The following is a 144,179-nucleotide window of genomic DNA, read 5'->3' on the forward strand; positions in this document are numbered from 1 at the left end:
CTCACACCTGGCTCGCTGCTGGTGGCTGTTTGGTGCTGCTGTATTGGTGCTGCTGGCTGTAACGGCTGCTACTTCGAACGATCGGACAACCAACCTTACTGGAAGGGAGAAATAAAAAGGTACGTGTTCTTGTCAGCGCTAGTGCGCTAGACTTAAGATAGATGTAGATCCCTCGCCTCCCGCGCCACCATCCCCGAACCCCTCTGACCCTGACCCTTCTGTTACCCCCTCCCCTGTTCATTCTTCAGTCCCCCCTCGCCCCAGGCTTTACCCAGACGGAGCCCAGGGCAGCTATACTGTTTATTTTCGGCCAAAGGCAGGACCGAAATCGAAAAAGTTGAACCTCTTGCAGATTTCTAAAGACCTGACGAAGGAGTACAAGGGCGTGACCGAAATTTCCAAGGTCCGGCCTAACAAGCTCCGTGTCGTGGTCGGTAACCTGAAAGAGGCCAACGATATAGCTTGCTCTGAGCTCTTCACACGCGAGTATCGCGTTTACATACCCGCACGAGACGTGGAGATCGACGGTGTCATAACCGATTCGAGTCTGTCCGTCGAGTGTATACTGCAAAGTGCCAAAGGGTGCTTTAAGAACAAAACGTGTCCCGAAGTAAAGGTGCTCGACTGCAAGCAATTGCGGTCAGCATCGATCATCGGTGGCAAAACAGTATACACTCCGTCAGACTCGTTTCGAGTTACGTTCGCCGGGTCTGCACTACCAAGCCACGTCTCGATCCACCGGGTTCGTCTCCCTGTGAGGCTCTACGTGCCCCGCGTCATGAACTGCCTGAATTGCAAGCAGTTAGGCCATACAGCCGCCTACTGCTGCAATAAGGCACGTTGTGGCAAGTGTGGGGAGTCTCATGCGGAAGATTCTTGCAGTGTTAACGCTGAAAAGTGTATTCACTGCGGAGAAAATCTGCATGAGCTCTCGACATGTGCGGTGTACATGCAGCGCAGGGATAAAATAAAACGGTCTCTCAAAGAGCGTTCAAAGCGTTCCTACGCTGACATGCTGAAGAAGACCGTTACCACTTCTCCCGTTACTTCGAACCCCTTCGATCTGTTGCCCTCTGAGGAAACCGATTCTGACGATTCACCAGCGGGAGCATCTTACGCCAATCCTGGGGAGTCTAGAAAGAGGAAAAGTGTTTCCTCTCCTAAACTTCCCAGAAAAGGTCCTAAGATTTCTCAAAGTGAAATGAAGGTTACAAACAAACCAAACAGTGCTGCGGAAAAACCGAAGCAAACTCCTCCTGGGCTGGCAAATTTAAAGTCCCAGAAGGAGTTCCCAGCACTGCCAGGAACATCTAAAACCCCAGTTGCTCCTTTTACACTCCCAGTTGATGAAACAAACTCTGGATTAGTGAAATTTTCTGACATTGTGGACTGGATTTTTGAAACTTTCAATGTACCCGATCCAATTAAAATTTTTCTTACAGCATTCCTCCAAACAGTTAGATCATTTTTGAATCAGTTGACTGCCCAATGGCCTCTCCTTGCAGCGATTGTATCCTTCGATGCCTAATTCAACTGCGTATATGAAGGATTCTATCTCTGTCTTACAGTGGAATTGTAGAAGTATTTTACCAAAAATTGATTCGTTTAAAGTTTTGATAAATAAAAACAAATGCGATGCATTTTCCCTTTGTGAAACTTGGCTTACTTCAAATATTGATCTCAACTTCCATGATTTTAATATTATTCGCCTTGATCGAGACACCCCATATGGAGGAGTACTTTTAGGGATTAAAAAGTGCTATTCTTTCTATCGTATTAACCTCCCCTCGATTCCAGGCATCGAAGTTGTCGCATGTCAAATGACAATACAAGGTAAAGAGCTTTGTATTGCCTCAATATATATTCCCCCCAGAGCACAGGTTGGGCAACGGCTGCTCTTTGATTTAATAGAACTTCTTCCCTCGCCACGTTTGATTTTGGGAGACTTCAACTCTCATGGCGTGGCTTGGGGTTCCCCATACAATGATAACCGCTCCTCTATAATCTATAACCTTTGCGATGACTTCGACATGACTATTTTAAACAACGGTGAAATGACACGTATCCCGAAACCTCCAGCGCGCCCAAGCGCTTTGGATCTATCCTTATGTTCGACGTCGCTACGGTTGGATTGCACATGGAAGGTAATCCTCGATCCTCACGGTAGCGACCATCTGCCTATTCTTATTTCAATTACTAACGGGTCAACTCGCATGCGACCAATTGACATTCCGTATGACCTCACACGAAATGTCGATTGGAAGTTATACGAGGAAATGATTTCAAAAGCGGTCGAGTCGATTCAACATCATTCACCACTTGAAGAATACAACCTCCTCGCGGGCTTGATTCTCGACGCCGCGTTGCAAGCCCAAACGAAGAAATATCCCGGCGTAACGATCAAAGAACGGCCTCCCACTCCGTGGTGGGACCAAGAGTGCTCCGATGTCTACACGCAAAGATCCGACGCGTTTAAGGCCTACCAGACGGGAGGTATACCTGGCGACTATTTACGGTATTCGGAGCTTGATACCAAGCTTAAAAGCTTGGCTAAAGCAAAGAAACGTGGATATTGGCGTCGGTTCGTGAACGAGACGTCGAGGGAGACATCGATGAGCACTCTTTGGAACACAGCCCGAAGAATGCGGAATCGCGTAACGGTCAACGAAAGCGAGGAGTCTTCAAGTAGGTGGATATTTGATTTTGCCAGGAAAGTATGTCCGGACTCTGTTCCTGAGCAAAATATTGTTCGCGATGCGTCTCCGGGCCACGACGCGATAGAATCACCTTTTACGATGGCAGAACTTTCAGTTGCCCTCCTGTCCTGTAACAATAACGCGCCTGGATTAGATAGAATCAAATTCAACTTGTTGAAGAATCTACCCGGCAATGCCAAGAGGCGCTTGTTGAACTTGTTCAATAAGTTCCTGGAGCAAAACATTGTACCGCAGGATTGGAGGCAAGTGAAGGTGATCGCCATCCAAAAACCAGGGAAACCAGCTTCTAATCACAACTCTTATAGGCCGATTGCAATGCTATCCTGTATCCGGAAATTGATGGAAAAAATGATACTCCGTCGTTTAGACCACTGGGTCGAATCAAATGGTCTACTATCAGAAACTCAATTTGGCTTCCGCCGTGCCAAAGGGACGAATGATTGTCTTGCGTTGCTTTCAACAGATATTCAGCTGGCGTATGCTCGTAAAGAACAAATGGCGTCTGCGTTCTTGGACATTAAGGGGGCTTTTGATTCCGTTTCTATTGACATTCTTTCGGGTAAACTTCACCGACAAGGATTTTCTCCAATTTTGAACAATTTTTTGCACAACTTGTTGTCCGAAAAGCACATGCATTTTACGCATGGCGATTTGGCAACTTTTCGCATTAGCTACATGGGTCTTCCCCAGGGCTCATGTTTAAGCCCCCTTCTTTACAACTTTTATGTAAATGACATCGACGAATGTCTGGCAAATTCATGCACGATAAGACAACTTGCAGACGACAGTGTAATCTCTGTTACAGGAGCCAAAGCTGCCGATTTGCAAGGACCATTGCAAGATACCTTGGACAATTTGTCTGCTTGGGCTTTACAGCTAGGTATCGAATTCTCTCCGGAGAAGACTGAGATAGTAGTTTTTTCTAGGAAGCATGAACCTGCTCAGCTTCAAACACAATTAATGGGTAAAACGATTTCTCAGGTTTTGGTACACAAATATCTTGGTGTCTGGTTCGACTCTAAAGGCACCTGGGGTTGTCACGTGAGGTATCTGATGAAAAAATGTCAACAAAGAGTGAATTTTCTTCGTACAATAACCGGACAATGGTGGGGAGCCCATCCAGGAGACCTTATAAGGCTTTACCAAACAACGATATTGTCTGTTATTGAATACGGGTGTTTCTGCTTCCGCTCCGCAGCAAACACACATTTGATCAAACTGGAGCGAATACAATATCGTTGTTTGCGTATCGCCTTAGGTTGCATGCAGTCGACCCATACGATGAGTTTGGAGGTTTTAGCTGGAGTACTACCATTGAAAAACCGCTTCTGGAGCCTGTCTTCTCGTATTCTAATCAAATGTGAGGTCTTGAACCGTCCCGTGATTGAAAATTTTGAAAGGTTAATCGAACTTAATTCTCAAACCCGTTTTATGACATTGTATTTCAATCACATGTCCCAAAATATTAACCCTTCTTCGAATATTCCAAATCGTGTCGACTTATCAAATACTTCTGATTCTACTGTGTTTTTCGATACATCCATGATAGAAGAAACTCGTGGAATCCCGGATCATTTACGCGTGCAGCAGATCCCTAAAATTTTTTCCAATAAATATCGAAACATCAACTGCGACAATATGTACTACACTGACGGATCACTTCTTGATGGGTCCACTGGCTTCGGTATCTTCAATAACAATTTAACCGTCTCCCATAAGCTCGATAATCCTGCTTCTGTTTACGTCGCAGAATTAGCTGCAATTCAGTACACCCTAGGGATTATCGAAAAAATGCCCACGGACCATTATTTCATCTTTACGGACAGTCTCAGTTCCATTGAGGCTCTCCGATCGATGAAAGATGTTAAGCACTCTCCGTATTTCCTGGGGAAAATACGGGAACATCTGAGTGCTTTATCCGAAAAATCTACTCAGATTACCTTAGCGTGGGTCCCTTCTCACTGCTCGATACCGGGTAATGAGAAAGCGGACTCTTTGGCTAAGGTGGGCGCAACAAACGGTGATATTTATGAAAGACCAATTGCCTTTAATGAATTTTTCGCACTTGTACGTCAGAATACGATCATCAGTTGGCAAAATGCTTGGACCAGAGGGGAATTGGGAAGGTGGTTACATTCCATAATCCCCAAAGTATCAACGAACCCGTGGTTCAAGGGGTTGGATGTAGGTCGGGATTTCATTTGCGTGATGTCCCGGCTTATGTCCAATCACTATAGATTTGACGCGCTCCTCCGTCGTGTTGGGCTCGGGGAAAGTGGTATCTGTGCCTGTGGTGAAGGTTATCACGACATAGAGCATGTGGTTTGGTCATGCCCTGTACACCGTGACGCCAGGTCTAAATTAATAGCTTCCCTGCAGGCCGAGGGTAGACAGCCGGCTGTTCCTGTTCGTGATGTCTTGGCGAGCCGTGACCTATCCTACATGTCCCTTATATACGTTTTCCTGAAATCCATCCACGCCCCAGTCTAGTCCCGTTCCCCTCCGTCTACACCCAACAAAACGACAAGAACACGTTTGAACCTTAAGCACAAAACCAGCAACCAGACCCCGCACAACAGAACCAGGACCCAAGGACTACGAGCCTCTGTCCCAACTCACGACATCGTGGCTCAGCAGAACGAATCCATACATGCCATTCGACGATTATCAGACGACCATTGAACAACAAAACACTGATTGGAAATCCCATGCTAGTTTTAAGTTAGACTTAATTTCAGCTCGTAGTCGGCAGCGAGGATAAAAAATTTGCTTTAGTTTTTAAGTCATCAGATATAATTGGCGCCGTTAAACATTAAATTGTATTTGTGCCGTGTCAAATAAATGTTATGTGAAGAAAAAAAAATTATTACTAGGTAACTTATTTTCATCTAAACGGTCGTATCGAACTCTTTTTTACTCCCCATTCATTTTACTGTTGTATTATGCATGTTTTTTTTGTAAATCGGGACTGACTTTCGGTTATTTTTCTTCTGGGACTGACTTGCGGTTACTTTGCCTAATGTGACAATTCGACTTGGTATTGATTTCCACTTTTGTTGAACAAACCACTATTTTTTATCGGTACATCTGAAAATATACTCAAAGCTAGGCCAAAATACGATGCTAACTCAAAATTGACAAAATTACAGATGAGACTGACTTGCGATTACCGGCAGTATACACGTTTACCAGACTGCGAAGGTGAAAAGTAACCTATCTCTATGATATGATACACTATGCTCATTTATTTATTTATATTACTTTCTATTTTAAGACTAAGTGTAAACAGAGTATCCATGTTATTCCACTTCTCGCTATCGCAGCAAGTTTTATTTCGGATTTTATCATACAGCCTAGGCCTTCGAAAAAAAAATGTTCTCGACTACACTCTGAAAATCCCAAAATTCTCAATAGTCGTGAAAAACTTTTATTTTCAGATAATGCATTTGAGATAAAATTAAATTGACAACTTTCATCAATAGTTTTATTTTTTGACGTAGAACTACGTCTCTCAGGAGGTTCGGCTACATACTCGGTTACATAGGGATGTAAAATGAAAATCTAAAATCGGAAAAAGTGATTACCTTCGTTCTTGCAGCATAAGATTGGAAAATCTTCTAAGATTCTTCCCAAATGCAGAAAATTGTAATTTTATTATTCAAACTATTGTACTATTGAAAATTGCCAAGCCTTATCAAAACGAAAAATTCGACCTCTGATTGGTCGTTTTATGATTGCTTCCCAAGCACGGTCGACAGAATCATAAACCTTGAAACTTGTAATGTGCTATTTGGTCTATAAAAGAGCCTGTTTCAGCCGAAGCCGCTCATGATCCTGTCACTTTCATTCAATCACCACAACTTATTAAACACCTTTTATGACACGTTATCTGCACAAGTTGATAGCGGAGACATCACTCTAGCCTTTTGAACGAAAATCACGCTTGGGAGAATTACTGAAGCTGAACCATTACCAAAATGAGAAGACGCTCCGGAAAAACGATGAAAGCAGATAGGACCTTTTGAAATGTTTATCTAGAAATGAATTGAAGATTTAATATTTTATCGTTCTGCGCTATAACTAAGAGTTAATTATATTAATTCGCATGCCCATGCACCCTCTGACTGTTGAAACTTATTTGCGCCGCAAAGTGTTTGTTTTTTTTCTGATCAGTGGGTCGTACTTATATGTGAAAATTGAAATTCAAACCTGGATTATGGGGAATTAAAAAATTAGAAGTGCATTGAACTAACATGCATATTTGTTGTATATATGAAGGTATGAAATCAGCATCATTGTTATCTATTATTGTTTCCCCACGTTCGATTATTTGGAAAAAAAAATTAAGTTGCTTTTAACCAGCATTTCAAAACTGATTTGTGATCGAAAAAATAAGACTCGTATCCTCCAATGATAACATCCATAATATTTGCGAAAAACCACGTCCAACCTTAATTCAATAATCGTCTTTGGTTCTCCCTCTGAAAACTATCTTTTAAATTCATTGAATTCATTTTTGAAATAGGACTTACGTTGGTGTACGATTTGTGATTTACCGACTTAATAAATATATAGTACACATATATATTGATATAACAAAGGTTTCTGCGCCACTAGGTGGATAATTTCAGGTTTTTCAAAAAAATATATATTTAAAGTGTATGTTTTTTGCAGAAAGATAAAATCTATAACTTTACTGAAGACGTCTCACCAATCAAACCGTTTTGACTCTAGAAATATTTGTAATCATCAATACTATTTCCACATAGCATTTTTACATAGCTTCTCAAAAACGAGTCATGATTCAAAAATAATCAATATCATCTTTTGCCCATAAAAAAAATATCTAAGCAAAGTTTCAGCCAAATCAAAAATGACAGTAGAAAAAAAAATAAAACTGGAGCATTTTTTGTAAGCATGTAAGCTTCTATGAAGCGAAACTTTCGAACGCGCTCAAAACAATAGCTATGCAGTCAGAACCCTCACAGTTATTTTCTGAAATTTTGAAAACTTAAGTTCAAAAAGTGTGCTTAAATGTCCTTGGTACACATTTCACCAAAAGTTAGAATAGAATAGAAAAGAAATACTTTTACATTCCGTCATTTCGAATAGAAAATTGTTGAGTTTGTTTTTTTGTGTAATTTTTTTTCTGGAAACATCATACAATTATTTACTACGTTGTTTTCGACACCGGATTTGTAGACTTGATTTGGATTTCCAACAAGATATTAATCCATTTTTGAATACATGAGTTATTCTTGAGGAAAAATCAATGTCTAATAAAATATGCAATATTCGCGTGGTGGCAGCAAAATGTCATTCGGATCGAAAACAGTCACTTAGAAACATTTTACTATTTGACGTGGTTATGCCCCATAGCAAAGCAATTTACAAAGAGCCTTCCGTTCAAGTTTTTCTCATCGATCACTTATCACAAACAATTGAGTAATTTGTCAGCCCAAGGAGTCCCGTATTGTGCAACAATACAATTACTGCATTGTTGCTTTTGACCACTATAATCGGAAACAAACATTTCCGAGGTAACAAAGAACCAGCAAGTCGGTAATGATATTTCAATCAATCCGTGATTTGCGTTAATAACCGGCAGCGTCTTTCTCCCCTGTCGTAAATGAGATCGAGTTCGCCGCTGGCAGCAACGAAAATCCTCAAGGCGCTCGTATCACCGGGTGGGTCCATTCACGAACATTATTTCGTCACTATTCTTTTCCTCCCAAACTGAATGAAGAAATCTCAGCTGGAAGAGGGCAGCAAATGTCGTGTGACTGCCCAGTAGGATACCGTTTCCTAACACAGTAAGTAACCGACAATGAGCGAGCGCCCAAAAGTAACTGGTAGCCTAATGCGTTGATTGTCGTCTCGTTTACAGGAACGGACCCCTGTGCAACATCGGTAGCAATCGCTACAGGTGGTCATTTCGGGAGTTCTTGAGACAAACAAATTCGATCATCACGATTTATTTAGCAGGGAAATACGACCGGAATATGTTGAAAGAATTTTGTGGATAAAAGAGCACTGCTAAGGGAGGTCTGCTATGACGCGAGCATTTTCTTCAGACAAAGTCAAACTATTAATGCTTTGGTACCTACATTACAATTAATGACTATGAAAAGTACAACGCAATGAATAAAAGAAATTATTTTTTGTTCATTCATCAGAGGTAATTAAATATTACTTTCCAAAGAATGCGTTGAATCGATTTAACTTGAATCATTGAGAATAAATATGCAACTGGTATGTTAAAACATCCTAGAAACTTCGAGTAATTTTTTCATTATTAGTAAGTATTTAGTTATTTGTCTCAATGTGCATTAGCATATTCACGAACAGGACAATGAACTGCAAATCTGTACCGAACATAATATAACGGCAGTGCTCCAAAATCACAAATACAATTTTGAGGAGCAAATCCGATACACTTTGAAAGTCAAAAATTAACCGTTGAGATTGCAATAGGTAGTTGTGGATAGGCCCAACTCCCGTTGTTCTGCTGACACTGCTGAGAGAATTCATACAGAGCGCGGTAGCCATTGAACGGAATACTTTTTTTTAACCGAAAGCTAGCATGGTAAAGTGGAAGCAGCGATGAGAAGAAAGGAATCTCCTTGAAAAACAAAATCTCAAGTGGCCACTTATGATCGAACAATCAGTGGAGGAAAAACAATTGATGAGAGTATGTGCCATGGTAGCTGCTGATATTTTTCGTGCTACACATAGGATATTCATTTGCCTGCATATGAACGAACAATGCTCGCCAACTGGCAGCAGCGTATACATTTCTAGACCGTTGTGTATCCGTGTACTTAAATAGCTCATATCCATGAAGACACCTAATAGGGCGGCATATTTTTCAACAACCAGCAAACACCGTACAGAAAGATTAATTCAGCTCGAAAACCTAATTTATTAAGGTAGCAAATTACAAGTTGGCCCATATTGAACCGATTGAGAGCATCCGATAACTTTTTTTACTGAATTGCGAAAACATTTGTTGTGAATTATTTATACTAAATTTTCAAAGCTCAGATAAAACCAGGGGCGACTCGTCCATAGGTGCAACCTGTGCATTACACACGGGGACGCCAGGCGAAAAATATATTTCAGACGCAAATTTATATCAATATTTTATTAGTTTTCAGTTTCATTTTCAAATAGTAGCGACTAAAATGACTTGCGTGATCACGCGGACATGATTGTGATTACTTCCTCAAATTGCGATTTTCAGAATTTGTAGTTGAACAGGCAGATTCAAAAGCCACGAGTCGCCCCTGGATAAAACAAGGAAATTTCACAGTGCAACAATAATTTACTTTTTCTACTGCCTTGGCTTCCATATATGATTTTTTCATGTTTTGACGCAAAAACAAATTCAACCGAGTTTTAACACATTTCACTTTAAGCCCTATTTAGAGTTCCAAGCGAAGTGAAAATCTCATACAAATGTGCATTTTTTCACGCCCGTGAAAAACGCAACCCGCAAAAACTTCACTTCGCTTTGAACTGTAAACAAATTTGATCCAGCGAAATCGAAGGTTGTGGATCATCTTTTGACGTGGAACTACTTCTTTGTTTACTATACTGGGATGCATTCTGTAAAATTGGAAATGAAACTGGCAAATGTTGCGTCAGATTTCAAACGTTAATAACAGCATAACCACATAACAATAACCAATATGTTGTTGGATAGATAAAATGTAGAACAATTTTGTAATATGCTAGTTATCACGCTAATTTCATTGTTAAGCGGTTAAATTGATAAAAAGTTTCAATGACAATTTTACGCGAATAATGAACCAATTACATGCGAGCATTCCTAGCACAGACGACGTGAATGGAAACCCTGTGATATTCTCTGTATCAATATCATATCAATTGACAGAGTCTCCCTGTCCCAATCGGTCAATTTATTTTTGCTGCCATGAGCTTAGACTAATATGATGTCTCGAAGGTAAAAGTTTTCCGAGAAGTTTGATACAATCCCCATTCTTGAACAATTTCTAAACCTGCTTTCAGAACCTAATAAAAACTGATGTCTTGAAAAAAAAACTGCCGGTAAAAGCAACAGTACCAGTGGAGTAAAGAACCGCAGGTCTCTCGTCGTCTATGATTGCAGCCGTCTCCGGGATACAGCGAATGTAGTTGTAGGCAAATGAAAAAAAATGTCAAGTAAAAAACAAAAATGGAATTGTTGATTGCTACGATTTTTTGCTGTTAATTATTTTGTTGACCATATCTCCTTATGTTTGCCAATTAATGAACCTTTGTAAGGGCTTCCATATTATTTTGAAAGTAAGATCCCTATTATAGATTTGATTCAATCAGAGTTAAATAAGACAAAACCATTCATTATGATAACGTAGGTATTATTGGATTTGGTTTTTGAGGATATAGAGTTAATTCTGACTTTGACGCATTACGAGAAATTCTTGGTGCTTCTTCCACAAGCACGATATGCTTGTGCCTTGTCAAATACATGTCGTTTGCACACAAAAAAAAATAGTACAGACATAATATCGTCAAATATAAACGATATTCTTTTGAGTGTTGTTGAATATATTTCAAGAATTGATTTCTAGGGGAGGCAAGTTCGCTCAAAGTGTAAACTCGTGAATTTCGCTCCACTTGAATTGTTAACTGCAGGATGGTGAAATATCTGCATGTTCCACAAACGGGGTTTCACGACAATTGAATTCTACCATCGACATCTAAATTTACCACGAAGAACGTTGTCAGTGACTTCTTAATGTATAAGAAAAATGCCTGAAAAATGCTGTTAAGATACATAACAACCCACCTTTATCATGGTAAAACTGATTGAGTTACTATTGAAAAAAAATCGTTTAAATTGTTTGATTTTCACAATCATAGCACAATATATTCAAACCAGTTGTTCGATTAAAATATGTTGATTGCAATCAAATGGTGAGTTGTCATGGAAGGAGTGACAAACTTAGCTCCGGCCCTCACAAATTCCTATCTCACACCTAGACGAGTCATATGATTACAATAGACTGCCAGCTGAAACATCGACACAACCTGGGTAATATTGTCATCCAACAATAGCTATGTGAGAAGGTGCGACGCGAAAATTCAAGAAATTCTTTTTTGAGTAAATTGTTATTGAGGCAATGTTTATTGAGAACCTCCACGGCGGTGATGCTGGCCAACGTCGGCGCCCACAGCCTATCATTTTGAACATTATATGGCAACTAGTTGGCCCGTAGTGGCTAGCCACTTTCTAATGCATTTTGGACTTAATGGTATTTAATCTAATATGATAAATTATTTGTTTTGAAATATCCAGTTGAAATTCATTATGTAACTATGACACTATCGATAGTTCGATGAAGATGACCAGCGCTGGTTTAAAACTAAATTACTTATCTAAACTGCGATAAATCCTTCGTTCAGTAGATAATGGACACGCGTGGATTGTTTGCTTACTCGAAAACGAATCTGCATCTCGCTTCTTATACGCATCCACTGCACAGCTGTTTTCTTCAATATCTAAAGACCTTTTCTCTATTATTTGATTGTTTTCGACAAATTGTTTTTTAACGATTTATTTTTTTTAAATTTCATAACTTGAATAATAGTTGACATTCTCAATTGTTTGGTGTTACTATGTAATATTTAAACTAAACTTACCAAATAAATAAAAAAAATGTGATTGAAAAACAAAAACAATTTACAAAAAACATTACTCATGAAAAAATACTGGATTGCTAAAAAAAGTATTCACGCATGCAAAAGTTTGTATCTGCAATTCGTTATTAACAATAGCAAAGCTTGGAATAACTAAGTATTTTTTTTCACATCATTTATTTGACACGGCACAATACAAATTAACTAAGTACTGTCCTCTTTTAATCATGAATGGGTAGTTCAAATTACTCTCTAATACTGCGATATAACTTCGCACATGATAAATGACGCGCATGAAACATCTGTCATCTGCGTTCCATCACAGAAACCTTTTCTAGTGTTGCATAACAACATAACAATCCTTATCCCATTACCACTACCTTTTTCTACTGGTTTGTTTTCGTCTTCTTCTACATAAACAAACAAATATTATTTTTAAAAAAAAGGCTTATTGTAGCGCATTTGCAGGATTGTAGATAAACCTATGTTTAAGTTTTAAAACTTTGAAAATTTTATGTTATAATCATTGAACTTGAATCTAAGTTTGAATGTCACCAGTCAGGGAGAAAGTTGGATAGATTTCAAGTGCGGCTCCTCACGCTGCCATAAGCTAAACTTGAAACTCGATATGCATAAATAGGCTTTGCCGAGTTACAGCCGGTTATCTTCAATTTTTATAAATGTTTGTTATTAACGTCTTCGGTCTCAATTGATTTTATTAATAAACAAATAACTTTTTACTATCGAATAACTGTATAATAGTAAAAAATTACAATTTCAATGCATATAAAAATTGATACACACTTGAAAAAAATTCAAACTGCTTATTTTCTCAAGCAAAAAGGTTTATAATCCCCATCAATGAATTACAACGGGTACTGCCTTATTCCGTTACTTGACAACCTAATTTTGATGGCAATGCCATGATATTACGTAACTTATTGGACATGTAACTATAAAGTTACGTTCATAATCAACTGACAGTGGTTTGGCTAACTTTAAATTTCATTCACATGCTTGATATCTTTGATACTATGTCTTTCTTACATCTTAAAATTGACTTCCGCCCTTTATCACGGGGGCGGGACACGAGGCATATGGACGCTAGGTATATGGATGTTAGGCATAGTATGCTAGGCATACAGACGCGAGGCATAATGGATGTGAGGCATAATGGATACGAGGCATACTGCCACAAGGCATAACAGACGCGAGGCCGAATGAACACGAGGCCGAATGGACACGAGGCCAAACGGACGCAAGGCCGAATGGACGCAAAGCCGAATGGACGCAAAGCCGAATGGACGCGAGGCAGAATGGACTCAAGGCCGAATGGACGCGAGGCCGAATACGATGTTGCACGATCGCATGAGATCCAATTATCGTGACTATGTGTCCCGGATTTGCAACATCCATATCAGAATGTCAGAATTGAAAAATATCCATCAGAATGTCTATAGAAAAATATGTTGCACTTTTAATGATTGACAAAAAGCGTCATCCAACCAATTGTATATTAAACTCAGATATGTTTCACTCTACGTTTGTAGTTCAAGTATAACTATATTCTTAAAGAGTTAAGGTTGGGCATAGTATTATTTTTTGAATCATGCGGCGAAGACGCGTGATTTAACACGTGTGCCGAATATAAGTTGAAACGCAGTTAGTTTTGATTTCCTTACGACTGGTTTCATACCAGGCGAGAAGAGGTGAGTGGATGACTAAAAGCAAAGGTAACTTGTATTCAGAACAGAAGTGTTTGCGTTGCTACACGCGAAAAAATAACAAACTTTAGTGTACCTCAGGTTCAGAGTTTGCTTGGGAAAAAGACAATTTGAGTAACTTTCGTTTGTCGTGCGCGTGACAGAAAGACAAGCAAACTATATATATATAGGACACTGATCATACCGGTTGGCCTCTACGGTTATGAGACATGGACCATGCTCGTGGAGGACCAATGCGTCCTTGCGGTTTCGAGACGGAAGATATTACATACCATCTTCCACTATCACATTCAATCAAAGTTCAAACGCTTTGGGACGGTTTTTTACGTTATTTTTTCAACTCAATTTAGTCTTTTTATGCGGTTCCATATAAATTTGGAACGTATCACCGCGTAAAAACAATCCTGACTGTATCGAAATCCAATGAAATTAGATTGTTAGTCCGACACTAACAAATAGTTTACTATTACAAAAGTTCACATCAATGGACAACGTAATTTTAATTCCCTAACAAAAACCTAAATTAATCCACCTAGCGGTCAGACTCAGCCTAGATTTACATAAATGATTAAATCCAATAATGATATTTATATTCACTCTTTGGGTAATAAAATATTGATGTTGTAATTGAAGTATAAAATATGAAATTTGACGTAATGTTAGTGCATAAGAAATAGCGAAATAAAAGAAATTACTCTTAATTTCGAACAATTTAATCACGAGCGAAACCGGGAACGTTGATGACATATTTATTGATCAAAGCACGTATAGTGTTCAATTGTCTTTGAATTTCTTCTCTTTCCAAAACTTTTGAACAGCATATAAAATTGTTATGAAGTTTGTTATTTGTAAGTTTGAGATATGACTCGTTTGTATGACTCTAGTTAAGTTCAAATAAGTCGTGTAATACTTGATATAATAGACTTTCGTTGTTTTAACAATTTAATACATAACGGTTGCTTAAGTTTGATTACAATCGAATGAAAAGGGAACGTATAGGGTAACCAAACTTTGAAACCACGTGTTCAATCGTAATTCATCAGTGAGTGAGTCCAAGTAGTCTTCTGAATATGTTTCTTTTCATAGCTGGATTTCACATTTTTAAACATAACAGGCAAAGTAATAATCCGTTTGCAAAAAAAATCGATAGGGTCTTATGGGGCAACAAGACTTTCCATATGACACTGATTTTATGAAAATCGGTCCAGCCATCTCTGAGAAACATGAGTGACATTAAAGAGTCTCCAGAACACGTTTCTTCATAAAAATTCATAAAATTCAAAAGTTAAGGGTTTTATAGGTAGCCCGTTGTCGAACTGAGTCGAATGATATCATATATATATATATATATATATATATATATATATATATATATATATATATATATATATATATATATATATATATATATATATATATATATATATATATATATATATATATATATATGATTTCTAGGAGAAGGGCAAAAAATGAAATGATAGAAATGACTTTTTATTTCAGTTTCAATCCTGAGCAAGGCCGCAAACATTGAAATAGTACAATATCAAGTTTAAATGATGTTAAGGCCACATATTTTGATCGTAGCTATAGTTTTAAACAGTCTGCTGGTTACGTCTCTTTCTATAACTTTCAAACCACATGTTTAAACATTATGAAATTCATTGTTTAAGGGTTTAAAAACTTATTAATTTGAATTCAACTATGTTCGTAGCTTCTGAGATATAAAAGCGATTTTTACATTCTGACGCCAAAACCAAAAGTTTGATTACAATGAAATTCAATAGCAACCTAAGCGGCAAATAGACCCTTCATTTGACACCAAGATAGAAAGAATCGATCAGACCATCTCTGAGAAAAGTGAGTGCGAAAAAAAAGTGCACATACACACGTACACACCCACACACAAACATATACACCTATACATGCATACATGCAGATAGAAAATTCGTCGAACTGAGTCGAGTAGTATATGACATTTGGCCATTTTGATCACTTTTCTACCTTTTAATTAGCCAGTGATCGTTAGGAGAAAGTCAATATGTTTACTTCCATTATGTGATTTCACATTTTTATGAACAACGAACAAAGTTAAAATCCAATTACAATGAAATTCAATAGCAACTTATGGGGCAACTAGACCTTTCATTTGACACTAATTTTGTGAAAATCGGTTCAGCCATCTCTGAGAAAAATGAGTGAGTTTAAACAACCTCAGGATAACTTTTCTTTACATAACTTTTGAACCATATGTTCAATCATTACGAAATTCAAAAGTTAAGGGTTTTGAAGACAGCCCGATCATTTGAAACCAGTTTTATTCAAATCGGTTATGTGGTTTCTGAGATATTGATGTTTCATGATTTTTACATTTTGATACATAACCTCAAAACTAAAAATCCGATTACAGTGAAATTCAATAGCAACCTATGGCGCAACTAGACCTTTCATTTGCAATAAATTTTATGAAAATCAGTCCAGCCATCTCTGAGAAAAGTGAGTGAGAAAAAAAGTTGCACATACACACACACACACACACACACACACACACACACACACACACACACACACACACACACACACGTACACACATACATACATACATACAGAAAATGCTCAGTTCGTCGAAAGGGGTCGAGTGGTATAAGACATTCGGCCATTGAGACCACTTTTTTACCTTTGGTTTTTCCAGTGATTGCTATAACTTTCTAGGAGAAAGGCAAAAAAACAAATAGTTTACACTCTGCACTATTGTAACAAAATAAAATAATGAAAAGAAAGCTTCTGAATCTTGAATCACCCTAGGGAAGTTGAGATTCTGCTGATTTTAATACTAAAATTTATATGGTGGAAACCTGTACTGATTCTCATGGTATGTTCGAGATGCTCAAAACCAATCTGCGTTACAGTCACATAACAGCGCATTAACATCTCTGTACAGATATGTAGAACATTGACATGCCTGTTAAAAACGAAAAGGCCAGATCAACTTGGTTCGTTTGTCATTTTGCTCAGAAAAAAAATTAGCAAAATCCATAATCCAAACCGATATAATTTTAGACAAACTTAGCAGAGTAAACTGCGTTACTGAAAGAAAAATCTCCATAGAAGTGTCACATCTGCTCCAACATTTTATAACGTACCTACAACCAGGCTTGTAAACGGTCACCATTTCTATTTGATCTCGCTTCCTTAGCGTGCGTCACAGTCGGCTTTCGCTCGTAAATATTAAATAACCAAACCATCGCCGCTCAGCTCACAGAAAGAAAAGGATAGTCAAACGACACTCGCGTATCGAAGAGATGCACACTGTCAATCTTTTAGCGATGTTGTTTCGGCCTTTTTCTGTCTACTTCGTTCATATATGTTGAGAAATATTATTACAAGATCAATGATATAAATAATTTCCAGAATACACGCACTCAACGTGCGTAATTCTCATTTCTAGAAAAAATGTCAAAATACGTTTGAGGAAAATAACGTCGTGCTGGCGATACTCATTTGACATTTTTGTTTAAGAATGTATTCAGACAGCGAGCCTTGGTAGCGTCAGAGGATGAAGAAGACGATTATCGCAGTGAAAAGTGGTTCTACCGTGACCATTTCGAAGCCTGCCTACAACAGTCATGCAAGCTATGCGTACATGGCTTAGCGAATATAAAAATATACTCCCATTCTTTACATTTTTGCCGCAGGTATCCCTCCCATGCTCAACCAGCTGAAGTCAAATGCACAGAAAAAGTAAGTACATAAAATGTAAGAGGAAATCGCATTTGACCATTGTACTGCCGAAGGGGCACGAAACGTAAGGAAATATATGCATTGAAATAACGTCAATTGTTGACAGTAAGTGTACTTGAAGTTTTTTGCTGCAGAGTAAAATTTTTTGACATTTCCATTTCCATTTTTTGTAAGACCATTTATAACATAAAAATAAACGTATTTAATAGACGACAAAAAATTTCATGTCTTTCTACAGGACTAGAATAAGACTAAAACTATTTGGCGTGGACATAGTCTGATTGACGGTTAACATTCTATAACTGATTCGTTCAGTGAATACTACAATAAATAGAAGTGGTTGGGAAATTTTACCACATTTTGCAATACTACCGAAAGTATAATGAAGGAACAACATCAGTACAAAAGTTATTTTAGAGTAGATAACAACGGTATAGTTTAAAAGTTGTAAAATTTTTTTTTACACCAAACAGGATTTCTGTAGAGAGTAACACAAGAGAATCTCTACAAAAACTGTCATTACAATGGAAGTAATGGTACAAGTCTCAGTACAAAAAAAACTGTTAGTAAATCATCCATTGTGACCTAATATTTTTTACAATGGAGTAGCTTTTTTTGTCTATATTGCCATCAGGGCTAGTATTGCAGTCGACCTATAATCGAGTAATTTAGATTTAAAAGTTAAAAATTGAAACCAATTTCGTTTAAGTATTTATTAACTAGTTGGCCCGTGGTGGCTAGCCACTTTCAAATGCATTTTGGACTATTAAAAGTTGGTATTTAATCTAAAATAAAATAATCAAATAATGGAAAAAAAATTTTCTTCATTATTTTATTATTTTTGAAAAATTGTTTTCTAACGATTTAATTTTTGCCTTTCTCCTAGAAAGGTATAGCAATCACTGGAAAAACCAAAGGTATGAAAGTGGTCCCAATGGCCGAATGTCATATACCACTCGACCCCTTTCGACGAACTGAGCATTTTCTGTATGTATGTATGTATGTATGTGTGTATGTGTGTGTGTGTGTGTATGTATGTGCAACTTTTTTTTCTCACTCACTTTTCTCAGAGATGGCTGGACCGATTTTCATAAAATTAATTGCAAATGAAAGGTCTAGTTGCGCCATAGGTTGCTATTGAATTTCATTGTAATCGGATTTTTAGTTTAGAGGTTATGTATCAAAATGTAAAAATCACGAAACATCAATATCTCAGAAACCACACAACCGATTTTATTAAAATTGGTTTCAAATGATCGGGCTGTCTCCAGAACCCTTAACTTTTGACTTTCGTTATGATTGAACATATGGTTCAAAAGTTATGTAAAGAAAAGTTATCCTGAGGTTGTTTAAACTCACTCATTTTTCTCAGAGATGGATAAACCGATTTTCACAAAATTAGTGTCAAATGAAAGGTCTAGTTGCCCCATAAGTTGCTATTGAATTTCATTGCAATCGGATTGTAACTTTGTCCGTTGTTCATGAAAATGTGAAATCACATAATGAAAGTAAACATATTGACTTCCTCCTAACGATCACTGGCTAATTAAAAGGTAGAAAAGTGATCCAAATGGCCGAATGTCATATACTACTCGACTCAGTTAGACGAATCGAGCATTTTCTGCATATAAGCATGTATAGGTGTATATGTTTGTGTGTGGGTGTGTACGTGTGTATGTGCACCTTTTTTCGCACTCACTATTCTCAGAGATGGTCTGACCGAACAGATTTCAATGAAATTAATTGCGAATGAAAGGTCTAGTTGCCCTATAAGACCCTATTGAATTTTATTGTAATCTGATTTCTAGTTTAGAGGTTATGTATCAAAGTGTAAAAATCACGAAACATCAATATCTCAGAAACCACACATCTGATTTGATTAAAATTAGTTTCAAATGAACGGGCTACCTTAAAAACCTTTAACTTTTGAATTTTATGAAGATTGAACATGTGGTTCAGAAGTTATGGAAAGAAACGTGTTCTGGAGACTATTTAATCTCACTCATGTTTCTCAGAGATGGCTGGCCCGATTTTTATAAAATTAGTGTCATATGGTCTTGTTGCCCCATAAGAACCTAATGATTTTTTCTACAAACGGATTATTACTTTGCCTGTTATGTTTAAAAATGTGAAATCCAGCTATGAAAAGAAACATATTCCAAGACAACTTACTTGGACTCACTCATATTTCTCAGAGATGGTTGACCCGATTTCCACAGAATTAGTATCAAATAAAAGGTCTACCTACCTCATAACACCCTATTGAATTTTGCAGTAATCGGACTGTAACTTCGTCTGTAATGCATCGAAATGTGAAAATCACGAAACTTCATTATCTTAGAAACTACACAACCGATTTGAACAATATTGATATCAGATGAACGGGCTAGTTAAGGGTTAACTGATGAATTATGATTGAACACGTGGTTTCAAAGTTTGGCTGCCCCATACGTTACCTTTTCATTTGATTGTAATCCAACTTAAGCAAGCGTTATGTTTTAATTTGAACATAACTAGTGTCATACAAATGAGTCATCTCTCAAACTTACAAATAACAAACTTCATAACAATTTGATATGCTGTATAAAAGTTTTAGAAAGAAAAGAAATTCAAAGACTATTCAACACTTTACCTGCTTCGATCAATATATATGGCCTCAACATGATTCAAATGTGGTATCGTACTATCTGAACGTTCCCGGCATCGCTTGTGATTAAATTGTTCGAAATTAAGAGTCATTGCTTTTATTTCGCTATTTCTTAAGTACTAACATTACGTCAAATTTCATATTTTATACTTTAATTACAACATCAATATTTAAGAACCCAAAGAGTGGATAAACATTTATTGGATTTAAGCATTCATGTAAATCTATTTTTACAAATAATAAGTTTGAATGAGAAAGGCTGAGTCTGACCGCTGGGTGGATTAATTTAGGTTTTTTTTAAATTTCATAACTTGAATAATAGTTTATTTTCTCAATTGTTTGATGTTACATATGTTATATTCAAACTAAACTTACAAAATAACTAAAAATGAATGTGATTGAAAAGAAAAACAATTTACAAAAACCATTGCTCATGAAAAAATACTGGATTGCTCAAAAAAATATTCACACATGCAAAAGTTTGTCTCTGCAATTTGTTATTAACAATAGCAAAGCTTGGAACAACGAAGTACTGCCTTCTTTTAATCATTGATGGGAAGTTCGAAACCCTCTTTAATACTCCGATATAACTTCACACATGATAAATGACGCACATGAACCACATCTCTCATCTGCGTTCCATCACAGAAACCTTTTCTAGTGTTGCGTAACAACTTAACAATCCTCATCCCATCACCACCACCTTTGTCTACTTCTTTGTTTTCGTCTTCTTCTACATAAGCAAGCAAATATCATTTGATAAAAAATAAAAAAAGTTGGCTTATTGTAGCGCATTTGCAGGATAGTAGATAAACCTCTGTTTGATTTTTAAAACTTTGAAAATTTTATGTCGATATATCAAAATATCTTAAATCAGATTGATCAGATTTTACATAATGTTCAAAAATAATGGCCAATAGCTTAACCCGATCCCGGCGGAGAGAAATCAGTTTTTACCTCAAAAAATGAACTTCAAACTCTTATTACTCATGAACTATAAACATAATTAACACAAACTGTATTGCAAATTAAAGATCAATCTGTACCTTACTGAATAATTTCATCGTGAAAATTTTCAAGTATAATTGTTAAACTTGAATCAATGTTTGAATGTCACTCGTCGGGAATGGGTATATTTTATACTCTAAGTTTTTTTGAAACAGCTAAAATTTTCACGTATCAGCAAAATAATTATCCCTTTCTCCGTACATCTTGAATGTCGTAGTATACTTAAAGAATTAATTTGGGGTACAATATGTGCAGCATGTCTTGTGTAGGTTAAATGCCTTTTCTACTTTTAAAAATATCGAAAAAAATTATATTGCTTTATCTTTGAGTACAACTTCTTGAGAACATTTTTGTAAATTTTGTTTGAGCTTTGAGCAATAGTGAGAAAGTTGGATAGATTTCAAGTGCGGCTTGTCACGCGCCATAAGCTAAACTTGAAACTCGATATGATGTTTTGTATAAAATGGCTTTGGCGAGTTACAGCCGGTTTTCTTCAATTTTTTATAAATGTTCGTTATAAACGTCTTCGGTCGTAATTGATATTTTTAATAAACAAACAACTTTTTGCAATCGAATAACTGTACTATTGAAAAATTACAATTTCAATGCATATAAAAATTGCTACACACTTTAAAAAAAAAAAAACAAACTACTTATTTTCTCGAGCAAAAAGATTTATAATCCTAATTATTCTCTTGACTTTTTCATAGTCTATCCTCAATGAACTACAACAGGTACTGCCTTATTCCATCACTTGATAACCTAAGTTTGATGGCAATGCCATGACATTACAGAACTTATTGGACATGTGACTGTAAAATAACGTTCATAATCAACCGACAGTGGTTTGACTAACTTTAGATTACGTTTACATGCTTGATATCTTTGATACTATGTCTTTCTTACATCTTAAAATTGCCTTCCGCCCTTTAATACGTTTTTGGCGGTTTTTGTCGATGCACCTGCATCAGAACCTATAGCCATGTGCTAATTTAACACGTGTGCCGAATATTAGTTAAGACGCAGTTAGCTTTGATTTCCTTACAACTGGCTTCATACCAGGCGAGAGGAGGTGAGTGGATGACTAAAAGCAAAGGTAACTTGTAGTCAGAACAGGAGTGTTTGCGTTGCTACCCAAAAAAAAAATAACAAACTTTAGTGTACCTCAGCTTCAGAGTTTGCTTGGGAAAAAGGCAATTTGAGTAACTTTCGTTTGTCGTGCGCGTGACTGAAAGACAAGCAAACTATATATATGCCGATTGAAATGCCATTAGGGCTTACAATTACTTTACAACACCAGCAGGCGTTTCTCACATACAAACGAAAATATTTCAAGTAAAGACATTGCGCCATCTAACATATCAACGATGAACATATCAATGATGATATGCGTCATCTAACATATTAACATTTGTGCACGAGAAATTATTTTTGCGGGAAGTGAAATAATAAAGGTTATCCACGATGAAGTTGCCACACCTTGAAATTGCTCTAACTTACTTTTTAACTTTTTAACCGTCGGGTAGAATTTAATGTAAATTTGGGTGGATTTAGTTCATAGTGCATTATTTACATCCTGCAAGCTTTAAAGTCCTGTGATCAAAGCTCGCGGAAATGGAGTCGAAAGAACAGCGCATTCATCACGAGAACAAGGATCTCTCGCATCGTTCCATCGCTAAAACGTTGGGAATCGCGAATTCCACGGTGTCGCGAGTGATTAAGCGGTTCGAGGAACGATTGACCACCGATCGGAAGCCCAGAAGTGAAGGAAAAAGTATTCCGTACAACACCAAAAATCACAATCGCGTAGTTGGGGCCTTCAACCGAAACCCGAACGCCTCCGTTCGGGATGTGGCTAAGAAGCTGCACCTAAGCCGAAGTTTCGTCCAGAAGGCCAAAACTAAGGCTGGTCTTCGAACGTTCAAGGTACAAAAGGCCCCTAATCGCGACGAGAAGCAGAACAAGTCCGCCAAAACCCGTGCCAGGAAGTTGTACCTCAACATGCTGACGAAAGTTGAATGCTGCATCATGGACGACGAAACATATGTGAAGGCACACTTCAAACAGATCCCCGGCAGGAGTCGACCTATCAGTTGGAAAGCCTAAGAACATGATTCATTCCATTTCAAGCAGTAACGAAGGTTGCTCTGCGAGGAAAAATTAAGGGGCTCAGAAAACACATCTTATTATATTAACATACATACAATTGTGTATTCCATTTGAGATCCCATAGCCAAACGACTTGTGGCCACAATTTCCAATGTATAAACGATGGGTAAATGCAATTTTGATTGTTTGAATAAACCATGAATAAATATATCATGTTTCTGACATGAATTTCTTAATTGTTTTCACAAACAATTTCACGCTGGCTTTCTGCTCGACTATTTCCTTTCTAATGCATTGTCAATGCAATAACTTTCATAAATTTAATGATAAATCACATCACACAAATATGTTGATAAGTTTGCATTTTATCCTCTAACATTCTATCGGTTTAGTGCTATAATACAATGCTTGTGATTGCTTACATCCATCATAGTTCTATTTTCGCAAAACACACAAAAGCACAACATCCATTGTAGTTCTTTTTTCACAAAGCAATCAATTTAATCTTAAAAATCGTCCTAAAAGATTTAAACCATGAACATTCTGTACAAACCCTTACACGAGAACGTTTCTTTCACCCCTTTATATTCCACAGTAAATAAACGTTTGAGCGTAGAAAGCGTGCTTATTTGAACAAATGCACTTTTCTCTCGAGCTAATTAAAACAATAAGGGAAATCCTGTACATTTTCATGAGAAAAAAACACTCATCGTTTGGTTGCGACAGGTGTATATCCAGCTTCATGTGGTGACACAACAGATGCAAACCTAACAGTCTAATACCGTATGTGACAATATATTGGAACCTTTTTGATTCAGTACATTGCGAAAAACCAAACTTTTTCAAAAATATATAATACTCATACTTGATCCAATTTTTTATTTATAACCGACGTTATGAATCATGACTCGTTATCCCGAGATGAATAAAAAAATCCGGGCATTCTGACGTGCAGTACCTTGGAGTGCCACAAGGAGTTGTTCTCAGCCCCTCGCTGTGTAATAAGTTCAAAGCCGATTCTAAGATGCTCGACACCGAACGCCGTCTAATATTTTATGTTTGTAGTCGACACCGGTTTCATCGCCTCAACCATAATTGCAAGTAATCTTCTTTACTCGAAATCAAGTACACTAAATCTTCCTCGCAGTCAGATTACCGCGTGGGGGCAGCCAGTTCTATAGTCAGATAACATAAAACACCTCTGTCTAACATTGAATAAAAAACTAAATTTTGCTTTCCGTTTTCCGCTTATCAAACAACGATCGCGCTTTGATAAGATATTAAAGCTATTACAGTATACATCAGGGTTTAAATGAGGATGTTACGGATGTAATTTTTAGATATCTGCAAAAATATTGTGTTGTACATGGATACGGATATGTGAGTCCTGATGCGGATGCGGATACGGATGTCAAGTTTCATGCGGATGTTCCGCATTTACCGATGCGGTTGCGGATATTCGTGACATCCCTAGTTCAAAGGATCAATGACTGCCTGGTGTAACTGTGCAGCGTCTCACAGTACGAAGATGCATGTGTAGCATAATCGGGTATTGAAAATGACGCTGATCATGGGCGTATTTTACCCAACTGAGTATGTTCTCAACAACTAGTTTTATCGAATGTTTCCAAAATTTTAGAAATGATTGAATTAAATGTGATATTAGAATAATAAGACTCACCTCTCCTCCTAGTTGGCGTCTTTTTTTTCGTTTTCCTGATAGTTTTATTTGTTATTTTTAAACTTCACAACCCTCACGCCATTTTGCAGAATTGTTTTCTATGATAGTTGTTACTATCAAAATAACTATTTCAATCACTTAACGTCAAGACGTATCGCACGCAGAAATTTTATGCAATAGGTATTTTTCTAGAATCAGATTTTTTCAAAACTCTCCCAATAATTCTATGAAGTCGGCGACCATGGACTCACCTCTCTTTTCAATAATTGGATCAATATCAAAATTATCATTTGAATACATTTATTTTTGATTCCGAAAGCAGGAATCTCTTACACAAGTTACTCGTAAAAAATTGAACAAAATAAAATAAATTCGAGTTGATTAATCAATAAACTTTTATTTCCAATTCGTAAGTTTTCTATTATTGCAAACAAAATTTTATCAGAAAGCATAAAACTAAAACCTTACATATAGCACATGAAAAGGGTTTCGCACCAACTCGAATGAGGGACTGGCAGCCCCCTTTCAGAATTCAATGAAACTTTGTGGGTGTGCAGGCCTTACTACACTAAGCAACTTTGCATATTTTTATTCTCAAAGTTATCTGTGCTAACATTTGAGCGGCTCCATGCACGGTCGTATTTCTTTAAGAGTGCCCCATTTGGTTTGTTTAAAAGATTTCTAGATAATTGAATTGTCTAAATGAAAAACTTATTTCGAATACAATCTGTGTTGACCGATTTTATTTCTCTAACTCATGTCATTACCTAAAAATTTGAACCGTGAAACATGAAAAAGTTTTTGTTGGAGAAACTTTTTTCCTTAGGAGTGCCCACTTTGATTTGTTAGGAAGAATTTTAGGCAATTAAATTCTCAATTCTCAATCTAAAATCTTAAAAAGTTTATTTTGAAAAACGTCTGAGATGACCGATTTTTATAAAATCACTGTTTGTGCTTAATATGAATTTTCATTAGTGCAGGATCTCAAATTCAATTTTCAGTATAGTTCTTTAACTCTTATCCACTTAATTCTAAGAGGACACAAAAAAGATTTTACTAGGAAAACTTTTTTCCTTAACAGTGCTCACCTTCGTTCAGAAAGACTTTTGGCAACTACATTTTCTGTCTAAAAAACAAAAAACTTATTCAAAGTATAAAATTACGATTTTTTTTAAATCACTTTTTGTTCTCAAAATATTTTTTTTACTCAAATTCAATTTTGTCAATATTTTTCTGTTTTGTTGTATTTTTCTGTTCTGTTTTGTTCAGACACTTTTATAGAAGTCACTCTTTCACAATTTTTCTCTATCTGTTGTCATTATTCAGATATATCGATTTAAAAAAAATCTTCAGCCTTTTTCAAATGTTAGTACAGATAAATTTACCAAAAAAAATCAGAATCGCTTAGTGAACGTTATTTTGCATACTGACGGTAGAACCTATGAAATCTCCAACTCAGGTAAAGGTGCAAAAATATTGTGTTGTACATGTTCTGTACATGTTGTGTTATGTGTTTCACGTGGAGTTCCACAAAAGCAATTATTAAGCAACAAAAACTAAAAAGAACGCGGCAATTGGAACGCTCCATGAGTCTTTGATGTTTGACGCATTTTTTTATGGTGTGTTTCATTCATATTCTACCAAAGGTTTTATCACAAAAATATTGCGATTCCATAACATCGTTTAAAATATAATTGTATGCAGCATGCCATTCATTTCCTTTTTTGTATATACTAAATATTGTTTCTGTCAGCATGTATTTACCAGCGGTGAATTATCACTGTTACGCCTCACTCGTCGAGTTCTTGCAATATAGAAACCCACATAGATCATGCGAAGCTGTCACGCACACGACCGAAAGCACTGCTCTACGGTTCTGCTTCATAGTGGTGAAAAGTTTTCAAAATTCAATTCCATGGTATTTCTGATACATATTGCTTGAAATATTACATTGATTTCCCTGATATTTTTAGCAAGTGTAACGCAGATAAATGCAACTCTGAAATTTTAGTGAAAAAAGTATTCGATTGGATATGAAACTAAAGATGCTTCGTATTCGCCTCTTAAGCTGAAAAAAAACGTTTAGCGCTAATGAGCCTCTGAAAAGAGAATCGCGTCTCGGTTAAATTTTTTCTCCTGATTGTTTTTCAGTTTCAGAAAAGGTTTTCAGTTGCCGAAATTTCAATAAAGGAATATGTCACACAAAAATATGAAAAAAAGAAAGGTTATAGAAGTATTGTATTAGTTTTATTAAACTTTCAGTCATTTTAAAGTGTCACAGCTCTTGAACATTTTACTCTTATTGGAAAAAATTACCTGACTTCCACAGAAATTCAATTTAAAACTTGAAGAAAAAAAATCAAATTTACAATAACGCAATTTCCTGCATTGAGGTGAAACAGATAAAAAACGTGTTTTTTTTTTGTAAAATAGATATAAAAGTAGACAATGAATCCAAGGCAAAAATTAGTTCATTCTGAATCAATCGATATATAGTCATACGGATACCTATTTGAAACGTTATAATTGAATTGTAAATATTCTACGCAAAGCACTGTGCACAGCACTGTGACAGCTTAATCATAATGAAATAAATTAGCTATGAAAAATAGATTTCTCAAAATACAATGCACAATAACTTAAAATAAGCAGTCGTATTGTAGTCACAGTCCGTTCGAAGAGAAAAGGATCTCACACAAAGAGGCCTTCATTTGTAAAATAAATATTTGGAATAAAAATATCGAAATATTTTTCATTTTCCTTCGTCCTTACGTGCCCTGCTCTGTCGGTCAACTCTATTGGACCTTTCTGATTTAATTTTATTATCTATCCATAAGCCCGTTTTCTATTCCTTCGTGCATCATATATTATAATCAACTTTGCTGTACAGCATCCAGCACAAAATTTACATTCAAAACTAATCATTGAAAAAAAATCAAAATGTTAGTAGCTAACTAAAAACCACGATTGATTTTGACCAAAGAATAAATGCATTTTAATTTGATTGTTTCAGCAATATTGCCGAAAGTGTCCACCGAATCCAATAGTAGAAAAGCAATCTCAATATAAATTCTCTTATTTTATTTATGTATCGAAGAATTCCACCTAAGTTAATCATACGGGTATTATTTCACAGCGTTTTTTGACTCACGACGCACAGTGTGTCCAAATCGAGAAACAGGCGGCAAAACTATTTTTTCAAGTCCTATGTTATCTATATCTCCTAGAATGTTGCTTCGTTTACTGCTATCCTTCATATACTTTAATAGAATTAGTTACAAATTTCGCCGTATAGAGGGCGCCACACCCAACTTTTAAACGTGACTTGCTAGACGAATTGTTTTATCTGCGAAGTTGTGTAAAATTTGATTACAAAACTGTTTGCTGAATACCTCAAACCTCTAGAAATTGAGATTTCAGAGCTACAAGACGTTTTCTAAAAAGGATTTTTAAAGCAGTTTTTCATCCAGTTGTTCAACTCTAAGGCCTAAAACATGACTGTATATAATTGAAAGTGACGTGGTAAATCAAGATGAACAATTTCTAGTGATATATTGGTTATTATACACAGTATTCATGAATGAAAACTGGAAAAAAGTGTTTTTAAAGGCTTTTTTTATTTGAGATGAAACTCGAAAAGGCACAAACGAATCCAAGCCTCTATGAAGCCATCCGATAGAGTAACGGAAAAACACAAAACTACAGTGGGTTATTTGTAGTTTTTAATACATGGCCAACTGAAGTTACCGATTTTTACATGCATTTGTGTGCATGTGTGCATGTTGTATCAGTATCTTCGTACACTGTTGTTCGTACACTGTTGTTATGTCTACAACATAAGGCCGGGAGCTCCCGTGGAGCAAAATCTCTTTATTGTGTCGATCCTCAAAAAGCGGTTTTTTTTTCTGTGTTAAATACTGCCCAGTGATGATTTCGCCTGATCCCACCATATGCACAGCTTGGCCTTTTCCTATGAATATCCTTCTTAGGTGTAAATGTCGATCCCTGACCGGGCAAACCCCATGATTTTCTACACTTAGGATTGTACCACATTCACTTTTTGTCACCAGTAACTATTCGATGCAAATATTTCTTCCTCGACTGCGGCAGAAAAAATGCAAAAATGATTAAATTATAGTATTGGCTTAATTTGTATAACCTTGACCTATATCTGTTACTAGTGAATTTGGTTGCGCTTACTTTCGAGTGGTGCATCAGAACTATTTCATTGCAAATTTGTGGAAAAGAACGTTAAAGAAGATATTATGAGTTTCCTGCTCGCCCAGGAGACGCCGAAAAAGATTTCCAGGGTGGTAGGATGACATTTGACCACATTTATTAAATCAAAAAGTCACTACAGGATGGTCCTAAGCAGCGGATCCCGGAGAATGGAGGTTCGTGGTTTGTACGTACGCTGAAAGTCAAGCTTGTCATTTCCCTCAATATGCGGATAGAGCAGATTGAAATTTCACCGCTCATTTCTCACCCAGCACTCTCCCAGCTGGTCTCGAGGTGCGATGCTGGCCTCGTCGTAGGTTCGAGTCTCGGCTCGGGAGAGACTGTTAGTGTCAGTAGGATCGTAGCGCTAGCCCGCAATTGTCCTGTACACTTAACAGTAGGCTGCGAAGTCTGTTTCTAATAAACAGAAGGTCGAGTGCCGATAGGGAATGTAGCACCAAGGCTTTGCTTTTTTTCTTGCCCAGCATGGTCACTGCGTACAGCAATTTTTTTGCGCCAAACTTCTCCTATTTGCTTTGTGCTGTGTTTCTGCCGCTCACAGAAAAAAATACACTTGCTGCTTACACCACAGCTGAGCGAAACAAGAGTAGTGATTCACTCTAATACAGAGAGGTACACCGCGGTGATCACTGCTGAGATAAGTTCAATAGCATTCGAAGAGCAAACATGCGTGTCGGGCGGCTGGATTTTTTTTAAGTTTTGAGATACAAAGCAAAAAATGCAATCTACTTTCCTACCTAGATGCTCCCTTCATTTGATACATTTGATACATTTGATACACACTGATTATTTATTGAGCGTAATATCCTTTCGCATGAGAAAAATCACACTAGTTTACTATATCTCTGGAGAGGTACCATGGAATGAGGTGAAATTGATCAATTTTTATAACAATTTACAATTAACTAGCTTCATGTACATTTTTCCCGAAATAGTATAATTTTAAAACAAGTACTGGTATGCGCTTCAGTAAATCTCTATGGCTATTGGTGAAATTTTTATCGTTAATTCATGAAACAAATTCGATAATTCTATAAGGTAAATTGGGGTGAAATTAATCACCATTGAAATCAATACATTCTTTTGATAATGTGCTTTTTTCCGATATGCTAAAGATAAATGATGATTTCTGAACTAAAAAATATCATTTACAGCTAGTTTGGAAACGAAAATAACGATATTTCAGGTTAAAATTTGTTTATTTTGGTTCACGAGCTGCTTGTTGCTAAATTTGCTTCAATTGATCGTCGTTAGACCGATTTCAATTCGGTTTGTTGCAAAAGCTCAAAAACTAGCTCTGAAACTAAAATCTTTGTGGTTTCCTGCGAATTCATCAGTATTTCTTTAATGGTATGGAATGATCATTGTTGAAAATTACATTTTTGAGCTTTTATCAAACTTTACTCACTTCTCCAAATTTAACGTAATTAACCCTCAACTAAGATTTCTTTAAGCGAATTCAATTTTTTTTTGTTATTTGGAAACTTGTTTGATCAAATTTGATTGAGTTTTGACTGAGTTAGAAGAATTTTTCGAAAATATGAAAAATTGCACCGGGCATGCAAGGGTTAACTTTGACAGGTATGTGAATCATGCAAAAGTTGCGTTTAAGGACACGTTAACATTGCCTAGTGTTGTAGGAGCAATATCTTTTGATTAGTATTTTTTATCACGAATTTTCAGGTGATCAATTTCACCCCACTGATCAATTTCACCCCATTCCACGGTATTTCAGATTCTACCGTAGTGGAATGTCATGACTACCTATATACACACTATTCGCTGCTTACTTCGAGCGTCGGTTTGCCCACCAGTGTGTGAGCAGTTGTTTTCGCAGAAAAAAATATTTTCCTATACGTTAGTGATTCTCTGAGGGGAAAAGACAAGCCCGCTGAAAGTGATCGAGTTGGCCCACGCAAAGACTCCTCGCGGCCCACCGCTTTCCTTCAGGAAACTTACCGCGCGGGTTCCCGAATGTTTAGCTTGGTGGTGTCCAACGGTTTGAAGATGGCGCTTTTTTATTGATGCGGGTGTAAAAATTGATATCGTACTTTGGAGGACTGCGTTCAAAGGGCATGTTTGATTCCGGAGTTGTCTTGAGTATGTCATCAATAAAAATGAAGGGCACATCGAATACATTTGTTATAAAGAACCCAATAAAAGTAACTGAGCTCGAAATTTCTTGAAAAGTAACTTCAGTAGTTAAGCGCTTTCCAGATAACAAAAGATACTGTGAGCTCTTGAATAATTTAGTATTCTGAAAAATATGCTGTAAACGATATTTAGACCATGATTCTTTTCATAATTTATATTCAACATGCCAAATTTGGACTAACTTTCTTCGAATCTTTTGAGAAATCTCTTAGAATATAATATCTTTATGTTTCCACATTTTTTGCCTTTTGCCTGAAAATGTATAGCAAACACTGGCAAAACCGAAAGTACGAAAGTGCTCCAAAAGTTCGATTAGCTGAGCATATTCTGTATGTATGTGTGTGCAACTTTTGAATCTCACTCGATTTTCTCAGAGATGGCTGGACCGATTTTCACAAAATTATTCTCAAATGAAAGGTCTAGTAGCCCCAGAGAACCCTATTGAATTTTATTGTAATCAGATTTCTAGTTTGCTTGTTATTGATCAAAATGTAAAAATCACGAAAATTAATTTTCTAAGGAACCGCACATCCGATTTAAACAAAATTGGTTTTAAATGAACGGGCTACCTTAAAAATCCTTAACTTTCGAATTCATAAAGATTAGACATGTGGTTCAAAAGTTATGGAAAGAAACGTGTTCTGGAGACTATTTAATCTAACTCATGTTTATCAGAGATGGCTGGACCTATTTTCACAAAATCAGTATCATATGAAAGGTCTAATTGCGCCATAAGACCCTGTTGATTTTTTTGCAATCGGACTATTACTTTGCTTGTTATGTTTAAAAATGTGAAATCCAGCTATGAAAAAGAACATATTCCGAAGACCACTTAAGCTCACTCATTTTTCTCAGAGATGACTGATCCACAGAATTAGTTTCAAATGAAAAGTCTAGCTGGCTCATAACACCCTATTGAATTCTACTGTGATCGGACTGTAACTTTGTCTGTAATGTATCAAAATGTGAAAATCACGAAACTTCATAATCTCATAATCGGTTGTGTAGATTTGAACAATATTGATATCAGATGAACGGGCTAGTCGAGGGTTAACAGATGAATTATAATGATTGAACGCGTGATTCCAAAGTTTGGCTGCCCTATAAGTTACATTTCATTTGATTATAATCGGACTTATATTTCAACCGTTAAGTATTAAATTGCAAAAACAACGAAAATCTATTATCTCAAAGATTACACGACTTATTTGAACATAACTAGTGTCATACGAACGAGTAATCTAAACTAACAAGTAACAAACCTAACAACAATTTGATATGTGGTTAAAAAGTTATAGAAAGATAAGACATTCAAAGACTATTTAAAACTATACCTGCTTCGATCAAAATATGTGGCCTCAACATAATTTAAATTTGGTATTGTGCTATTTGAACGTTCCCGGTATTGCTCGTGATTAAAGTCTTCGAAATTAAGAGTCATTAAGAATCGCTGTTTTCTATTCGAACGATGAAAAAACTATACATAGATTTTAAAAACATGTATTTGAATGCTTCGGAATGTTTTAGTAAATCAGATATTAGTCTAGTAAGATTTTAAGTATCTTATTTCTCGTATCAGCTGGTAGTTTGATAACGCATAATAAACTATGCAGTTTCACCAAGATATTCTCACATTAGTTTAAATTAACCTTATTAGAAGACGCTACCTTTTGTAATCCAGTTGTTCACACCTTTATATAATTTCTGGCTTAATCAATGTGTCCTACTTCAAACTCAAGATACTACTTATTGCAAAATGTTAACACATTTCGCGGCAGGTTGATTTCTTATAAAAATGGGTAAATACGCATAAAGTGAATTTATAGCATCAACTCTGTGCTAAGATGTTCACTTACCTTTTTGTAGTCATACGTGTCTAGTAGTTTCGTCTATTATTATTAAATCGGTTGGGATTATTCGGCCCAAAACGATTATTATTACCGCTACCTTGATTAAAGTTATTGTTCCTGTGGTTTCCACCCCCTCCATGATTTCTCTGTTGGAACTGATTAGAACCGTGATTGTTAAAATTGCCAAAAGCATTTCTACCACGCTGTTGATTTTGATTGTAACCACGATTGCCATAACCACCACTGTTCGAATTATTTGCCGAGTTATAATCGTATCGAATTTGATTAGCAAACGGGTTCGGCAGCATCACTCCCGAATTGTTAGCGTTTCGTGAAATCTCACTCATTACCTCTTGTTGGTACTGATTGATCCGACTGCTTAACTGTTCGAATACACTCATACCGCCAACTCCACTGTTACTACTACCACGATTAACATTGCTAGGATTTGTTGAATTGTAATTGTTTGAATTGTTATTGCCCCCGATGAACGAATGGGTTGCTCCTGAATTGCTATTGCCAGCGCTGGTATTATTTCCACCTGTAAAAATATGAACCATATGTTCCCAAGATAAATTGTCATAAAACAAGCGATTAAATGTAACATATTTGTAATAGAGCAAGAACACGTATAAACCATCAACTACTATACAGGCATGTATCGATTTTTGATTCCCTATTGTTGTTATTAACGATGAACGGAAGTTCACGATTACCACCAAACCTCATACGAGTTATCGATTTGCCTTCTATAAAGCAATATAATTATAGGTGCCCCTCATCACTGTGCACTTCCGCCATTAGTAGAGAGATCTCAAACGCTTGCCGATTTGTGCGCTCAAATCGTACTTATATCGAACGTCAACTGTCAATATGGTGCTCTTCAACTCTCTTGCTCGTATACTAGGACTTTGTATTCGTTTATGAATAGGAAAGCACTTTTTGGGACATTGCCTGCCAACAAAAATGCATATGGTGAATGAAGTTTCTACCAAGAGAAGTTTATACCAACATAGGTACGCAATGTACAATGTGGCGTGAATTATAAACGAATGCACGCTGCTCAGGACTCACACAGGCCGAGGGATTCGACAAAATGACACTTGAGGGAGAATAATAGCGCGCAATGAGGGAAAAAATAAAAGAAAATGTTAAAAACCAGACAATAAATTGCAAATTGATTTCGAGAGGCTTAATGCAGGCGCATTAAAACTCTCTCTGAGGCTTTTCCATTCAGACCAATGTGCTACTGAGACCGCTTGGGGCTGTGAATTGGTTCAGACCAGGAAAAACTAGAAAAAAACGTCATTCAATGTCAGGCTGAAAAAATCATACCATTCTGTTTCCAACCCAAGACAGCGTGTCAAAATTACACAACGACCGGTTAAAGTGCGTCAGGCTGGCAGGGGTAAAGGATCAGTATAGCGTAACCAAACGGCATGTGAGGCTTACTAACAGCTCAATATAACTTGCTTATAAATTTGGTTGTTTAAAAAAACAGCATTCATATGTTAAAATAAAAAGAAACTTACACTTTACTATTTATGATTATAATGATTAGCGAATTATTTTGTGAGGTCAATCTCAAAAAGTGGCTTTTCAACACCTTTAGCGATGTGAAATTGGACTTGCTAAAACTTGTTAGCTTTCGCAGTTAAAGCTAATCATTCGTAAGTATTTAAACTTACCAGAGATCAACTTTTAAAATCAATTTTGTTTACTTTCGTTAGAAGCCGACACGCACCCCTAAATGTAAACAAAGGTGAACATTCTTCGCACTGATACAAAATCCTTAAGCAAGTAATTTAACACCAACCTAACGTCAATTAAACTTTCCTTTGTTGGCAAGATCATAACAAAACCACCTTCACATGCATTTTAGACTACTGTATACACAAATTCACCATCATCAGAAAACAATCTAAGAAAAGAATCGGAAGCAATGAATTACAAAAAAAATCCCTTTTTTCGTAGGTCTGTCTTTGTTGTTTTCGGTAAAAAAGACCTAGGAAAAAATGAACCCAAAATAAAAGATGCGAGACCTTTGATACAGAGTGCTTATGAAGGCCTAATTGAACCTATCATTATCTACGAGACAATCTTGTTTTAGGTTAAATCAATAATAGAATCACGGTTTTTAGAGATGAATGCAAACATGGATTATCCTGATCTTCTGTTTGATAGCATCTATTTCTTGGGAATAAATGAGATAGATATGTAATATGAAAGTAATATACTACATAAAACCAATTATTAAACAATTACGGTTTCACTATGTAGTGGAATGAATACGACAGTTTTTCAGAAATGTCTCCGTAGAAGTCACAAAGATTAAATTTTATGATTTTTACGAACGATCGGAAACCTTTTGAAAGATTCAATGGTAATTGAACAGATTCCAATAAATTCAGTTTTTTAGTGTTTAAGAAATATATGCTCTTGAAAACACTGCTTCACTAAGCCAAGCAAAAGTTAGCAGGCAAAAATTTAAGGTTCTCAAATAACGCTTTGATTATTCTGTAATAATTTAATTTTTGGTATTCAGCTGGCCAACATAGGAGCCAATTATTCATAAAAAAAATAGATCAAAACATTTCTTCACAACCGTATGGATAACAAGATACCAATTACTAAAATTTGCACCGTGAGTGTGTTACATGGTAGTAAATAGAAACGCTTACCAGTTTGCTGCAGATAGAAATGTAGAATAACTTTTCTCAAGGGTGTTTATTGAACACTGCACAATTCAGTAAACATTACACAATTCAATAAAAACAGAATGTTAGAATATTGGAATACGTGCATTTTATAAAATACATATTTATTTTGACCCATACCCATGAGGATTTTCCTGAGACACATTCCGGCATAACGAATAACCATAAAACGTGCCTAACAACTAGTTCGGGATATAGTTACGAATGTCACAACTGTATGATATCGTTAAACCATCCGTTTATGGTTAATGATTATACGGAATAGTCTTATAGCGAAACCTAGTTGACCAAATCTACAATGAAAGTTTGTTGATATATTATAAAAACTTTTAGTTTTCGCTGATCTTTTTTTCGGAAAGAAACATTTTGCAGATCATAGATAAATGAATACAATGTTATTTGATAAAATATTTGAATTAGCACTATGAAAAAATACTTATTGGATATTACCATTCCCTCATTTACTTCACTAATATTTGGCCAACTCTAGCAAAAAATAATAGGAATCAAGTTCGAGATGCATAACAAAAATTAGAATAATTTACATGTGGTTAAAAAAATTCAAAAAAATAACAATCAAAAATAAAAACATGTGGTTAAGAACGAGTATGAGTCATTTTAAATGTCGATTCTAAAACTTCCCATATCACTCTAATTGAATGGACACCAACCGTTCGTTGTGATATTCTCTGTATCAATATCAGAAAAAAATTGACAGAGTCTCCTCGTCCCAATAGGACAATTTATTTTTGCTTCCATGAGCTTAAACAAATATTATGTCTCGAAGGTAAAAACTTTCCGAGCAGTTCGAAACAATCCCCATTCTTGAACAATTCCTAATACGACTGTATGAACGTAATAAAAACTAATGTCTTGAAAGAAAACATGCTGGTAAACGCAACAGTACCAGTGGAACAGAGAGCCGCAGGTCTCTCGTCGTATATGATTGCAGCGGCACTCTTTTACTCGTACAACTCAGCGGTACACTATTCGTACTGTAACGGTACTGTTTGTATTGCAATGGTACACTTCTATTCGTACATTTCTATTCGTGTGCAATCGGGGAAAAACTTCAATGCTGCTGCTGATGGTGATTGAAAGTTTATCTCATAAATATGATTAGGTACTATAAACTACTCAACAAGAATTGTACATTTTTGCAACGGTGTTAAGTTATATTTATTTAATTTTATCTTCGATATTCACTAAATAATCGTGACCAGATAGTATCGAAAAGGTGAACTACCAAATATACAAATTTAGGAAGAGTAAGAACCGGCGAATGCTTGTGAATTTTTGGTCCATTTAGAGCAAGCCCACCAGTGGCTGAATTGAAGTTTCTAAAGCTAGTTTGGCAACTCCCACCATAACGCGGCAACCGCACCTGGCGTTGCTATGTTGGTTTGGGAAATAGCAATCCCCACCTCGGGTAGTAGCGAGTTATTAAATTTGGCAACGCGATAGCAACGTGCCGCATCGTTGCTATTTGATGAATAATGTCAAACTGTTGTTTGTTTTGTTGTGCTCGATAGTAAATGTTCGTAACAATATTATGAAAATAATGAGTGTTTCGAACATAATTGGTCGGTAAGACGAAACGCTTTGCCTTGGTTAACCCGTAAAGACCCGGGACGAACCTTGTTTTTTGAAAATGCTCGTGCTCAGCACTGGAACAGCCGATTTGGGAAAACTTAGAATTTTATTCAAGGGGAATAGTTGCTCTAAGTTTTGGTAAAGGTGCCACCCCTCTGGACCCCTCCCCATTTTTGTGAGACGCAAATATGTCTGTGTTTTTTTTTTTTTTCAAATTTTTCAAACAGATTGAGCAAACACTGTGAATTTTCATACGTATCAATTGCTCCATGTATCAAATCATGTCAGGTGGATGAAATATGTTATGTAAGAGTGAATTTTGGAGTTAACAAATTATTTCAGTACAAATTCACAAAACTACGTATTTTTTTAAAAAATCAAACAACAAAACCGTTCTTCAAATTTTAAGCTCTACATTTTTGCGGTAAGATCTCCTGAATCCATACGCGATGAAAAACTTATTTTAGCATGCAAACATTTTGGGAAAAACCAGTTTAAATTCACCAAAGTACGTATTTTCATGGAAACCTGATTTTCCCAGTCTCCCACGGTAGGTTTCAACTTAGCTCTTCAATTTTCAAGCTCTATATTTTAAGAGTGATGTCTCCTGGATCCAAAGATGGTGGAAGATTTTTTCTAGCATATATAGATTTGGAGAAAATCAAGTTTTCATAAGAACTCTTACTTTAGTGAATTCAAACTCGTTTTTCTCTAAATCTGGGGTCCAGAGGTGAATATCTTCGATATTCACTAAATAATCGTGACCAGATAGTATCGAAAAGGTGAACTACCAAATATACAAATTTAGGAAGAGTAAGAACCGGCGAATGCTTGTGAATTTTTGGTCCATTTAGAGCAAGCCCACCAGTGGCTGAATTGAAGTTTCTAAAGCTAGTTTGGCAACTCCCACCATAACGCGGCAACCGCACCTGGCGTTGCTATGTTGGTTTGGGGAATAGCAATCCCCACCTCGGGTAGTAGCGAGTTATTAAATTTGGCAACGCGATAGCAACGTGCCGCATCGTTGCTATTTGATGAATAATGTCAAACTGTTGTTTGTTTTGTTGTGCTCGATAGTAAATGTTCGTAACAATATTATGAAAATAATGAGTGTTTCGATCATAATTGGTCGGTAAGACGAAACGCTTTGCCTTGGTTAACCCGTAAAGACCCGGGACGAACCTTGTTTTTTGAAAATGCTCGTGCTCAGCACTGGAACAGCCGATTTGGGAAAACTTAGAATTTTATTCAAGGGGAATAGTTGCTCTAAGTTTTGGTAAAGGTGCCACCCCTCTGGACCCCTCCCCATTTTTGTGAGACACAAATATGTCTGTGTTTTTTTTTTTCCAAATTTTTCAAACAGATTGAGCAAACACTGTGAATTTTCATACGTATCAATTGCTCCATGTATCAAATCATGTCAGGTGGATGAAATATGTTATGTAAGAGTGAATTTTGGAGTTAACAAATTATTTCAGTACAAATTCACAAAACTACGTATTTTTAAAAAAAAATCAAACAACAAAACCGTTCTTCAAATTTTAAGCTCTACATTTTTGCGGTAAGATCTCCTGAATCCATACGCGATGAAAAACTTATTTTAGCATGCAAACATTTTGGGAAAAACCAGTTTAAATTCACCAAAGTACGTATTTTCATGGAAACCTGATTTTCCCAGTCTCCCACGGTAGGTTTCAACTTAGCTCTTCAATTTTCAAGCTCTATATTTTAAGAGTGATGTCTCCTGAATCCAAAGATGGTGGAAGATTTTTTCTAGCATATATAGATTTGGAGAAAATCAAGTTTTCATAAGAACTCTTACTTTAGTGAATTCAAACTCGTTTTTCTCTAAATCTGTGCATGCTAGAATAAATCTTTCAGTATCTTTGGATTAAGAAGATGTTACTCTAGAAATATAGAACTTGAAAATTGAAGAGCCAAGTTGAAACCTACTGTGGGAGACTAAGAAAATCAGGTTTCCGTGAAAATACGTACTTTAGTGAATTGAAACTCGTTTTTCTCAAATTATTTGCATGCTAAAATAAATATTTCATCGCATATTGATTCAGGAGACGTTACTTCAAAAATGTAGAGCTTAAAATTTGAAGACCGATTTTCTTATTTGAATATTTATGAAAATACGTAGTTTTGTGATTTTGTACTGAAATAATTTGTTAACTCCAAAATTCACTCTTACATACTATATTTCATCCACCTGACATGATTTGATACATGGAGCAATTGATACGTATGGAAATTTCCCAGTGTTTGCTCAATCTGTTTTAAAAATTCGAAAAAAAAACACAGACATATTTGCGTCTCACAAAAATGGGGAGGGGTCCAGAGGGGTGGCACCTTTGCCAAAACTTAGAGCAACTATTCCCCTTGAATAAAATTCTAAGTTTTCCCAAATCGGCCGTTCCAGTGCTGAGCACGAGCATTATCCCGGTTCCTGAGAAACTCACATTGGGTAATGAAACTGAAAGCTACTATCCACAAATTTCAAATGGCGTCTGAAGTTGATTTTTGGCCTCTGGGTATCATACTTTTCTACAATTCTCATATTGAATAATATTTGGTCTGTTTAGGCTGTTGTTCATCAGGGAAAATTTTCCTACTACAAAAAGTTGAATCTAAAATGATATATAATCCGACCTATATATGAGTACAGTGACGTTTCAATTAAACCAGCAACAAAAAAATTCGCATCATGTATTTAAAACATTTTTACTTCATGTTACTTCCAAAATGTTCGGTATAGTTATGCTTTTGGCAACCGGAAATTCGTTATTTAGAGTGAAAAATAATTCCTGCAGAAATTATCAAGGTCTATTTTTTCTAATAATTGAAGATTTCATGCAAATCTAATTAAACAAATAATAAATTCGAAAGAGAAAGGCTGGGTCTCACCGCTAGGTGGATTATTTTGGGTTTTTGCTTAGGATTCGCTGAAGATAAAATACGTTAAAAAACATAATCAGCATAAAAAGCATAAATGACAGCGCAATTTCATACATTTTTAGTCTCTCTTAATCCTATAAAAATTGTGACAAAACGAGAATAAGGAAGCTTGACTATTGCACCATGAGGAAAAGATTTGGATTGCGAATTGATTGAAGAAGAGAAACTATATATAGATGGTCCTGCAGCAATCAGCAACGATGCTGCAGTTACTGCCTCGGCTTTCTATGTCGTCGATTGTGACTCCAACAACAAAATCCTTGAACTAAAAATAATTAAACGCTTTTCCTAGTTATTTTTTATGATCTTCTTTTCCGTTCATTTTCAGTTTTTATTCCAGTAAAATCGTTCTAATTTAGAAAAAAAGTGCATTTTTTACAAACTTCTCAATGTTTAGTCAATTATAACCAAAGAAGGGGGAGCAGGAGGTATGAAAACGTGACGTAATTGAGGGGGTGGGGTCAGGGAAGTTATGACAGTTTGTGACAAGGGGGAGGGGGGGGAGTTAATTTTTCCCAAATTTTGTTCGACATCATTAGTGGACGGTCCCTAACGGATTCTGTCAACTAATCTAGTTGATCGAGACCGCTATTAGCCTCCCAGGCTAGCGTGCGATATTGTTATATTTTTTTCAAGGCTAGAAATTAATGATAGAACGAACACGTAAACGGGACCAGCCAACAACAATTATTGCTGTTACTTACTATTAACCCATTCCCCGCGGCCATATGCATCACTTGACATATAAACTTTGATAACAGTTTAACAACTATACTTGAAATTTCTAACGAGCAAAATATTCTAAGCAGTTAGAGAACAGATTGATCTTCAACATGCAATATAGTTTGTGCCAATTATGCATGCGGTTGCTGAGTAATAAGAGTTTGAATGTCATTTTTCGATGTAAAAACTGATTTCTCTCCGCGGGATAGGGTTAAAGTTAAATTGTAAAAATTACCTTTTAGAGTCGACCGGTTTCAAGCATTATGATGCTCATCTACGGGACGTGACCAAATTTTCAACTTGGCCATTTATTTTATCAAAATTGCATCATAAATTCCAAACGATAATTTTAACGAGAAATAGAAATTAGATTCTTAGAAATAGCTCTTCAAGGTGGCATCTTTCCTTTACAAAATCCCGTAAACAAAATGACGAAAAGAGTTTCCGCACTATGGCACATGTGTTCGTCTGTCAATTAGTAAAAATATCTGAAATACATTTATTTAAAAGTTATGCACTTTCATAAAAAATGTAAATGAAAATCCCGCAATATACATATGCTGCTTGAGATTGAAATCAAATGAAAATTGTGTTTTATTTTGTCTACCGGACTTTTCCTAATCCCGGAAGCATTACCTGGTCCAGGCAGCTCCGTTCCGGTCCGGTCTGAAATAAAATAGAACTTTAAAGATTCCGGTCCTATCTGACTTTCAGCCGAGCTTTGTCGCTATGAGCTATGTCGAATACTGTTTGCAAGAACTTTCAATTCATTCCGAGTTGTGCTCTCGTCGTGTTCGGTCGCAATTTCATTTCGATCTCGATAGTGCCGACCAGTTAATCGCCTTCAAGGTCACCGTGCATTGTATTGCGTGTGCACTGCTGCTCGTTGCCGTCGTCTATTGAAGACAAAAGAACGCATCATCGCCTATTGCTACCGTACGCCACAGACTGTACGTTGTGTCGCTACTGCGAGAGATCCAGTACCCGGCGTACTGCTGTTTGGCTGTACTGGTGCTGCTGTGTGGCTGGAGCGGCTGCAGCTTTTGCTACCGGACTCTTGTGTGAAGGACTGGAGATTGGCATCGCCCGTGCGCTGATTGCGGTGGAGAGCGGCTGCAGAAGATAAGTAGTTTTGATTGGCATTTTGCGTGTGTGGCTTACGCGTCCAACATGGACGACGAACGCGGGGATGAAAACCCGCTCGTTCTACCGCCTAGCGTTCCCGGATACAAAGCTCCAAGGGTTAAGAATGGAACACCGCAGGAAGCTACCCATCGACTTAAGCAGTATCCGGAGGGCAAAGCTGGTATTGGGGCTGTATTTTTCCGGCCGAAAGTGAAAGCATTGAACACAATGCAAATATGTGAAGATCTGGCACGGTTTACAGCCGTGACTGAAATTACCAAAGTACGCCCGAATAAGCTGCGTGTTTTGGTGTCCGACCTCAAGCAAGCAAACGAGATTGCTGCTTGTGAGCTCTTCACGCGGGAGTACCACGTGTACATTCCAGCTCGCGTAGTTGAGATTGACGGTGTGGTCAGCGAATCGAGTCTGACTGTCGAGGACCTGTTGAAGGCTGGAAAAGGCCTTTTCAAGGATTCTAGCCTTGAACCTGCCAAGATACTTGAATGTAAGCAATTACATTCAGTATCGCTCGACAAGGGTGTAAAAACTTACACCCCTTCAGACTCTTTTCGCGTGACTTTCGCCGGGTCTGCTCTGCCGAGCTATGTGCTCGTGGACAAGGTGCGTCTGCCCGTGCGCTTGTTTGTACCGCGGGTAATGAATTGCCTCAAGTGCAAACAGTTGGGCCATACGGCCTCCCACTGTGGCAATAAAGCACGTTGTGGCAAGTGCGGAGAGCAACATGCGGATGACGCCTGTAATAAGGGTGCTGAAAAGTGCCTTTATTGTGGGCAGACTCCGCATGAGCTGTCTGCATGTCCCGCGTACAAACAGCGCCAAGACAAGATCAAGCGGTCTCTGAAAGAGCGCTCTAAGCGCACTTTCGCAGAAATGCTCAAAGAGGCCGCTGCCACCAAACTGGTTTCCCCGAATCTCTTCGAGGTCTTGCCATCCGATGAGTTTGATTCTGACGATTCAGTTGGGGAATCTTCTTTTGTTGAACCCGGGAAATCTAGGAAGAGGAAAAACCTTTCTTCTCCTAGGCTTCCTAGGAAAGGACAGAGAAGGTCTCCATCTGAAGTGACTGATACTAAGAAACAAAAAAGTGCTGTAGAAAATCCGAAGCAAACTCCTCCGGGATTGGCAAAATTGAATTCAAGTAAGGAGTTTCCGGCACTTCCAGGAACATCAAAAAACCCAACTGTTCCTTCTTTTTCGTCCAAGATTCAGCCAGAATCTGGACTGCTGAAGTTTCCAGATATTGTGGACTAGATTTTTGAAAATTTCAACATAACTGATCCTCTTAAAAGTCTTCTGCTGGCATTTCTACCAACAGTTAAAACGTTTTTGAAGCAGTTGACTGCTAAATGGCCCCTCCTTGCAGCGATCGTATCCTTCGATGGCTAATTCATCGGCTGAGATGAAGGATTCTATCTCTATTTTACAGTGGAATTGTAGAAGTATCATCCCCATAATTGATTCATTTAAAGTTTTGATTAATAAGCATAAATGCGATGCATTTTCCCTCTGTGAAACTTGGCTCACTTCAAATGTAGATCTTAGCTTCCATGATTTTAATATAATTCGCCTCGACCGAGACACCCCTTACGGAGGAGTACTTCTAGGGATTAGGAAGTGCTATTCCTTCTATCTAAGTGCTATTCCACGGTCCCAGGCGTCGAAGCTGTCGCATGTCAAATGACATCATAAGGTAAAGAGCTTTGTATTGCCTCAATATATATTCCTCCCAGAGCACAGGTTGGGCAACGGCTGCTCTTTGATTTAATAGAACTTCTTCCCTCGCCACGTTTGATTTTGGGAGATTTTAACTCTCACGGTGTGGCTTGGGGTTCCCCTTCTAATGATAACCGTTCCTCTTTGATCTATAACCTCTGCGACGACTTCGACATGACAATATTAAACAACGGGGATATGACACGCGTTCCGAAACCTCCAGCGCGCCCCAGTGCTTTAGATTTATCTTTATGTTCAACATCGCTACGGTTGGATTGCATATGGAAGGTAGTCCTTGATCCCCACGGTAGCGATCATTTGCCTATTCAAATTTCAATAGATAATGGTTCAACTCGCACGCGATCAGTTGATATTCCGTATGACCTCACACGGAATATCGATTGGAAATTATACGAGGAAATGATATCAGAAGCTGTCGAGTCGATTCAACATCACCCACCACTTGAAGAATACAACCTCCTCGCGGGCTTGATTCTCGACGCCGCGTTGCAAGCCCAAACGAAGAAATATCCCGGCGTGACGATCAAAGAACGGCCTCCCACTCCGTGGTGGGACAAAGAGTGCTCCGATGTCTACACGGAAAAATCCGACGCGTTTAAGGCCTTCTTTTGGGTGAAAGGTCAACCCGACGACTTTAAGCGGTATTTGGAGCTTGAGACCAAGTTCAAAAGCTTGGTCCGAGCAAAGAAACGTGGATATTGGCGCCGGTTCGTAAACGAAACGTCGAGGGAGACATCGATGAGCACTCTTTGGAACACAGCCCGAAGAATGCGAAATCGTATAACGGTCAACGAAAGCGAGGAGTCTTCAAGTCGTTGGATATTTGATTTTGCCAGGAAAGTATGTCCGGACTCTGTTCCTGCGCAAAGCTTTGTTCGCGATACGTCTCCGGGCCACGATGCGATAGAATCACCTTTTACGATGGCAGAATTTTCAGTTGCCCTCCTGTCCTGTAACAATAACGCGCCTGGGTTAGATAGAATCAAATTCAACTTGTTGAAGAATCTACCCGGCAATGCCAAGAGGCGCTTGTTGAACTTGTTCAATAAGTTCTTGGAGCAAAACATTGTACCGCAGGATTGGAGGCAAGTGAAGGTGATCGCCATCCAAAAACCGGGAAAACCAACTTCTGATCACAACTCTTATAGGCCGATTGCAATGCTATCCTGTATCCGGAAATTGATGGAGAAAATGATACTCCGTCGTTTAGACCATTGGGTCGAATCAAACGGTCTACTATCAGATACTCAATTTGGCTTCCGCCGTGCCAAAGGAACGAATGACTGTCTTGCGTTGCTTTCTACAGATATTCAGCTAGCCTATGCTCGCAAAGAACAAATGGCATCTGTGTTCTTGGACATTAAGGGGACTTTTGATTCCGTTTCTATTGACATTCTTTCGGGCAAACTTCACCGACAAGGATTTTCACCAATTTTGAACAATTTTTTGCATAATTTGTTGTCCGGAAAGCATATGCATTTTACGCATGGCGATTTGGCAACTTTTCGTATTAGCTACATGGGTCTTCCCCAGGGCTCATGCTTAAGCCCCCTTCTTTACAATTTTTATGTGAATGACATTGACGCATGTCTGGCAAATTTATGCACAATAAGACAACTTGCAGACGACAGCGTGGTCTCTGTTACAGGAGCCAAAGCTGCCGATTTGCAAGGACCATTGCAAGATACCTTTGACAATTTGTCTGCTTGGGCTTTACAGTTAGATATCGAATTCTCTCCGGAGAAGACTGAGATAGTAGTTTTTTCTAGGAAGCGCGAGCCTGCTCAGCTCCACTTACAGTTAATGGGTGAAACGATTTCTCAGGTTTTGGTATCTAAATATCTTGGTGTCTGGTTCGATTCGAAAGGCACCTGGAGATGTCACGTTCGGTATTTGATGAAAAAATGTCAACAAAGAGTGAATTTTCTCCGGACAATTACTGGATCATGGTGGGGCGCCCACCCAGGAGACCTCATAAGGCTTTACCAAACAACGATATTGTCGGTGCTTGAGTACGGGTGTTTCTGCTTCCGCTCCGCTGCAAACACCCAGTTAATCAAGCTGGAACGATTGCAGTATCGTTGTTTGCGTATTGCCTTAGGTTGCATGCATTCGACCCATACGATGAGTTTGGAAGTTTTGGCGGGCGTTCTCCCATTAAAAGACCGCTTTTGGGATCTGACTACTCGTATTCTCATCAAATGTGAGGTTTTGAACCCCTTGGTAATTGAAAATTTCGATAGGCTAGTTGAACTTAATTCTCAAACCCGTTTCATGACTGTGTATTTCAATCACATGTCTCAAAGTATAAATCCTTCCTCATACACCTCCAATCGTGTCAACTTATTAGATACTTCTGTTTCTACTGTGTTTTTCGATACATCCATGATGGAAGAAACTCGTGGAATCCCGGATCATTTACGCGTGCAGCAGATCCCTAAAATATTTTATAACAAATATAAAAACATCAACTGCGACAATGCGTTTTATACTGATGGATCACTTCTCAACGGGTCCACTGGCTTCGGTATCTTCAACAATAATTTTACCGCCTCCTACAAGCTCGATAATCCTGCTTCTGTTTACGTCGCAGAATTGGCTGCAATTCAGTATACCTTAGGGATTATTGAAAAAATGCCCACGGACCATTACTTCATCTTTACGGACAGTCTCAGTTCTATTGAGGCTCTCCGATCGATGAAGGATGTAAGGCACTCTCCGTATTTCCTGGGGAAAATACGGGAACATCTGAGTGCTTTATCCGAAAAATCTACTCAGATTACCTTAGTGTGGGTCCCTTCTCATTGTTTCATTCCGGGCAATGAGAAAGCGGACACTTTGGCTAAGGTGGGCGCAACAAACGGTGATAGTTATAACAGACCAATTGCTTACAATGAATTTTTAAAACTTTCACGTCAGAGTACACTTGTCAACTGGCAGGCCTCGTGGGATAAGGGAGAACTGGGGAGGTGGCTACACAACATCATCCCCAAGGTTTCCACCAAACCTTGGTTTCGGGGGTTGGATGTAGGACGAGATTTCATTCGCATGATGTCTCGGATTATGTCCAACCACTACGGGCTAGATGCACATCTCTTGCTTATTGGGCTGGCGAGCAGTAATCATTGCGTTTGTGGATTGGGGTATCAAGACATTGAACACGTGGTTTGGGTGTGTGCTGAATTCTGCGGCGCCAGATCTCTACTTTTGGATACCCTCAGGGCCCGAGGAATACAGCCCTATGTGCCAGTTCGTGATATTCTCGCTCAGCGAAACTTGCCATAAATGCAACATGTTTATAGCTACTTGAAGAGCATCAAGGTGCCAATTTATCAGCGAAACAAAAAAAAACATGTTAGTTTTAGTATTAGATTTAGTTTCAGCTCGTAGTCGGCAGCGAGGGTAAAGAATTTGCCTTTAGATTATAAGATATTCTAGACCATAAGGCATTAGATTTAATTGGCTCCGTAAAACATTAATTTGTATTGTGCCGTGTCAAATAAATGTTGTGTGAACGAAAGAAAAAAAAAGAACTTTCAATTCGCCCCACGACGCTGATAGCCTCGTATACGATGTTTGGACGATCAAAGTTCATTTCTTCTGGTTCAAAACTGAGTAATCCTTGTTCACGTAAAAAGGCAATTGGATGCACAAAAATTCTTCTTCAGAAACTTGGCAAAATACGTTACGAAGCATACGAACGACTGGTTGGTTGAGCCAGCACCAAACCTCGAGAGCTAAGAACGACGTTTCCATGATGACTAATTTTAAATATTGGGTCAACGTAAGACTGTTTTCAAACTTTTGAGCCGGCTGGATCCGAGCCATACAGTTGATGATGTTGTCATTATGTCGCAAAAATGTCTCGGCATCAGTGAAACGCTAAACGTCGTGAGGCTGGTGAAAAAAGATGCTGATATTACAAAGCTGAACTTTGTTTCTTTCCGGGTGGAAGTACCAAAAGCGTTAAGGGATACTGCTCTACGAGCATCAACATGGCCCACTGGAGTTTTCGTTCGTGAGTTCGAGTTTGACCAAGTACGCCCGGATAGATTTCGCCAATAGCAAATTGGCCCACTCAAATGCTGTGATATTGTCATGCGAGAGTCAACCGACTCTCGCACAAGTTAAGTATCTTCCGTTTCATGCTCCTGACGATGAATACTCAAATTCAGATTCGTGTTTTAGTATACCTGTCGCATTGACCGTCCGTCGCTCACCGAATCCAGAACACCTGATGCATGCAGAGCAAACTCTTCGATCCAACTTTACTACCAGAATGCATGCGGTATGAATTCCAACATCGAGGACTATCTACTAGCTTTTTCAGAGGGCTGTTACGAGCTGATTGTCCTCACGGAAACTTGGCTGGATGATCGCACCCAATCATCGCATTTATTCGGCTCGGAGTATGAAGGCTTCCGCTGCGACCGTGGCCCCATTAACAGCCCAAAAAGGACCGGCGGAGGTATGCTTATTGCTGTTCATCGTCGCTTAAAAGCTAACGTGATCCATGAGAACTCGTGGAATATTCTTGAGCAGGTATGGGTGTCCGTCCAACTATCTGGTCGAAAATTATTCATTTGTGCCGTTTATTTTCCGCCGGATCGAACACGCGACAAGCAATTGATCGATTTGCATATCCAGTCGTTGTCAACGATAGTCTCCAGAGCCAAACCGTGCGACGAAATAATTGTTATCGGGGACTTTAATTTACCTAGTCTGTTTTGGCGCCCCTCTCGGGACGGATTTCTTTATCCCGACCCGAATCAGTCAACATTCCATGTCTGCGCTCTGGATCTTTCGGATGGCTATAGCGCCGCGGGACTGCAGCAAATCAACTGTAATGCAAACGAGAATTGGCGTTGTCTAGATCTTTGCTTCGTCAGCATTAATGATACGGCACCGCTGCTAACTCTCGCACCTGATCCTCTCGTAAAAAACGTTGCTCACCACCCGGCACTTGTTTTGTCGCTTGACGATCGATTTAAAGTCAAGTATCGGGAGCCTCCTACTCGGTTAAATTTTAATTTTCGGCGTGCCGACTTCGACGGTTAGTTGAACGCGCTGCTAACAGTTGATTGGATTGGCAATCTAAATCCAACGGATATCGATTCGGCTGTTAACGATTTTTCTTCCGTTTTAAACGGCCTAATAGATGCGTTTGTGCCAAAAACACGAAACCGATCGCATAAATATCGTCCCTGGCAATCAGCGGAATTGCGTCGCTTAAAAACGTTGAAAAAATCCGCGTTAAGGAGGTTCTCAGCGACTGGCGCTCTTTTTCTTCGCGATCATTACCGACAGCTGAACTACGAGTACAAAAGACTTCGTCGACGGTGCTACTCGAACTACAGACGTCATATAGAAGGCAAACTGAGAGCAGATCCGAAGAAATTCTGGAACTTTGTCAACGAACAACGAAAGGAGTCAGGCTTACCATCCACGATGGAATTGGCTGGTGAGAAAGCAAGTAATGTTGCCGCTATTTGCCGAATGTTCGCTGTTAAATTTTCAAGCGTATTCAGCAACGAAACACCAACAGATGGTAAAATTTCTGATGCTGCTAATAACGTCCCTTTCCCTGGGCACTCCATGGCTTCGATCAACATCGACGATAATGCAATTCTTGCCGCTGCTAGAAAATTTAAACACACGTACTCTCCGGGCCCGGATGGAATCCCAGCTACACTGCTAAAAAATGCATTGCTGGATTGCTCACACCGCTTACCCACTTATTTCGTTTGTCGCTGGCTACTGGTAGATTTCCTACAACCTGGAAACAGGCCTTCCTATTTCCGGTCCATAAAAAAGGCGATCGCTCGAAGATAGATAACTATCGAGGCATCTCTGCTTTGTGTGCAATTTCGAAGCTATTTGAGCTAGTCGTCCTTCAACCAATTTTCTCACATTGTCAAAGCACTATTTCGGACGATCAACACGGATTCCTTCCCAAGCGCTCCTGTGCTACAAACCTGCTTTGCTTGACTAACTACGCTTTCGACAGCTTTGTTCACCGACATCAAACCGACGTTATCTAAAGGGACCTCTCGGCTGCCTTCGACAAAGTAAACCATCAAATCACCGTTGCCAAACTTGATCGATACGGGTTCAGCGGCAACTTGCTTGGCTGGTTAGAATCCTATTTGCTGGGACGAACTCTCAGAGTGAAAATCGGCGACGAAATTTCCGAACCATTTGTCGCTACTTCCGGAATTGCCCAAGGTAGTCATCTTGGCCCATTGGTGTTCCTGTTGTATTTTAATGATGTACATCACTTGTTAAAATGTCCTCGTCTTGCGTGAGCTGATGATTTGAAGCTGTTCAACGAAATATGTCTGTGTTTTTTTCTTATTTTTCAAACAGATTGAGCAAACACTAGGAATTTTGATACGTATCAATTGCTCCATGTATCAAATCATGTCAGGTAGATGAAATATGGAATGTGAGAGTGAATTTTGGAGTTTCTAAATTATTTCAATACAAAATTACAAAACTACGTAATTTCATAAAAATTCAAATAACAAAACCGTTCTTCAAATTTTAAGCTCTACATTTTTGAGGTAAGGTCTCCTGAATCCATGAGCGATGAAATAATCATTTTAACATGCAAACATTTTGAGAAAAACGAGTTTAAATTCACTAAAGTACGTATTTTCATGGAAACCTGATTTTCTCAGTCTCCCACGGTAGTTTTTAACTTAGCTCTACAATTTTCAAGCTCCATATTTCTAGAGCAACGTCTTCTGAATCCAAAGATGCTGAAAGATTTATTCTAGCAAGAACCGATTAGAGAAAAACGAGTTTGAATTCACTAAAGTACGAGTTCTTAGGAAAACTTGATTTTCTCCAAATCTGTGCATGCTAGATTAAATCTTTCACCATTTTTGGATTCAGAAGACGTTACTCTAGAAATACAGAGCTTGAAAACTGAAGAGGTAAGTTGAAACCTACCGTGGGAGACTGAGAAAATCAGGTTTCCATGAAAATACGTACTTTAGTGAATTTAAACACGTTTTTCTCAAAATGTTTGCATGTTAAAATAAACATTTCATCGCGTATGGATCCAGGAGACCTTACCTCAAAAATGTAGAGCTTAAAATTTGAAGAACGGTTCTGTAATTTGAATTTTTATCAAATTACGTAGTTTTGTAATTTTGTACTGAAATAATTTAGAAACTCCAAAATTCACTCTTACATTCCATATTTCATCTACCTGACATGATTTGATACATGGAGCAATTGATACGTATGAAAATTCCTAGTGTTTGCTCAATCTGTTTGAAAAATAAGAAAAAAACACAGACATATTTGCGCCTCACAAAAACGGGGAGGGGTCCAGAGGGGTGGCACCTTAACCAAAACTTAGAGCAACTATTCCCCTTGAATAAAATTCCAAGTTTTCCCAAATCGGCCGTTCCAGTGCTGAGAACGAGCATTTTCAAAAAAAAAGTTCCGTCCCGGGTCTTTACGGGTTAATCTAGCATAGAGGTTCAGATAAAACGAGTACACATTGACTAATTTTAATTGCTTGGATCACGACCAGCTCTGAAAAGCATAAATCTTATAGCTTTTTAGTAGCGGACTCAACAGTTTCAACAAAAATGCAAGATTTCCTCCAGTCTCTCAAATTTACCGGAGAAGACATAGAAGTATTTTCAGGATTTATTCTCGGCAATGTTTGAAAACTAACCAGAGATCATTACCCAACAAGCAGTTATTTATTTATTTATTTATTTATTTATTTTTTATTGAGGTTTTAACCGGTGGTCATTCGCCACAGATATAAACTATAAATCGATGACATTGACATGTTCTTCATGAGTTTATTCTAATAGATTGCTTAAATTAAATATTTTCGTAAATTTGGTTTTCTTTGAGAAAGCTGATAACAACTGTTTCTGCAGAGGCGTCATTGCTCAAAATTTCCCGAATGTTGCATGGAAACTTGTATCTGTTTCTTTGATGTTCATACTTTGGGCATGACATGAGGATATGTTCTACAGTTAAACGAATCCCGCAAATTTCGCAGGTCGGTGTGGGTGTGCGATTGTCTATTCGATGGCCATGTGTGATGCGGGTATGTCCGATTCTTAGCCGAGAGAGCACTTTCTGTTCTCGCCATTTACCTCGGTCAGTCCATTTTTCTGTTGTGTGTTTAATTTTCCAGGTAAAGTTATCCGTGGTATCTCTTCATTGCTCATTCCAGCGATTTTGAACTTTGTCGGTTATATATCTTTTCAGATCTGGCCCTGAAACGTTACTTTTCCAAACTTTTCCACTTCTACCGAGATTTGCCAGCCGATCGGCCTCCTCATTGCCTCGTATCCCGCAATGAGCAGGGACCCAACAAAAGGTTACGTTGTCGTTACGACGAACTTCGAGACCTTGTATCCACGGGTGGTTGGGCGTACCACTTTGTTAGGCTGCAAGTACGCTAGCTGAGTTGGTTAAAATCACTGTTTGGTTGTTTGACGGAGCCATTTTTACTCCCAAATAGAGCGCTGCGCTTCCGCTGAAAAACTGGAGCTTGGTGCTGATATTTGTCGATGTTTGTTTCCCAGTTGACCAGCAACTCCAATCCCAATTGCGTTCGGTGTATACGATCCATCAGTGTATATTTGTATATGATTGCTGTAGTGTCGTCGTACGTGTTCACGGAAAGTGTTCTGTGCAATGTTTGGTATTTCCCCTGCTTTACAATTTTTTTTGATTCCCCAGTCGATGTTTGGCCCGGGGTCGTCCCATCGTCGATGGATAATCCGATAGAGCAAGCATGGTGTAGGAAGGTTTTCGCCTGTCTCATCATTAAAGATTTTGTCGGCTAGAGCGAGAGAGGCATCTGAGTCGTCAGCTGTTCTATCGATGAAGTTAACAAGCTTTTTGATCGCTGTTGTTGCGATTATACTCTTAAAGGGGAGTATTCCGGCTTCACACAGGTTGACAGAGTTGGTGAGCTTGGTAAAAGTCCAGCAGCGCTGCGAATGATGTCGTTGTATACTGGGCTTAGATGTTGTACCAGGGTTTGCATAGCTCGGCAAGTTAATTCGATTCCATATGTGAGTTTGCTGGTAATTATATTTTTCCGATTCTGAGGATTGTTTGACGGTTGCAAGTTTCATGGCGCCGGCTGATGGTTCGGATAAGATGTTGTCGGCTTTGTATACCTGTTTTAAGTTGGCGAATGTGTGGAATGAAGGTCGTTTTGCGGCCCATCATAATTCCCAGGATTTTTATTTCCCTCCTGTATTGTATTTTTGTGCCGTTTATTACGATTGGGCGCTTCCATGGGTGATGCCGACCGTCACATATGTGGGATATAAAGCATTTTTCCACAGCCATGGTGAAGCCAACTGAGTATGTCTAGCGGGTGATATGACGTATAGCGCTTTTCATTTTAATTCTAACGCGTCCTGGTGTCTTTCCAATTGTGAGTAGTACAATGTCGTCCGCGTAGACATATATGTGAACGCCTTTTGGGACAGATGAGAACACAGTGTTCATGGCTATCAGGAATGACATGACGGCCAGTGCCGACCCTTGGGTCACTCCGTTTTCCTCTCGGAATGTGTCGGATAGTTATCCACCTATTGCTACCTGAAACGTTCTATTGGTAAAATATTCTTTCATGAAATAGACGAGGTTGCCAGTAAACCCCCATTTTCGTAGTTGCATGAGCACCCCTTCTCGCCATATTCGGTTATATGCTTTTGATAGGTCTAATGCTGCTATTTCCACGTGTTCTCCCCTTTCACGTGCTGCATCCAGTGTTTCTGCTAGAGATCCAAAGTAAATTCCTGCCTCTTTCCCTTTACGAAAAGCATACTGTCGATGGTCGAGAAGTTTTTGTTCTTCAAAAACTGTCATTAGTCGACGGTTGAACATTCGCTCGAGAATTTTCGCGGCACAGCTGGTTAAGCTTATGGGTCGATAGTCACTGGGTTGTCCTATTTTGGGTCCGGGTTTTGGGATGGGGATTACTATGCTGATGTGCCAATCACGTGGGAAGACGCTGCTAGTCCATATGTTATTGTATGATTTAAGGAGCGCAGTTTTAATTCGCAGCGGGAGATGTTTTAACATTGGATAGCCTAAGTTGTCTGGTCCGGACGAGGTTCCTTTAGTGCCGTCTATTGCGTACAGAAGTTCTTCCATGGTGAATGGTTTATTGTTTATTGTATACAGAAAGGACTGTTGTCGGATGGGTCAATTGGGAAACTGGTTGGTTCGCCTTCAGTTCGTGCTTTTTTGGCTTGAAATGCAGCGCTCTACTTGTTAGTTGCTGATAAACCCTCGACGTATTTTCCAATCTCGTTGGATACTGTTACGGTGTCGTCTGTCGTAGTGTTCCCTACTTTCAGCGTGTAACCGGTAGTTCGGCGTTTTTCGGAGAGAGCATTGACTTTTCGCCACATTTCATGTGTGGAGCTTCGACTATCTATGCCGTCGATAAACTTCTCCCAGCTTCTTGTTTTGGCTTCTCTAATAGGTTAGGTGTTTTTTTCATTCACTTAGTGCTTTTCGACGCGCTTTCACAGCCTCTTTGACCTCTAGGCACCACCAATGGACGGATTTTTCCCCGGTTTGTCGCTTGATTTGGGAATGCTTTCATCTGCTGCTGTGACAATTCGCTGTATCAGCTCTTCGGCGCTATATTCAGTATCCCGTTCAATTTTTTCCAGGCATAAGTCTTCGAAGGATTCCCAGTTCGCATTTTGATATAACCATCGTCGCCTTCTCGTAGTTTCCGGTAATCTTTCATTCGTTGTAATTTCAATAGGATGATGGTCGCTTCTCATTGGGTCAGGATGTAACCACCAACCGATTTTTGTGGTAAGAGTGCTCGAACATAAGTGAGATCAATTGCCGAACTTTGTGTTCCTCGCTGCAATGTTTGGTTATTCAGCACTACCAATCCCATTTTTTATATGATACTAAGAATTATCTTTCCTCTTGCATCCTCTCTGGTTGAGCCCCAAGCTGGGTGGTGGGCGTTGAAATCCCCCATTATGATGAACGGGTGTTTCAGTTGGTTGATGAGGTCGCATAAATGATTTTCAAGTTCGTCAACACCGTGGCAGGGTATGTAGATAGACACGATTGTTGCCTGAACGCATCCTTCTAGTTTAGCAGCTATTCTAAGAAGGGGCGTGTTGAGATCGATGTTCGTGTAGGGGATATCCGTTCGAATGCTGAGGCCGACAGATCGGTATATGTTGCGGCCCGATTTTAATTTCCACTCATATCTTCCAGATAGCCAGCTGTTTGGGTTGTGTTTGGTTTGCAGATGTGTTTCTTGAATTGCTAAGACCATAGGAGCGTTTCTCCCTATTAGCAGTGTGAGATCGTTAATGTTGTTCAGTAGTCCATTCATGTTCCATTGTATTGTAATGCTTCTTAAATTGTTGCGAGGTTTATTGTTGTTGTTGTAGTTTGCGCTTGTTGGATCTGGAAAGTAGGGTGCATCGGTTGGCTGGTCAAAGTTGTTCAGGGCCTGTGGGGAAAGCAAGCGCCTAGCGCCAGCTGCCGCTGGGGGCTCATCGGTTGCTTCCGGTACCTTCCTGGACAGGGCTAGCGAAGGGCCATGCTTGTTTGAAGGTGTTTTGTTGTTGCTGTTGTGTTTTTTTTTGTTCTCGCTTATTTTCCGTCGGTCTTGTTCCGCCACTGTTGTTGTGCCAATCACCGACGCCCAGGAGGCGACTCCACCCAGGACTCTAAATTACGACCCGTTGATTAACGGACCGGCGCCAACGGCTTTACTTCCTCATGCGATGGAAGGCGTGATCCCAGAGATTTTTCGCCTCAGAAAATCTTCCGGTGTCAGCTAGGATTGAATCTATGGGTTGGTTGTGACACCTATGTCGGCGTTGGGATTCGAACCCAGGCGTCGAGCGTGGTTGGCGGAGACGCTGGCTCTGTTGTATGCTGGCTCTGTTGTGGTCTGATGTCGTTGTTGCTGTTTGTTGTCAGTCGCATTGGGATTGTTCCCAATGTCGTCCCAGGTCTTAAAAATTGGTGTCGAAATTGTTTTTTTTTTGTCGTGGCCAGCACATTTTTTTCTTTTTTATAAATTCATGTCAACTGGAGGCTCAGCCCGTGATAATTCGTCGCTCCTAGCAGATTCGTCGTCCGAAATGTTAAGAATAGTGGGACTGATGGCGAGTATGTCTATCATTTTACTTTCGTTTAATTTCGCGTTTGCGTTTTGTTTCCTTGGGGGTGATTCGGGTAGCTGTGAGTCTGTGCCATTGCGTCGAATGAGAGGTTTCTTCTTCGTTAGTGCTGTATCCTCGGTGCGTGGTCGTTTTGCTTTATTTCGTTGTTGCTGAGGGTGCTCGGAATGCTGGCCCAATCGGGCTGGATGTTATGATTGGTGTGGACAGTTTTCCTGATGACTTTGGTAAGTTGCTTGATACCATTTTCTCTTTGAGATAATTTTTCAGCTTCGAAACCATTTGCTCTAATGTGGCTAACTCAACACTTTTTCTCTTCATTTCCTCCAGTAGGTTTGCGATTTGCCTGTCTTTTTTTGTTTCGTCAGTGGTATTTGGCAGTTGTTTAGCCGCAGCTTGGGCATATGACATCGTTAGATTTTCAGCTCTTTTCCTGGCTTCTGCAAATGATATGTCGTGATCGGTTTTTATTTTTATTATTTGTTGTTCTTTCTTGTATTTTGGACACTGACGATCGTTTGGTTTGTGGTCGCCTTTGCAGTTGACGCAATGCGTGGCAGATGTGCATTCCTCTTCTTGGGTATTTTTGTGAATGCCGGAGCAATTAATGCATCGGCTGACGCCAGGACATATTCTCTTGGTGTGCCTGTATTTAAAACAGTTATAGCATAGGAGCGGGATGCAGTAATATGGCCTGGTTGCCGAGCGAATCACTCCAATTTTAACGTGTTCAGGGTATGTTGTTTTACCAAAGGTCAGAATTAGGGTTGTCGTATTTACGTATTTGTCGTTCGTTCTCCCTTTTCTTGATTCATCTAACTGCTATGACACCTTGTTCCTTGAGGTTTTCGAAAATCGTTTCTTCGCCTACGTCTAACAGCTCGTAGCACGATAAAGCACATTTAGATATGTTGAGTGTTGGGTGTTTAATAATAATAATTTCGGTTCCATGAGGTTGAGACATTGCCAGCAATTTTCTAACTTGTTCGGGAATCCGAGTGCGAAGTACATATCGTGACATATTTGTTTCGCTGGATCCACTTTCGATGTTTCCACCGATGTTTTTTTTATTGAATCTCCGATAATAAAAGCGTTGGGTAATCTTCCTTTGTCGGTAGCTTCTAGTTGCAGTATAACCAGTTGACCAAACTCATTGCTGATGTCCATAAATTCCGGTATCAGTCGACGTGACCTTGTTAGGCCGCCTCCACTGGTGGAGGTCATTTCTTACAATCGTCACCAGTTGCTTACAATAGAAAGTATTTATCACTGGCGTAAACAGATTATCGTTCCTATTGTTTGATGACTACACAAGCCGAGTCAGTCCGCCAACCACGCTCGACGCCTGGGTTCGAATCTCACCGCCGACATAGGTGTTGATGGTTGTGAGGTGGTGTGATCCACTCACAACCAACCCAACTGGTCTAGATTCAATCCTAACCGACACCGGGAGATTTTCTGAGGCGAAAAATCTCTGGGATCACGCCTTCCATCGCATGAGGAAGTAAAGCCGTTGGCGCCGGTCCGTTAATAAACGGGTCGTGAGTTAGGGTCCTGGGTGTGGAGTCGCCTCCCTTATGTGTCCCTCGTTTTTATGTGATTGTTAATGTTAATAGCATATAATAATAGAATAAACGTGACATTTTTTTTTTTGCAGAATACTAAAAAATATGTATTTCAGGTTCGAAAAAGTTAAGTTTAAATCTAGTTTATGACTTCTTTTATTTCCTTTCTTTCATTTTACTTTTACTTATTTGCTGGCTTTATCATAACTAATATGAAGTTTCCTTTCTTGATGTTTTCGAATTTTCGTTTATTTTTTGTACCCATGGCGAATGTTGATAGCCACATGGTTTTGATATTTTTTTTTTACTCCGAACACACTAGGAGTTAGACAAACGGCAAGCACGCGGACAATTTCTCTAAAAATGCGAAGTACGGACCGTTTACGAGTGTGAACAAAACAGTTGTGTTGTTAGTAGCAATTTACTGCACATCGTGTAGTGCAACATACAAATAGTAAAGTGCTACTAACAACACAATTGCGAAGTTCACAGTATTTTTCACTGTTTGTTTTCGAATACTTCATTTTTGTGTTACTGCCAACCCATTGAGAGTATTTAAAATGTGCAGTATTGTACTATTGAAAAAAAAATCACGTGAATACTGAACATTTATAGTACATGATGAATTTTTAGATTGAAGGCTCTTTAGAAAAAGCATTTAAAAAATGTTAATATGGGGGGTTCAAAATAAACTGAAGGCTCCATTTTTAACAACAGAACACAGAAAAAAATTTGGCAATGTTGTAGATATTTATTTTGCCCTCCCGACAAAATACACACAGTAAAAACACAACACTTATCATTCTTACAATGGAGAAATCACCTTTTTACCGATCGATTTCGGGTAAGCTTTAAATTTTTTTCGGAATGACAAAGTTATTATCTACAACGTCATACCAATCAAACCGTTCTGGCTCTTAAACAAGTCCTGTTCAAAAATTAATCTTGATTAAAATATTAAACTTCTTTAGTCCATAGAAACATCTGTGCAAAGGATCGAAAATGACCATTAGAACAATATTAAAATTGGTACATTTTGCTTGGAACTGGTCTCATATATTGGTACCTATTTAGTATTATATAAAGTCACAATTTCATCATTTTGAATTTCAAACTGTCCACGAAGATTGAGTTTCAAAACTGAACCTATGATTCCCCACCTCGAGAGCATTAACCGATCCGGAGCACGGTGTTCTGGTTACGTTCAGAAATGAAATCTGATTTTGAAAATTTCATTCCGTTGTTAATAACTAATTTTTAGAAATCAACTGCCTACAATCAAATTTTTCGGATCATAAAACATATTTTAGATTTTCGCCTGTATTTGCATCAACATTTAAACTAAGGTATAGCAAATGTCACCAAAATATATCATCATCAGTCGGCAACGTATACCCAAAGGGAAAAACACTACTCAAAACCAAATTCTTAACTGAACGCACGTTTTTCCTCTTTCGAAAACCGCCCGATTGAAAAGTCCAATGATTATAATTAACCGTCACACAGCGAAACGTGCTCTAGTACTTGGTTATACCCCCGCAAATGATGGGTTGGCAGTAACAATCAAGACGCAAGAGCCAAAAATTTTACCGTCAACAGGCAAATTGTCACGACCGCTACAAAAGCAGAAGCCCAGTGTCAGACTCGGTATTTTATGGGATTCACTGCTTGCTGACAACCGTTCAAAGTTCTCCCCTACTTTGCGTTATAAGTACCACAGATAAAATCATCCAGTCGAGAAGCTACAAGCCAGAGCGAAACTGTACTCACCCCTGTTGAAGTTGTTATTTCCACCTCGTCCATGACCGCCACCTCTGCTGCTCGCACCAGTATAGTGATTCATCATTCTATGGCCAGCATTACCTAGACCTGCTCTATCCGTCCGTGGACCAAAGCCTACTACAGGGCCTTCGTTTGACCCCAATACCTTGGGCTGATCGCAAGCTCCCTCCAACTTCCGCGCAGGAAAAACGAACCCATCGGCATATTTCGGATCAAGATATTTTACTGTCAATACCCTGTTTTCGCACACCGGATGTAAACCAGGAATTGGCGATGGTAGCACTCCATCCTGTTTAACGTTCTCCTTAGTTGGGATTATTAGACACTGGATACAGTCAACCAGAAGGGGGACTTCACGCTCATAATCAACGTCACCACTGTACATATTTTTAACTAGTTTGTACGTTTCTGGACCAGGCGACAAATACAACCTAGCCAAACCATTTTCGTTTCGTAATTCTGAAAATAAAATAAAACTTGTCAGATTCAATTGTAACGAAAAACTGATTGTAGAAATAGTACATATAAATGGCAAATCATCATTAAAATATCAGCTTGGTATATTTTACGTCTTGCCACGACTTTTTCGACTGTATTCTATTTGCACAACTTATTTAAGTACCTACATTTTTGTAACAATGATATTTAGTTTTCATGTTTGCAAAATGCAAGATGTTTTTGATTTTAACGGAAAAATAATATTATAATGCGTAAAAAACGCGTGAGTTTTTGAAATTTTTTCAATCATTCCTACTAAATACTTTCGAAATAGACTCAAGAGTAGTGTTATTTTTACCTGCGACTCAAGATGAAAATCTGATAAAAATGAAAAAGTTCATAGAATATTTGGATTAAGGAAACTCATTCGACACTTTAAATAAACGAAAAAATTAGAATCCACGCAAATTTTAAAACATGCGTAAAACTTGCACAATTTGGGAGCTTTAAAATATACTGTATCAACATATGAGCCGTTGCGGAACAGAGTGGTCTATGTGCCATCGAGCAAATTGTTGAGGAGAAGCAATTTTCGAAAAATCTCTGAATAAAATTCTGTTCAACGGATTCTTTCAAACAAAATGTTCTAATGTAAAGGTTATGAAGTGGTTTAACATTGGGGTACAAAAAACTAACAGTTTCTTTGGGAAATCGGTTATTTTATCTCACCAATGTACATAGACCACTCTGACTTCATATATATTTTACTGGAATCCTCGTATCGTTTCGGAACAGAATGGTCTATGTACATAAACATAAATAAAAATGACGTTAACTCGTATAAAATGGCTAGTGTCACATGTTATATGATGTACATGGCATGTCACATGTAGCATACAAAACCAATTTTGACATAAAAATGATCGCAGCCAGAAAAAAAGAATTCTATGGTAACCGCTTAACGAAAGTCAAAGCAAAATATGCCAGATGAAGAAAAATAAAGGATATATCAGATCACCTCCTAACAGAATAAGTTCACTAAGTCTTCTATTAGTCAGTAAATTCTAGAAAAACATAATCGAACAAAGGAATTGAATCAACATGAAAGTAACACAGCGTAAAATATAAGAATTATCATGGAACGGGGTCAAATTGATCAATCTTTATATTTTCCAATTAACTAGCTTCGTGTACGTTTTTCCCGAAATAGTATATATTTAAAACAAGTACTGGTTCATGATAAATGATGATTTCTGAACTGAAAAATATCAATCACATCTAGTTTGAAAACGTAAATAACGATATTTTAGGTTAAAATTGATTCATTTTGGTTCACGTGCTGCAGTTTGCTAAATTTGCTCTCATTTGATCATCGTTAGATAGATTTCAATTCGGTTTGTTGCAAAAGCTCAAAAACTAGCTCTGAAATTGAAATCTTTGTGGTGTCCTGCGAATTCATCAGTATTACTTTAATGGTATGGAATAATCATTGTTGAAAACTATATTTTAAGCTTTAATCAAACTTTACTCACTTCTCCAAATTTAACGTAATCAACCCTCAATTAAGATTACTTTGAGTAACTCAATATTTTTTTTTTGTTATTTGGAAACTTGTTTGATCAAATTTGATTGAGTTTTAGCTGAGTTAGAAACATTTTTCGAAAATATGTAAAATTGTACCGGGCATGCAATGGTTAACTTTGACAGGTATGTGAATCTTGCAAAAGTTGCATTTTAGGACACGTAAACAGTTTCTCAGTATCTTTTGATCAGTAAGATCAGTGAGATCAGTATCTCTTGATAAGTATTTGGGGCCATCCACATACCACGTGGACAGATTTAAAACGATTTTGACCGTTTAAATCAGTTAGGATCAGTGAAATCAAATTATTCCAGTAACACTAACCTAACGAGAGGAGAAGGTCAAAAAGAAAATGTATTAGTGTTGAGCTAACACTGGATCCATAAATGCATCATACTAAAGACAAAAGTGATTCTAAATTGAGTTAAGCTGAAAATGCTTCAAAGTGCTTACACACTTAGTTTCTTTTACCTAACTCAGCAATCTTTTTAACGAGTTTTCAACAGCTGAGCCATCAGCAATCTGTTCAGTAATTCATTTGCTTGACGAGTGTTCGGTAATTTTTCATTCTCGCTGAAACGTCAAACATAGAAGATAGCTCAGTAAAAATTTACAAAGTGTTCATCAAAAATTGCTACACAAGTCGGTATTTACAATGCTGACTATTCGTCACAAATTACCGAGCGTTTTGTAAATTTACAAAGCTGACGATTCGTCAAAAATTACCGAGCGTTCTGTAAACGTACAGCGAAAAGAGAAAAATAAATACGACCATTGTGAAAGCTGCTATTATAACCGTTGAATAATTTTATAAAGGTATTTCGGATTGTTTGAATCGATTATACTGGTGTTCCTAGCACATTCAAGTAAAAACTTGATACGTTTAATGTTATGATGAATATAGGCTTTTTATTGCAGGCTTCTAGTAATCTGCTCTCCTGTGGTGGAAAAATTTCCATATGCTGACTGAAATGATTTGCGTTATCTCAATCGTAATAGATAGAATCTTGAGTGAAATCATTGTTGCGGATGTGCCATGATATGAAACATTCAACTTAAATACACAAATACGTACATATTTGATAAATAACAACTTACTGAATAGATCGTGTACTTCCACGTCGTTTTCTTGTAGATTTGAAAGTACGATATCCATTTTAATTTTTTTTTTTTTTGAAAATCACACGCGAAACAATTTAAAAACTCAACTTCGAAACTCTTTGAATATTTGCAAAATGACGGACTTTGGATTTTGACAGATGCAGAAAAATTGCCGAACAGTATAGTAACAAACATCAAGAGTTCAGTAAATCAATTGAAGGGTTTTCAGCAACACCTAGATAGGTGCCGACAGATCGTCAAATATTTACTGAACTTTATGAAAGTGCAGAACATACTTTAGTTTACAGAAAAGGTCAGCAATGTTTTTTGCTGAGCTCATCAAGTGCCTTTTGTATAGCGGTAATTCGGTAAAAACTTTAACCGACATCAGTTATTTTTGAGGAAATTACAAAATGATCAGTATTTTTTCAAATTTACTGATCATGACCGTATCAAAAATTACTGAACAATTAAAACGAGAATAAGTGTGTAAACTTGAATAATTTAAAATTAACTTTAAAAATGGAAACGTACCTCTGCTAATGAAAGAAAACGCAAAAAAAAATAAATAATAAAAAAATTGGATAAGCGATACAAAACTCGATTCTAGAACTACGACTTTAACGTTCTGCGGTGGTGTAACGGGAACACATTTGACCGGAGATTGGAAGTTGTGGGTTTGAGTCCCACCTGCTGAACTATATTTTTCGTAGTTTCTACAATCATATTTTCAGTTAGTTTAATTTTCTATCTTCATTACTACATTTACTTCTTAAATTAAAATTAAAAATAGCATGACTTTGCTTAGAGTCGAAAAAAGAAAAGTAAAAATGTTTGTGACGCAAGTCGATGTTTGCTGCTGGTAGAGATGGCAACTTACTGGCACGTTTCTATCTCTCACACTGAGAAGTCATTCCAACTTCCACTGAGGGTGTTGAGCCAGCTATAAATAATAGTCTCTACTGAGTAAATGTACGAAGTGCGAGAATTGGATAAGCGATACAAAACTCGATTCTAGAACTACGACTTTAACGTTCTGCGGTGGTGTAACGGGAACACATCTGACCGGAGATTGGAAGTTGTGGGTTCGAGTCCCACCTGCTGAACTATATTTTTCGTAGTTTCTACAATCATATTTTCAGTTAGTTTAATTTTCTATCTTCATTACTACATTTACTCCTTAAATTAAAATTAAAAATAGCATGACTTTGCTTAGAGTCGAAAAAAGAAGAGTAAAAATGTTTGTGACGCAAGTCGATGTTGCTGCTGGTAGAGATGGCAATTTACTGGCACGTTTCTATCTCTTACACTGAGAAGTCATTCCAACTTCCACTGAGGGTGTTGAAACAATAGCCAGCTATAAATAATAGTCTCTACTGAGTAAATGTACGAAGTGCGAGAATTGGATAAGCGATACAAAACTCGATTCTAGAACTACGACTTTAACGTTCTGCGGTGGTGTAACGGGAACACATCTGACCGGAGATGGGAAGTTGTGGGTTCGAGTCCCACCTGCTGAACTATATTTTTCGTAGTTTCTACAATCATATTTTCAGTTAGTTTAATTTTCTATTTTCATTACTACATTTACTCCTTAAATTAAAATTAAAAATAGCATGACTTTGCTTAGAGTCGAAAAAAGAAATGTATAAATAGCAAAAGTAATTTTTTTTTGTAATCGAACATGCCAATTTGTGAAACTGTTCCTCGGATTTGAATCTCCAAAACCACTTCAAGTTAGGTCTTGGAATTTTTACACAATATTCTTTGATACTAAACCTAACTGTTGCAGTAAAAGCATCGGTTTTTTGAAACCAACTGATGCGAAGAATTCCGTAACAAATTTAATTGATTCTCGAAAAGATCGAATACATTGAATTAGTGTGACCGGAAAAATCAATTAACCGGAAGGATCAATTAAAAAAACTTTTCTATGACAGCAAGTGGGATGTAATTTTGGTGTAGTCCCACCGCGAGAACGAATCCGGCATTAAAGAACTATTTTGGTGTCAATATATTACTTAATCTCCAATTGAGGACAGTTTCCGTTCAAAAAAATAATAATTTTAACAATAATTTTAATTTCTAATGTTAATCTACTATTTTATATTGTTAGTGTTGCCCTATTGTACGATGTTTTTGCTTGAATTGGTAATAGTGCTATGTATTTGTTTTAAAAAGATGCTGGGTTCTTACGTCGGTTTGAAATTACCTCTCGCGCGCTTCAAGGCGGCTTTTCCGAGCCACATATACAGATATATTTTAGTATTACTTCATTAAGACTACAAGTCGGATGAACAGAAAATAAATAATAATAATAATTATAACTGGGCTCAATAAACGGTGATATTTACGAAAGACCCATTGGTTACAATAAATTTTTTGGAATTTCTCGTCAGAAGACACTCCTTAGCTGGCAGGCCTCTTGAGACAAAGGGGAATTGGGGCGATGGCTACACTCTATCATCCCTCTGGTATTGACGAAACCGTGGTTCGGGCGGTTAGATGTAGGTCGAGACTTCATTCGTGTGATGTCTAGGCTTATGTCCAATCACTATGGGCTCAAGCCCGCATCTCTTGCGTATTGGGCTCACGATTAGCAATCTTTGTGTTTGTGGACAGGGATACTATGACATTCAGCATATTGTTTGGGTATGCACTGAGTACTGTGGCGCCAGATCCCAACTTTTAGACTCCCTTAGGGCCCGAAGAATACAGTCCAACGTCCCGGTGCGTGATATTCTGGGTAGGCGAGACTTACCGTATATGCAGCTCGACTACGGATTCCTGAAAGCCATCAAAGTTCCGATTTAATGGTCTTTTTCTCTTTTTAAGCCCTATTTAGAGTTCCAAGCGAAGTGAAAACCTCATACAAAAGGTTCTTTTTTTCACGCCCGTGAAAAATGCAACCTGCAAAAACTTCACTTCGCTTGGAACTGTTAACAAATTCGATCCAGCGAAATCGAAGGTTGTGGATCTCATCTTTTTCACTTGGGTTTACTTTTTTCACGCATGCAAACGCTAGTGAAAAAAGCAGCAGCAAGCGAAAACTTGATTTCAAGTGCGTTTATATTCTGTCAGTTGCAGTCGATTTTCACTTCGCTCGTAGTGTAGACTCGTGAATTTCGCTTCACTTAAACTGTAAATTGCAGGCTGGTGAAATACCTGCGTGTTCCACAAACGAATTTTCACGACAGATTTCGCTAGCGAAAATTTACGCTTTTTTACTTGCCAAATTTTTCACTTCGCTTGGAACTGTAAACTATGCTTTAGAATGAAAATCGCACACACAGCTAATAAAGGATCGGAGTAAACCATGAACGCGAACGGACGGTTTTTTTCTGTCAGTTTGGATATTTAAATTGTTGAGAAAAAAGTGGTATAAATGCATTTTTCATTGGTGGATTGTTAAGTTTATTCCTGCCCGGAGTTGTGATTAATCAAGATCTTAAAATAGAGAAACAAAGTTTGTTGTGGTCATTTTTATTTCTCTGGTCATTGATGATTCCTGGGAGTAGCATGCAACGCGTTTCTAATCGCTAAGTTTTCTGAATTATTGCGTGTGAAAACAGTGAAATAAACATGAAAAATTGGTTTTAAATACGTTAATTGGCCCTGATTATTCTCGAATGTGCGTTTTGTGGAGAAAAAAAAAAGGCTTCGTTTTAGTTTGACCGGCTTAAAACCAAACGGGAAAATAACTGTCAGAGGAGAACAGTGCTCACTGGACACAGACAAAGCAGGATAAATCTTTTGCCGGATTATTGAGATCATGGAATTTCCTTAATGCATATTTCTGTTAATAAGCTAAGTATATTTTTTCCTTAGTACTGAAAAATCAGTTCGAAGTTTTATTCGTGATGGACGTTTGCTTTTGTGTGCAAATCTGATGTTATCGATGCTGTTTTTTCTTTTTTCTTCGTTCGATTGCTTGGTTCAATTGTTCGATAGTATGTGTGTTGGCGTTGTTCGAGTGGTTTTCGGTGAATAAGATATATCATATATAATACGTTGGCTGCTTGTTTCCGTTTCTGGTACCGTGGGATGGGGTGAAATTGATCAGTGGGTTTAAATTGATCACCTGAAAATTCGTGATAAAAAATACTAATCAAAAGATTTTGCTCTTAGAACACACGGCAATGTAAATGTGTACTTAAACGCAACTTTTGCATGATTCACATACCTGTCAAAGTAAACCTTTGCATGCTCGGTGCTATTTTTCATATTTTCGAAAAAATTTTCTAACTCAGTCAAAACTCAATCAAATTTGATCAAACAAGTTTCCAAATTAAAAGTATTGAATTTACTCAAAGTAATCTTAGTGTTAATTACGTTGAATTCGGAGATGTGAATAAAGTTTGATAAAAGCTCAAAAAATGTAATTTTCAACAATGATCATTGAAGAAATACTGATTAATTCGCAGGAAACCACAAAGATTTTAATTCCAGAGCTAGTTTTTGAGCTTTCGCAACAAACCGAATTGAATTCGGTCTACGACGATCAACGAACCAAGTCGCCGTCAAGCGACAGCGGTCGGACGACTTGGTGTCCCCAAACACCAGTACTAAGTGTCCACAGCCTAAAAAACTGCGGAACGGCACTGGTTTGGGACCATCGGGTTCGAAGCCGCTCCCGACGGCCACATATAGGGACATGGTGGGAGCTATAAGCCTTGCGGTTACTTCTGCTACCCACCCCAGCTCCCTACTCACAACGGACCTCCGGACGATATCCTCGATCACATTGCGGACCAGGAAAATCCAACCACCAATCCCAAATTTAACGGTTGCCATCTAAAAAATGACTTCCTGCAACTTGCCTGTGCCGACAACGACACAGTGCAGGGGTTGGAAAGGGAGGTACCTTCTCTCGTACCATGGGAGGGAGCACAACTTCGTGTATACCACATGAAGGATCTGCCGAAGGCCAGACGGTATGTCGGTTACTTCGCGGACAGTGCGAATTCTCCGGACGAGAAGATTCTTCGTTCACTCCAGAATCAGAACGATCATCTCTCTACCAAAATGTGGCGAGTCTGTAACCGCAAATTGGTAAAGACCTTGGTCGAACTAGTTCTGGATATTGACGAAGAATCGGCCAAACTCGTTGAGAGAACAAATAATGAACTGCACTACGGTTTCGGCAAAGCACGCATCCAAAAGGTAAGCGGAAGGCCGAACGTCGTAGGCAGGAAAGACTCCGTCGCAATGTCAGGGAAGGTACGTGCGGGTAACTCCTCCGGGAGTACTCTGCCACCACCCAGGCAAAGCGATCCTGCGAATGGGCTAAAGGTTCGCGTGGGAAACTCCTCCGGGAGTGCCCCACAACCACCCAAACGCAACCCTGCGGTTGACAAGGTACGCGCAGGATGCTCCCCCGTGAGTGCCCTGTCACCACCCAAACAACGCAACCCCGCAGCTGCTCGGACAGTTCCGTCGAAGACTCGCAAGAGTGTGAAGCAACAACCACCGAACAGTCGCACTCCCCGGAGTCAAAAACCGCCACAGTGTGGGCGACGACCTTCTGATGCCAATCGACTTCTGCAACCGAAGCCGAACAGTGAGGAAGAGCAACTTCCATCAACCAGCCAAACCGCTGTTGGCAGCCGTCAGCCAATACCAGGATCATCTTCCGATCCGGACAAAGACGGCAACTTCACTGCAAAGTGAGCAGCCTTCGCTGCGTGCAAGCGAATCTCCATCACGCAAAAGGCGCCTCGGGTGTTCTTTGCAGGAGATTCGCCAAAGAGCAGCTAGCGGCTGCATTCATCCAGGAGCCGTGGATCAACGAATCCAAAGTTCTCGGACTTAATGCTCCTAACGATAGGTTAATCTACTGTGACACGCAGTCCAAACCAAGGACTGCAATTCTGCTAAATAGAGAACTAAAATTTTTACCTATTACAGAATTTATCCAACGCGCATCGTTGCCGTTACGGTTGAAGTACCGACAACCAGAGGAAAGCAGGAAATGGTTGTCGCGTCGGCCTACTTCCCGGGCGACCAAGGTGATATACCGCCACCCGAAGTTGCTGTGCTCGTGCGGTACTGCAAGGCCATCAACAAGCCGTTTCTGATCGGCTGCGATGCCAACGCTCACCACACGATCTGGGGCAGCTCGGACACCAACACTAGGGGTGAGTACCTACTTGAATACCTTACTTCTAACGATGTCAATGTATGTAATGTAGTGAATAACCCCACGTTTATCAACGCTATCAGACAGGAGGTCCTTGATCTCACTCTGTGTAGCGCCTCTATTTCTGAAAGGTTAAAAAACTGGCATGTCTCCGATGAAACTAGTTTGTCGGACCACAGACACATTGTTTCTAATATAGAGGCTAACCCTCTGAAAAGAGAGCTGTTCAGAAATCCTAAGAATACAGATTGGGAATCCTTTAAGGAACACCTGATCGATTCACGAACTTTCAGTTACAGCATCATTCGAAATTCAGTTGACCTGAATTTGGCAGCAAATGATCTACAAAACAGAATCATGGATGCTTTCGACGCTAACTGTCCACTAACACAGCGGTCAGTATGCCGTGACGTACCCTGGTGGAATGATCAACTTAGTGACCTTCGTCGGGAAACTATGCGGTTGTTCAACAGGGCAAAAGTCACGTCTAACTGGGACGACTACAGGGCGTCCCTCACTAAGTACAACGCCGAGCTACGCAAGGCTTAACGGAAATCCAGAGTTAGTTTCTGTGAAAGAATCCAAACTCTGCCGGAAGCTACGCGGCTCTAAAAGGCGATGTCCAAAGACCATACTAACGGTTTGGGACAAGTGAGAAAAGAGGATGGATGCCTCACTGTCACTACCAAGGAAACGCTGGAGGTTCTTATGAACACCCACTTTCGTGGATCGACAGAGACCGAAGAACTGAATAGTGATGGGTCGCGGCAGGACAATTCGAGACATATGGCGTCTTGGGAGTCCATCCTGCTGGCCCGTCGACTGTTCACGGAAGCTTCAATAGGTTGGGCTCTAAGCTCATTCGACCCTATGAAGTCTCCAGGTCCAGACGGCATACTACCCATCTTTCTACAAAAATCGGCCACAGTTATCATGTCCGAACTAATAAACCTCTTCAGAGCCAGCTTTATCCTGGGCCATATTCCGGATAACTGGCTGAAGGTGAAGGTAGTGTTTATCCCCAAAGCTGGAAGAAAGGACAAAACTCTACCTAAAACTTTCAGACCCATAAGTCTGACTTCATCACTTCTCAAGTTGATGGAGAAAATAATGGATAAATATATCCGTGATGAGTTTCTTAAAGACTCCCCGCTGAATAGGAACCAACATGCCTATCAAAGCGGCAAGTCGACAGAAACTGCTCTTCACAGCTTAGTGACGTTGATTGAAAAGTCCCTGAGTTATCAGGAGACGGCGCTATGTGCCTTTCTTGATATTGAAGGGGCCTTCGATAACACGTCCTTTGCATCAATTGATACGGCTCTTTCTCATAAGGGAATCGACCACACTTCAAGGAGCTGGATACACGCAATGCTCTCTAGCAGAGTGATCACAGCAACCTTGGGAGATTCGTCTGTAACAATGTCAGTGATCAAGGGATGCCCGCAAGGAGGAGTTCTCTCGCCCTTGTTATGGTCACTAGTTGTCGACGCACTTCTCAACAAGCTTTCACAGTTTGGTTACGAGGTCATTGGATACGCCGATGACATCGTCCTCATCGTCAGAGGTAAAGATGACGCAACTCTGTCGAACCGAATGCAAACGGCTCTGAATACCACCATGTCATGGTGTTTACAGGAGGGTCTAAACATAAACCCCTACTTCGAACCTACAAGAGACATTAACCATGTTGGTCTCACCAACACAAAAAATTGTATACAGTAATTTAATGTTTAAGATTTTTTTTTGTTTAGGTCAAAAAAATTGTTTTTTTTTTATTGTGTGTATTTTTTGTAACCCTTCCAGTTAGTCTCGAGGCACGATGCTGGCCTAACAAGCCAGTCGCCGTAGGTTCGAGTCTCGGCTCGGGTGAGACTGTTAGTGTAAGAAGGATCGCAGTGATGGCACCGCAATCGGGTTGTTTAGATATTCAGTTTTTATATCATCTGAAAGAGCTACATTTTCTAAGCATAACGTGATTTTCAAAAATTTTCTATCGCTGTCCTTCATTTTTTAAATCACGAATTGAAACTGCTCGATATCTGCTCGAAATCGCTACAATGACAGTTCGCCCATATACCTACCAACTGTCATTGTAGCGATTTAAGAGCGATTTTTATCCTTCATTTAGAAATCGAAGGACAATGATATAAAGTTTCAAAAAATCACGTTTTGCTCAGAAAATTACTCTCATTTAGCTGATATATGAAAATCCAAAACCCGTTAATAGCTAAACAACCCAATTGTCCTGTACATTAAACAGTTTTTTTTATTAAGGGGTATATTTTACAATGAATTAAGTATTTACTAATATTTATTCAAAATTTATGTTGTGTGTTTTTGCCACAAAAGGAGACATAGCAACACCCTCAAAATTTATTATATTAATTGATTATTAATTGCAATCGCATTTAGGTGAATATAATTGTAGAAATATTGTAAACCCACTTGTCAAGCATAAATGAATTAAAATAAAACTTAAACCTGAATTTACACCTAACTTGCTATCGGTAAAGTGAGCTAATCGTTGTAATTGAAGATTGCAACGATTTTTCTCGGAACTTATTGATAATTTGGTTTGACATATTTTCTAATGTTTCCACATTAGTAAGCCTATATAGTTCATTCGTGCTAAACCTGGGAGGACGCCTTAATGTCATTTTTGAAAGATTATTCTGAATCTATTGAAGCATCTTTTCATGGTTGTACAACAACCTGTCCAGATGGGGACTGTAAATAACGTCGCGGGTCTATTTTGTATGTATTTGTTTGTAAACTGTTATTTTTGAGACAAACTCTAAAATTTCTCTGCATCAAAGGATATAAACATTTTATATTTTTACTGCACTTTGTTCGGATTTTCTCAATGTGCTCCTTATAAGTAAGATTCTTATAATCAATTAGCCCTAGGTATTCAAACTGATCAGACCAATTTAAGATTGTACCGTTCATCTTAACAACGTGGTTTTTGGTGGATTTGAGAAATAAAAGCTTTGGTTGATGGGGGAAAAACAATTATTTGTGTTTTAAAGCATTTGGAGAAATCTTCCATTTCTGCATGTACAATGAAATTATAGCTAGACTTTTTGTAGTCGACTGCAATGACACGAATACTTTTTTCTTTCACGAAAATGCTTGTATCGTCTCATAACAGAGATTATAAAAATATTAGGAGAAATAAAAATATTATATAAGATTGGGCCCAAAATAAGCTTCCTTGAGGTACTCCAGCTCTAACAGGCAAACTATCAGATTTACCATTTAATTAGTTAAGTCCTCTGATTGGTCATTATACAATTGCTTCCCCAAGCACGGTCGACAGAGTTATAGACCTAGTAAATTGGGAATGAATTATTTGACCTATATACTGCCGTGAGATGACATTGTGACGTAGATCCAAGTGATCAGTTTTTCAGTACGGCCCAAAAACGAAAGAGTTCTTCGTCACTTTTGTATGGAAATGTGTGCCAACGTCACTTTGTTTTTTTTTTAAATTTTATGTTACGTACGAATAAGTAACAACAAAAAGGAAGATACCAAAAGATAGGTCTTCGAATAATGCACAAATTGGCATGAAAAACTCATATTCAAGAAAGTGGCACTTACGTCACTTTGTCATCTCACGGCAGTATAGGAGCCTGCATCTGCCTAAACCAGGCATAGTAGTTTTTGACACGGACCGAGATAGTCTTCACTTAGCAGCAGAGGTAGCGAGTAGCAGTAACATTGATAGCTGCAGCAGATATCGGCAGCGACAGGGGCAGTATCATCAGCTGCGGTAGGTGCAGCGGCACCTACTCCATCAAAAACAAGTTGCCTTTGTGTGGCAACAGCAACCGTAAGGCGTCGTGCACAAATTACGTAACGCATGAAGGGGGGGGGGGGGGGTTAACTCTGCGTTACTTATTGTCACATAGCGTGGAGGGGGGTAGTTGAGATCGTTACGTAACTGTGATGTTTGCTCAAAATTGCAAATTTGGTGGGGGGACAGGTTGCCCAGCGTTACGTAATTTTAGGGGGGAGTCATATCGAACGTTACTTATCGTTACAAAGGCAGGGGGAGGGGTCTGAAATCTAGGTTACGTAATTTGTGTACGACGCCTAATGGCAGGGCCAGCTGGAGAAGTGGCCCTTCCTCTGGCAAAAAGCTACCTTCGCATGGTAGCGGGCAGCATCAGTAGCAGGTACATCAGCCGGCACTTCCTCCAGTGAAAAGCTCTGCCATATTTTGGCAACACACAACCTTTTTATGAATGCTGGCTATCGATCTGCTGGTTGTGTCTAGTTTTAGTTTTAGCTTCCCACTGTTGTCCGTGTGGCTCGGGGCATAACAATGATGTGATAAACATTTCATCAGAACAACTGTCCTTATAAGGACAACAAATGAATATTTGAAGAGTTGATATTTTCTCGTTTTGCACTATAATCCAAAGTTGATTATCTTCATCTACATGCATACTCTGACTGTTATTACGTGTGCGCGCCGCTCAGTGTTTGGCTACGGTTATGCAGAACGCGAATGACGGCGCGATGCGATTCGTCTTGCCGTGTTGAAATGTAGAGCTCTACTTCGCCGTAAATAGAGCTGTACAGTTCACCACGGCGAGGCGAATCGCATCGCGCCGTCATTCGCGTTCTGCACAACCGTAGCCTTTGTTCCGTTCCTGCTGAATGATGTCGTATTAAATGTGCGTATTACAATTCGGACACACAACTCGCCTGTGATTTTTTGTGGGAAAACATGCTAACTCAAAGCATCTGTTATAAACTCTCATGAAGAAATTTAAAGAGCTTTCGGAAAGTCTTTTGATGAGGATATAAAAAATCCCATTATCTTCTGGCGCTTTCGTGTTTTTAAAGTACTTGATAATAGCTCCTATTCCATTCAAGTTTGTTTCCAGTACCTCTTAAAAAGCAATTTTCGAGTGGTGATCTGATAATACTTTTGTGATACTTCATTTTCAATAGGACTCATTACGTTAAAATGAAATTATGAACACTCTCGAACTGCTGAGCTAGTTTTTGAGTACATTCGTAAGAAAAATACGGTCATCATCTTCGAGGACTGGAATGAGCTTCGAAGGTTTCTCAAGAACCTTCGAGAGCTTACAGAAAAGTTTGGAATATGGTTTTAGATGTTCATCTTCTCTCATAAAATTTTCATTTCGCAAGAGAGTGAATCTATGTTAGATGTCCTTTTGTAAATCTTAAAAAATATATTTAAAAACAGGATCTTGAGATCTCTGGTATTGACGTCTCCGCATGTTCTTCAAACGTATAAGGAGTTGAAGTTCATTGTCAATAATTGGTGTAATAACTCGTGCCTTAGGAACTGATAAGTTCTGGGCATTTAGAATTAAACTGCACAAATCATCTAATGCTCCGTCAATGTCAGCACTATTTTGTAAAAAAATATCATTATTCAAGCTTGCTTCGATCGTGGCACGATATCTATCCTAATTGATCCCGTGATAAATAACCAGAGACCTAGTGGGATTTGAAACAGTTTCACGGGATATGGAAAACGCAATAGGAAGATGATCAGAATCAGAATCAGCATGGGTTACGAAGCACTTTGATTTGTTAATACCAAATCAGTTATGGATAGATTATTAATAGATAATTTTTAGTAAAGATTCGTTACTTACGCTCCTCTAATGTCAATAATGGTACTCTTGGATCCGTAGCTTTGAATAACCTTTTTTCATCGACGAAGGGCAATAATGCCACACCCTGCCATGCCATTTTCTTTCCATTCAGATCAATATGGAAATCTATAGGATAGAAATCAATAATAGGCGACTTCGGATCAACCATCAGTTCGGCAAATGGGGCTGGTACGTGACTCCTACTTGCGGCAGGAAAAACTCCCATCAACTGCTGCAATGGTTTAAACGGGGTTCCTATATCGAAATGTGTGTTGACGTTAACAAGCCCTTTAAAATCAGAGGCAAACGGAGCATAGTGATAGGGAAAATACCATTCCCAACTCGCACAGCCTTGGTAGTAGTACTTGAGTACCCAACACAATCCACGGACGTATTCCCAAGCAACAGTTTGGCGAAATTTGATGTTGTTGGGCATTACATCGAATTTAGACTCGTAATAACGATCTTTGAAACCGTCCTCCCAAAGCCGTACTTCATCGGGAGTCTCCTCTTCTTCAGCAGTTCCAGTTGCATGGGTAACAGGTTCTTCAGCTTTACGTTTTTGACCACGGCGGTTTTGATCATCTGTGAAATTATTTTGCTGTTGCCGATTAGACCCAAGCATACGAAAATGTGCAGCTTCCTGACGGGGATTTACAATTGCTTGAGGTGTAATGCCTCTTCCCAATGGAGTGGGAGAAAATTGAGAGTTGTTAATTTGGTTAAAATTGGGTCGCTGCTCACGTTCTTTCTGCATTTTCATGCGTTTGTTACGCTCCTTGAAACGATCCTCGGAAACCTTTCGGTTGCGAAAAATTTCATCTTCAGCGTATCCCAAATCAGTCATAATAAGTTCTACCCTATCCAACGTAACAGTACCTGAATCTGTCAGGTATCCTTTCGTTTTATAAACACATTTTTTATAGAGAGTAACCAAGCGATCAATTGCGTTCTCGCGGATTTCCAGGCTGGGCAAATGCGGCAGAAAATCGTTTCCAACAAAGAAACACATAAATACCCAGTCGTCTATGACACGCTCAAAGTCGTATGGGAACGGAAGATTCGGCATATCCAGTTCCTTCTGAAGGTATTCCTTAAGAACATTCAATCTGACAAAAATAAATAACGTCTCTTTGCCTGGAGGAGGTGGCGTTCGATTCAAATCGCGCTCCGATTGCAGACCAGTACAGTCCTTCATCTCGTGTCCCATTTGCTGGCAAATATCACAAGGACGTTCCTTGAATGGCACAAACTCTTCTCTAATAATTGTAAAATGCGTTTCGTGAGTGGCCAGTCCCAACATGATTAAATCGGCATCTGCTCCACAGAGCACGTGATGAGTGTTAGGATCGTGATCTGGCTGGGCCCGTTGTTTCCGAATGTAATCCATAATTTTATGTTCTCCTTCTCCTGGAACATTTGCATCCGACAAGATCACCTTAAGCCCCTTCCAACCGATATTGTTGTTCATCCGGTCGTGTATGTAGTACTGCAAACATTTACTCAGTCTATCCATAAATGGTGTGCCGGGAGTAATGCAGTTAGAATCAAAATGTGCTCCTTTTTCTTTTTCGGGTGGCAAAATGCATCCTTTAGCAGCCAACTCACTGCGTATTTTGGCCATTTCCGCCGTTTTTTCTGCAGTGTCCTTAGACGCGCGAAAACGCCGAGAGCGCTGCTGATTCATTTTGGCTCGCGGAGCAACGCCATCAATGGCCATATACAGCAACTTTCTTGGTCGAACAATATTCATTAAACGGTCAATGCACTCAAAAATAGCCACCATCATTTCATCCTCATCCTTTGGAGCTGGTTTATCCTCCGGGTGTGTACACGGATGAATAATTCCGTTCATATCCAGATAAAGATTATCAAACTCAACCTTATTCGGGTTCGGTTTAGACATATCATCGTAAAAAACGTTACCTTCATCATCCGTGCCCTATGATGATAATGAAAAAGAATAATAGCGATCAAAACACGGGGAATGCATCATTAGCACAAGCAAGATTCTTTTGGAGGTTAGAGTTGTAAAAAACAGTACTGTATATTTTGCCTTATATATATATATATATCAAAAACAACCAACACCCGTTCGTAAGTCAATAACGAATTTACGTTTCATCGTTGCACATGTAATGTGACTGTAACTTTTGCAAATATGAAGTCAATTTTTACCTTTTGCTCCACACATTCAACAATGACTGAAGGATATTTTCGTGACAACCAGCGAAAAAATGCTGGTACTCCCATACTGATGAATTAATTTATTTTTCAGTCAGACCAAAACTTGATCAAGTATTTTCTTAAACTAGATTTAGTTGTAGTTATCAAACTTTGTACGGTCTACAAACAGAAATCACTGCGAATTAAAGAATTAACAATAATTTACGGTCCCTCCAATGCTGACGTTTTGACGTTTACGATTGAAACAATGCTGACATATGAGATGCCAGACAAATTTAAAATCTCTGCAACAGCTCGATAACCGAGAAAATCTTGCAGAAAAAAATCTATTTGAAATGAAAGAGTAGAGCTCGCTTGGTCAAAAGTCTCAAAAAACATACCTACATTTTTAAAAGATAGCACAAATATAAGCGGACACGGATGAAATCTGAGAAAATTGTTAATATTTGTAGTACAACAGATAGAGATTTTAAAAGTCTACGCTTTGCTGCTGAATCGACACATCTGGTATCCCTGCTGCAAATGATTGAAAGTAAAATAAGATGCAGGTTTCCATCAAGCTACGCACAAAACGCCGATTCAAGCACAAAAAGCCGATTCAAGCGATAAGCCGATACACGAACCATCATTTATTTACTTGAAAAGCGACGTCTGGTAGAAATCCAAAAAACCACACATTTTAATTTCAAGTCTATGTAGAAAATAATAAAATTTCCGTTGTCTAAAAACTAATAAAACACATATAATTAATTTAAATCCGAATGCTTTGCCAAAGATGTTTTTTGTAAGTATTTTGTGACTCAAACTAAAAAAATCAATATGTCTCACACTAACCGCACAGCACAGAGAACTGCCTCGTCGCTGTGTCTCGAGAATCAAGCTAAGGAACCATTCAAATATTACATAACGCGGAATCTGGCAATTTTCAATACCCCCCCACCCCCATGTAACGCAATTTTACATGTTTGCCGCATGCAATATAACGCTCCGCTGAATACCCCCCCACCCCCTAGAGCGTTATGTATTATTTGAATGATCCCTAAGCCAGTTGGTGTGCCTTGGTTAACAATTAGGTTCTATTTGCTCGTCCCGACAAAACATTTTGACATATAGTCTTTTCGGCAGCCGAGCAGGAAAGTCGTTTTTCTTGAGTGCTCTGTGGATTACCGAAATTAATATCTCGCTTCTTCTAGCGTTGGTGTTGTGTGGCGTGCAAATACGCGTCGTTATTGGTGGTAGTGGTTAGTTGGTGGTAGTGGTTAGTTGGCGCGTGTGCTGTGGAACCCCGACGGGGGGAAAGCGGACGGCATCGCCGCTCTGCAGTTGAGGAGACAGCGCAGGCAGTGCTGCTGATTCTCATACATTTAAAGATAAGTGACAAAACCTTTACTTTTTTGCCTTCTTTATTCTCGTATATACATATATATAATTCAAATATTTTGATTTCGCATTTCCTCTCTTTTATTATATATAGCCATTCTTTTTAGTTTTGAATATATAAATATTTTCATATATTTCATATATTAGCTATTAGCGGCATATAGTTCACAACCGCTATGGCGGTTGGTGGATTGCCTCTTCCACCGGACCTCTCATCTTGTTCAGAAGGTGACGAGTCCGCAATGGATTTTTCTGACATTCCGAATAATGGAAACAACGCTTTTTTGACGTCGTTAAAAAGCGTAAAAGACCTCGTAAAACTGCCCCAATTGCCCCATCCACTAATGACGGGGCAGCTCGGGTTAAAATGTACCAGGTGAACCAACCTGGTCTTCGTTGGATCGTGTATTTTCGACCCAAAAACAAGCCTCTTAGAGTTGTACAGATGTGCAAATCTCTGAAGGAAAAATACTCGAGCTTGACCGAAGTTTACAAGGTCAAAGCTGATAGACTGAAGGCAACATTTTCGGATCCCCGACAAGCGAACGATGTCGTCCTGGACCCGAATTTCAACATCGAATACCGTGTTTATATACCGGCACGCGTAGTTGAAATTGAGGGTGTTATCACCGAACCGGATCTTACCGAGAAGGACGTGATGAAGGTGGGGGATGCTTTAAAAATCCCTTCCTCCCAAAAATAAAAATTCTGGAATGCAGGAAAATGTATTCCAAGGATAATACGGGAAAATACTCCCCGAATGACTCGTTTCGAGTCACTTTCGAGGGAAAAGTGCTTCCGGATTATGTCGAACTTCACAAGCTTCGACTCCCAGTAAGACTTTTCATACCGAAAGTTATGACATGCACGAATTGTTTGCAGTTAGGGCACACAAAAACCTACTGCAACAATAAATCGAAATGCTCCAAGTGTGGTGAAATCTCTGAGATTAACCATACTTGCGGCGATCAACAGGCAAGATGCTGTCTCTGTGGTGGTGACCCACATGAAGTTGAAGCGTGCCCAAAATACAAATTACGTTCAGACGCGTTGAAGAAATCTACGAAACAACGCTGTAAGCAGTCATTTGCACAAATGTTGAAGACTGCCTTACAGCAACAGGAAAATCCGTATTCCAGCTTGGAAACGGATGATTCCAATGATGACGAAGAGGTATATCAACCTCTTCCGTCAAGTGGGGCCGTGCGGAAACGACCAAGCGTATCTTCCCCCAAACTTCCCAGAAAGGAGCAGAAGAAAACGCATACAGACACCCCAAGAGGTCAACCTTCTAAGCAAAATATTGCTAAGACGTCACCTCCAGGATTCAAACTTAATCCTGAGGGCAACACTTTTGATAAAGAGTTCCCTAAACTACCGGGAAAGAAATCTGCTCCCGCCAATAAACTGTCTCCGGAATCTGAAATACCGTCTACTGATGGACGTATTTCATTTAAAATGATAGTTGAATGGATATTTACCACTTTTGGTTTATCCGATACTCTTAAAAGTATGATTTCGGCTTGGCTTCCAACAATTTGCATGTTGGGTAAGCAACTAAGCACCAAATGGCCCCTCCTCTCGTTCGTATCCTTCGATGTCTAAATCAGACAACAGAAGTGACGAATCGACAACAAGGATCATACAATGGAACTGTAGAAGCTTGATTCCCAAACTAGATAAATTTAAACTCCTGCTTCACGATAGCAAATGCGATATTTTCGCGCTATCTGAAACATGGTTATCAACGGATACGACAGTAGCCGTTCATGATTTCAATATAATTCGTTTAGACCGAGGAAACTCTTATGGCGGAGTGCTTCTTGGTATCAAAAAATGCTATCCATTCTTCCGAATTCCTCTCCCAGCAATTGATGGCATAGAAATTGTTGCTTGCCATATAACAATAGCTGGTGAGAGCCTTACGGTCGCATCAGTCTACATTCCACCTAGAGCTATTATTAACCGGTTGCAGCTGACACAAATAACGGAACTGCTGCCGACTCCACGCCTTATCCTGGGAGATTTCAATTCTCACGGTATGGCGTGGGGAGCACCTGGAGATGATAACCGGGCTATTCTTATTGAAAGCTTACTAGACGAGTTCGATATGACCCTATTGAACATACCTGGGTTAGCTACAAGAATAGCAAGGCCTCCAGTACGTGAGAGCACTTTAGATTTATCTATGTGTTCCTCCTCAATAGCTTTGGATTGTAAATGGGAGATTATTCAAGATCCCCATGGTAGTGATCATTTGCCAATAAGTATTTCGATTATGAGCAGGCTCCAGTCTGTTACCACAGTCGAAGTAGAGTATGATCTCACCCGGAATATTGATTGGGAAAAATTCTCGAACATGATATCTCAGGAGCTCGAAACAACCGACGAGCTTTCTCCATCAGACGAATACAACTTTCTTGCAACATTAGTTTTAGATAGCGCGTTGCAATCTCAGACGAGGCCCGCCCCTGAGAACAAGTTGAAAATTCGTCCTAACAAACAATGGTGGGACAAAGAATGCACCGAGATGAAAAAAACTCTGAAAAGAGCATACCTAGCATTCAGGAAAGATCATTCCATTCAACTTTTTGATCAGTTTAGAGAGCTGGAACTGAAACAGGCTAAACTGCATAAACTGAAAAAAAGATCGTACTGGCAAAATTTCATAAGCACGTTACCCAGAGAGGCTTCTATGAGCTATCTCTGGAATACGGCTCGAAAAATGCGCAATAGGTCCGACAACAATGAGGCTAATGAATATTCTGAACGTTGGATCTATGATTTCGCGAAAAAGGTATGTCCAGATGCTGTCCCACCACAGCAGAAATTCAGCGACACAACGGCGATCGAAGAACCAGAATTTTCAATGCTGGAATTTTCAATTGCCCTCGCGTCTTGTAAGAACAAGGCTCCAGGACCGGACAGGATCAAATTTAATTTGATGAAAAACCTGCCGGATTCGGCCAAGATACGATTTCTTAAACTGTTTAATAAGCTTATCAGGAACAAGGTGATCCCAAAAGCTTGGAGACAGGTTAAGATTATCGCAATCAAAAAGCCAGATAAACCTGCCGCAGATCACCGCTCGTACAGGCCGATTGCGATGCTCTCATGCATACGCAAATTGCTTGAAAAAATGATCCTGCGCAGACTTGACAACTGGGCAGAAACAACTAACCAACTGTCAGAGACCCAGTTCGGCTTTCGTAGGGGCAAGGGCCCTAACGATTGCCTGGCATTGCTATCCACAGAAGCAGAAATGGCTCTTGGCAGCAAACAACAAATGACCTCGGTTTTCCTGGATATCACAGGCGCATTTGACTCAGTTTCAATCGAAATTCTTTCCGAGAAACTGCATCAGAGAGGATTCTCCCCTATATTAACAAACTTTTTGATCAACCTGCTGTCTGAAAAGCATTTACTTTTCAACCACGGTTCTTCAACAATAACACGAACAAGCTACATGGGTCTCCCCCAAGGCTCTTGTCTGAGTCCGCTGTTGTACAACTTCTACATCAGTGACATCGACACATGCTTGACGGACGGCTGCACAATGCGTCAGTTAGCTGACGATTGCGTAGTATCAGTCACGGCGTCTCTGGCTGTAGATATGAAAAACAGCCTGCAAAATACGCTAGATAATCTGACCAGTTGGGCCAGCTGTCTTGGAATTGAGTTCTCGCTTGAAAAAACGGAGATGGTTGTCTTCTCAAAAAAGCGACCACCACCCCGTTTGGAGCTAGTTCTGTCCGGAAGACCCATCACCCAGTCACCTAGCTTTAAATATCTCGGAGTATGGTATGACTCCAAGTGCACATGGGAAAAACATATAAATTACCTGAAGCAAAGATGCCAACCAAGGATCAATTTTCTTCGGATGGTAACAGGAACATCATGGGGAGCCCATCCAGAGGATTTGATACGACTCTATCAAACCACGATTCTGCCCGTAATAGAATACGGCAGCATATGCTTCAGAGGTGTCGCAGCTTCACACATGCTGAAGCTCGAGAGGATACAATACCGTTGTTTGCGTATCGCTCTAGGCTGCATGCAGTCGACACATACCATGTCCCTAGAGGTCATAGCTGGAATACTACCACTCAAAGAGAGGCTGTTTGAGTTGGCTTTTCGTTTCCTCATTAGATCGGAAATAGCAAATCCAATGCTTATTGCGAACTATGAGAAATGTTTGGAAGTTGTTCAGAAACCCTGTATGTCAGTATACCAGCGGTTCATGTCCATGGAGATAAACCCTTCAGTTGTTGCTCCATCCCGTGAGATTTCAACATCGCTCAACAATTCTTCTGTTGTATTTGATTTGACGATGAAACAAGAAATCCATGGAATTCCCGATCACCTCAAACCAACAGTTGTGCCATCAATATTTTCGGCAAAATTTGGCCACCTCCCAAAACAGAATTCCTTTTTCACGGACGGATCTGTGATGGATGGACATTCCGGATATGGCGTTTTCAACACAGATCATCGCATATCTCGCAAACTGGCACAGCCCTGCTCCATATACGTAGCTGAATTAGCTGCCATACACAATTCGCTGCGAATTATCGAGCTCAAGACACCAGACAATTACTTCATCTTCTCGGACAGCCTCAGTTCTGTCGAAGCTCTCCGATCGATTAAACCGGTCAAGCACCCGTCCTATTTCCTTCCGGAAATTAGACGGATATTAGAAGTGCTGGTTGATCGGTCTTTCATTATCTGCTTTGTGTGGGTCCCCTCTCATTGCTCAATCCCAGGCAATGAAGAAGCTGATTTATTAGCAAAAAGGGGTGCCATAGATGGAGATATATTTGATAGACCGATCACCTATACCGAGTATTTTCATCTGCCCCGACAACTGGCTCTGGAAAACTGGCAGGAAAAATGGGATAAAGACGATCTTGGGCGATGGATGCATTCGATTTCGCCCAAAGTGTCTACAAAAGCTTGGTTCAAAGGGTTAGATTTAACTCGAGATTTCATTCGAGTAATTTCGCGCCTAATGTCCAATCACTATGTTGCAAACGCACACCTCTATCGAATAAACTTAGTCGATAGTAATCTGTGCGAATGTGGAGGGTACGAAGATATTGACCACATAGTCTTCGTATGCCCTAAGTACCACAGAGCAAGGGCCAAGCTTATGGATTCTCTTCGGAAACAGAAAGTGACGCTTACAATGCAAATACGGGATGTGCTTGCTAGTCGCAACCCCGCGCTTGTAATACCCATTTACGACTTTTTAAGAGATATCAAGTATCGAATTTGATTATCTCTATGCTTTTTCTCCTAATTTCTCCCAACACAACAATCTTAAAAAGTTTCACGCTAATTCCGTTTTGTTTTTCTTCTTTCTTTCGTTCATCTTTTTTATAGAAACATGAATCATCGCTTCTTTTTGAGAGACATGATCCACCGAACTTAGATTTTGATTTCAAAGAGATAAGGAACCATCACCCTCAACGAATAGTAGTAAGGATTAGTATTTAGTTATAAATAGAAAAACTTTGATGTTAATGTTAGTCGTAAGCTTAAATGACATGTATTTTTAAATTGTATTTTTAAAAGAGAAAAGATGAGAGGGTTTTTATGCCTGTTTGAGGAGGAGCAGTCGGGATACAGGCTCTACTCAAGCTGGCTTTTCCCTACTCCAAAAGATATTCGGCCCCGTTATGCTTCGCGGTTGGGCCTAAATAAATATTAGAGTTAAAAAAAAAAAAACATTTTGACGTAGAACTACGTCTGTCAGGAAGTTCGGCTACATAGGGAGGTAAAATGAAAATCTAAAACCCGGAAAAAATGAAAAATATGTCCAACTTCAAAGGCTAATAATTCGGTTAGTTTTGAAGTAGAATACTTCTCTCAGGAAGTTCGGCTACATAGGGATGTAAAATGAAAATCTAAAACCGGAAAAATTGAAAAATATGTCCAATTTCAAATGCTAATAAATCGGTTAGTATTCGATGGATTTCCTTCGTTCTTGCAGCAATAGATTGGAAAACTTTCTAAGATTCTTCCCAAATGCAGATAATTGTAATTTTATTATTCAAACTATTGTACTATTGGAAACAGTCAAGCCATATCAAAACGAAAAACTCGGCCTCAGATTGGTCGTTATATGATTGCTTCCCAAGCACGGTCGACAGAATCATAGACCTTGCCATTTGAAATGTGTAATTTGGCCTATATAAGAGCCTGTTTCACCCGAAGCCGCTCATGATGCAGGGCAGCGGATACCAATGGCAACGGAAGCGTCCACTACTGTGGCAACGGGGATAGCGCAGCGGTTGACGTTGGTCTCAGCATCTATATAAGCAGGGCCAATGATGCAGTGTGGCATTTTAGTGAAATGCTGTCTCTGAGCGATAGCAGGCACACTAGCAAATGTATCCAATGAAAAGAATGTTCTGAAAAGCTTTTCAGTGTTTATTTTCCCCCAAGGAATACTTTATTTGCACTGCCAGTGATAACGCAATTTATCTACGCATCTTATCAAACATTGAATTAAACAACAAATTGTCCTTTTCAGGATGAAATAAAAACCTAATTGAAGAGTTAATATTTTCTCTTGAGTCAATTTACACTTTTAAGAAATTTGGAACAGATATATATTTGGCTTCATCTCCGTGTCTCAGAACGTACTGAATTATCTTTTCCTTCAGTCATGAGCACAACATCCGAAAAGCTTTCATTATTACCATAAAAATTAATTTTTCGCATAATCAAAATTCAAAAATTATCAAGTCCAAATCATGACAAGCAACTATATTATTAAGAATGGTCAACCCTTGTTGAAGCGCGATATTTGACTTATCTGATTAGTCGTTAATATCAGCATCGATAGCAGCTGAGCCAGCTGATGCAGCGTATAGCGGCCAAAACATTGGCATGGCTACGGATAGCGTAGCAGTTGCAGCGGGTTTAGCATCGCTGACAGCTGATGCAGTGAGGCACTTTAGTGAAATGCAGTACCTATGCGATAGCGGGCACTAGGAAATGCATTCAATGAAATGTTGACTCATTTTGAGAACACATGAGCCGTCTAGTTTTGAGTGTTAAATCAGCTTTTCACTGTTTATTTTATCACAAGGAATACTTTATTCGCACTGTCAGTGATAATGCCAAGATGTGATCGGTATCTTATCCGATATTGAATTGAACAACAAATTAAAAAATGACTAACACGCAAGCAGGGTTTTCTTTCTTGTAAAAGTATTCTACTTCATCCTTGCGGTCGTGGCTTTGCACACAACCCTCCTGTGATTTTTGATGGAGTTTCTTGTTCTTGCAGCAATAGACTGGAAAATCTAAAATTCTTCCCGAATGCAGAAAATTGTAATTTTATTATTCAAACTATTGTACTATTGAAAATTGTCAAGCCGGCCTTTGATTGGTCATTATATGATTACTTCCCAAGCACAGTCGACAGAATTATAGACCTAGTAATTTAAAATTTTAAACTGTTTCAGCCGAAGTCGCTCATCATAACTCTAGACAGCGACAACAGCAGTCCTTCCTTAGCAGCAGCAGCAGTAGCAGTGCATCGGATAGTGGCGGTTGCTGCGGAGCCCAGCTTATAGCGGCCATAGCTGCGGCAACGGATAGCGGCAGCAGTTGCAGCGAGAATATCAGCATCGATAGTAGCAGGGCCAGCTGATGCAGTGGGGCACTTCCTGTAGTGAAATGCTGTCTCTGTAAGATAGCGGGCACTAATAAATGTATCCAATGAAAAGTTGCCTCGTTTTGACAACACACCAACGTTCTGGAAGGCTGGCGTTCAAAATACATGAGCTGTCTAGTTTTGAGTGTTCAAACAGCATTTCACAGTGTTATTCTCTTACAAGGAATACTTTATTCGCACTGTCAGTATTAACGCAAAGAAGTGATCTACATTTTATCCGATATTGAGTTAAACAGAAAAATTTTCTTTTCAGGATGAAATAAATACCAAATTGAAGAGTAAATATTTTCTATTGAATTAATTTGCACTTTGAAATGTTGGAACAGTTATAAACTTGACTTCATCTCCATGTCACAGAACGAACTAAATTATCTTTTCCTTTAGTAATAAACACAACACCCGAACAGCTTTTATTAACTGCATTAAAATTAAGTTATCGCATAATTAAACCCTTAAAATTATCAAACCAAATAGTCAATCCTTGTTGAAGCGCAAAATTCGATTGATCCGATTGGTCGTTAATATGATTGCTTCCCAAGCACAGTCGACAGATTTATAGACCTAGTAATTCGGAACGTACTATTTGGTAAGATGGGCGATACTGACAGACGTATCGATACTTTGGTATCGCGGTATTCAATGTTCATAGCAGGTATCGGAGTATCGGTTGAAGGAGTATCGATTATCGATGCTTCGATAGTATCGGTATCAGACCTGCATCTTTTTTTAAAAAACGTCGTTTAGAAAGTATCGATACCGTTGCTCATTTCTCGCGGTGAGTATCGATGCCAAAATACTCGATGCCGCGACCCCTAGTATCGATGCCATAGCATCAGCAGCAGCAGCAATATTTGGACCAGCTGGTGCAGCGGCACTTCCTCTAGTTGAAGCTGCATTTGTGGAGTAGCGAACAGCATCAGTAGTAGGTACATTAGTCGGCACGCATTATTGTCAAAACGCAAAATTCGACCTCTGATTGGTTCCCAAGCACGGTCGACAGAATTATAGACCTAGTAATTTTAAATGTGCTATCTGGCCTTTTAAGAGCCTGTTTCAGCCGAGGCCGCTCATAATAGTTATAGACAGCGACAACAGCAGTCCTTCCTTAGCAGCACTGCAGCGGATAGCGGCCACAGCTGTGACATGGCAACGGATAGCGCAGCGGTTGCAGCGGGTCTCAGCATCAATATTAACAGGGCCAGCTGATGAAGCGGCACTTTCTTTAGTGAAATGCTGTCTGTGCGATAGCGGGCACTAGTAATGCATCCAATGGAAAGTTGCCTCATTTTGACAACACACCAACGTTCTGGAAAGCTGGCGTTCACACACCGACGTTCTGGAAAGCCGTCTAGTTTTGAGTGTCAATCGGCATCAAGAAAAGATCGACATCTTATCCGGTAATGAGTTTGACAGCAAATTGTTTTTTTCAGGATGAAATTAAATACCTGATTCAAGAGTTAATATCATTTCTTAAATAATTTACATCTTCAAATTTGGAATAGTTATAAATTTGACTTTATCTCCATGTCTCAGAACGTACTGAATTATCTTTTCCTTCAGTAATAAGCACAACACTCGAACAGCTTTTATTATCTGTACAATAATTAGGTTTTCGCATAATCAATCCTTAACAATTGTCTAGTCTTATATAAAAACAACTATATTATTGAAAATGGTCAATCCTCGTCGAAACTGATTGGCCGTCATATGATTGCTTTCCCAAGCACGGACGACAGAGTTTTTGACCTAGTAATTCGGAATGTACTATTTGGCCTATACAACACACTTAATCCAAAAAAAGTCGTTCGGTAATTTTTTTTACAATAATAATCGGTAAAGTGTGATAATACCGGTATTCCTGCAAAAAAGCATAAAATTAACGACTGTTCTGTAAGATCTGTAGGTTTTACCATAATTCTGTTAAATGTTACCGAAATATTTGCTTAATTTTACATTTACCGAAATTTGTTTAACTTTTTACCGAACAACCTGTAAAAATGCCAAATTGTGAATGTGGTGGCCATTTTTCTCATACGTGCAACCGTGCAAGACGCGAATATTTTTTACTGGTGCTGCTGATTTGTTTTAATTGTTGTTCTGTGTAAACATAGGATATTTATAATTTGGAAAGTGTTAATGGATGTACGAGTCGCTAACTTTTTTCGTAAGTAATCTGGTTAATTTAGTTTGATTTTAGACGGTACCGGCAGGCTCATTTATAACCGACTTTTCTGCCACCGGTATTTTTTACAGGTGCGTTCGTTATTTTTGTTCATTTTTAAAGTTTCTTTCGGTAAATTTTACTGGCTGCTCGGTTTGGAACATTACCAAAAAGCTGCGAAAATTACCGACCACTCGGTTGGTGGTTTCACAAACTGTTCCGTAACTTCCGGAAACACCGAAGATTTCACCGAACGTTCAGCTGTTGAGATTCCGGTAAAATTTTACCGAATTCGGTGTTTTATTTTAAGTGTGAAGAGCCTGTTTCAGCCGAAACTGCTCATATTAGTTCTAGACAGCGACTACAATCCTTACTTAACAGCAGCAGCTTTGGCAGCGGATAGCATCAACAGCGTAGTTGTATCAGCAGCGACATTTGGACCAGCTGGTGCAGCGGCACTTCCTCTAGTTAATGCTGCATTAGTGCAGTAGCGAGCAGCATCAGTAGTAGGTACATTAGCCGCACTTCCTCTAATGGAAAGTTGCCGTATTTTGACAACACACAAACGTTTTGGAATGCTGGCTTTCAAAGTATATGGGCCGTCAAATTTTCAATGTAAAAACAGCTTTCAACTGCGTTATCAAAAAATGCCTTTTTTAAGGTTTAATACTTTCTCGTTTTGCGCTGGAACTAAAAGTAAAATGTTACTTTTACCTGCATGCACTTTGACTGTTGAAACTTGTTCGCGCTGTACAGTGTTCCCTGTTCAGCGTTGTATGTGCAAACTTAAATTCGGTAGCACTTCAACTCCTCTTTTGCACAAAATTTTAAAAATATTCAATATAAGTTATACAACAAACACAAGTTCTACGTCAACCTTGCGGTCAAGGCTTTGCATACAACCCTTGTGATTTTTGCGATCAAAAATTAAAATTATATTACCAACAAAATAAGCTTTAGCCGACTTGCGTGCTGCGTTAAAGCCGTTAGGCTGCCCGTTGTAAATAAATTTAGAAATAATACGGGTACACTATAGTCTAGTAAAAATCGGCGTTATGCTGCGAAGTAATAAGAAAGCACGAACCTCGTACCAGGGCCTTAATTGTCCGCCGCGATGCCAAGGGGCAATAAAACTCAACGTAGGGCCTCCTAATGTGAGTAATGACTCATTTTGAACCGCCATTCTTAAAGAAGTAATTCAAAAAATTTTATATGAAACATGAAAAAGCACATCAACGGCAGTACCCCAGATATGTTCTGCATACCCTGGCCCATCACCATGTCAAATATTAGGTTTGAAAGCAGGGTCTGAGCCGAGCTATTGAATTTTGAATATGTCACATTTTGTAGCGCCATACTTGATGAAGTAATTCAAAAATTTTTATATGAAACATGAAAAAGCACATCAACGGCACCACCCCAGATATGTTCTGCATACCCTGGCCCATCACCATGTCAAATATTAGGTTTGAAAGCAGGGTCTGAGCCGAGCTATTGAATTTTGAATATGTCTCATTTTGTACCGCCATACTTGATAAAGTAATTCAAAAATTTTTATATGAAACATGAAAAAGCACATCAACGGCACCACCCCAGATATGTTCTGCATATCCTGGCCCATCACCATGTCAAATATTAGGTTTGAAAGCAGGGTCTGAGCCGAGCTATTGAATTTTGAATATGTCTCATTTTGTACCGCCATACTTGATAAAGTAATTCAAAAATTTTTATATGAAACATGAAAAAGCACATCAACGGCACCACCCCAGATATGTTCTGCATACCCTAGTCCATCACCATGTCAAATATTAGGTTTGAAAGCAGGGTCTGAGCCGAGCTATTGAATTTTGAATATGTCTCATTTTGTACCGCCATACTTGATAAAGTAATTCAAAAATTTTTATATGAAACACGAAAAAGCACATCAACGGCACCACCTCAGATATGTTCTGCATACCCTGGCCCATCACCATGTCAAATATTAGGTTTGAAAGCAGGGTCCGAGCCGAGCTATTGAATTTTCAATATGTCTCATTTTGTACCGCCATACTTGATAAAGTTATTCAAAAATTTTTATATGAAACATGAAAAAGCACACCAACGGCACCACCCCAGATATGTTCTGCATACCCTGGCCCATCACCATGTCAAATATTAGGTTTGAAAGCAGGGTCTGAGCCGAGCTATTGAATTTTGAATATGTATCATTTTGTACCGTCATACTTGATAAAGTAATTCAAACATTTTTATATGAAACAGGAAAAAGCACATCAACGGCACTACCTCAGATATGTTATGCATACCCTGGCCCATCACCATGTCAAATATTAGGTTTGAAAGCAGGGTCTGAGCCGAGCTATTGAATTTTCAATATGTCTCATTTTGTACCGCCATACTTGATAAAGTAATTCAAAAATTTTTATATGAAACATGAAAAAGCACATCAACGGCACCACTCCAGATATGTTCTGCATACCCTGGCCCATCACCATGTCAAATATTAGGTTTGAAAGCAGGGTCTGAGCCGAGCTATTGAATTTTGAATATGTCTCATTTTGTACCGCCATACTTGATAAAGTAATTCAAAAATTTTTATATGAAACATGAAAAAGCACATCAACGGCACCACCCCAGATATGTTCTGCATATCCTGGCCCATCACCATGTCAAATATTAGGTTTGAAAGCAGGGTCTGAGCCGAGCTATTGAATTTTGAATATGTCTCATTTTGTACCGCCATACTTGATAAAGTAATTCAAAAATTTTTATATGAAACATGAAAAAGCACATCAACGGCACCACCCCAGATATGTTCTGCATACCCTAGTCCATCACCATGTCAAATATTAGGTTTGAAAGCAGGGTCTGAGCCGAGCTATTGAATTTTGAATATGTCTCATTTTGTTCCGCTACACCTAAAAAAGTAATCTAAAAATGCTCTTGGTTATGTGAGAACTCCTGCCAGGCGTCGAACCATCTTATAAAGTTGGTATTTAATCTAACAAAAATTATAGAATAATAAAAAATACTGTCTTAAACCAAGTCCTAACAAAACTCTTTCCTAGAAAATCTATGTCTGTAGTCATTAGTGTTATAAGATATCTCGGAGGTTTTCGTCCATGCTAATTTTCATTACTGAGGTTTTCGTCCATGCTAAGTTCCATCACTAAGGTTTTCATCGCGGGAATGTCCTACTCTTTTTACCAGGTTGCGTTAGCCTATATGAATGCTTTCGACCTCTACGTGCAGTGAAAAAAGGTGATCAATGGTAAGGGAGTACGGGGCATAATAATCTTAAGAAATTTTTACAACTACAAAAAATGATTTTATTGCCGCTGGTGCACTATTCTGCAATTCGCTGGTTAGTCCAACGACGCAAAGATTTCTCGCGATGTCATCATTTTACAATCACATTACGGCACACATGTTGTGTTGTCTTGGCTATTAAAGCTTTGCTTCTCAAAAATACTACAGATATTTAATTTGTCTTCTATGGAACGGGTGATAAATTTCACGCACATCACAATGCAGTTTTAGTCTTCTATGATTAAATTGACATATTTGAATAATATTACGAAATTCACTGGAAAATCCTTGTCAGACGAGCGACTCATCGCTTAGGTTTTTTTTTGCATGAACAATATTCCTAACGAAACAGACTAGCTAAATCCTTTGCAGTTTTTATCTTTTCCTCGCTTCGTATGAGTCAACACAAAACTCCGTAACACAATTCATCTTATTGATATTGGACCTTTCGTTTTCGAGATATTCAACTTTAGAATGGCGAGCGAACTAATATGGGAATTTCAGGAATCAGAATGTTTCACGTAGTCCGGAAAATTAACTTGTCATAATGGGGATTCCCAGAATATAGGCCAATATTACTGAATACCACCCTATGTCGATTGTTGCGTAATCAAGATGATGCACATTAGGCAAAAATTGTCCTCTTACGCCATTTCAAATCCGAAGGTATAACTTCCGGTTATGTGAAACAGCTCAAAATATTTATTCCAGAATCGAGATGATACCCGGAGACTGGAGATCAAATCTAGCCATTTTAAAACTCAACTCCCGGCTTCCAGAAACTAACCAATATCACTCAATATGGGTATTCCCACAGTCGGGATGATGCAAAGCAAAGTAAAGCCTTGGTGCTACATTACGATTCGGAACTCGACCTTCTGTTTATTTATACGCAGACTTCGCAGCCAACTGTTTAGTGCACAGGAAATTGCAGGGCTAGCGATACGATCCTACTGACACTAACGGTACTTCCCGAGCCGAGACTCGAACCTACGACGACTGGCTTGTTAGGCCAGTATCGTACCTCGAGACCGCCTGGGATGGAAGCAAAGTCAGAAGCTAAAAATCGACCACAGATCATTTTGATATCTGAAGTGGCTACTTCCGGTATAACGACTTGCATCTCCACATAACAGTACTTATCAAAATAGGATTGAAGTAGTTATCAATATAGATGGATATCCCTTATTTGTAAAACAAAACTTTTAAAAATTGCTGAATCTCGGTATCATTCTTGCCGAGATTTGGACAGCCGAGTGCTCGGCAACTATCTCGTATGAATCTATTTTGCCGAGAATTTTCGAGTAACCAGTGTTAGACAGATGTAATTTTATGACGAGAATCTCAGTATGCATATGATGACTTTTACAACTACACTACTGCCAGTTCGCACGAATCTGTCCTACATTTTTTTCCGAATTCCAGCTTGTAAACATCTGTGTGCTGTGTTGCCGAAACTTGGCAATGAGCAAAATTCGTGCCGAGATATCAGTAATGTTTTCGCTGATCTCGGTATCAACAGTGCTTAACGATGAATTCGGTAAAAATTGAGACGAGTTTGAAATTACGGCACATTTAAATGATAAGTAATTACCGTCATAACCTAAGAGGCGCAGGGCCGGGCCGGGTATCAGCTAGTGTTATATAATAAATAAAAATCACAGGAGAGTTGTGTGCAAAGCCACGACCGCAAGGTTGAAGTAGAATACTTTTACAAGAAAGATAACCCGGCTGCTTGCGTGTCAGTCATTTCTAAATCAGATTCGTTTCGTATATACCGCTTGTTAAGCACAGTATCAACAAATCGTAATAAACATCATACTGCTGTGCATTTTCAGCAGCATCAAACCTCAGTTGCAGTTTAATAATAACCATTCATTATGCTCTTCCAAATACATTTAGTAGCCTTGAAAAGGGGTGATTGCTGCAATTGCAACTTTCATTCAACTATTGCATAAATGCTTCATGGTCAGATATACCCGCTGCAACTACTACGCTATCCATAGCCATGCCACAGTTGTGGCCGCTATACGCTACCATTGGTATCCGCTGCCCCTTCATCAGCTGGCCTAGCTGCTATCGATGCTGAGATCCGCTGCAACTGGTGCGCTATTCATTGCTATGCAACAGCTGTGGCCGCTATCCACTATCGCTGGTATCCACTGCACTGCTAGTGCTGCTGCTAAGGGAGGACGACTACTGTTGTTGCTTTCTAGAACTTTTATGAGCGGCTTCGGCTGATACAGGCTCTTATATAGGCCAAATAGCATATTTTAAACTGCAAGGTATATGATTATGTCGACTGTGCTTGGGAAGCAATCTTATAACGACCAATCAGAAGTCTAATTTTCCGTTTTGACAAGGCTTAACTATTTTCAATAGTACAATAGTTTGAATAATAAAATTACAATTATCTTCATTTTGGAAGAATCTTAAAAGATTTTCCAATCTATTGCTGCAAGAACGAAGGAAATCCATCGAATACGAACCGATTTATTAGCATTTGAAATTGGACATATTTTTCACTTTTTTCGGTTTAAGATTTTTATTTCACATCCCTATGTAGCCGAACTTCCTGAGAGAAGTATTCTACTTCAAAACAATCGATTTCAAGAATGTTATATACAGACGGAATTCTTCAAATTAATTTTCGTTGCGTACCAGTGTTAGAATTGTTCGAATAATCAGGTACCAAGAGAGAGCGAACTCAGAGATAACTGAAATTTAAACTTCACTGATGTAACGTATTCAAATGGCGACAACATGGAAGAAACGTCAAACTTAGCTCACAAGTTTCTATTTAACACCTTCACGAGTCAAACGATCACAATTGACTGCCAGCTGAAACTTGGACACAACTGGTTGGTGTATCCTAGGCAAAGTTGCCATTCGACAATAGCTGAGTGAGAAGGCGGGGCGCTATTATTGGCGCGTTAACAACATCTCGGTGGCAGAGGAAACGTTTCGCCAACCAAAGCATCTGTTCACCAAGATGGTGCAACTCAAAACAGTGTCTGTTCCCCATGTTAGGGGCGGCTGATTAACGTCTTGGTACCAGCGTGGGACTGTTCTGTCACGACGATCCTCCGGCATGACTGGAGTTTATGGTAAGTCTAATTCTCGCAGAACGTTAATTCTAAGTCACTCAAATGTGCATATCAAGTTGAAATTATATAAGATGCAACATTGAATTTGTTTATATCGTATAAAATTAATATCCTATAAAATGCAATATTAGGTTATATATGAACAATTTAACGTGTCAAATAAAATTGTAAACTGCGTCATTCCTTTAAGTTGTATAAAATGCAATTTAAAGTTGCAAATGAAGCCATTCAAAATAGTCTGCGAAGTTATACAAAATCGCAACCAATTTTTTTTTACAATGTACGTATATGGCCTCCAGATTTGTACACATGGGCGAATTTCATGCATCTTATATGGTCATTTTTTACCAAATAAAAGTTCACTTAACAGAGTTGAGCGCGAGTTATATGAACCAATTTGTTTGCTGTGTAGACACTCAGCATTGAATCACCCACTACGCATGGTTCCCGTTATCATGTCTATCACTTCTCGCGCTGTTTCGCTGACCGCATCATGGATGTGCTTCCACTGCGCGTTCAGGTTCACTCCAACTGGTTCACCGATCTGTCTATCAACTTTCCGAGTATACTCTGCAGCAACTCCTTCCGCTGATAACCTCTGGATGTCCAGACGTATTTTCCTCACCGATCTCGATTTAAATACGTTGGACAACCGGGCGCGAATCTCGCCTATCTCGAAATAGTGATCCGAGTCGATGTTTGGCCCTCGAGAGGACCGCACATCTATGACGTCTGAAAAGTGCCGGCCGTCGATCAGCAGGCCTCCATTGGGGTGTCTCCTGGTGTACTTCCAAATGTTCAGACGTGCAAAATGGGTACTACAGATGGCCATTCCTCTGGCCGCGGCGAAGTTTACTAACCTCAAGCCGTTGTCGTTGGTGGTAGAGTGAAGGCTTTTCCTACCAATAACGGGACGAAAGAAATCCTCTCGTCCGACTTGTTCGTTCGTATCTCCGATGACGATCTTTATCGTGTCATGGGCACTACGTTTTCTCAAGGAGCTCATAGAACTCCTCCTTTACGTTATCGGTTTTATCGTTTGTCGGCGCGTACACGTTGATAAGGCTGTAACTGAAGAATCTGCCCTCGGTCCTCAATACGCATAGACGGTCATTAATAGGCCTCCACCTAATAACACGCTTCACTTGGTTTCCAAGTAGTACGAAACCGACGCCCCGTTCCGCTCTATCGCCGCCACTGTAGTAGATGTGATACTTGAAAGAAGTGCCCGCGGTCGGATCGACCGCCCGGAATTCACGTTCTTTAGTATTAGGCCAACGCACCTCTTGTATGGCTGCTACCTCCAATTTTATCTTCCGTAGCTCGCTGGTCAAGACGCCCGCACGTACCGGTTCGAATAGAGTCCCAACATTCCAAATGCCAAGTTTTCAATCGTTGTCCATTTTCGTTTGCCTAGGTCTATACCGATTTTTTTTTATTCTCGCTTATTTTCCGTCGGTCTAGTTCCGCCACTGTTGTTGTGCCAATCACCGACGCCCAGGGAGGCGACTCCACCCAAGACTCTAACTTACGACCCGTTGATTAACGGACCGGCGCCAACGGCTTTACTTCCTCATGCGATGGAAGGCGTGACCCTAGAGATTTTTCGCCTCAGAAAATCTCCCGGTGTCGGCTAGAATTAAATCTAGACCAGTTAGGTTGGTTGTGAGTGGATCACGCCGTCTCACAACCATCGACACCTATGTCGGCGTTGGGATTCGAACCCAGACCACCAGCGTGGTTGGCGGAGACGTTACCAACTACGCTAGGCCCCCCGCCTAAGGTCTATACCGATTGTTACGGCAGAGCTGCATGCCATCGCGGGTCGACATGTGGCGACCGTCGAGGGCACACAATACAGGTGTGACCACTGACAGTACCTAACAGTCCCGGACTAGCAGCGGGAGGTCGCCTGGGGGTGAGGAGGGTCGAACCAGGGACAGTTGACTCCTCGCAAAAGCCACAAGTACCCGAAAGCACCTCTGACGGAGCAAATAGAGCCACTCCCATCACCCAAAAGCACTAACCCGCCCATTGGACCAGTAAGTTCCCAATTATGGCAACTGGAAGCGTAGTGAACGGATATGAGTTGGATTTTGTAATGGTACATGCATCGAGCTCCCTTAGTAAAGTCGTGTGACAACGGCTTGAAACGGCGAGGGGTCTCCGTTCCATAAAACCTGGCAGGCCTTTCAGTACGTTCCAAATCCATTGTCTGGTGGGAATCAGGCAGGAGTAGGATCAGATGGTTGTTCCTGACTTGCGCCGGTCGGTGGAGTCATAGTTGCCCATAAAGCGCTATGACTGCTTACCCTAGCCACGACCTTGAAAGAGACGGATGCGGAGGGAGTACCAAATCCCTTCGCACGAGGTGGCATTCAGCGGTCTCCGCAGAAGAAGGCGAAGGCAGATGCGGCGAAGCCTGGAGGTAGAAAAACGGCGAATCCGTCCGTATCTACACCAGACATCTCGGTAGACGGTCCCTTGCTAGTCAAGGTCGTCGAAAGGTGCATGGACACGTGGCCAAGAGTGCCGGCGTTGTCCGAACAACTCGAGGCCATAATCGAGTTCTCGGCGAATAGGCGGAATACCGCTGGCGACCAGATGCAGAGACAGGAAAGAGTACGAAGAACTCGTAGCTCGAGTGAAGGTGGCCGAAAAAGCGGCCAGGGCCAAGAGGGCGACTGCATCCAAAGAGGTGCAGATAGACGCCCCCTAGTTCGTGGTGGTTTGCTCTACGGGGCAGGTCGCTAAGCGAACGATGCAGTCCCCGGGGGAAGCGGCCCCCGGGGACACCAAAAAACGGTTGGTCGTGCTACTCCCACGGGAAAGCACAAAACCGGTTCAAGATTCACTGGGAAACCGGCCGAGGAGGAGGCTACGGGCAACCCTTGGACTACCGTAGAAAGTAGAAAGCGTCGGGAAGGTGCGACGCGCCAAGATGGCGGAACGGCCAGAGAACCAAAGGCCAAGAAGGTGCGAAGTAGGGTGGATGCCCTCATACTCAAGACGGATGGGTCCAAGCTCTCAGAAGTCTTGAAGAAGATGAGGTATGAAACCCAGCTCAAGTATCTGGCGGCGGATGTGCGGAGTGTCCGCCGATTTCGCACTGGCGAGATGATACTTGAGCTCCGGAAGGACGCCAAGAAGAAGGGGCCTACCTATAAAACGGTAGCCAAGAAGGTCCTAGGGAAAAAGGTGCAAGTGGTACTGACCTCAGAGGTGACTCTACAGCTTAAAAACCAGTTGTGCAGGCGATGTGGAGGTGCAGGCCATGAAGCAAAGGACTGTGGGGAGTCTCCCATGTGTATGGTATGCTCGGGAAACGGGACGCCAAGCACTTCATGAGAGACCCAAAGTGCCCAGCCGGTAAGCCGGCTGCGAAACCGCGGGCATAAAGGTAACGCAGCAGAACCTGAACCATTGCTTCGCGGCGCAGAACCTGAACCATTGCTGCTACACCAAGCAGCCACTGAGTCGTTGTCGGACATCGCCATCATGTCGGACCCCTACCGCATCCCTCTGGAAACGGTAATAGGGTTGCGGATAAGTCCAGTATGGCGGCCATATGGACGACGAGCAAGTTCCCGGTTCAGGAAGTTGTCCCAACCTCAGAAGAAGGGTACGTAGTTGCCAAGAGAAACGGAGTATTCTACTGCAGTTGCTTTGTTCCGCCACGTTGGTCTACCGAAAGGTTCAGCCAGATGGTCGACCTGTTATCCATGGAGCTAACGGGTCTAACGCCCTTGGTGGTGGCGGGCGACTTCAACGCTTGGGCTGTTGAGTGAGGAAGTTGCTTAACGAACCAGAGGGGTCAGATCTTGTTGGAAGCGTTGGTAAAGCTCAACCTAGATCTGGCCAACGTTTGGAACAAAAGTACATACAGCAGGAATGGTGCGGAGTCGATCATTGACGTGACGTTCTCCAGGCCAGGACTGATCAAAAACTGGAGGGTAGAAGATGGCTGCACTAATTGCGACAACCAGCCGGTCTACTATAGTGTAGACAACAACGAGAGGCGGCAAACAACGGGTAGAGCCAACACTCCGACCGTCCGCGGGTAGAGACATCGCATCAGATGTCGAGGTATTCGAAGGAGCAATGAAGAGAGAGTGCGAGGGGGGCAGCTGGCTCCGCCCAACTGCTGACCAACTAGTTGCTATGCTATCTTGGGCGTGCGACGCCACCATGCCTAGGACTCGCCAACCTAGGAATGGGAAGCCACCGGTCTACTGGTGGACTGACGAGATAGCGGACCTTCGCAGTGCGTGCCTCCGTGCGAGACGGAGGATGCAGCGTGCGCGAACAGACGAACAGAGGACAGAGCGCCGCGCAGCATTCAGTTCTGCCAGATCGACGCTGAAGAGTGCGATTAAGGCCAGCAAGAGGGCCTGTTTCGATAGGCTATGCGTGAGTGCCAATACGAACCCGCGGGGTGACGCCTACAGGATCGTAATGGCCAAGACCAAAGGCGCGCTGGCGCCTGCAGAGCGATCACCAGCGATGCTGGAGCGAATCATCGAGGGACTCTTTCCGCGCCACGAGCCAAGTCCCGGCTGGTACGCATTTGCCCAGCCGTTAACCAACCATTGTTTGAGATACACTTTTGGAAAATCGATAAATAACATCAATTGTCTAAATCATACCGAGCAGCCTCTTCTCAAGCACAGTTGACACTAACTGATACAACCAATCTGACTTTGTAAACGATTTGTTGTTGTTGTTGTTTTACTCGAGGTCACTTTCTGTTTCCGATGATTTTTTACTTTCCTTACCATTTCCTATTTTTCTTAAATCCTCCATCTCTCCAAATAACTAACGAAACCTTGATACATAAGGTACCATTCGAACATTTCACCCCATCATTCACATTCCAAAATCGTACCACGCTAGGTGCTAGCCGTTGAAAGGAGGAAAGACAAAATAGTACCAGTCATCTCGTGCCAGGTTTCACCCGTAATGCTGGTGGGGACTGCAAAAGTACTAAAATGACTGGAATTCTGGCCGGAATAACCAGAGGACAAGAATACACCGAATTCGCTAATCCTAATGTTTGTCTTGTCATTACAAGCTACGAACAAATGCTTCTCTAACTCAAACATCTGCGAAGTGGAGATGCCAATATAAATAAGGTTACATTCATATTTTTTATTTATAATAATTATTGTTCAAAGCACTCTAATGTCTCAGTAAATAGAAAAGCACTGTTAGATAGAAAATATAGAAAAATACCGTAGTGCTAAGTCATGCGGTCGTGTCTTTGATACCACCCTCTTACTATTTTTATGTGAGTGTAACCTTCTACCATTTTTTGAGTGTATTTGTACATATTTTTGATGTTTCTGACACGCGTAGTAAGTGGGAACGGAAACAAACGTCAGTGCGTAAAAATAGTTGTTTAAAATTATTGAAATTGGCACTTAAAATTTCTCTCTGTTACACAAAAAAATACGTATGATCGAATCTTGAAACGAATGGCATCAATTAAGGTTTGTGTAATCTATTTATATTCAAATTCAGAGTGTTTGGTAATACAAAACATCGTTAATTCAAAATGTTCAATTAAGTCGTTGGAAAAGTTACCAAATCTTGCCAATCTGACATTTGTATCAAAAGTTACTTTGAGAGGCAGAGAAACAGGTTCCGCAAACCTTAAATGCTAGCTCTTGCGAATATTGGACTTTTTTTTTATTTTCGTAGGACAACGTCGATTACATACAAACCGGCAGATTGAAATGGGATAACTGCAGTGAAAGGTTTTTTTTTTCGATATACCTTGACTTTACAGCAAGATACATATAAGTATGCACGTGTATTACTCAGGTAAATAAATAAATATTAATGAAGAAAAAAGTAGGAGGTTGTATCCAAGACACGACCGCATAACTGACGTAGAACTACGCACACTATTAACAAATGCATTGTTGTAAGTGTTTCATTAATGAGTCATAAAGTCTACTAATACTTGCTTTGTGTTGCCTCAACAGTGGTGGAATAAAGACATTGAAAGCACGAGCTGTAAAAGCTGTTTTTATGCAATGCAATTTTTATGCTGCCTCAGTAGTGGGGCAATAACGGCAGTCTGACGACACACGATGAGAGGTGAGAAGAACCGCGCTACTCCTGAGACATGGTGACCAACCACAAGGCAAGTGGTTTGTTTCATTTCAATGCAGCCACAGGCGCAACCCGCGGTTATCCGCTGTTACTTCTGAGTGCTGATATCTGCTGCTACTGCTGTCAACGTTGTGGACGATCTAGCCAACTCACCTTCCGACTAATGAATGTAGCTGATTTTACCAGAAATACTCTTTTATAGCCGAAGGTTGCTACGAAATAAGCCACGCCTTTCTGTTCAGTTTTACAATTCTCTAATGTTCTTTAGACGAAGTATTCCACAATTCGCATTTGATTTTTGTATCCAGCGAATAAACACCGATAGTGCTCTCATGCACGCAACGATTTTAACCCGTATCATATTACGGCTTGTAATCAAGCAAGCGATTTCGTTTGCTCGCTGTTGCGTGTTGCATCATGTTGCAACTGAGTAGCTTAAAACGGCGATATTCTGTTCATGTTGATTGATTGAATCGACTTTAATTTATTACTGTGAAGTCGAATTAATCACCTCTGTTAAGACGTTCTAACAGAACAGGGCAGTTTGTTGTTCAAAATCGGTTATGCTGATCGCAGCCTTTGTGCTGCCCCAACAGTGGGGGTATTGGGTGAATAAATGAAGTAAATTTTTTTTTATCGCGACATAATTTGGTTGCAGGATGCTTGTGTTATTGCCAAAAAAATATTAACCTTCAATTACTTGTTTAATTGCCTTAAGAAAGGCATTTTGATGTTCAAAATCCGTAAAAGCTGTTTTCGCATTCAGTAAATAAGACGGCCGCGACAAATTGTATTTTCTTGGATTCAGCACATAATGTGTTGTTGCCAAGATAAAGCAAAACTTTATTGCGGGAAGAAGGCCGAAGCCCTTTACTGGCATATCGAGACGTATGGTGCTACCTCGCTACTGCTTAGATACGTGATGTGATTTGTTTACTGGCGCAACCTGCTCGTGCTACTTCCACAATGCGCTACGATGCGGCTAACTTAGGGAAAGGCAGCACTCGACCAATCAGAGGAAGTAATTTTCGTTTCAACAAGGCTTGACAATTTTAAATAGTTCAATAGTTCGCATGATCAATCTACACTTTTCTACATTTGGGTGGATGCGTGTATAATTTTCCAATGAATTGCTGTAAGAATTAAGGAAATGGGTTGAATACAAACCGATTTGGAAGCATTTAAAAAGGGACATTTTTCGTCCCCTTTTCGTTAATAGTTTTCGTATTTACATCCCTATGTGGTAGGCTAAAGAAAAACGTAGTTCTACGTCAAAACATTCAGATTTCTTTTTCGGTTATAATCGTATTCAAGTCACTTTTGTCAGTTTCTGCTAGAGGATTAACAAGTTGGTGTTTGGAACACTTGTGCAATTCAGTGAATCTTATAAGACCTATGCAAAATTATGCAGTTTAGACTTTTGTCCCTTGTTACCATAAATTTAACGCACTGTGCAGCGCCCGGAACTGTTTCATCTACCTTTTTGATATCTGCGTTAGAAAAATTCACCAAAGGCACGGATTGTGTATGGAAAATTTGATCTTGAAACTTTTTCGTAATTTTCACCATGTGGTGTGTGGTAGTGATAAATATTATTCTATAAAAATCTTGGGTGTTTTAACTTTCCAACGATAAATTAATTATTGAAATCGGTACAGTTGTGTGAGAGGTATTCCAAAAACGTTACATGCTCATTTTTGTTTTCACAGACTGTACCCCAATATAATGAAGAAATACGTGTTCCCATGTCAAAACCTTCTCCAAGTCTTTGAGGTACAAAAGCAACACACTTTGAATTTCCTCCGCGGTCGCCACGCGTCTATCTGTGGTGGCATTCAGCTGTGCTCCTAAAGTCAGGTTTCCGTCCGCCGACGAAAGCCTCACAGTGACGTTCTAGAACCCTGCGCAGTCGAGCTGCCTTCACGGCTACTCGTTATAGGCAATCGCAACTACGTTTTGAGCAGCAGGACAAATATCCAGTTGGACACCTATTGTTTGTTTCAAACTCGGTTTTGAATACACTTTTCATCCGTGACCAAGATTCGGGAAAAGCTGCTGAACGTAGTTGACAAAAAATAGTAAAAAAGTGGTAAAAAGTAGAAAAAACTATATGCGATAATTTACAGTTAGGAAAAAAACAGCAGCAACTTTACACGTTTGCTAGTGTGCGTAGGTGAAGAGTCATCTATATTGCAAGCAGACAATATAATTGACTAACCAGCGGCTGTGAACTTGAAGCTAGATGTTGAATTAATTTCGAAAAAAGCAGGTACCCATTTCGCGTGACTATTATGCCCCGTACTCCCTCACCATTGATCACATTTTTTCACTGCACGTTGAGGTCAAAAGCATTCATATAGGCTAACGCAACCTGGTGGAAAGAGTAGGACATTTCAGCGATGAAAACCTCAGTGATGGAATTTAGCAAGGACGAAAACCTCAGTAATGAAAATTAGCATGGACGAAAACCTCCGAGATATCTTATAACACTAATGACTACAGACATAGATTTTCTAGGAAAGAGTTTTGTTAGGACTTGGTTTAAGACAGTATTTTTTATTATTCTATAATTTTTGTTAGATTAAATACCAACTTTATAAGATGGTTCGACGCCTGGCAGGAGTTCTCACATAACCAAGAGCATTTTAGATAACTTTTTTAAGTGTAGCGGTACAAAATGAGACATATTCAAAATTCAATAGCTCGGCTCAGACCCTGCTTTCAAACCTTATATTTGACATGGTGATGGGCCAGGGTATGCAGAACATATCTGGGGTGGTGCCGTTGATGTGCTTTTTCATGTTTCATATAAAAATTTTTGAATTACTTTATCAAGTATGGCGGTACAAAATGAGACATTCAAAATTCAATAGCTCGGCTCAGACCCTGCTTTCAAACCTAATATTTGACATGGTGATGGGCCAGGGTATGCAGAACATATCTGGGGTAGTGCCGTTGATGTGCTTTTTCATGTTTCATATAAAAATTTTTGAATTACTTTATCAAGTATGGCGGTACAAAATGAGACATATTCAAAATTCAATAGCTCGGCTCAGACCCTGCTTTCAAACCTTATATTTGACATGGTGATGGGCCAGGGTATGCAGAACATATCTGGGGTGGTGCCGTTGATGTGCTTTTTCATGTTTCATATAAAAATTTTTGAATTACTTTATCAAGTATGGCGGTACAAAATGAGACATTCAAAATTCAATAGCTCGGCTCAGACCCTGCTTTCAAACCTAATATTTGACATGGTGATGGGCCAGGGTATGCAGAACATATCTGGGGTAGTGCCGTTGATGTGCTTTTTCATGTTTCATATAAAAATTTTTGAATTACTTTATCAAGTATGGCGGTACAAAATGAGACATATTCAAAATTCAATAGCTCGGCTCAGACCCTGCTTTCAAACCTAATATTTGACATGGTGATGGGCCAGGGTATGCAGAACATATCTGGGGTGGTGCCGTTGATGTGCTTTTTCGTGTTTCATATAAAAATTTTTGAATTACTTTATCAAGTATGGCGGTACAAAATGAGACATATTCAAAATTCAATAGCTCGGCTCAGACCCTGCTTTCAAACCTTATATTTGACATGGTGATGGGCCAGGGTATGCAGAACATATCTGGGGTGGTGCCGTTGATGTGCTTTTTCATGTTTCATATAAAAATTTTTGAATTACTTTATCAAGTATGGCGGTACAAAATGAGACATATTCAAAATTCAATAGCTCGGCTCAGACCCTGCTTTCAAACCTAATATTTGACATGGTGATGGGCCAGGGTATGCAGAACATATCTGGGGTAGTGCCGTTGATGTGCTTTTTCATGTTTCATATAAAAATTTTTGAATTACTTTATCAAGTATGGCGGTACAAAATGAGACATATTCAAAATTCAATAGCTCGGCTCAGACCCTGCTTTCAAACCTAATATTTGACATGGTGATGGGCCAGGGTATGCAGAACATATCTGGGGTGGTGCCGTTGATGTGCTTTTTCGTGTTTCATATAAAAATTTTTGAATTACTTTATCAAGTATGGCGGTACAAAATGAGACATATTCAAAATTCAATAGCTCGGCTCAGACCCTGCTTTCAAACCTTATATTTGACATGGTGATGGGCCAGGGTATGCAGAACATATCTGGGGTGGTGCCGTTGATGTGCTTTTTCATGTTTCATATAAAAATTTTTGAATTACTTTATCAAGTATGGCGGTACGAAATGAGACATTCAAAATTCAATAGCTCGGCTCAGACCCTGCTTTCAAACCTAATATTTGACATGGTGATGGGCCAGGGTATGTAGAACATATCTGGGGTGGTGCCGTTGATGTGCTTTTTCATGTTTCATATAAAAATTTTTGAATTACTTTATCAAGTATGGCGGTACAAAATGAGACATATTCAAAATTCAATAGCTCGGCTCAGACCCTGCTTTCAAACCTAATATTTGACATGGTGATGGGCCAGGGTATGCAGAATATATCTGGGGTGGTGCCGTTGATGTGCTTTTTCGTGTTTCATATAAAAATTTTTGAATTACTTTATCAAGTATGGCGGTACAAAATGAGACATATTCAAAATTCAATAGCTCGGCTCAAACCCTGCTTTCAAACCTAATATTTGACATGGTGATGGGCCAGGGTATGCAGAACATATCTGGGGTGGTGCCGTTGATGTGCTTTTTCATGTTTCATATAAAAATTTTCGAATTACTTTATCAAGTATGGCGGTACAAAATGAGACATATTCAAAATTCAATAGCTCGCCTCAGACCCTGCTTTCAAACCTAATATTTGACATGGTGATGGGCCAGGGTATGCAGAACATATCTGGGGTGGTGCCGTTGATGTGCTTTTTCATGTTTCATATAAAAAATTTTGAATAACTTTTTCAAACGTGACGGTACAATATAAAACATTGAACTTTTCAATTAAAATCGGAAAATATCTCACAGATGACATTTTTGGCAATGCATTCGCATGTTGATATTAAAATGATGCTTTTAATAGTTTAGAGTTACCATAATTAATTGAATTTTATTAAATGGCAATCTAAGTTATTTTTGACGATAATGATTACAATTTTTCGCTTGAATTGGATTTTTGTGCTTGAAGCGGCTTTTTGTGCGTAGCTGGGTTACTAGATGGTGCTTTTAAAACTCAAAAAATTGGTTTGTGCCTCTGCTACGTACAGAAATGCTAGAAAAAAAATTAGGTATTTTTTTTAGTTCCTTAGATAAATACTAGATGTCGCTTCTTGTGTCTAAATTTTTGGTGCTTGAACAGGCTTTTTGTGCGTAGCTTGACGCTGTTGGTTTGTGTCTCGGCTTATCGCCCTGGAAAAATTTTGGTGCTTGAATAGGCTTTTTGTGCGTAGCTTGACGCTGGTAGAATGCAGCCGTTTCTTCGCAGATGGATTCTGCAAAATAATAAGGCAAAATCCGCAAATCCGACTGCACTGGCCTTTATTTACAAACATAATTGTAATCACTGATGAAAATTAAAGATATAATATTGTATTAAGTGTTTCTCATTCATTGTAGTGGGACTAGAAAACTAGTGGATGTTACAGAATGATGGATTCATATTGCCGACTTTGTGGGTGTAACTCTCCTGATCTCGTCAGTATCTACACTATACAAGGAAAGGCAACATCATACGTTAGTAAAATAAATCGCTACCTATATCTCTTGGTAACACCCGAGGATCAACTACCGAAAGTAATCTGCTGGATGTGCTCACAGCAGTTAGATTCGTTTCACATATTTCACACGAAAATCAATGAGATTCAGCAAAAGTTATTAAAGGATTGCTACATGAAATATGTTATTGAGATAAATGGAAAGCGAAATGATACACATGATGCATTGGGGGAATATTTACCAGTTGAATCCGAACATGATGGGAAAGCAAAAGATGAGTATGCTACCATTCAACTAATCCCTTCACATAAAGCTGATGATTCGTTTTTGGTAGTGAAGACCGAATCTAGCGCTAATCTTACGAATTTTGATAAGCAAAGCAGGCAAATGAGCACACTACAAAAGGATAAAACTGAATCATTAGTAGAAGTGTTTGAAATAAGAAAGAGCACTCGTAGAAATATAGTGTCCAGAAACCGAAAAACAAAATATCAAAAAGAAAACCAAATGGAAAGCGGTGACGAAAACCATGTAAAACATAAAAGTTTCAATGTGAAATATCCTGAAAATCTTCGAAATGTCACAGAATCCAAATTTCTTCAACAAGATAATGATGAATCGTTAATAAGTGCAAGCTCTACGAATGCTACTAAACTACCGGCTTCAAAGGCATTAGAAACATATGTGCAGTCAAATCAAACAAAAGTAGCAAATCATACTGCCGAAGAGATGAGCGAAGGCGAAAGTGAGAATGAGTTTCCCGCACGTGATTCTGACAATGAAGAATGGCCAGCAGCAGAAACAATGGAAAAATTTCCAACAAAGATCATACAGGACGGACTGTTAACAGTAAAAGGAAAGGAATTAATGCAAATGATAAATAAGTATTACACAGCAAGGTCCTTCACTGGTCCAATAGCGTAATTTATTTTTATTTTATTTTTTTTTTCTTAGTTTCTACAATCTGTTATGCGATATATGTGAAGGCAGACCCAAACGTTTCAAGTAAGTTCTAAAACTAAGATTCGATATATAGCTCAGATATTTATATATATATATATATATATATATATATATATATATATATATATATATATATATATATATATATATATATATATATATATATATATATATATATATATATATATATATATATATATATATATATATATATATATATATATATATATATATATATATATATATATATATATATATATATATATATAAACAAAAAAAAACAATATCGCACGCTTAGCCTTGGGGACCCCGCTCGTCTCATAACACCCTCTAGCGCGACGTTAAACAATATGCAGGAGAGACCATCACCTTGTCGGAGCCCCCTGTGAGACTCGAATGGGTCCGACGTTCCACCCGAAATTTTCACATCCTCCATCGTAGCCTTAATCAGTTTTGTCAGCTTCCCCGGAAAGCCGTTTTCGTCGAGAATTTTCCATAGCTCTTGTTGGTTTATTGTATCGTATGCGGCTTTAAAATCGACGAAAAGATGGTGTGCAGGGACTCTAAACTCACGGCACTTTTGGAAGATCTGCCGTAGTGTAAAGATTTGGTCAGTCGTAGACCGTCCTTTCATGGAGCCGGTCTGGCAGCTTCCTACAAACCTGCTGGCTAATGGTAACAGGCGTCTCCTGTTGTGGTCTCAAGCTCGCACGCTATTCAGCTGTTAATCGTTGTGCTGCTTCCATTTTTCGATCACCTCACGATCATCCGTCAAAATGCCTCCATTCTTATCGCTACACATTTCGGATCGTGGGACAAAGCCTCTGCGGGATGCGTTGAGTTTTTGGTAGAACTTTCGTGTTTTGTGTGTGCGGTACAGCTGCTCGAGCTCTTCACATTCCTCCTTTTCCTGGAGACGCTTTTTTTCCTTGAAGAGTTGGACTTGCTGCCTCCGTTTTAGTCTACATCGCTCCACATTCTGACGGGTGGCTCTACGCAGCATTGTTGCCCGCGCTGCGTTCTTCTCGTCCAAAATCTGCCGACATTCTTCGTCAAACCACTCGTTACGTCGATTCGGTTGCACGTGTCCCAGGATTTCCTCCGCAGCACTGCTGATAGCTATTTTCACGGCATCCCAGCGATCCCCTAGAAGGGCTTCTTCAAGCTCTCCCTCTTCTGGCAGAGCAGCTTCGAGCGATGAAGCGTACTGTGTTGCGATGTCGTTTTGCTTCAGTCGCGCAAGATTATACCGTGGCGGGCGACGGTACCGTATGTTATTCACAACGGATAGTTTTTGGCGTATCTTAACCATCACTAGGTAGTGATCCGAATCGATGTTAGCGCCTCGATGTGATCTGACGTCGATAATGTCCGAGAAGTGCCGACCATCTATCAAAACGTGGTCGATTTGTGTTTCTGTTCTATTCGGTGATCTCCAGGTGAGTATGTTGGAGGCTATGCTGGAAGAAGGTGCTACGTATGGCCATGTTCTTGGTGGTGGCAAAGTCGATTAGTCCGAGGCCATTCTCATTCGTCAGCTGGTGTGCACTGGATCGTCCAATTACCGGTCTGTACTTCTCCTCCTGGCCAACCATCATGTTTTGGGCAGCGGTCATATTTACTCCCCAACTGCGCGTAGAATTCGTCCTTGTCGTCATCGGTACTTCCGAGGTGTGGGCTATGATCCTCAACCTGCACATTCTAGGGCTGATTGGCCACCACCCGATCACCCGCTTCTGCATCCCTCCCATCACTATAAAAACTGTTTCCAGCTCATGTGTGCTTCCACAACTCTGGTAGATGGTGTGACCATCCCTGTACGTACGCACCATCGTCCCCTTCCAGCATACCTCCTGCAGCGCTACGATGTTGAACTTGCGTCTTCAATCCCTCGGAAAGCACGCGGGTACTTTCTAGGAAGTTGAGAGATCGGCAGTTCCGTGTTCCGAGAATCCAATCGTTAGTCCGTTTTCGTTGCCTAGGTCCTAGCCGATTGTTCCGGTCCGTAATTACCGTTATTGCGTTCGTTGCTGTTGTTTTTTAATGGTGCCGGCTTGCAAGGCCAGCGACCAACCCCACTATGTCACAGGAGGGCTATTGTTTAGACTCCAGGGCACTACCAGGACTTGAGAAGGACACTGCGATACTTAGAAAGCTTCTGTTGGTGTCGATCCCAGGAAACTCCCTTCCGAGGAAGGAAGCCCCGCCCCCTGTCAGCATGCGACCAGCAGTCCCACCAGGGTTGGTTACCCGATCTTTCCACTGGTTACTCGCACATCAGTTGGTACCACGAGAAGGTAGCTGGAAGGCTGAGGTTCACTAGTGGGAACTGTTATGCGCCTTTGGTCCAGTCATTAACCAACCATATTCAAAGCTCAAGAAAGTCGAACTGTGTAAAAACGTTATTTTTGAGATGACATCAAATCTCGATGTTTTATGCATTTCGGTTTCGAAAAATTCATAACCTACACTAGGTCCTACAGGCTGTTCCGGTAATTATTAATACACTAACGATTAACCGCATTTCCAAGTAACGTGCAGTTTTCAGCCAAACTTTGGCTGCGTTCTGTTTTCTACGCATTTTAAAAATTCCGCTGAATTTGGCACAAATTGCCAAAAATATGCCGAGATTGGGACCGCCATGAATTTGTGAGAACTTCGATTGCAACGCTGGTAACTATCGCGATTACTCGAACGAACAGCCAACGATTTAAAAAGGATTTCGGAAGATATAATAATCGGGTGTTATCTTGAACAATTTAACTTTGTCTTTATTCTAATATTTGCGGAGATCAGGTTTTTATAGGGATGAGAACTATAATCTCGGGACAGATGCCATTTTATGCCAAGAATCGCGGTACGCATTCGTAAAGAGCCGATTTTTCAGTAATTTCGTTCAAAAGATAAATTATATGCTGGATTAGTTTTATAGCGAATTTCTTTATTCCACTGGATAAGGGGAAATCTGCCGAGGAATAAAGAAACGGCATCGCGATTCACGACGCAAGTAAGAAAGAGATACCAGATAATTGTTTACGAACTAAGCACGTGCGGTGGTGGGTTGAAGCTAACAAATTTCACAGTGCGCTTCGGGCAGCACGCCAGATACTGGGTCAAAATCGAGCGAACAAAGAAGTGTTTTGACAGCAGTTAGGTCGCTCCCAGGTCAAAACGAGGTGAGCTGGTGGTGTTCGGGTTGTAGAAATATAAGTTATTGAAATCAGCCACTTCTTCTGGAGCTGATCAAAGCTACAAATTATTTATTTAGGTTGAGTTACTTATAATTAAAGATATAAATGTTTCGGCTTACAATTATAGTGTACAAACCCAAATTTGCCTTTCCTCCTGCAGATAGATAATGCCGTTACAGATCCGTAGCGCCAATGCAACTTGTATCCTATTTTAAACTGTTTTTGTGCATCAATAAATTTGGGTTTTAATGAATTTCAATTAGTTTTACTCACATAGGTTGAATACCGATTTAATCTATCAAAGATTTTCCAAGACTACTTTTAGTCTATTTATGCCTAATAGATTATATTTTTATTTTAATTTAATTTTTCCCAATACCGTTTTCATGTGACTTACTTATTTCGAGTTTTATTAGATTAGAACTACTTAATTTAATGAAAATGAATGTAAATTGTGCTTTCTTATTAGCCTGTATAAATTTCGCTGCAAATCACTGCGCTACAATCACCACTTCTGATCTTGCACCGTCACCTTCTCTATTGTTCTCGCGGTCGCTCTGCTGGCTGGTGCGCCCCTGGTGATAACGTCAGCGCTGGTGATTTTTTCGCCTGATCCCGGGCAGCCAACTGTGTGCTGGTGATTGTTTTGCCTGATCCCGGAGAGCGAACTGTATGCCCTGTGGTATCGTTCACAACATGCCCCGGCCCGTGATCCTGTACCGGAGGCCACTTCCGGTTCAGTGTCACTATCAGTTATCTCTAAGACAGCCAGGTTCGTCGCTGCTCGCTTGCAGAGACCGCTATTGGTTCGAATCCACGCTTGCCGAACTCTCCCGTCACCCGACACTATTGGGTTTTCGACGATTCCACGGACCCAACACTTTCGTTTATTACCTTCTACGACGTATACAAGATCGCCTACTTGCAAATTTTTGGATTCAGCAAACCATTTTGGCCGTCCACTAATTGACGGAACGTATTCACGAATCCATTTTTTCCACATTTCTTCAGTCAACTGCTGCGATCGATGAAATGAATCTCTCAAAGCTTTTGCCGGATACGTGGGGGGTGTTCCTTGCCGTGGTTCATTGGGGGACACTCCCCGAAGAAAATTATTTGGTGTCAACGCCTCCTCCGATTCCTGTGATGCGTAGACAAGAGGACGCGAGTTCACTATATCCTCAGCTTCGGTTATTGATGTTAATAAAACTTCATCTGTTAATCGTCGTCCATCATCTAGAACTGACAAGACTGCCTTTACTGACCGGACAAGTCTTTCCCACACCCCACCCATATGGGGGGTAGCTGGGGGGCTAAATGTCCACTTCGTACGAGCTGAAGTGAATTCATTGGCACTCTCTTCTCCAATTGCCTGCATATTCGCCTTTGACTCTTTGCTCGTACCCTTCAAGTTCGTCCCATTATCAGAAAAAAATTCTAAGGGGGGACCACGTCGGCAGATGAAACGGCGAATTGCCATGAGACAGGATTGTGTAGTCAGCGAATGAGCTACTTCCAGATGAACTGCTCGTACTACTAAACATGTGAATAAGACGATCCACCGTTTTTCACTGTGCCTGTTCACAACTACCGTGAACGGCCCCAAATAGTCCACACCCACGTAGCTGAAACAGCGCAGGTAGGGCATAAGTCTTTGAACAGGAAGAGCTGCCATTCTAGGAGTCGCCGGGTGATTTCGCTTTACCTTACACCAAACGCACGTCTTGGCAACTTTTGCAATTACTGCTCCTACTTTCGGTATCAAGAAACGCTGCCTAAGTTCATTTTTAACCGTTTCACGCCCACCATGTCCAAATTTTTCATGAAAATGCTGGACGAGTTTTGCTGTAATGATATGATCCTTTGGTAGTATGATAGGAAACCTTAAGTCGAATGGCAAAAACTCGGCCCTACCAGTACGGCCTTCAGAACGAATAATTCCTTGGCCGTCGACTAACGGAGTAAGTTTATAAAGCAAGCTAGATTTTTCTAGCTTCAACCACTTTTCCATCGGTAATTCTGCGTTCTTTTTGAGAATTTTAAATTCAGGCTCAAAAACAGCAATTTGTGCCATTTTGAAAAGCGTCTGTTCTGCCTTTCCTAGTTCTTGCTGTTTTAAGGGGGTTATTACTACTGGATATTTTATTGATTTTAGAAGATTCGCTTGTCTAAGCGAAGCTCTCAACGTTTCTAGTGGTGAACGATTTATTTTCCTTTTACAGTTCGACAGGAACCGATAGACGCTTGCTAACGTTCGAACCAAGATGTTCCATTTTGATATACGCTCGACTTTTATAACTGCTGCTGGCACCTCAACATCGTGAATCATAAGATGCACTTTTATTTCTTCCTCTGTTTCAGCCTGAACCGCCCTTTGCTTCGGCCAGTTTTCTTCTCCAAGGTACATGAAATCTGGTCCATTGAACCAAGTGGAAGCAGCGTTCATCTCCGGGTCCCTAGTCCATTTCGTCAGTTGATCGGCCACGTTCAGTTTTGTGGGAATCCATTTCCATTCAGGCAGCCGGCTGATGGATAAAATTTCACCCACGCGATGTCCTACGTACTCTTTATAACGACGATGGTCTGACCTGATCCACGAGAGAACAGTGGTTGAATCCGACCAGAAGAATTGCGTTTCAGTATCGAAAGAATGATTTTTTCGTACTGCGGATGCCAGCCGGGCTCCTATGACTGCTGCTTGCAACTCTAGACGAGGGATAGAGACAGGTTTTAATGGTGCGACTTTCACGCGGCTTGCCACCAGCACGCATCGCACATTTCCTTCCACAATCGCTCGAAAGTATGCAACACACCCTAGCGCTCCTTTTCGAATCTGCTGATGTACGCTCTGAAACAATTCTGGATCCCTGTCCAGCTTTTTCTCCAATGATATCAATCTTCGGACAGCCATTGGGTAACTGTCAGGAAAATGGCGCGTATCAGCACGCCACAGCATACCCGTTTCGAAACGGTCATCAACGCGAATTGTAGTGGCTTCGAGAATTGCTCGTGCTCGTTGATTCTCCGAAGATTCCAATAAGCCTTCGAAAGGAGTGGTTAAGTTTTCTACAACATATTGTTCTCGAATTAGATCGTGAAGCCGTTCATTCGTTATCGCTTCGTATGAATGAAAATTCAGGCTTACTTCTGCAGTCGTTTTCCGGGGCTCAGGCCCGTATATCATCCAGCCTATTTTCGTGAACACAGCGATTGGCTCTCCTGCTGGACCGACGCGCGAGTTAAGAGGTGCGAAAATGTGTAAATTATCTAAACCTATAATTATTCCGGGCCTAGAACGTTCATAATTTGCCACGGGAATATTGCTAAGATGCGGGTATCGATTTGTTAGTTCTTGAGACTGTAGATCTTGCTCAGGCAACATTAACTGTTTCACAGTGCGTACATTTGTCAATGGCAACATGGTGTCAGATCCTTGTGCAGACAATTTTACGTTAGCTCTTACTGATGTATTTTCATATTTTTTAACATTTCCAGTCCACGTAACCACCAAAGGCTCTGCAACTCCTTTAATATTCAACTGCTTTGCCACCGATTCCTCAATTAGCGTAGCAGATGACCCTTCGTCAAAGAATGCCAGAAGGGTGGCGACGCGATCGCCAACATGTAGGCTAATTGGTGCTATTCGGAAAATAACCGATCGACCTATTCGATCGTGAGCGTGGCATTTCACATTTGAAATCTGAACGGCTGCTTCAACTCGATGTAACAATGGGTGATGACCGCCTCGGCAGCCACCAACATTGCAGCGAATTTTGAAATTGCATGTACTTTTCCCATGATTGTTAAGACAAAGCGTACACAATTTATTTTTCTCTACCACTTTCAACCTGTTAACCAAGGACATCCGTTTAAAATCGTCGCAGAATCTGAGTTTATGATCTGTTCTTCTGCAGACCCAACATGGTTTGACTCCTTTAATGTCTGAATGATCTTCGGTTCTGCTGGATACAGCATTATGCACATGCATAAACTCCTTCCGTTTTGTATTCGCTTTACTGAACGACGGCGATGACGATTCCCATACACCAGGAGGAACAAACTCTGTCACCTCGGACACGTCGGATACGATGTCGTTCATAAAGTCAGTAAACATCCTGAGAGGCGTTCCATTTTTCCCTCGTTTGAATCGGACCCAGTCTAGCCGATAGTTGGGAGGAAGTTTTTCCACCAACTCTTGAACTAACATTGGATTGCTTAGGTGTTCCTTTAAATTTGCCGCTTCCAAGTGGTCGCAAAGTTGTTTTACTGTCAGCCCAAACTGAATAAATGTGTCCAGACGATCGGCTCTAGGTGCTGGCGAATTGCGTACTTTTGTGAGAAGGGTTTTCAGCAGCTTTTCCGGTTTCCCAAATAATCGGCGAAGGTCTTCTATGACGTCCGGGACTGAACTTGGAAGTACCAATCTACTACGCACCGCCTCTAGAGCATTCCCTTGCAGACTATCTTGTAGTCGTTTTAGGTTGTCTAAGTTTGAAAAACCACAGGCTTCTGTTGTAAATTCGAAACTACTGATAAATATTGGCCACACCTCCGGTTCACCTTTGAACACGGGTAAGTGCTTCGAGATCGCCTGGCGAGCTGCTATATGTTCTGCAGATAATTTCGTAGGCTGTCGAATTCTATTTCGGTTTCGCGTTTCCTCTGTACTGTACTTTTCCGGAACATCATCATGGTAACTCACCACAGAACTTCCCTCAGAATTCTGATCGCTGTCTTCTGCCTCAATTTCATCAATACAATTTTGCTCCTCTACACCTTTCTTGGGTTCGTGTCTTGAATTTTCTCCTTGCTTTTGCATCCAAAAATCAATCTTTTCGCCAAAAAACATACCCCTTTCTTCATGTCTATCTTTATTTAATGTAATGCCTTGCCTAACGTACTTCTCTGCAATCATCTGTTTCGCTGCTTGAAATTCCTGCTGCATATTCTTCCTTTCCTCCAAAAACGTTTTTTCTTCTTCCAACTGTCTTTCTAACATTTGCCGCTCTTCCTCCAATTGCTGCTTTTTCGATTCTCTTTCTTGTGACAATTGCTTTTCGAGAAGTTTGGTCTCCATCTGTCTTTTTTTCTCCTTTAATATTCTCTCCATTTCTAACCTTCTTTCTTGAAGAATCATTTCCTCTGCCATTTCTTTTTCCTTAATTCGTTGCTCTTCTTCCAATTTTCGTAATGAAGTGGCGAAAGACGTACTCAATTCGTGCTCAGACCCTCCATCACTTTTGGATTTCTGGCTTCCAGTCCTTTTCGACTGTTTGTTCGTTTTTGGAACCAGCAACTCTTTAGTGCATTTTTTACAGTTCCAGTCACGATCTTCAATTGCCTTCGTTACCCCGACGCAGAAAAAATGCGCCCACTGATGGCAAGAATCACACTGTACCATATCACATGCACTATTGGGGGCATCGCATAGCATACATGATGACTCATCGGCAGAATCCATCCTTTGAGGTTATAATTCTTTGATTTCGTTCGGGTTGTAGAAATATAAGTTATTGAAATCAGCCACTTCTTCTGGAGCTGATCAAAGCTACAAATTATTTATTTAGGTTGAGTTACTTATAATTAAAGATATAAATGTTTCGGCTTACAATTATAGTGTACAAACCCAAATTTGCCTTTCCTCCTGCAGATAGATAATGCCGTTACAGATCCGTAGCGCCAATGCAACTTGTATCCTATTTTAAACTGTTTTTGTGCATCAATAAATTTGGGTTTTAATGAATTTCAATTAGTTTTACTCACATAGGTTGAATACCGATTTAATCTATCAAAGAATTTCCAAGACTACTTTTAGTCTATTTATGCCTAATAGATTATATTTTTATTTTAATTTAATTTTTCCCAATACCGTTTTCATGTGACTTACTTATTTCGAGTTTTATTAGATTAGAACTACTTAATTTAATGAAAATGAATGTAAATTGTGCTATCTTATTAGCCTGTATAAATTTCGCTGCAAATCACTGCGCTACAATCACCACTTCTGATCTTGCACCGTCACCTTCTCTATTGTTTCTCGCGGTCGCTCTGCTGGCTGGTGCGCCCCTGGTGATAACGTCAGCGCTGGTGATTTTTTCGCCTGATCCCGGGCAGCCAACTGTGTGCTGGTGATTGTTTTGCCTGATCCCGGAGAGCGAACTGTATGCCCTGTGGTATCGTTCACAACAGGTGGAATAAAGAAATTCGCTATTAGTAAGTAAAAAAAAATTGTCACAACTTTTATCTGCGCAATGCGTGGCCTTTCTCCCGACCTAAGAAAACAAATTGTGCACAAATATGACATCGTGAGTGGTATTTGGATCAGAAAATTATACAAAGAAGAAGGTGTGTGTCGGAGCAGCTAAACTACATTACAAAAGTATGGTGAAGAGTATACGTTTACAAATGCCCCGAGACGTGGTAGAGAACCCGAGCCTGCTAAACCCACAATGGACAGAAAGATAACAGATTACTACAAGTGGCATCCTTCAGTATTAGTACGAAATGTAGCGAAAAACCAAGTACCTCATCGATCAACGTTATGCCTACTTTGCAGAAGCTAATGAGTGGTGTTGAAAAAAGTTACAGAACTCACGTATCCAAAAATAATATAAGTTAAATTAAAATTGTAAAGAAAGTATCATTATTAAGCATACTTGTATTAGAATATTTAAATGAAATTTATAATTTAAATTTGCACTAAATCCATCCAAACTTAAATGTTCTGTAATATTTCTGTTAGCTGCTTTTTTTAAGATACACGACAAAATTATAAGAGCAGTTGAAATCATTAATTCTATATCTTTTCACTTGCAAATGCGCATTTTAAAGCTTACATAGCGTTTTCTTCAGTGCTTAGATGAACAGTCCATCTAACGTAAGCGTTGGAATGCGCATTTGCAAGTGATGAGTAAAAAGTGATAGAATTAAAAAGTGAAGTGAAATAAAAATGTAGTGTAAAAACTACCATTCTATTCTTGTAACCGACATAGCTCATATTAATACATACTACAGTTTCAATTTCATGAATACATGCCACTTAACTATATATTCAACGAATGTGCTTTGTATTATATGTGAACAAAAATGTGCTTTGTAAATCATTATCTAATTTTTTTTTCTTTTTTATGTTGAAGAACTTTTCCAGATCTATTTTCGCATCAAAAAACTATCCACAACCAAGAGGGACATGTACTATGCTGCCAAACTAAATTTTTCCGCTATCCAGCAATTATAATGCACATGGCTCGTCATATTCAACCGGAAGCCTTCAAGTAATACTATTCTAGTGAAAACATTCAAAATTGAGCGTTCGCGCAGAATAAATTAAAATTTTGCAGAAAATATTTTTATTTGAAATTAATTCATAAATTTAAACTTGCAGATGCGATATTTGCGGTTATATGGTCACGAGACCTCGGTTTCTTATTTCACATCGACAAACACATTTACCAGAAGACCAAAAACCATACGCATGCAATCATTGCCCAAAGCGATTTTGTTGGAAACGTGCACTCCATGTCCATCTCAACTTACACAAAACACCTGAAGAACGAGTTGTATATGAGTGCCTTGCGTGCAAAAAAACGTAAGTCATATAGTACAAATACGAACCAGATAGTGTAATGTTAATATACAATATCAAAACATATAGGTACCCATAAGGGTGGGGCAAAGTGATCGATTTTCCAGAACCAAGATTTTTTGGTTCCTTTCGGTGCTCCAAACAATCCTAAACTTACCGAAAGTAAATTGATTTTGTCTCTTATTGTATGAAAATTTGTATGTGAAAACCTACTTATTTACATTACTCTTTCTGGAGAGCTCAGTAATGCTTCATTGATGCACTAAATTACGTTAAAGTACATATAGTATTTTAGATGCCTAACCACTTTACCAAAGACACTGAAGAGCTAGAATGTCTCTAAAAAAATCTATAGCTGTTCAAAGTAGAATATGTCGAATTAAATACTGAAAACCATTTTTTCTGCCAACACTACCAATGTACCGGCGTCAGTAGGATTTCCATCAGAAGTAACCTGTCATATCGAGTTTATACACAAAGCTGGATCAAGCAAACAATAGGGGAGCTGGTATCCAAAAGGCTACAGAGTCCGCTTTCCGAATCTTGTTAGAAACCAGGCCACTTTTTCGATTATGAAAAGGACTTAAGCATGGGTTTATTCTCAGGCTCCTCATCAACCAACCACCCCCCCCCCCTTCCCCTCTTACTTGATCCAAATCTGTTTGCTTTCCCACCTCAGGTAGAGAACCGAATTCTCACAGAATGTATCACATTTTACAATATTCCACAGACAAGCAGACGTGCTTCTTCGAACAAAAATCCTGAAAAATCTTTGTCCTTATTCGAAACGTTACACTCATGCGCCACCATGTGAGCTTATCGCTCACTAACTTGTTTTCGTAAAACGGTTTTTGTCTTTGCTAATGGGTGTGCACGCTTAAACGGTTTTTTTCTTTGATAATGAATATAAACACTTATAGAGACACTAGCGGCATTATTGCCCACTAAGCAAAATTTCAGAATGATCGTTATTTTTCTGGTCGATGAAATCGTCATCGAGTGGCACGTCTGTTTGTCTGTGTTTTGTTTGTTACACCAGCGGCCGAATTCCGAGAACACGTTTCTTTGAAGAGAAGAAAATTTCTTCATTGAAAGTATATGAAGAAGTTTTTTTCTCTTCGAAGAAATGTGTGCTGGGAATTCGGCCGCGGAACCAATCATTTTCCGAAGTAGCCACCAGACTATCTGAAAAAAAAAACGTTATTTTGGGACACCCTAGTGGATATTCTAGGCATATGTAGGTGGATATACAACGTGTTGCAGTGGTTTTTTTCTGTGCGACTTTGCGACCAGAGACATTTGATCTATTGTGATATTGCCCAGGTGTTTTCTGTACTCCGCACTTCATATTATTGGCAGTATCGCTATTGAAGTAAATGATACGCTTTTCATTTACATATATCTGTGCCTGTGTGTGAGAGTTACCCTTTCGTTTCAAGCTTACTGCTCTACTATACCGAGCCTTTTTCTATCCTACCATTATCGCCAAACCACAATTCCCTAGAGGGATGCTACACCTAACGTTCCTCTCTGGCCAGGTTAATTCTAAGAGGGACTTAGTATGTCAAGAGGAAGGAGTCTTATCGAAACCCCGTTTCTCCTACCAACACCACGCCACAATCACAATTCCCTGAAGAGGCACTTACTTAATGCTTTACTTCTGAAACCTCTGTAACCTTGCAGAGGTTACTTCTGATGGAAACAGTGTTGCCACATTTTCATCTGTACTGGGAGCTGCAAAAATCTTTTTCATCTGTACTATTTCCGGGAAAAATCTGTACCACTGGCTCAAAGTTTTTATTTTCTATATTTATACAATTTCAACGTGAATTGTTCAGAGAAAACTGGGACTGCGTTGACTCAGTTAATATTAATTCCGAATTACTAGCTCGATTTTCAGCAAAACTTTTGCGCACTTTAGAATGGGGCTCGGTAGAGCATATTGCAGAGCCATTGCGGTTCAATCTCCTGAAAATTCAACCAAAAAACAATGAAACCCATAATTCAGCAACACTACCGATATTTCGAATATTTTGTACCAACATTTTAGTTTGGTTAAATCGAGATTTACGAAAACATGTAACAACTGCCGTTTTTTAACCGAGTGGTGCCATTCTCGGCAGCAAATTACCGATAGTTGGCAGTAAATTCTAAGTGCGTGGATTGCAAGATCCCATCCATTGTATCGTTGCAGAGTCGGCCAAAAAGTTTTGTCTAATCCTTTCTAACCATCTAAAAAATCTGTGCTTATCTGTACTTTTTCTCGAAATCTGTAATCTGTACGGTACAGAATCTGTACCGAAAAACCCGAGCAAATCTGTACATTTCCAGATAAATCTGTACAGTTGGCAACAGTGGATGGAAATCCTATACTGACGCCGGTACATTAGTAGTGTTGGCAGAAAAAATGATTTTAAATAATTCGACATACTCAACTTTGGAAAGCTATAGCATTTTTTAGGGACATCCTCGCTCTTTATTGTGTTCGGCAAACTTGTTAGGCATAAAAAAAACTACCTTTTGAAGTCATGAAACGTATGGTATATGCCATTTTGAGCCCTCTAGAATGGAAAATGCAAAAAAGTAGGTTTTCCTATACAAATCTTCATACAAATTAGAAATGCAATGCGCTAAGCGGAGACAAAACCAATCGACTCCCGATAACTTTGGGATTGTTTGGGGATCTAAAGAAAACAAAAGCGTGGTTCTGGCTTTGTGTTATCAAGTTTCTTTTTTTTTCATATAACGACGCCCCACTCTAGTACTCATGTTCTTTACATTTTCAGATACGATACTCCTGGTGGTCTGTCCGCGCATAAGAAAAATGTGCATGTTAATCCGCAAGCTCCGAGAGTCTCGCATGTATGTGAAATTTGCGCCAATAGATTTGCTACAAGTTCTGGTTTAAAAGAACACATGCTCACAATCCATCAACCGCGAGAGAAAGGACTAATGCAATGTCCTGAGTGTTTCAAATGGCTGATGAATAGTCGCTGCCTTAAAGTTCATATGCAGTTGCATTCTAAAGAAGATTTACATTGTGGTCAATGTAATTATTTGACGAAAAAACAATCACTTCTCAGGCGTCACATGATTACACACCACCAAGAAGAAAGGCCTTTCTATTGCGAAAAATGTGGCAGCACATTCAAGCACAAGCGAGCGCTAACCGTTCATATTGGGATCAAACACGGAATTGAAAAACACAACTACAAATGTAACTTTTGCGATCGCACATTCGCTAGTTCCACTAACTTTTATACACATCGAAAAAATAGACATCCCGATGAACTTGCATCAATGAAGGAACATAAGGAGCAAGAGAAAAAACTACAGAGAATAAAGGCTGGTGTAGAGCCTGACGACATCCCGTCCTCTAAAGAGTCAACTATTACAACGGCTGCAGATGGAACTCGCATTATTACGATTAGTAGTAGAGAATATGGTCTTCAAGAACCAATGGACGAAATGATCGTTCTAGATGCTACAGATTATACATAGTTTGAAAAATCTACAATAACTGCAGTATTTTCACATATTTTTTTGGTGTTCTAATAGTGAATGACAATGAACTCATGTCCTGGGCTCAAACTTATTTGTGCCCACTGTCAGCTGTCAGATAAAGGTGTATGACAATCACGGTAATATGCTATCTTGTTTACACATACGTTGAGATGTCTGCCCTTGAAACATGGCGCGATGCCATTAGGCTGAAATTAATGCTTCATCTGAATAATAATGGTTATCGGTTGTGTACCATTTTCCCGAAATCCAATTTCTTTTATTTGTTTATTTGTAAAAAATACATCAACAGGCCCAACTGATTTTCTTAATCTAAGTGCTACGTGCTAATTTTAAGAATCGATTCTTCAGTACTTCGCGGCTGGCGTCAAAGTCGAAACATGATGCGTAACGGTTAAAATGGCGCTGTAGACCGGTTATCGTGCCGAAGCTACTGTAGTTTGTTCGTCTACTTTGCACGTGAAGAAACAGGCTATTTCGCAACATACACGCAAAAGTTGAAGTCTTTTACAATCATTGTACTTCCCGATTCGCACAAATTTTGCACTAAAATCGCACAATAAATGTGTGAAAAGGATAACGCAACAGTTGTACTGCGAATACATTGACACAGATTGAAATCAGAACATGTATCATATATCGACACTTTATTTCTCACATCGAGTGTATTAGTAACTGCTACGCATGGAGCAGTGCAAGCAGCGAACAACAACTTGTGAACTCACTAGATTTATATAGCTATAATGCTCGATCGATTTATCTCGATGGATTTGGTCATTTGAAAGTACCATTGAATGATTTGCAAAAAAATAATGAAACAACATTCTTTTCACAACATTTTGTAATCAACGCTAGCTTCATCGAAAACCTTCCATTCCATAAAGCCACAAAAGCGTTGCTGATTTTTTATGGCAACACTTGTAAATTGTGAATAATTATTATTTGTCATCCTTTGCACGCGCTTTTTTCTCAAGCGACGAGAGAAATTTCTCTCGCTCGTAGAATTTCCATGTACGTGCGACAAGACTAGACACGTCACATACAATTTGCTGGTTGCTCTTTCGCTTCTCTTTCGGTTCGTATTGCTACGCGCAAGGTCTCGTCGCTTTACGAAATGAGCAAGATACCCGTGCTATACATACTTGATACCAGTGTTGTTAGTGTCACTCATACTGGCGGTACGTGCTTGCTGCGGGAAATGCATGAAAAAGGAAGAGTATCTCGAAAGCGTGTGTGCAAAAGACTTGAGAAGCGTAGCATATGTCTCGTTCTCAAGCAGAAAGGAGAAGAAAAGTTTTGCTTCTCGCTCGCTTTGCAATGCTGCTTGATACCAGTTGAAACTGTTTAAGTGTAGTAGTTAGGAGCTGCCAAATACATTGAAAAAACGTTAGAGCAGTAATTGCGTTATGTCCAACACGCAATCATTGTACTGGTTCCAAATTACATCAACTTTTGCGCTGAAAACGCATAATTTTGTACTGGTTTTACACCATCCAACTTTTGCGTGTACGTGGTCTAACATAGATGTTAAGTTGTTCGAGAATCGCCGGGCAATCTATCTGTGAAGTCAATACGTCCGAGATGAATATAGCTCTGATCACATCCCGATGAATTTGCAGGGTGTCCAAATCGTTAAGCCTGCAACGCTGTTCGTAGCTTGGTAGTTGAAAGGGGTCAGCCTACGGAGAGCAAAGCGAATGAACCGTCGTTGTACTGCCTCGATTCTGCTTACTCCGCTCAGGTAGTAGGGACTCCACACTGAAGCGCAGTATTCTAATAGCGAATTTCTTTATTCCACCAGCTCACCTCGTTTTGACCTGGAAGCGCACTAACTGCTGTCAAAACCCTTCTTTATTCGCTCGATTTTGACCCAGTTTTAACCTGCCGTGCTGCCTGAAGCGCACTGTAAAATTTGTCAGCTTTAACCCACCACCGCACGTGCTAAGTTCGTAAACTATTATCTGGCATCTCTTTCTTACTTGCGTCTTAAAAAGCGATGACGTTATATTATTCCTCGGCAGTTTTGACCGCACACAGTGGAATAAAGAAATTCGCTATAAGCTAGATCGTACCAAAGCGCAATATAAAAATTTTAGACAATAAATGTCACTAAAATTTTTTGCAATGCGCATTATGAATCCCAGGTTCCTGCTGGCCTTGTCGACGGTGAAGGTCATATGTTGTTTAAATGTGAGTTTGGAGTCGAGTATTACTCCCAAGTCATTAACACAGGTTGTGCATCGTAGAGGTGTATTTGATAGCTTATAATCGAAAGTCACTGGGCTAAGCTCCCTTGAGAACGTTATAATCTCACATTTGCCGACGTTCAATTGCATGCGATTGTCGACACACCATTTCGCGAAAATCGATAACTGTTCCTGGAGCGCAGCGGCATCTGATGGGACCTTCACTTTTGCAAATTGCTTCAGATCGTCAGCGAAGGACAGTCGAGGGCCCTGAAGCCGGAAGTTGACATCGTTCAGGTAAATAAGAAAAATCAGTGGCCCGAGGTGGCTACCTTGAGAAATGCCTGAGTGAGCGGAAAACGAATTCGTGGAAACTCCGTCGATGTTCACTGCTAAACGCTGATCTGTCAAGTAGGATTTAAGCCATAGTAGTACGGGGCCTCCGATGCCGAGCTTTTCAAGCTTCACAACAGCGATCTCGTGATTCAGTTTGTCAAAGGCGGCGGAAAGGTCCGTGTAGATAACGTCCGTCTGAGACTGGTCGTCAAAGCTGTTCATTACGTAAGATGTAAGCGTCAGGAGATTCGTGGCTGTGAATCGCTTAGGCATGAAACCGTGTTGTTCGTCTGCGATGTACTGCTTGAAGAACGAGAAAGTGGGTTCGAACACGCTGAGCTCAAAAAGCTTCGGGATAGAGCAAAGCGCTGAGATTCCTCGATAGTTATTGACGTTTCTTCTGTTCCCTTTCTTATGTACTGGAAACATGTATGCCGATTTCCAGATCGAGGGAAAAACACCCGAACTGATGGATTTGGTGAAGAGATTACTCATTGGAGCAGCCAGACTACTGATACAGTTTCTCAGGAAAAAGGACGGTATGCCATCTGGCCCAGCGGATATGAAAAACCTGAGCTTCGAGGCGGCTAATGTAACCGTGCTAACGTCGATGGAAATGTTAGTCAATGCACGACCGAGAAAAGGAACACGTGCCGTCGCAGAAGTAATTTCGTCCGTCGTTAACCTTTCGTCTACAAGCACGCTAGAGAATTTCCGCGAGAATAGTTGGCAGATCTGTTCAACACTATTCGCTGTATCACCGTCTAAGAACATGCTTGATGGTAGGCCGCCGTCTTTTCGCTGTTCGTTCACATATTTCCAAAATGATTTGAGGTTACGTTTGAGCTTGCGCTCGACATTCCGAAGGAAGCCTCGAAAACAGGAGCGACTTAGCTGTTTATAGCGAGTGTTGATCGATAGGTAGTGGTTCCGTAGAGGTAGAGCTCTGTATTTTGAAAACCTTCTCAAGGCCGCTTTCCTCTCTGATTTTAGACGTCGTAGCGTAGTGTTCAGCCATTTCCCGAATGTTAATCCCCCCCAAATGTCATTTTCCCACTTCGTGCACAAACACCTAACGTATGAATGAGAGTGTGGACGCCAATTAATTATAACTTGAAGCAGGTAGAGTGCATTACAGAATAATATTTTCTCGGTAAGTGGGAAAATAGTGTAGCATAGCGTAAGCACGATATATTTCCAAGATTGTACACTGATAACTGTTGGAATGTAAAGCCAAATTAAACTAGTCGGTTTTAATTCCAGGTTAAAAGGTAATCTTTATTCGAAATCATCTCGTCAGGTCATGACAAGCGACCGTGTTGGTCTAGCGATTGTTACAGTTATTCTGTGTTTCTCTTTCTTAAACTTGTCTACCTACTATTGCTTCTAGCACACACGCCTAAGCTGCCGCGCACGTGTTGTACAGCTTCAAGCTTCCCACCTAAAGCTTTACATGCAATATTGCATACATGTTGGCTATCAAGATACATTTAGTTCAATCTATAAACTTAGCTTATGAAGTATATTGCCTGGTGAATGGCAAATTGCTTATTATTCACATTTCACATTCTAATTGCAGTGACTGCAGTGAAATGTTATTCTCAACAATAACAATCACTGCAAATCAGATTGCTTGAGAAACATTGTTTAGGAGTAACATTTGAATCAAACTACCTCAGGGTAGGCCTGACAGTCATCATTTCTGGCTACACCCATTTTTACCGTAGCTTGGAAACATAAATATAAGGAAGGATATTGATGCTGCGGTACTTTTCTAATAGAAGGCCAACTTTGTGTGAAAAAAAAATATAGAAGGCCATCGACTCAGCAACACTAAATAAAATCACCGAATTAAAATTTTAAAAATTATGTTATGAATGAACTGCCGTGAAACGCATATCAGTCCCATCTGCGAAATCATCCAACGGAGAAAACAGTGTTAGAAGAACTGAAATGTATAATTTAATAAAATACGTTCCCCTTTCAATATTTATGTTTTCATCTAAGATTGATGGATTTTAATGTTTTTGATACTTTTGTTCTATTCTATTCTAGCTCCATTCGCACAATGCAATGTTTATCTTCTTTTTTTTAACGGCTATTATTTAAAAACAGGAGCACGTTCGTCACTTATGCCTTGTTCAGACTACGCCGGATACGAGCCATTGGCATCCCCACACCGAGTAACAGTGAATGACAATGAACTAATGTCATGGGCTCAAATTAATTTGTGCCCGCTGTCAGCAGTAAGATAAATATGTATGAAAAGAGGCGGTGATATGCTATCTCGTTCACACATATGTTGAGATGCTAGCTCTTAAAACATGGCGCGATGCCATAGGCGTGGCCGGATATCACCTGATATCGCCAGATGATATCCGATATCACCTCGAGCGTTCACATTAGAGTGAGCTGATATGATTTGACATTTGCTTTGATAATTGAAAAGAGAAGAAAACAAAAACAGGTCAAAGCTAAAACAAGACAAGAGCAATGGGATTAGGATAGAGATGTCAGCGAGTTGGCTCGCACCAACGCGAACTCTCATAAGCAATTCGCGTTGACGGTGCTGCTGATATTTGTTTGGTTTTTGCATGCGAAAAAGAAGGAAGGAAATATTTTTGCTTTTGTCATCACGCACATTTTGACAATTGCATATGAGAGTTCACGTAGGTGCGAACAGCCTTCGAAATCTCTTTCAACGCGAATAACCCGAATTGTCAACATGTGCGGGATGGAAATAGCAAAAATCCAAGTATGATGACAGTTCTACAAGGTATGCTACATTTTTGTCTATCCACGCACACAAACGAATCTCGTTATGAAAAATTTCGCGTTTTGTATGGAAATAAAGAACATTTTTGGAAATTACTCGTTTTATGTTGTTTCATATCTAATTTTTTTGGTTGGAGAGTGAATCTCCAGTTGAAACACACTAGAAATTGATATTAATTTAAATTTAGTGTGAAAAATTGCGACAATATAAAATAATAAAATATATAAAAATGCTATATTTCTAATAGTTGGAGCATAATTTTAGTCATTGTCATAGCTCATGACTTTTTATACTGTATAAAACATAAGCGACTCTATTTAGAAGCGCTATTAGAATACAAGAAAATAATGAAAAGTGCAAAAAGGTTACCGGCAAATTGACGAAAAACAGCATATTTTACCTAAACCGCAGCATGTTTATGTATTCCTTACAAATAAAACATGTTTCAACATCATTTCTATAACTTTTCAGGAAAGTATGTTTTATAATTTTAGTTTAAAATGCAAAATCATTTCAAATTTCATACAAAATTGGAAAAAGTTCATAACGTTCACTAATACTAATGCATCGACGTGAATAGCATACCTTGTAGAACTGTCATCATACTTGGAGCAAATATATTGCCTTCCTTTTTTCTCGCATGCAACGCGAAGTTCGAAATTTGTAGGGTTGCGACAAGAGTTTTTTGGTCGTGTTGCCAACTGCTTGAATTGATGTTATTATTGGTTTTCGAACATGATATCCGCGATAGCATGTAGCCAGAGATGCCAGATATACAGACAAATCTGTATTATACAGACTTTCTGTGTTGCGATACAGACACGCATAAACCTACAGATTTTATACAGACATTTAGTATAATACAGATATTACACAGATATCTGATTATCTCCATAACGGTTTTACCAGTATACACAAAAAAACGAACACAAAAACCAAAAGTCACTGTAGCCGTTGCTGGAAAAAGTGAACTAGGAACTGAACACTTTGCTGAACATATTAATCTTGCGTTTTTGAGAGCGAAATCATGACAACGGGAATCGAGTCAGGCTATCGGGGTTTTTATCGGCCCCGTGGGCACTAATCTGCCTGTTTCGCCCCCAGTAACAAACAGCTGATTGTCTCGATCGATTGCCATGCAGGTTATATTGGTGAAAAGACCGTTTGTTCTATTCGAAGCAATATCCAACGTTGAAGAATTGCTTAAAATGTCCCAAACCTTGAAGGTACTATTTTTATAACCGCGAGACTTCTGCCATCATGTATCAGTTTAGCTACATTACGACGAACGACGATTTTTATCACGGGAAAGACTCTTACTTCTATGTGTTACTTAGATTTAAAAGATAAATTAGTTATCGATTAATCGACCAACTATGATAGACTCGAAAAAGAACAATCAAACAATCTGACAGGTCGACAAATAATTAGGTATCAATGTATCGGTAACTTTTTTTCGCAGCGGTATACAGACTTATACAGACATTTTTATGGATTATACAGACTTGCCAAAAAAAGTCTGGCATCTCTGCATGTAGCCGAGGTGATATCCGTTGACAGCTCGATTGTATGTGATATCAGGTAATATGGATGGTGATATGGCCTCGATAGCACGAATCGCCTGATATCACGTGATATGCGGTGTAGTGTGAACGGGGTAATTAAATCACCAACGCAAAACCAAAACAACCAATATCAAAGAAATCTCTTCCACTTCCGCGAAATCAATTTCATTACGCGGATTATACATTTCCCAACCAATTTGATTTTTCATCGAATATTGGGTTCAAACTACTTAATGTTGAATTTTCGTTAAAACACCATCATTGAGTAAAAGCATGTTAAAATCAATTAAGTTGAAATGACTGCGTTCACATTGCAAAACTACCCAACACGCAAGCTGTATCCAGCTTTTTACGCACCATAAGGGCATCTTCAGCGGTGGTCCAAATCGTTGTTTTGTTCTATTTTTTTGGAACAAACTCAAATTCACTGCTGCACCGGTGGTGTAAATCTTGTTTTATACCAGATCTTAATTGAAAAAATTTGAAACTGGTATACGTTTTGGTCTATTTTTGTCACTTTTTAGAACAAGAAATAGATCGTTTTAAAACAATATGTACGCTGCTAATAGGTGGGTAAAATGTCATATTTTAATTGAATACCTCATTTTTAGCTATTTCCATATAAGCGTTTTGCTAGTGTTGGGGAATAAACAAAACAAAGATTTTTTATGACAATTCACAATTCATTTTTGTGACTTTTCTGAAGAAGAATATAACCAGGATTGTCGTTTTTGGCTTCAAGGAAACCGACCAGCAAAAGGGGGAATTCTGAAAGACCATAACCGTAGGTTCAACTACTTGGTTTGCAACCATCAGCCACCAGGATGACAAATATGTTGGCTATTTGTTAATCGCCTTAATTATAGCGGGACTAGAGGAGACCTTGAGAGGCCTCGAACTCGAACAAAACTAAATGATCGCTGGGCGGCGTTATGTTTCGTTTTTCGTATTTTTTCGACTTTGCGGGTTAAATGAGCAGGACAAATGACAATGACAGCTCCTTTTAAGCTTGAAGCATAACTGGCAGTATGTGACCTACTCGAAAATAGCGAAAATCGTTCGAATTGAGCTGCGCAATGCCACCCAATATCCTCAAAACCCAACCCAAGTTTGAAGAACTGCAAGATTTTGAAAAATTGATGAGACGAAAACGGAAGATGAACACCTACGCGATCAAATATTTTTCGCTATTCTCCGAAGCCCTACTTGTAGCAGAAATTTTTCGATCATACCAATCCATCCTGAGAAATGTCACTGACGCTCGGGTTCCCCAGCAAAATTCTTCGAAAATTACAACCAATCATTTTCAATTTTCATTTCCAATGATCGCAGCACTCTTTCAGATACACTAGATTTTCGTCCTAGTAACGTGCTGTTATACTCAGATGAAATAGATCGCGCGCATCGTTCACGGTTACGGAATAAAATTTGACGACAAATCCAACCAAATGATCTTCACTTCAAAGCGAAAAAGAAAAACAAACAGTCCACTCAACCAAAATGAACCTCACCGAAACACTTTTTCACTGACACTGACCGATGCCTTGACAATCTTCGTTAACTGATAAACTGATTTTGTTGTCTTACTTTCATCGCATGAAATATAATGAGGTGTTTTGACAGTTCACTTCCATGCAAAAAGCGGGAAGGGAGAACTCTGAAAGGATTGTAAAAAAATAACGTTTATGGATGCTTTTTTTCACTTTCACTCAAGAGTGTCAACAAATATCAACCCTGCTTGTGAATATAAAGTGTCTTGCCAAAGTAATCGTTTAATGTGCGAAAAAATTAGCGAATTTCCGTTTGTTAAATATTAAGTGCTTCTTATTATAAAAAGTCTCATTAACTGATAGCATGGGGTATTGAATTGTTGACAGTGTGACAGATGTCAGCGGTTTAAAACAACAAGAAATACAACACCGGTGCGGAGAACGAAAAGTTGGTCTATATTAGCTGGTTTTATTCAGGTTTCGCTGATGTAAATCAAGTATAAAGTTGTTTCAAAAATAGACCACCGCTGAAGATGCCCTAATGGCGGTCGCTATAATGCGTGTTCGTAATATGCGAACCTCTCTGCTTACGTCAGATTTGCGATTTCTGAAAAATTGGCAACACAAATGTTGCCAGATATATTTTTCTTTTGATAAATTTGTATGAAGACTTCAAACTGACGTAAGCAGAGTTGTCAAAAGGGTGGGTAATTTATTACGAACTTTGCATTATAGGGTCCGCCATTATGGCGCGTAATAAGCTGGATAAGGTTTACATCATTTCAGGTAGTTTGTACACTCTGGTTGGGTAGATTTTGTTTTCCGTGTACACCGAAAAATGAAACTACCCAAATATGCGTATTTTTGGCGCAAATCAGCTCTTCTGTGCGGGAAGGTACTTTTAGGTAAAAGTGATCTCCCTACTTTAGAGTACCTGCACGGAAGTCATTATTTAGGTAAAATTGGATACCTTGAATCATCAATATCAATATCAAGAACTCCATACAAATTTTCATCCAAAATTAAGTAATCACATTTTATTATGCTGTTGCGTTACTTTCACCTATTTTTATGCATATTATTTACCTAAACCAGTGAAAACAATCAGGTTTACGTAAATTTACGTTGTTATTACGTGTTCGCTTGGTAATATTATCTTTGTGTGTATGTATTGTGCCGTGTCAATTATATATTAACCACCTCCCTGACACGTTCGTAGCCTGTATTTTTGTCTACGAGGGAATCAAATGGCATGTTACACTGCTGTGCTTCACTTTACTATAAACAGCGACATCGATGGATTAGGCAACACTGAACGGGAGTGAAGAGCACGTCAGATGTCTTCCCTTTGCGGCCATTGTTGTTTGGGGCTCGGCATCGAGGGGTTCGTCATAATGGGGGTACTGTCAAACTATAGGTAATGGGATTACGGTGTCAGGGAGGTGATTTTAACAAATGAGCTTGCCAATCACAAAAAAATAAAACTACCCAAATATGCGTCCTGTGCGGGAGTGATTTACCTACTTTTGAGTATCTGCACTTGAATGAGCTTGAATCATCAATATCAATATCAAAAACTCCATAAAAATTTTTACCCAAAATTAGGCATTCGCATTTTATTAAGCTTTGCGTTGTTTTCACCAATTGTTCTGCGTATTATTTACCTAATCCAGCGAAAACATTCAGGTTTACGTAAATTTACGTTGTTTTTACGAGTTCACTTGGTAGTATTTTCTTTGTGTGATAGTTCAAAATAAGAGAATATTCGCATACTACGTAACGCACTCAGCGTAGAAGGGGTATAGACCTGTTTACGTACGAATGTGTTAGAGCAAGCGCACCAATGATTGCTATTCAGGTTATCATTTTATTAACTTCTTCTGTCTTTATAAAAGTTTGGCAACACACTTGGGCACCAGTTGTTATTATGTTAGTTGATAATAGTGATGGGAAATATCGCCCAGAACGGACATCGTAACAATCGATAATTCCGAGACTTTTATCGATATTATCGATAAGTATCGATAATTTGACAGCTAACGTTTGCGGTGAAAATTTTTTTTCAGATGATGAAAAAAAACTATTTCAGATGGCGATGAAAAAAAAACTATGACAGATAATTGAGTTGGATAAATTTCCCATGGAAGGTTGTCATGTTAGCTTCCTCACAAAAAATATTACGTCATTGCGTGCAGCCTTCCGACAGTTAACCGGAACATTCGCCATGGCGGACGAAAACATGCGTGTAGCCATGTTTTTAAGCTCTTTCTTCGTTTTTTTAATTCCTCCTCTGTTTTCGAGACAAAATTGTTGGAAAAGATCTTGCGCTTCAAATTTGCCCAGAATTTCTCGATGGGAAGCAGCTGGGGGACATTGAGCGGATTCGCCGACTTCGGTACCACATCAATATTCAGCCGCTCTATCTTCTCCAACGATCGCTTCGAATAGTTGGCCGACGTCAAATCTGGCCAGAACACCGTGTCTTCGCGCTTATGGTATTTCTTGATGAACGACGCAACTTCTGTCAGGCACTTCGTACTCAGGGATGCCACATGTACAGATTAATCTGTATTTTACAGATTTTTGCCCGAAGTAACGGTACAGAATCTGTATATACAGATATACAGATTTTCGTCGAAAAGTACAGATTTACAGATTTTTCGAAATTGACATTAACTTTTAAATCAATCCAAATTTTATTTCATTAAATATTGAGCAAATTGAACATATTTTCATCTCCTCACACGTATTAAGCTAAAAATTTCGTTTATGTACCATAAAAACTCAAAAAATACAAAGTTCTTTGAGTTTAAACAACACAGATTTTTTTTACAGATATTTTTGTTCCAGATACAGATGTTCAGATTTTTTCAAGGGAAAACACAGATTTAAATGTGGCAACCCTGTTCGTACTATGAATTTCCCCGTTCACGGCCAGCCCGGAGCGAAAGAAGAGCAATTTTGACATCCCTTTCTCGCTGATTGACAGCAACAGCCGCACCTTCTTGGGGAACTTGGTCTGTGAATAAACCTTACCTCGATGCTCACTTCCTTCGTGGGGGAGGTAAAATACGGAGAGCACTGCTAGTCGTTGCCATCCAGGGTGAGATAGGTCTAGTCGTCCAATACCACTGCCGCGTCGCGATTCGCCGGGAAAATTGACTTGACCATCTTCAACCGCTGTCGCTGCGTCATTGCCTGCAGCTCCAAGACCAGTGGACGGGACTGCCGCTTCCTGCATGTATGTCCATGTTCTCCAGATGCTTTTTCACTGTTTTAGAGCACGCACCAATCTCTCTGCCAAGTGCACGCAGCGATTTAGCCACTTTTCCCTCGGTCTTTCTCTTCAGCATCCTTGGAAGCTTCTTGTCGCTCAGGGTCGTTGGCCGTCGGAATCGGGCTTTCTTTCGATGCTCTGATCGTTGTCCAATAGTGTCAAGATGTTGTAGATGCCAAAACCGACATTCCCGGGGTCCACAAAGTGCCGCACGATGTCCGTTTTTGACGCGGCGGGGTACCGTTCTTTGAACGCGCACACTTCTGAACGGAGTAGCTTCACTTTTTTCGCCATCACAGTTAGAGTTTTTTTTTTTGCTAACTCATGGGTTACTATGATTGATGATGCATGAGTAGTTTCGTCAGTGCGATTGAAGGTAAACCCATGAAAAATCGGCAATTTTTGTCCATTTTTTTTACCGCAAACGTTATTCGACAAATGCAATTTTGCTATATAAATTTGTTAAAAACAGAGACAGTGATGGCCCAAACAGAATGGATACGTTGCGTTGCGTTGACGTCAATGTGACAATATATGTATGGGCTAACTGTCAAATTGCCGCAAACGCAGCCGCAACGTATCCATTGTGTTAAGGCCTTGAATGACAAATCTTACGATACTGCAAATGAAAATTCAAACAACCGGACGAGTTAAACAGTTTGTTTTGGAAAGTGCTCGGGTTTTACGCCGAGAGTGCTTTCTACGGAGTAGTTTCAAGCCGAAGTTTATTTTGAAGGTTGTATAATAAGGGAAATAATTGAAGCAGGCAAAATTCTGTCAATTTTTAAATGGCCAAAACTTCACGAAAAATGAATCAATTCTGACAACACAGGTTTCATTTTACTGGAAAACTGTCCTAGTTTCCTAGTGTTACTTGAGAACTGGACGTGACCAAGGTTCACTGGAAATGTTTCGGATTTCCGGAGTGTGTGCCAAAGTGTACATTTTTGCAACGCGTAGAACTTTTTATGGTATTCCGTTTCACTTAGGTTTATATGTTGTCAATAAATAAGAATTTATTTCGGGTTCATTGGTAGCCAAAGATTGGAAATTCGCCAAGGAATCATCGAGGTATGAATTTATTAAGTATGGGTGTTGATTTTGGCGGTTTTTTCCCTGTTGGGTACTAATTTTCTTTGAGCTTGCAGCACTCAAGCAGAATTCAATCGAACATTGTGGGTGTGTAGGTCATAGAGCAATTTATCTGGATTAACATTTAAATAGATCAGATTATTTTCACACGGATTTTCTCTAAAAGGTTATTTATGCAGATTTTCAAATTAACGTGGTTTTTACGCGAATTTTTGAATTAAAGCGGTTTATCAAGCGGATTTTTGGATTAACATGGTTTTTTCACGAGGCATGTATCCCCCGCGTAAGAAAACCTAACTGTATTTGAACCTTTTTCTTATGAATCAATATATCTTAGTAAAAATTATCTGAACTTTCCTTCAAAAATATAAAAAAATGAGTTTAAGATCCTACTCTGAAAAAAATATATTTTTAAGAACAAAAAAGGATTTTAGAAAATATCGGTGATCTCAGATTTTTTTGAATGAAGTATTTTAGATAGACAATTTAGTTGCCTCAAACGTTCTATGCGTTGCAAAAATGTACACTTTGACACACACTCTTGAAATCCGAAACATTTTCGGTGTAGGTTGGTCACACAAAGTTCCCAAGTAATACTAATATAATACTGTTTTCCAGTGAAATGAAACCAGTTATCAAAATTGATTCATTTTTCGTAAAGTTCTGGCCATTTAAAATCCGAGAGAATTCTATTTATCTCAATTATTTTGTCTACCTCCTGTATAAATCAGGATACTTTTTTGGCGCAACAATTTCGTTGATTTGGATTTTTAGTGGAACTAAAAATTGTTTGTTGGGTAACAGATACTTTAAACTTAAACAGTTCCAAGTTAAACTAAACAATTACCAATAGACTGCCGCTATGCATGTCCATCATATTATAAGAGTTGGCGAGCCAAAGAAAATGCATTTTATTACAATTTCGTATCATTGCTTTTTATGAGATAGTGCAAAAAGTTTGGATATTTTTTCAAAGTTCTCCAGTACTAAGTTGTCGAATTCATCTGTTCTTAGGAAACTAAAAACTATCAATACCTTTTTCACAGACTAACAGACGTAACACTGGAACCTAGCTCCATCGCCGCAAAAAACGTTCATTTCAAATTTTCAATCGAATAACAGTCATCGCGCGAAAACGTCGTCCGGGGCGCTGTCATGCAATCTCATACTTATTTTGTAGTTCCCCATTTGACACATTCAGTAACGCTGGCGCTGATGTCGAAATACATGACGCAGCGCGAATAAAACAGCAGATGGTGCTAGTGTTACTAACGTAAAGTACTGCAATCATCCAAACGATGGTTTTATTGAAAATTTGTTCGAAGTGTTATGTCTGTTAGTCTGTGCCTTTTTAGTTACCTATATTTCTTAGAAACTCAGTGACACCCGGGGCGAACCGTTACACCACCCCCAACAATGCTAAATCTTGTCGAATAGCAGCACCCAACAAATACCTAACGGCAAAAGCAACTCCTGGGGTAGGGTAGGGGAGGTCTCCTTCTTTTGGGTCTCCTCCAGTAACCAGCCGCACTGACTTGTGCTCACCCTTATAATATCGATAATTATCGTTAACGTCAAAAAATTAACGATAATATCGATGACCAGCATTTATCGATATTATCGATAAGTATCGATAAGTTTCCCATCACTAGCAGTGATGGAAACGAAACGAATATGATGCAATCGTCGTTTATTCATCATATGTGCACTTCACGAAGTGTACAGGCCGGGACTAAACTCGAATCCTCTCAACCCATAATGAAATGATGATAGGGTGCATAGGTTTCTGGGAGAAAACAAACACATGACTAGACTACATCAGCTCTGAGAAGCGATTCGATCGTTGCGTTTGTCTTTCCATAGGCCGGTAGTTACGGGAAGAAAGGATAGCAACAGGAGAAATTCATGTCGCCTGAACAGCAGCAGAGGTGTGGTGCGGTGAGAGGGAGTGTGTGGGGGAAGGAACTACTTCGGCAGCGGTTGAGTTTAAGCGAGAGTAGGAGAGCATACACTGTCATTTTCTTTCTTTTTCTGACAAAAAATCATATTCATGAGTCAAAAGAATAAGGATATAACAAGTTCTGATCGCTCTCTGTAACAGAGACGAATAACTTCATATACCGAGTTGTGCACATTGAGAACCACGTATTGTGGTGTACACTAATGAATAGACATATGTCGTAAAGAGGAAAGCAAAAAGAGTGCACCAGCACCGATACTTTGTTTTTCGCATACTGACGACGATGTAAACGCATCCTAGGCTTGTTTTATATGTATTCATTAATCGCTAGAGGTGATTTTTTTCCTTCGCTGATCACTAGTTGATAATTCATTAACCAAGCCTCGAACTGGCCTGACGTTTGTCGAATCGCTAAATGAATTTTAAAGTGAAACTATACCTAATGCTGTCGTTTATTTGAAAATGGATAATACAGAATATTTTACATCTGATTCTAGCGAAGATGAACTGACTATTGCAGAAAATCTGTTAGTGCACACACATTTTATTTTGACTAGCACCTGTGCTACAAGAAATGGCGGTTCCAGATCAAAGAAAAAACCCAACATCAATCGGGTAGCGGAAGAGGGTGCTCAACGTTTGTATGAGGATTATTTTTCGGGAGCTTCCATTTACACTGATGCACAGTTTCGTCGACGATTTCGTATGAGCCGCAAATTATTCTTAAAAATCGCAAACGATGTGAAAAACAGTAACCACTATTTTATCCGCAAACCCAACGCTGCTGGTCAACTGGGATTGAACTACTTGCAAAAGTGTACTGCAGCAGTTAGGCAACTAGCTTATGGAATTCCTGCTGATGCATTAGATGAGTATACTAGAATGGCTGAGTCAACTGCTCGCAAATGTCTTAAAGAATTCTGCAAGACAATTGAAACACTCTATGAGAAAGAATTCCTTCGACACCCAAATGAAGCTGACATACAGCGATTGTTGAAAGAGAATGAGCAACGCGGTTTCCCTGGTATGTTGGGGATTGTTGCCATTGGGAGTGGAAAAACTGCCCTACGGCATGGGCTGGCCAATATAAGGGAAAGCAAAAAAAGCCAAGCATAGTCTTGGAAGCAGTAGCATCTTATGATCTTTGGATATGGTATGTCTTCTTCGGAATGCTTGGCTCTAACAATGATATAAATGTTTTGAATCGTTCGCCACTATTTCCTGAAATCTATAGCGGGCAGTCTACAGCAGTAAAGTTTGTTGTAAATGGTAGAACTTACACTTCGGATATTATTTAGCTGATGGGATATATCCGCCACTTGCTACTTTGGTTCAGACAATAACTCATCCAATTTGACTAAAGAGAAAGGTAACCATACCTCTAATAAACAGAAATTATATATATATATATATATATATATATATATATATATATATATATATATATATATAATATATATATAAATATATATATATATATATATATATATATATATATATATATATATTTATATATATATATATATATATATATATATATATATATATATATATATATATATATATATATATATATATATATATATATATATATATATATATATATATATATATATATATATATATATATATATATATATAATATATATTATATATATATATATATATATATATATTAGATTCGACTTAACTGTGCCCAAACAACTTTTATTCACGTATCATGCGATTTTTTTTTTTTCTAAACTGTTTTGTAAACTGTGTTAACATTTATTTCAATTGGATTGCAACGCATAACAAATAATTCTATTTATCATTGAAGAATGTGTTGTTTGGAACGCAATACCAGTCAAATTTCCAATTTGATCTTCATAAAGACCAAAAACTACATGTAAACTTAATAGTAAGTATAGACACTGGGTCCATATTTCGTTGGACCTGGTATCACTGAAATTCATAGTTTAAACAATACAAATTATCACGCGATTTAACCGGATTTACAAATGATTGCAGAAATGTACGATTTTCCGATTTTTGACAACTGTAAGATGACAACGTTGTTCTTATCAATTAATACCAGGGTTGTCAGATTTTTTTTTGCAAATATATATGTTGCATGATATGCACTGAAAAATGTATTTGTCCAAAACAATACAGTTGGCAAAGAAATTGAACGGACGCAGCCATTTTTTACACTCACCACCTTGCAAACGTTTTCATGTTTCTCACTCCGTTACTGCGATTGAAAGTTACCTGACCTTACACGCTCGTAATAATAACTCATGAACTGAGCAACTCTGACTCAGTTTAGAACGATGTTCGTAGACGTCCAAAAATGAGTAGAAGTCTTTTTTGATTTGAGTAACTTTGACTCACTTTTTGGGTTCCCTTCATATAACTTAGTTCTGAGTAACGTCGCATATAACGACGTCCATTTCGAAAGATGATGACGATGTGCAGTTCGCTGGTCTGTATTGCGCAAATCACCAACCAACAGCAAAGCGGAGCATCACCTGAAGATATTCTTAAGCAAGCATTGACATTATTTGCATCAACGGAACATTCATCATTCTCGCTAATGCACTGCTTTAAAATTCTGGAAAGTGCTCCAAAATGGCAGCAATACAATGTAAAGGTATTATTTAATTCAAACAGCTTATTACTATATTCTCTTTCGCGACTTCGTCTAATCACTTTATTACATTGTATGACTCAACTATCACTCTATGCGGCCCAGTTTGCTTTTTATATTTTACGTTTATAAACTAAGGTTCTGATATTATTTTATTCCAGAAATTTGTAAATTTCAGGAAACATCGATGAAACGGAAGCTAACAGTTGGAAGTGAAAACCAATTTTGGTGGGAACGATTATGGAAATGGTAAACTACAACTGGTGAAGAGCGTCCCAAAGGACAAAAAACATGTAAGCAGCAGCTGAAGCTCAACACATGCTGGACTCTACCGCATCGAAAATAGCGAACGCGACAAAACTATTAGCACAGGTGGCCCAAGAAAAACTTACAACCGTCACACAAAGGAGTTTTACGCTAAGTAGAATGGTTGACCATTCTGTCATGTCAATAGATTTCAGTAAGTTGAGTGAACATGCAAAAGAATATTACATGCTCGAACAACGACGGATCCTAAAAGAGGCACAATCTAAAATATTAGCAAATAATGTTACCGAAGAAGAAGAAAGCATGAATATTGAAGTTTTACTGTCAGAAGAAGAATCAGATGGTCCTTTCTAAAACAATGCTTTACTGATTAAAATGACAACCGAAGAAGATTGGTATTTAATACAGTGAACAAATTTATTTCGCATATTTCACTAACAATAAAATGTCAATACCAAAAACCAAAGAAAACCCAACAACAGTTATTCTTCTTCGCCCCTCATATTCCATAAATGTTCAATTAGTTCATTTCGCAATTGATAGTGCATTGCTGTATCATGAACCTGCTTATAGCGAGTTAAAAAGGCACTGAAATCTAGTTTCGAACACATTGGTACATTTGTAGTCACGTTTTCGTAAGCAAACATATAATCAAAGGTATCTACATTCTCTCTTTCATCCTCTATGTTCATATTATGTAGAATAATGCATGTACGCATTATACTCCTGAGATCGTCTTTCTTCCACAGCCTTGCACCGAATGCCCGCTCGACGTCTTTTCTAACTGCTTCTTGCATTTTTGCGAAGTGCGTAAACAATGACAAATAGAATTATTTGTTATGCGTTGCAATCCAATTGAAATAAATGTTAACACAGTTTACAAAACAGTTTAGAAAAAAAAATTCGCATGATACGTGAATAAAAGTTGTTCGGGCACAGTTAAGTCGAATCTAATATATATATATATATATATATAATATATATATATATATATATATATATATATATATATATATATATATATTATATATATATATATATATATATATATATATATATATATATATATATATATATATATATATATATATATATATATATATATATATATATATATATATATACTATATATATATATATATATATATATATATATATATATATATATTATAATATATATATATATATATATATATATATATATATATATATATATATATATACATATATATATATATATATATATATATATATATATATATATATATATATTTTACGTTTTTTTACGTTTTAACTGGGCCGCATAGAGTGATAGTTGAGTCATACAATGTAATAAAGTGATTAGACGAAGTCGCGAAAGAGAATATAGTAATAAGCTGTTTGAATTAAATAATACCTTTACATTGTATTGCTGCCATTTTGGAGCACTTTCCAGAATTTTAAAGCAGTGCATTAGCGAGAATGATGAATGTTCCGTTGATGCAAATAATGTCAATGCTTGCTTAAGAATATCTTCAGGTGATGCTCCGCTTTGCTGTTGGTTGGTGATTTGCGCAATACAACCAGCGAACTTGCAAACTGCTTTATTAATTTGATGCCAGCGGGCCTTGATACCTTTCGGTGCCCGAAGTTCCGGATTAGATGAAACAACTTTAGCTGTGCATATTTCGATGAAATTCTCGTAGATCCGATTGTACAAATTTGCAGTATTTTGATTTATACCGACCACTACATCCGTAGAAACATTCAGCCATGCTATACACAACGCTTCATCTTTTTCAATGGTCCAATTTTTACCACGAAGCTTCGATGCACTCTGCTAACGAGCAAAAACGATTAAAGCGAATATGAACATACACATTTTTACCATCAATGATCTTTCCGTTGGCTCCATTTAATATTCAAATTAAAAAGGTAAACTTGAAAGTTCAAACAAACCAAGTCGAGCCAGTGAATTTTAAAATGAACATAAACAAGACAGAAAATTTGCAATGGCATATAGTGGGTTGCTAGCAGGTTGCTATATATACCAACGTGCTGCTACCCGAGATGCCAGTTGCTATTTTATAACCACCTTTAGCAACCACTAGTGCGAACCTTAGTTATGATAGAGAGTTGCCAAAATGAATAAAGTTCAGTATAGCAACCATTGGTGCGCTTGCTCTTAGTGCCACTCATTAAGGAAAATATTTACAATTCGCTGTCTTGTTTGCAATGCTATGTTTTTAGCAGCTGGACAAATAATCAATTGAACACTTTTTTTTTTTTCATTATGTTCATTATGTTTTGGCTCGCACGTTCGACAGTTGTTCTGGCTCGCTGCGATTCAGTCCGCAGGTCTATATATATATATATATATATAGTGTCTATAGTTTACACAGCCCTTCTGTGCGCCATACAAATACAAATCCATACAATTTGTATTCAAAATTAAGCATTCGCATTTCATCACCCTTATGGCATCGCGCCATGTTTCAAGGGCTAACATCTCAACATATGCATAAACGAGATAGTATATCTCCGCCTCTTTTCATATAACTTCATCTTACTACTGGCAGCGGGCACAAATTGATTTGAGCCCAGAGGACATGAGTTCATTGTCATACACTGTTTCTCAGTATAGGGATGCCAAGGGCTCACATTTTATTAAGCTGTTGCGTTGTTATCACCAATTTTTATGCGTATTATTTACCTAAAGCAGTGACAACATTTAGGTTTACTTAAATTTACGTTGTTTTTGCGTGTTCACTTTGGTAATATTTTCTTTGTGTGCAGCTTTCCACAAGCGGTAACTCACGCAGCCCAGCCAGACGTCAAGTCTTCTTACACGCTCGTAAATAATAACTCTAAAATGAGTAACATTTGACGCATTTTCGTAAAAAGTGGAACAACTCTTAAATTGAGTAACTCCACAAATACTCAAAACTGAGTAACACTAGGCGTCTTTAAAATGAGTCATTATTACTCAAAATTTGAGTACGACATTACTCATTTTTTGGGTACAGTTCAGTTTCATTACTGGCTAGAAATCCGCCACGGCCAATAAACGACACCACATGTTCATCAATAATTACCTTGTAATAAAAGTAAACAGTTATAATACCTTCTGAGGCGCACACAATTAAAAAACGTATGTTACAAACTGAAGCACATCGTCATCATCTTTCAAAATGGACGTCGTTATATGCGACGTTACTCAGAACTAAGTTATATGAAGGGAACCCAAAAAGTGAGTAAAAGTTACTCAAAATCAAAAAAGACTTCTACTCATTTTTGGACGTCTACGAACATCGTTCTAAACTGAGTCAGAGTTGCTCAGTTCATGAGTTATTATTTACGAGCGTGTAAGGTCAGGTAACTTTCAATCGCAGTAACGGAGTGAGAAACATGAAAACGTTGCAAGGTGGTGAGTGTAAAAAATGGCTGCGTCCGTTCAATTTCTTTGCCAACTGTATTGTTTTGGACAAATACATTTTTCAGTGCATATCATGCAACATATATATTTTGCAAAAAAAAATCTGACAACCCTGGTATTAATTGATAAGAACAACGTTGTCATCTTACAGTTGTCAAAAATCGGAAAATCGTACATTTCTGCAATCATTTGTAAATCCGGTTAAATCGCGTGATAATTTGTATTGTTTAAACTATGAATTTCAGTGATACCAGGTCCAACGAAATATGGACCCAGTGTCTATACTTACTATTAAGTTTACATGTAGTTTTTGGTCTTTATGAAGATCAAATTGGAAAATTTGACTGGTATGCGTTCCAAACAACACATTCTTCACCTAACTAATTGGAATAATTTCAGGCGTCAGCATTACATTGGTAAACTAAAATATGGTGCATTTGATTCTAGTTCTACCGAGCGGATTGTTATAGCTACTGAGAGTAATGTTTTAGCTGCAATAAGTGCCAAAACAGGCGAGATAATATGGCGTCAAGTATTAGAAAAAGGGTCTCGAGGGGACATCAAATTATTGCATGTACCGACACAGGGAAACGGAATACAATCTACTGGAAACCGTTATAGCAAGGCATTTGATATTATTACAGTGAGTGGAGTGAGCCCTGCGCTAATTCGTGGTTGGAACTCAAATACTGGAGCACTGGAATGGGAATGGTCAATATTGCCGATATCTATAGAAAAGGCTGAAGCCGCCCATTGGTTTATACATGATTTAAACTTGTACCACGTGATTCCTGTATGGGGCTCTCATGTTGAAGTAACAGAATATATTGCGACAAGTGGGCAGCAACCAAAACAAACCACATCTCGCATATCAGCTGCCTGGATTACCGATGGGAAATGCGTTCTGACTCCTCCATTTTTTGCTTGTACGTTGAAAGATCAGCTCATGGCGATTAATCTGTTGTCGGATAATGCAAAGATAATTGCTAAGACTTTAAAGTCAGTCGCGGTAGATGCTCCTACCGCATTATGCGGCATTTCCAGTATTATTCAAGATGATCAGTTGTATTGGTTGACATCGGATCGTCACATGCAGCTAGAACCAGAGGATACACTGCTGTTTGAAAACAGCATTCTCGATGATGAGCAGCTACTTATACGCGCATCTGTAAACCGTGCCCACAGTACACTGAAGGTATCTGCTACAACAGTAACCGATGACAGTTATTACGAAGCAATAAATTTTGTTTCCGATTATCCGGAGACACTGGGAACGCCAAAATTGGTAGCAATACGTTGTAGACAGGCTTCAGAAAATAGCAAAAACCGTGGTCAACTTGTATGCAGAGTGTTGGTTTCTAGCGCTGATGGTGCTCTCAGTTTGATACAAGGTACGAAAATCAAATGGACGCGTGAGGAGGCATTAGCCAGCGTTGAAACGGCCGACTTTCTCGATTTAACCTTATCCGATGCTGAGGGAGCAATAGAAGAGG

The 144,179-nt window shown here is 39.3% G+C and overlaps 5 protein-coding genes and 1 long non-coding RNA gene across 7 annotated transcripts in view; 3 read left to right on the forward strand and 3 right to left on the reverse strand.

Moving 5' to 3' along the window:
* Positions 1 to 33,230: 33,230 nt before the first annotated feature.
* On the reverse strand, positions 33,231 to 77,275 carry LOC129721574 (5'-3' exoribonuclease 2 homolog). The gene is made up of 4 exons (XM_055674310.1): positions 77,014 to 77,275; positions 74,836 to 76,777; positions 59,916 to 60,386; positions 33,231 to 34,074 (listed from the first exon to the last, which is right to left on the reverse strand). Exons 1-4 carry the CDS (start codon positions 77,086 to 77,088, stop codon positions 33,560 to 33,562), a joined length of 3,003 nt encoding a protein of 1,000 aa, XP_055530285.1. The 5' UTR covers positions 77,089 to 77,275; the 3' UTR covers positions 33,231 to 33,559.
* Positions 77,276 to 106,155: 28,880 nt separating this feature from the next.
* Positions 106,156 to 121,910, forward strand: LOC129723062 (zinc finger protein 675-like). The gene is made up of 6 exons (XM_055677016.1): positions 106,156 to 106,273; positions 106,334 to 107,316; positions 107,387 to 107,437; positions 117,723 to 117,860; positions 117,971 to 118,174; positions 120,958 to 121,910. The coding sequence occupies exons 2-6, from the start codon at positions 106,364 to 106,366 to the stop codon at positions 121,670 to 121,672; spliced, it is 2,061 nt and encodes a 686-aa protein (XP_055532991.1). The 5' UTR covers positions 106,156 to 106,273; positions 106,334 to 106,363; the 3' UTR covers positions 121,673 to 121,910.
* LOC129723068 (uncharacterized) lies at positions 107,678 to 117,697 on the forward strand. The gene is made up of 2 exons (XR_008727712.1): positions 107,678 to 110,579; positions 116,776 to 117,697. It is a non-coding gene; the product is annotated as an uncharacterized LOC129723068 (long non-coding RNA).
* Positions 110,144 to 118,604, reverse strand: LOC129723054 (uncharacterized). Its single transcript, XM_055677004.1, has 2 exons — positions 118,385 to 118,604; positions 110,144 to 118,318 (listed from the first exon to the last, which is right to left on the reverse strand). Exon 2 carries the CDS (start codon positions 116,045 to 116,047, stop codon positions 111,092 to 111,094), a length of 4,956 nt encoding a protein of 1,651 aa, XP_055532979.1. The 5' UTR covers positions 116,048 to 118,318; positions 118,385 to 118,604; the 3' UTR covers positions 110,144 to 111,091.
* Positions 121,911 to 140,544: 18,634 nt separating the features above from the next.
* Positions 140,545 to 141,447, reverse strand: LOC129717204 (uncharacterized). Its single transcript, XM_055667056.1, has 2 exons — positions 141,139 to 141,447; positions 140,545 to 141,087 (listed from the first exon to the last, which is right to left on the reverse strand). The coding sequence occupies exons 1-2, from the start codon at positions 141,163 to 141,165 to the stop codon at positions 140,545 to 140,547; spliced, it is 570 nt and encodes a 189-aa protein (XP_055523031.1). The 5' UTR covers positions 141,166 to 141,447.
* A 1,370-nt stretch (positions 141,448 to 142,817) lies between these two features.
* Positions 142,818 to 144,179, forward strand: part of LOC129717565 (ER membrane protein complex subunit 1) — a 4,777-nt gene continuing 3,415 nt past the window's right edge. For both annotated transcript variants that reach the window (XM_055667552.1, XM_055667553.1), the window contains exons 1-2: positions 142,818 to 143,033; positions 143,086 to 144,179. The exon at positions 143,086 to 144,179 is cut by the window's right edge and continues 18 nt beyond it. In XM_055667552.1, the coding sequence (XP_055523527.1) occupies positions 142,921 to 143,033; positions 143,086 to 144,179 (1,207 nt within the window). In that variant the 5' untranslated portion in view covers positions 142,818 to 142,920. The remainder of the gene's footprint in view (positions 143,034 to 143,085) is intronic.

This window comes from Wyeomyia smithii, chromosome 1 (assembly GCF_029784165.1).
Source record: "Wyeomyia smithii strain HCP4-BCI-WySm-NY-G18 chromosome 1, ASM2978416v1, whole genome shotgun sequence".
In the NCBI taxonomy this organism is placed as follows: domain Eukaryota; kingdom Metazoa; phylum Arthropoda; class Insecta; order Diptera; family Culicidae; genus Wyeomyia; species Wyeomyia smithii.

Excerpts from the sequence above, each read along its gene's own strand:
- LOC129723054 (XM_055677004.1), bottom strand. The coding sequence starts at position 116,047 with ATGGATTCTGCCGATGAGTCATCATGTATGCTATGCGATGCCCCCAAT.
- LOC129721574 (XM_055674310.1), bottom strand. The coding sequence starts at position 77,088 with ATGGGAGTACCAGCATTTTTTCGCTGGTTGTCACGAAAATATCCTTCA. Across the intron at positions 76,778-77,013 it reads TTGAATGTGTGGAGCAAAAG|GGCACGGATGATGAAGGTAA; the intron begins GTAAAAATTGAC and ends TTATCATCATAG. Across the intron at positions 60,387-74,835 it reads ATTATTGACATTAGAGGAGC|AATTACGAAACGAAAATGGT; the intron begins GTAAGTAACGAA and ends TTTTATTTTCAG.
- LOC129723062 (XM_055677016.1), top strand. The coding sequence starts at position 106,364 with ATGATGGATTCATATTGCCGACTTTGTGGGTGTAACTCTCCTGATCTC. Across the intron at positions 107,317-107,386 it reads TTAATGCAAATGATAAATAA|TTTCTACAATCTGTTATGCG; the intron begins GTATTACACAGC and ends TTTTTTTCTTAG. Across the intron at positions 118,175-120,957 it reads TGCCTTGCGTGCAAAAAAAC|ATACGATACTCCTGGTGGTC; the intron begins GTAAGTCATATA and ends TTACATTTTCAG.
- LOC129717204 (XM_055667056.1), bottom strand. The coding sequence starts at position 141,165 with ATGGAGCCAACGGAAAGATCATTGATG. Across the intron at positions 141,088-141,138 it reads CAACGGAAAGATCATTGATG|AGTGCATCGAAGCTTCGTGG; the intron begins GTAAAAATGTGT and ends GCTCGTTAGCAG.